This window comes from Lonchura striata, chromosome 3, assembly GCF_050655825.1.
Source record: "Lonchura striata isolate lonStrDom1 chromosome 3, ASM5065582v1, whole genome shotgun sequence".
NCBI lineage: Eukaryota > Metazoa > Chordata > Aves > Passeriformes > Estrildidae > Lonchura > Lonchura striata.
The window spans coordinates 56,896,684-57,038,028 of NC_140705.1; the positions used below are offsets into that span (position 1 = coordinate 56,896,684).

Sequence of the window (141,345 nt, forward strand, 5' to 3'; positions counted from 1 at the left end):
TGTAAAGAATACTGTTGTTATCCTCAGAAGAGCAATTAGGAAATCAAGGTTGTAATTGCACTCCATGTGGGCAGAACTGCACAAGGAAACATGATTTTTCATCATTGTGGGGAATCTTCCTTGCACGTGCTCTTCAACAGTATCATGAATGTGCTGGAAGCCTTGGAGTGCATGGGAGCAGTAGAACAACTGTTTACCTCTGACTAAACAGAAAAATTCTTATTTCTTCTTTTTTTGGTAGTAGGTCAGGCATAGAAAATTTCAAGGTAAATATCAAAAGTTAGGAAAACATACAATAACTAGGTATAATAATAGAAAGGTATAATAATAGAAAGTATGAAACAGTTCTTGTTCATCCAATGACAAAGGCAGCTTTGCCTAATTTGTATACACTTGCTTCTCAAAACCAGCTTCATTTAAAAAGCAACATCCAGGTGCAAAATAATCCCAAAACTCATTGTTAATAAAACCTCAAAACTAATTGTTAATGAACACCATCATTATGGTGCCAGGGCAACTTTTATATGATATAAATGAGTTATGTACAGTCTTCACACAGTTACTTACTTTACAAATAAGTGTCAAAAAGAAACTGACCTGGGTCTCAAACAGCACAGCCCAGTCTTCTGCTTCTACCTTGGAGAGGGGTTTTATGTCACCTGTCTGGTTTAAATGACTTGATCAATGCCCTGCAAGGGCAGAAACAAGCCCTAATTCCCCTAAGCAATGAGGATACTTTCTTCCTGGACTAACTTTAGACTCCAGCAGCAGGAGTTGCAAAGGAAGGACCCCTTCACATTGAGTCAGTCACAGAAATTCATGCCAGCCCTTAGTTAAAGATGAGTGAGGGACCACACAGCCCTCCAGTCACTAAGGATGGAGGCACTATCCTTTGCTTGCAAGCCACCAGATCATCTTCGGAAAGCTAAATCAATGGCAAAAAGGAAAACTTGGCTTGATAGAGACATATGGCATGGGAGGAGCCTCTTGAGCTGAAGATTCTTTTTCCACAGCAAAGTTTTAAGCAAGGAATACATGATCCTTAGTGAAACACCTCCAAATGTGGGGAATAAGAAGTCAATACCAAAAATACCGAAGAGGCAAACTCATTGGAGCCACCTGCAACCACCACTCGTGGGAATAAAGCACTACCAGCCACAGGTCAGCAGAAAAATCATCTCTTAACTTCTGCTTTCAGCTTGCATTTGAGCTGAATGTAAATAAGCAGTATGGAACTGAAATACCAGGTCAACATTCTGAGATGCTGGAGCTGGCTGCTTTCTAGAAAAAGAGGTGAAACACTTATTTCTTTGGGAACCAACACAATAGGCTTTTTATAACCATGCTTTTTATTTATTCTGTTCCCTCCATCATTTATACAGTCTTGACCTGTCAATAATGAAGCTTCCAGCTAGTTTTCTGAATGAAGGCTTTGTTTTAAAAGGTTATTTCACTGCCAACTCCTGAATGTGTTTGGTATTAGTTTACCTTGATGTTGAATCCTCCCATTGCTCACCACTGGTGATCTTAGAGATAACTGTATCCCAATGCACAGAAATATTTTGGAATTATGAGGGCACCATATCTGTAGGTAAATGTTGGTTTGGTATTATCAGAAAGAAAACAGTGGAGACTCAAGAAAAAAAAGTACTCTGAAAGAAAAACAAAAACAAAAACAAAAAAAGAAGAAAGGAGCAGCTAAAATGTAATCCCCTCATGGAAAAAATCTTGAAATGAAAAGTTCTTTTCTAAATTTCTTAAACCCGTTCATGGGGTGACAGAAGGGAAAAGAGATGTGCCTTCATCATCCTGTTGTCCAGATTGTTTTTCAATGTAATTAAAGGATGCACTGGTAGCAAAACATCACAACAAAATTATTCAATCTTAATTTTATCTCTCCTGGTTTATGTCACATCTGACAGATGTTTAAATAAAAGTTCATTCTCCTTTGTGACTTTTTTTCAGCTCCAGTGTAATTGCATTAAGAAATCAGAATCCCCTGTTTCCAATACCACCATCACCCACATGGCAGACTTTTAACTAAAACCATCAGGATACAGAGCAATTTGCAGATTAGGAACTGAAATTGTCTTGCAAGTCCAGTGCTGACAGTCAGAAAAGCTGCCAAAAAGGCAAAGCATTTAAGAACTCCAGAATTCAAGAACTCAATGGAATTGAAGAAATTCGAGATTTCTACTAGACAGAGCATCATTTGTACAATATATTATTTATATTGTGCCATAACTGCACCCTAAATTAGTTCCTCATAGGTTTTAATAGAATTAAGGCAGTTCAAAATGAAGCCTAATTCTGTGCGACTTTGATGTAAAATCTCATCTTAAGCCTTGTATCATGCAAGTGCATACAGGTTTATGAAATACAACTACCACAAAGCTGCTACATAAATAATACTGTGGAACAAATACTCCTCCTGTTGAAAATGTCAAAATCGCACCTTGGGTTTTCCTGGTACCTTAAGCTTGCCTTATCTCTGTTGCCATAAGATCCTTCCTTATAGCTCTCTAATCTACCTGCCCATGCACTGTGCAAAATATATTTAGGAATTATAATGCCTCTACAAATTAAGCCCCTGCTCTCTTGTATTTCTTGTATTCTCATGAAATGTGCAGGACTGAATGGACCTCAAGCCTGAGGTCTCCCCTCCCAAGAGAGCAGCAACAGCAGGCACACCTGGGCACTGTTTTCACCCACGCCAAGACCAGGTCTTCTTCCTGTTGCATGCAGTGACTAATTTACTTCAGATGAGATCTATCACTGAGTAAGATAGATAATTTACAGATTACTTTTGGGAAAGTACTGTGCACAGAGATAATGAAATTTAGTCAAAATTAGTTAAGAGGAGACTTTAACAACAGGAGGTGAGGGAAGGCAAATAAATTATTTGGATCAGGTGCTAGGAAACAGACTCCAAATTTAGAAACTCAGATTTGTTTTCATCTACAGCTGCTTGGTCTGCACAATATTGTTCTTAAATATGCTTCAGAGTTGAACAAACAGCTGCTTTTGATGTGGCCTAGTTTCCAAAAATGCTTGTGGAGAATGTCCATGCTGCATCTGGACTACTGGTGAGGTATCTTTGTCTTCTTCAGTCTAGGTCTCGAGTTCTTAAGCACAAAAAATCTTGATTTAAATGAGTAAGAAGCTGTCTTAGGCAATGACATTTGGACAGCACCCCCAGGAATGCCACGTGCTTGCTCTCAGGCTACGCGCCACGTTATGGCATAGCTGGGACCAGCACTTCATGCTTTCGAAGGTGACCAACATGCACAGCTCCTGGGGAGCTGGGACTTCTCTGGTTCCCCAGAGAGAGCAGGGCCACTGAACATGCACATCCCACTGTCTGGCCACCAGCCCCGGCTGGCTGGCACAATGCCCCCCCGCCAAGGGCTCTGCAGAGGCAGCGATATTGAGGGATGGGTGTCCCCAAGCCCAAACACCCCCAAAGCCCTCACAGAAGCAGCTACATCAGAAGGGAACCACAGCGGCTCATCTGGTTCACCCTCCCTGCTCAAGCAGGGTCGTCACACACGGCACAGGATTGTGTCCAGAAGGTTTCTGAGAATCTCCAGTGATAGAGACTCCACACTGCCTCTGGGTGCAGTGCGTGGTTACCCGCACAGTAAAGAAGCTCTTCCTTAGGTTCAGCAGGATCAGCTTCTGCCCGCTGCCTCTTGTCCGATTGCTGGGCACCACCAAGGAGAGCCTGGAACATCCTCTTGGAACCCCCTCCCCTTCAGGTATTATACACCTGGTTAAGGTTCCCTTGGGCACAGCCGGGCCGCCTCTCCCGGCCCAGGGAACCCCGCCGAACGGCAGGCGCAGCCCGGCTCTCTGGCCCGTCCTCCCCCGGCGGCGCCGCCCGTCCCGGAGCGGGTTGGCCGCCTCACGGCCGGCGCCGCTCCCGCCGGCGGCGGCCCGCGGCCCTTCCCGCCATGCCCGCGCCGCCACGCCCGCCGCGCGGCCGCTTACCCGGGGGCGGCGGGGCGATGCCGGCGGTGCGGCGGCTGTAGGAGCTGTAGCCGCGGTGCGGGGCGAAGCGGCAGACGGGCCGGCCGCGGTGCGTGCAGTCGAAGAGGTAGCAGCCCGGCTCGGCCGCCGTGCCCCGCGGGCGGGCGGGCCCCTGCACCACGGCCAGCGTGCAGCGCGGCTCGGCGCAGCAGGCGTCCAGGCACTGCCGCCAGCCCGACGCGGCGCCGGGCGCCCGCAGGAAGGTGGCGCCGGCCGCGATGGAGTCCTTGGTGCGGATGATGGAGTCGGGCCTGGCCGAGAAGCCGCCGCTTCCGCCGCACCGCTCCCCGCCGCCCCCTCCTCCGCCCGCCGTCGCCGGCGGTCCCGGCTCCTCCTGCTGCAGCTGCCGGCGGAACTCCTCCAGCAGCGTCTCCACGCCCGAGATCTGCGAGCGCAGGTCGGCCAGCGGCGCCGCGCAGCGCCCGCCCGGCAGCACGGCCCGCCCGCCCAGCGCCGCCAGCAGCACCAGCAGCAGCGCCGCCATGGCCCCGGGCGGCGGCGGCGGCGGGAGCGGCTCCCGGGGCACCCCCTGCGAGCGCGGCGCGGGAGGCGCCGGCCCCGCCCGGCGGCACCAGGCGGAGCGGCCGCGCTCAGCACCCGCCGCCCGAACAGCTCCGGCGGGCCCCGCCCCGGCCCCGCCCCCGGAGCCACGTTCCTGCGGGAGCCGCGGCGGTGGAAGGAGCGAGGGGTTCCGACTGCAAGAGGGGAATTTTAAAATGTGTCTTAGAAAAGAAATTCTTTACTGTGAGTGTGGTGAGGCACTAGAACAAGTTGCCAAGACAAGCTGTGGATGCCCCATCCCTGAAAGTGTTCAAGGCCACATTGGATAAGGCCTTGAACAATCTAATTGAAAGTGTCCCTACCCTAGCAGGGGGGGATAGGGATTAGATGACCTTTAAGGTCCTTGCACAATCTAGTTGAAGGTGTCCCTACCCATAGCGGGGGGATTGGGATTAAATGACCTTTAAGGTCCTTGCACAATCTAGTTGAAGGTGTCCCTACCCATAGCGGGGGGATTTGGATTAGATGACCTTTAAGGTCCTTGCACAATCTAGTTGAAGGTGTCCCTACCCATAGCGGGGGGATTGGGATTAAATGACCTTTAAGGTCCTTGCACAATCTAGTTGAAGGTGTCCCTACCCATAGCGGGGGGATTGGGATTAGATGACCTTTAAGGTCCTTTTCATTCTGTGGAAGCGCTTAGCATCCTGTGATTCTATGGTTCTATGACTCCACACGGGGAGATGACACCGGCAAATAATTGCGGTTGGGTGGGGGTCGCTGAAACTGCTGGTGGTTCTGTGAACCTGAGGAAACAAATAAATGAAGAGGCAAAAAAGAAATTGTGGAAGACTCCATGCTGGGCATGGAATTTCTGCTCAGAAATTACAAAGAAAGAAAGGCATTAGTCAAAAACATAATGTGCAAACCTGTGGCTTCCTGACCTGCAAAAAAAAATCCCAGATAGGACCTTAACAATCCAAAACAGTGGCGAAGAACTCCCCGTGCAAGTTTTTGAAGTCTTTCCTAAAATAATTTCAGAGAAATTCTTGCAATTAAATTAATCAGTTTTACATCTGCCACAACTTCTGTTTTATCATTAAATTATTGCTGATCCTCTAACACAAATTAATAATACTATTATCTCTGAAAATCAGCAATCCTTCGAAACAGCTGATTTGTTATTTTTTATCAGATGCATGGAGCCTCAAAGTGCTAGAATGGCACATTGAGACCTGTCTACGGGCACTGAAAAACTACCTGTAAATGTAGAGAAGTGGTGAGCTGCATAGTAAGGGATGTCATAAAGGTCAAGTGATATTTCTGTGTTTTCATTTTCATTTCGTTCATTCTTCCAAGCATCTTTAAGCAGACTCATTAATTTCTTTAATTATTGAAAAAAGCTTAACAGCTGCATCAAAAATATCATTATGTCAGGATGCTTAGATTAATAGCAAAAAAAGTAAGACATATTAGGAATGGTTTTAAGACATCTTTGTACTCCTTCATATTTTTGGCTTGTTTTAGGCCATGTTCCCAGTATAACTCAGAATTTCCTCTAAAACAAATCCACTTTAATATTCTGCCATCATGGAGCTTGGGTGTTGTCCAGGAAATTCACAGGCAGCTTGTAGTTTGGATTATGATTTCTCCTTCTCCTCTCCCAAATCACAGAACTGTAGTTCAGGGATTTATTCAAGCATGTTGGCCTGTCAGCAGTGCAACTGCTGAAGATTGATCTTCTCTGGCTGTGTGCTCTATGGGCTTTCTAAATTTCTATAAATTATATTTTTGACACTTTCAATTTCCCGTCAATTTTAGTTGAAACTGATCAATATGTTCAAAGATTACAGGAAGATGGAGGAGCTAGACAGTCAGATGATATAACCCTCATTTGCTTTGAAAATCAGGCTAAAATGCCACAATTTTATTTTTAGAAATATTTTGGAGAGGTGATCAATCTATTCATAACAGAGGTACTGACTGTGATGCACTGATTTACTAGAGATGACACTGGTTTGCTGCTGCTCTGCTGTTGTACACTCTGACAGTACTTTTGCTTCCAGAATATAAACCAAAATAAAGCTCACACCAGCATGGTGCACATTGAAGCTGGCAGAGGAAAAAATGCACCAAGTCACCCCTTCTCAGAATGATCAACGATTTGGAACTACTCTGTTTGAGCAGAATCTCCCTGTTCTGGATCAGCACACAGCCAGCGTTGGTTAGTGGGTCCCCATTTACACGGCACAGAGGGTCGCTCATCCCACCATCCTTGTTGCATCCAATTCTACCAGAAAGCTGATCCCTGGTTGTCAGAGGTGGTGACACTGAAATAGCAGGTTCTTGCAAAAAAACACAAAGAAAAAGAGAAACCATCACTTTCTAAAACTTTATAGTGAGGAAGCTGTGGTTGGATGGTATCTCCAAGGGGAGTAAACTCTTGTTCAAGCAAGTGAGCATATAAAAGAAGAAGAAGGATTTGGCTAAAGGGAGGTCACAGTCCTGTTTTCCTCCTTTAGCATCACATTTGCCAGTTTGAAAGTTAGTAGGATCCTTATCCTAAGTTAGGATAAGGATGGCATGCTTACATTTCTGTGTGGAAGTGTTGACACCACTCTCTGATTAGCTTTTTGAGAAAGAATTTCTAAGTGCAGGAGATTTTTTTATGTATTGGTGCTGGAGGAGAACTTGTTTTTTGCCCAATTTTTTTGGCTCAGAATGTGTATGTTGTTACCCTGGCCTTGTGAGAAAGATGGCATTTGTAGTCATGTTGAGTTTTTTTCAGAAGGTGGCAGCAGCTTATTACTTATATAAAACAGATTGCTGCTAAACATCTATGTCTGCCTAAGGGAAATCATAGATTCATAACTACTTATACTTAATTTCAAATTTCTTTACTGGATCATTGTTCTGAGTGCCTCAGCTTTTCTTTGGGTTTTGGAGTTGTAGATCAAAACTAATACTTAGCTTATAGTAACACTAATTATTTTATTCCTGTCTCTCATCAAATTCAAATTTTGGAATGGCCGATGTTCATGCAGAGGGCCTTAGAAATTCATAAATATATTTGTTTTGTTTTACTTTTTTTTTTTTCCTTTTCAAAGGATACATGCATATACCACAGTTTATTGTCCAAAATGTCCAGTCCATCAGGCATGGGACAGCTACAGAGACTGCTAGATTTCTTTTCCAAGAGTGGAGATTAGACTGCACATATATTCTTTACATCCAAACAATACCTGGCAAAATAATACAGGATTTCAGAATTCATGAATATTCATGTTTCCAACCATCTGTTGATTAGTTTCAATCTCCATTCATATTCAAAATTCATAAAATAGCTGAAACTATGGGAATGGAGTCTGAGTGCATCTGCTTTTCTCTTTCTTTAGTTGATTTTTTCCAAAGTAACGGAATAACAGGAATTAAAAAAGCAGGGGACAGAAAGGCAATGGAGTATGATGAAACAAAATGAAATATGTAGAAAGGGAGCAGGAAGAAAAGGCAAAGTTATATCTAGGCTTCCTCATCTGAAGTGCTCTCCTTTGGAGTCCTGATTTTTGGTGTTGTTTTTTGTTTGTTGGTTGGTTTTTTTTTTTTTTTGGTTGGAATATGTGCTCAGAAAAAGAAACATATCTTCCTTTTCATTTGATGTCTTCCAGACGCTCTGCAAACAGTAAACACATAATGCAAATGTTATCTGCAGAAAACATGTTGTCGGCATGATGTTATCATTAGACACATTTTCTCTGCTCCAGTTTGTTTGTGAGAATCTGTCAAGTAAACACCCGTGATAGATACAAATCAGCTCAGATGCTGGAGTGGACTGTTGATTGACAGCTAAGTTTGAGCAATTTGCCCACAAATGAATTGAAGTGATAACCTTTTCTTTGCAGCTTGACAATTCAGGTTTCTGACCATGAGAGTAAGAGGAGTTCTGTATAAATAACAGAAGATAGGGTGTTAAATGTTAAAAGTGGAGGCAAAGGAATTAACTCAGGTATTTAACTCAGGTTTTGTGTTTTGTCTTTTTTTAACATTTCACATCCTCTTGAGCAAAATTGTGTAATGCTGTTGTACCAGTGTTATGTAAACAGGAGGAGGAATAATTTTTTTCAATTCCATAATTAAAAACGTAAATGTGATCCTGAAAATGCTTCATATCATATTGATTTTATGAACATCCCATTATGATGAAAATTAAAAAGGTATGACTGGTTCCAGCCTAAGATGGTTTTAGTCCACATATGGTAAACCTGTTTTCCTTGCCCTTTTAAAGGAGAGAAAAATAGCCATGCCCTGTCTTTGGAATGTGTATGAGTATATATAATTGTGCTTGTCTTTTTACTGGTGTATTAAATATTAGTGTACTAAAAATGAGAGCTCTCCTGATTGATAAAGTGGAATATTATTAGCAACCCCCCTCCTTTCTATATGGCTGACTGCATTTGTGCCTAACACAAAGCAAGTATTTTACTACAAAACTGGGAAGGAGACAGAGAATGAAAAAAAAAAGAAGCAGGAGATTGTGTTTTAGAGACCCTTCCCTACTGGCAGCAGAGGTAAGGATCAGGTTGAGGCATCAGGTGATTGCTTTAATGTTACGTTCATACGTGCTGCGATTGCTTCTCTGCCCAGATACTGCATAATTGACTGCACAGCATCAGCCAGCCACCACGTGGTATCAGCACAGATACTCTGACAGCAAAAGTACCAAGGTTCTGCTACTGAGATAAATATTCCTAAAAAATAACAAAAAACCTCCTTGTAGAGAACAAGGATGGGTAGGAGTGAGGAGAGCCATTTCTGTAATGTGAAGTTAGCAGTGCTTATTAACTGGTGTAAGGTGAAATTCCCTCTCAGGTCACATAATCATCATGCTCCTTGCTGCCTTCTCCTAAGTCATTACTAGGGTGAACTGACTGTTTCACCAAGATCAAAATCAGGCAGGGTAAAAAGAGAGGTAGGGTAAAGCTAAGCAAATAAATCCTAGCATAGCTGACAGAATAATACCACTCTTACCACCTATCTTTGCTGGGGTTTGGAAAAACACATCTCTTTTCAACTGGAATCCACCAAATACTCCTTCAGCATCCTTCTGGTCAGTGCAACAGCAGTGGCAGTTGCTTCTTGGGGCATTAAACCTGTAAAACCGCAGTCTGAGGGATGAAGGACAGTTATTAAAAAAAAAAAAAATTAAGTACTTCTCTGGAAAAGGGTTAGTTAGGATTAGAGGTGGAGATTTTTACCCAGGATTTCAGCCAGTTCTGTAGAAATAGGTTACCAATGATTTACAAACAGCAAAAAACTAATTTAACAGTCAGAGCCCAGGTTAAGCTAGGAGCATAAAAAAATAATTTGCCTTGTAAACAGTATCATTAGAGGGGAACAGTTGAGAGAAGGAAGAGGAATCATTAGTATGCATTTTTTTACAGTCATCATATCATATAACTTTTGAAGACAATGTCTGTATTTGTACTGTAGCAGAACAACTTGTGCTCCAAAGTGTTAGCCAAACAAAGATTTGTATAAGCTGTGTCCACCAGTCATTGAAAAAATTCCTACTGCATATTGAAAGTGTGGAAAACTATTTCATGTACTGTCTGAACATACAGAACTGACAGCCCAAATCATTTATGCTTGCGTTTTTGGAGTTGGTTTTTTTTTTTTTTAATGCATGAAGTTTTAATATGCATAAAACTACAAAGGATCACTTTCCAAAAGGAAAATATCTACCTGAAAAAAGTATTCATTGCTATTTCAGCCATGGATTCTTCTGCAGCACAGAAGATAAAAATAAGTTGGGTAATATGCTCATGATTAGTGAGTCAATGAGAGCTGGTGGCAGCCCTGACATTGATCAATAATTGTCAAGATTTTGAAACAGGTTGCAAAATAATAGCGGGCTCTGCAGATGCCACTGAATTAGCAAATATATTGAATGTAACTACCGACACACCCTTTTCTGTAAGTGATCCCTCATGATTTTCATAGAAAGGAAGAAAGGACAAAAAGAAGCCAAAGAGTTGGTCACTGGGAGCAGTTTTATATGGAATTCTTCATTTATGTACTCTATAATTTAGTATGCCCCTCTTACATGAATAGTTTTGAACTTCTCAGCACTTCTTCCTTTTTGGCAGTTTCCAAACTCTTCAGGAATGTTTTGCAATGGCAGCAGAGCTTTTGTATCCTGATTTTACAGGAAAACAGAAATATAATGATGATAATATTTACTTTACTTGTGACAGTAAAAATCATGAGCTGACTGGATAGCTTGACCTATACTGTCAGCTTTCTCCACTCTATTCTTTTTAAGGCTTCCTTTTAACCTCCATTGCAAAAGACAAAACTTGTAAACTCAAATATACTTCCATTTTCTTCCAGACTCCTCTGTTTTCTGCTGTTTTCTTGGAGATGTTAAATAATGGTAATGAGTGTAGCAATCATTGCATATAATTTTAACCCACTGTGTTACAGCTAATAGATCTCTTGGTGACATTTCTAAAGCAATTTCTTGGATACAGCTTTGTCTCTTAGCACTGAGAATGCATTGTCTGGTTTAATAAATCAGCTAGCACTGGGAAAATGTGCAGTTTGGTTCAATCAGTCACCTGAGTTGATGCTTTCCTATCCATCTGCTGTCTTAAGTACACACAGCCATGATTAGGTGAAAAGATGATCATATTCTTGTAAAGGAATTCTGAATCTTGTTGTTCAAAAATAATAGAAGACTATTCTTAGGTTTTCACTTTATTTTTAAAAATTGGAATGATAGCTTATGGCCTTGCTGCGTTGCTTTGCCTAGCTAGTATTTTGGCAAAGAAGTAGGACCCAATGAATTTTTCTGTTGCAGGAATAAAAAATGAACCCATAATAGCTGAAAGCACAATGTTTTTTCTTAGTCTGAAGGTGTACAAAAAAGATGGGTAGCTCTTCTCTCTGTCTTGGAGAGCAGATCATGTAGCTTGTCCTTCCAGCTCTGACAAAAGTCTTCTGCTGGCTTTAGCTGTCTTTCTTTGGGTCAGATTCAAAACCTGCACCTCTTATTTGCAAATTGGAAATGCTAATAGATATATATAAATGGAGAGTTGCAATAGAAAAAATAATTAATATTAATAACACACTTTGAGGTCATTGCATTGAATAATTAAGTGATGCAATTAAAAATATTGCTGTCTGTTTTCTCACTCAGTACAATTCAGTTCCTCTTTTGCTGTTGATCTGACTGTGTTTGCCTTTGATTTCTGTGTTTGGATATCTTAAGCACCCTGACTGTACAATTCTAACAGCTGCATTGTAGGTCACACACACACAGATCTCTCCAGATGAAATTAGTGGTGTGGTGTAGTGGTGTTTCTGCTTTGTTACCAATGGAGAAATGGGTTTTAGGTTTTTGTCATAACTGGCCTGTTAATTGGAGCACTTATATGAATTTTATCCCAAGCATTTTACTTCTATCCTCATTAAAAAAGTCTTTCTGGACTTCAAAGCAGGAGGGCTGTTAAATTAACTTAGACAGATGAGAGAGTGGGATTTTCTTTAAATTGAGCTGTAAATCACAGATTTTGTATTGAAGCTGGAGGAAAAATGACTTGAATGCAAATTGTCCTCCAATGTTCTTCCTACTGTTCTACAGTATGTGATTCCAAGGATGCATATGTTTCCTCACAGGTGACAAACTTGGCTAGGCAAATAACACACAGGGTGTCAGCATAAAAAATCCCAGTCATTTTATCTCAGTCATCTGTAATTTAAGTGTTCTTACAGTATATACACTATGGTGGGAGAATATCTGCATTTTGATACAGATTACCCAGGGTAATTGTGCAATGAGGATCACTAGTTGCATTAACCAGAAAAGGTCCTAAATGTGCTATAGACTTTGTTTCAGGGAGTGTAAGTTTCAAAATTTTCCCAACACTTCAGATTTCATTATTATTTTATGAGAACCCATAGCTTGAACACATATGCGAGCTATTGCACATTACAATTTCCAGAACTGACTGGTAATATTATTGAAAAACACTTTTTAAATATACACTAATACTTTTTATTACTTCAAATGTGGACTTGAAATATTGGGATAACAACCATTTTCTCAGAGTTTCTGCACTTCTTATCTGAGCTAATGTGGAAACTGTTTATTTCAGACCCTCATAAATAACACACCTGAAGATCAATTATGTCAGGACATGAAGGTTTCAGCAGGTTCATGGTTTCACCAAACCAGTTTCTCCCATCTTGTGTTTCTTTTAGAGCAAGAAAAAGAAAATACTTGGACTTGAGCAATACTGACTTTTCACATTTGTGTACATATATGTATATGTATATGTATATGTATATGTATATGTATATGTATATGTATATCTATATCTATATCTATATCTATATCTATATCTATATCTATATCTATATATCTATATCTATACCTTTACCTATATCTATATCTATATCTATATCTATATCTATATCTATATCTATATCTATATCTATATCATCTATATCTATATCTTGGTCTGTATCAATAGGAGTGTGGCCTGCAAGTCAAGGGAGATGATTTTCTCCCTTGACTATGCTCTCATGAAACCTCACCTGTATCAGTGCATCCAGCTCTGGTACCCCCAGCATAAGAAAGACATGGAACTTTTGGAGCAAATCCAGAGGAGGGCCACAAAGTTGATAAGGGCACTAGTGCAACTCCTCTATGATGACAGGCTGAAAAAGTTGGGGCTATTCAGACTGGAGAAAAGAATGGACACCTCATAGCAGCCTTCCAGTATCTGAAGGGGGCTTACAAGGAAGCTGGAGAGGGACACTCCATCAGGAATTGCAATTATAGGATGAGGAGTAATGAGTTCACACTGAAAGGGGAAATGTAGGTTGGATATTAGAAAGAAATTCCTTACTGTGAAGATGGTGAAGCATTGGAACAGGCCACATTGGATGGGACTTTGAGCAGCCTGGTCTGTGGAAGTTGTCCCTACCCATGGCAGTGAGTTTGGAACCAGATGAACTTCAGTGTCCTTTGCAATCCAAACCATTCTATGATTCTATGATTCTGTTTCATGAAGATACTACATTCCTACTTAAACCAGGCAGTGCTTTAGCCAGTGTAAAGGGCTGTGACAGAACACAGTTTAAATGCATTACACAATGTACTTTTCACTTAGGTGGCTTTCCCATTGCTGATATTGTACAGAAATTATTATACCTGAAACTGGGAAACTGTGATTAGTAGTGGTGCAAGTCACAGTAAGAATGCATTTGATTTGAATTATGAAGCCATTTTAAAAGGCTTTCCCTGCACAGTCAAGTTTCCGTGTAGTGCATATGTGCTTGGCACTTCTGGTGTTGAAAGCCTGCCCCTATTTTTACATCTCCAGCAGCTACAGAAAAGCCAAAGGACTAATCCTGAGGCCGTTTCACTGGTGTAATCTTAGGTCTCTGAGTGAAATTTTTCATACTCCTGACTGGAACTCATATCATATTCAGCAGAGTATCTGAGGCTTTGCTATAGGATATTGTGGAGCTACTTGACTGCAGAACATCCTCATTATTATTGTTCGATTGTAAAGCATGCACACACTGCAATAGCTCATTTTGATAAAATTACTGAATTTATTTGTTCTTCTCATCTAAGTAAGTGTTGTGGAGTAGATCCTGCTGGATCTCTTCCAGCCAGGCCAGACTTCAGCCTCTTGCTCTCTGCCAATATACAGTCTACAAGTGTTTAGATTCCTAATACTTAGATAAATACTGGAATGCATAATTTTTCTTTTCCATTCTCCTTTCTCTATATAAAAAGTGAAAATCTTCTCCAAGGGCTAAGAAATTTGGCTATGTGTGGAACAGTATTCAAATGTGTTGCTTAGTTAGATCAACCTCGCAAATCACACTGTTGGGTCCATCCAGACTGAAATCTGAGGAATTTTCTCAGGTTCTGTATAAACTTCCTGCCAGATGGTATAGAAAGTTTGGATAGTGTGTGGGATTGACAGTTTATTTGAGAGGTAGATTAAAGTGATAATGGTATGTGCTATAGGGTTTTCTGGTATTTTTTAACAGCTCTCAGGAAAGTTTATATGCTTAATTTAATGTTGTTAAAAAGGATGTCTCCTCTAATTCTTTAGCTTTTCCATTTCTATCCTCAAATTTATCAATCCAGAGGAGGCAACAATATGTTTACCTTCTTTTTTTTTTTCCAATAAAAGGGGCAGAAGCATAATGTAATTTAATACTTACATGAATTAGCAATTTAACCACAGTAATAATATTTTATTTCTGTAATTGTTACTCAACTCCTATTTTCAAGAAAAAACTAGAGGAAATACATTTAGGTAATTTCCATACTTCATAGAAAAAATTCTAAGCTCATGCAGCAAAACTCTCCTCTCCTTAGTGGAAATAGAATTTATATGAGCAAGCATCCTCTGCAAAAATAATAATAATGTAATATTTTTTCAAGAATATTGGCATTAGCTAGCTAATGTTTTAGTTACAGCATGCATGGCAAAGAGGGAAAGATTTTACTGTTGTTTTGTCTGCTATGGTGTTAATAGGGCATTTCAGCTTTGCTTACTCACTTTCCATGAGCTGTTGTTAAAACTTCAAGTCTGAGGATCATTTCTTTGTGTTATTCCATATTCAGTATGCCATGAGATGGAATATAATCTCAAGGTAAAGACTGTTTAAAATCTGGGATCTGACTCCATGATGTCCAGGTCTTCCATGGCCTCTGGATATTCTCTCTTTGTCCCTCCATAGGTCTGACACAGAAAATAATGGCAGATGTGTAACACATTTAAAAATTGCTTAAGCACCCATAGGCTGTTCAGTGACTACAACACACCTATCCATAGGCTGGCATTGCCTTTGGTCAGGATACCACTTAGTCATGCACCTGTTCATCATGGAGTTTGGGATCCTGCCTAATTTTGCACCATGTGTCCCTTGATTACAGCAAGTTTATCCTCCTATTCCTTTAGGCTGCTTCAATTATTTATTAATCTGTGTATTGCTTTAAAGAGCTTAGCAATAGCCTGCATGAATACCCAGTATAATTTTCTCTTGTAACAAAGCTGCCAAATCCTCGCAATGTATTGCCCAACCATCACCCTGTTGTGTCCCAGCTAGCTCATGGCCTTTCAACATCCAGGCAGCCATGCTAATCTGGGCTGCCTTTCCAAAACCAGACACACCGGGATCATGCCTACACAACACTTTCAGCTTTAGAATTTGAGAGATAGCATGTTGGTTTTTTGTTTATTTATCTGAGGGGGTGTTATTATTTTGGCATTATGGAATATAACACTTGTTAGACAACAAGAATAAAGGGAACATCTGCTTACACAACTTCCACATTCAACAGTTTTGAAAAATGGCGTGACTTTCTCTCTAAGTGAATTTCTTCCATATCTTTGACATCTTGAAGAAAATCATCAGTGTTGTTCTTGCAGTTATTTTCCTATGATATCCCAGTTCTGGATCAGCACATGGAGTAAGTGGAGCTTGATCTGTTGGAAGAGTCTGACCCTGCTCTTTGAGAAGTAGCTTTAATTTGCACTAGAAATAAATTTGCATTCCTTACACGCCAAGTCTGAATAATGAATAGTCCTTGTGCCCTATCTCTCTTCAACAGGCCACAGCCCTTAGGAGTTTTCTCTCCTTCCCTGCACTAGCCAGCATCACACTTCACTTCTCCCAAGCAGGACATAACCACTCTACTCCGTTTTCCCCTGCCCTGCCTTCCACAATCTTCTACAGCACATGCCACAAACAGGACAGACCCGTACAGCCCTTTTCCTTCCTCTCCGCATTGGGACCAGCTCTCCCAACCAGACCTCCATGTTTGTGTCCCTCTATTCTCCCTTTCAGTCCCGTAACTTTCTCCCAGCTAAATGTGATCTGGATTTAATTATATTAAAAAACCTCAACCTCTTATTTGATTTATTCTGGCTATGCAAAAAGAGGAGAGTTTTTCTGGGTGTAAAGCCTTTATTCTACACAGTATAGTGGAAAGTAGAGGAATACATTAACATGCTCACCAAGGTCATGAAAAGTCTGTGTTTTCCCTTTTTCCCCCAGTAAGGTCCCAGGGTTGTTGCACTATTTCTTGTCTAGCTAAGACAAGTTTGTCCATCCTTCTGAACTTTGACTACATTAAAATAATGGGGTAAGAATTTAGAAATTTTGTTTGTTGTGATTAATTTGGGGAATGACAACATGGCACTTTTATCCTGGTCTGCTCTGGAAAGACATAGATAGAGGCCAGAGTTTTCTGCATCTCTTTTCCCGAATAGTTTGTGGATCAAGCTTGCCATGTTGTGAAGAGTTGCTCCAGAAGACTTTAGTTAAGCCAAACCATCTCCAGCTGTCAAGCTGAAGGAAAGGACCTGAAGAAGCTTAGCCAGGTCTTGAGTCTTTGTGCTCCAAATTCTTTTCTGCCAATTCATTTGCACACAGGTTACCCCATATCTGCCCCTTAACCATGGCCTACAAACACAGCCCCACTCCCAAACTTTTACATGGAAACCTGCAGCATATTTTCCCTCAAATGACACCTAACACTACCTCCACACAAAACCAACCAGTCCTCTAAGCAGCCAAAACGTCCCAAGAGCTGGGGCAGCCTTGTGGTGTCCTGCACAGCCCAGTTGAGATGGCATGAGTTTAAGCAGAGGTGGGTTTGAAGGCTGGATGTCAGTGTGGCATTTACTAAGCAACCAGGTTCTCACTGGGAGAAGAGAAGGTACAGGACCTGATTACAGAGACCCTGCTTGGAAGATGAGGGAAATGAGTGAACTTTCTCAGAGTGGAAAATCTTGTGGTCCCCATGCTTCCTCAAACTGAGTGATGCAAATAATCTACATGTTTGGGACATGGTGAAGCACACTGTCATTGTCACCAGCACATTGTTACCTGAAGCCTGCAGGCAGCCTGCAACTCTAGCTCAGGGTTGTGCCAACCTCTCCATTCTTACAAAGGTGTCCTCTCTTACACATTTGGTGATTCTGGCATGTGGAGAGTGAGTGCTGCATTATGCTCTGTGTGGCTTTTCATTTTACTTTCTTCATAGCAATATCCAAGTGCAAGTCTGGATCTGCTATTTGCCACTAACAGCTCAGCCTGATGGTTCTCTTGGGGAAAATTGTGCATTTGGAGCACTGCTTTGTTTTAATAGGTTTTGGTTTTCTTTAAATAGGATCTTGTTTCTGTTCTATATATAAATAAATCAAATATGTGTATATTTGTATGTATCAACCTATGTAAATGTAATTAAAGTTTTGTGGTTTTTTCCTAGAGAAGCCAAGGCTCAAGCGGAATGTATCTTTTGAAAGGCAGGGAGGATAATATTTCAGGTGGCTCTTGGTGGATACAAGAATTCATTCTTTAGCCTGAGGTTCTGTCCTGAAGATGATATTGATAGGTGGACTTTATCCTCACAATGGAAACTGTCACTTTATCTTAGAAATGGAGTTTTAATGGCATTCTTTATGTCTTATCCATATGTGCTATTCCTCCCCACCTCCTTTGCAACACCAAAAACCCCAGAATTACTGTTAAAAAGTCTAGGCCACTGATAACCACCATCAGCTGGGATGCTGCCAGTGGTAAAAAAGTTATCATCAAGCTCCATCAGTAAGCTGAAACTGACTTCAATATCAGTTGAATGAATTCCTAAAAAACCCCAAAAAAACAGGTTTGCATTTGTGGCATAAACTACCTGGGAGTGAGAAAAGATTACTGTAATATATTAAAAGAATAATCTCCTATCTGCCCTCATACATTGTAATTAACCTATATGAGGCCAGAACTATGTATTATACATGAGCTGAGAGCATCCAAGCTCTCTGTAGAGTAGGCAGCTTACCTGCTTGTGTTAGTACAGTGCTGTGTTTTGGATTTGTGCTGAACACAGGGTTGATAACACAGAGTTGTTTTTGTTATTGCTGAGCAGGGCTCACACAGAGCCAAGGTCTTTGGATACTGGAGGGCAAGGGAGATTGGAAAGAGAGGTGGCTAGAACAGGTGACCCAAACTGACCACAGGGATATTCCAGACCATGTGACATCATGCTCAGAATATAAAGTGGGCAGAAGAACGAGAAAGAAGGGGATATTTGGAGTGATGGTGTTTGTCTTCCCAAGTAACCATTGCAGGTGATGGGGCCCTGCTTTCCTGGAGATGGCTGAACACCTGCCTGCCCATGGGAAGCAGGGAATTAATGCCTTGCTTTGCTTTGCTTGTTTTCAGGGCTTTTGCTTTCCCTATTAACCTGTCTTTATCACAACCTATGAGTTTTCAAGCTTTTAACCTTCTGATTTTCTCCTGAATACAGCTGGTGGGGGAGTAAATGAGCAGCTGCCTGTGGCTTGGTTACTGGCTGGGCTTAAATCATGACACTGCTTTACAAGCAGTCATGCAGCACCTCTGAGGATAGACTTTAAAGTCCTTCATTTTAAACAGTAGTCTCACAGTCTGCAATTGCAATATACTGCTGTAAAATATCTTTACCATGCTTTGTATTACCTCTGTGGCCACTCATTCCTCAGTAGGCTTGAAAGGATAATTCAAACAAGTTTTGTTTAATTTTACTTCATACCTCTTCAGCATAATAATATGCCTTGTTAGCAGGTTAGCAAGCACTCTCTGCTCTTCTGGTATTAATAACATTCCCAATTCAATTCCAGTTATCTCTGTTAATCTCCAGCTTTTCGATCACACTCAGAGACCTTTTCATAATTCCTGGCTGGGGCACTGCTTTCAATTCCCTCCCCATGGAAGTTATACTGTATGCATAGGATGCTGTGACACAAAACATAGATGTCAACACTTTTATCTGCACTGTAGATGAAGCTGCAGATCTGACGCAGACCAGGTGTACTAATTATAATGCTAAAATTGCTTATCACTGTCTACAAAAGGAAGTGTGAAATTACAGGTTTCATAATTCACATTACATGGGAAGGACATACAAAGTGGATGCAGTGTGTAATAGTCTGGTTTTATTCCTTTATGCTTAATAAATATGTTTTAGAAATACTTTGACTTTTAGGCCATTTTGTATACTGTGTTTGGGACAAGTGAATGACAATCAAAAGGTGGCATCTCTGCATCTCTGAAATTCTGAGGAGAAATGATACAGAGAATGCCCTTCTAGCTTGGGTAAGTTTCAATTACCTGGATACTCAGTCTTGATAAGAATTAAGATACAAACTGATGTGAAAGAAATATGGAGTCTGCCTTTGTATCTGCTTGTTCATTCTTCTGTAGAATCCCTTCTTCCTGACACTACCTCCCTTAAACTCCAAGCCATGTTCACAAGTTCCATGCAAATGTGTTGCCTGGCTGTGCATTGCTCCATGGTTTATGGGGTTTGGGAACAGGAGGTTGCAACCACAGCCAGCCAGCAGCTTACTCCTACAGTAGCATACAGGCAATTTTTAAAAAAAGATTAATACTTGTCCAGTTTTCTCTCATTCTTAGCAGAGTGCATGGAAGTGAAAAAAGAAGGACTAAAGTCATCGAGGTAGATGTAGCTCTGTACAGAAAAGGGAGTAGATGAATAGTGAAGGTCTTTCATTCATAGGGATGATTCTCCTTAGACACACAAAATATGGACTATATTTAGTATTCCAGACTGAGCAGTGGCATGCTGAGGTCTGAACCCAACTTCATCTCCCTGTTTTATTTTAAAACCTGTGATTGTGTGGTATCAGCTGGCACTGTCCCCTCTAGATGTGTGTATGCACAGGGGAAGAGGCCCTGAGCATGCAGAGATGGTTTAGGCTGCATCCCCCAAAGGTGCTGCACAGGCTCCTGTGTCAGCAGGTGTCAAAGGATCCTGATGTTTCTAGGGATGCATTTGGGGCCAGACAGGGACCATGAAACCTCTGCTCAGCCCAGAACACCTTTATGTTAGGGAAGAGCAGAAGGCTGATGTGCTGTGGGAGAGAGCAGAGCTTGCTGGAGGTGCTTTACAACTCTCTCAGGATTTTTCAGTGATTTCAACAAATCTAGCTGCCCCCAGCATAGCCCCACTGCATCCAGCTGCACGTTTGCATGCTAGCCCACAAGAAGATGAACCACATTTTTATGTTTTCCTTGAGTTATCCAGTGTTATGAAACCCATTTGGATTTTGGAAGAGGCCATGGACTTCCTGGAGACCTGGAGTAAGGAAACAGCCCAATTATTCCTTATTTTTTTAACTGCAAAACATTCAGGTGTAGATCAAAGAGATTGAAGGAGAGGCATCAGACATGTGCCAGTGCCAAAAAAAAAAAAAAAAAAAAAAAAAAAGGGGTGGGGGGAAAGCACTGCAGACAAAAACTGGAGGAAATCAACATTGCCTCTGCCAGTGCATCTCCTATCAGTACCTACCTTCACAAGCTGGGCAGATCCTGCATAACAAACCATTCAAGGAAATTAATGTCTGGCTTTGAGGGTGTGTCCTTAGCACAGGCAACCATTCCTCCACTGTCTGGGGTGCCAGGCAAAAACACTCTGGTCCTCTCCCATGGACAGGCACATGGCCTTCCTTCCAGGCAGCACCCAAAGAAAAGCACAGATGGGACAGGAAGGGGGCCTGGTTTGCATAAACCAGTCAAGGAAACGATGAGCAGAAGACTCGGCATCTTCCACTAGTGATTCCCAAAGTAAGGATAAGCCAAAGTTAGCGCTTTGGGTACTTGCACCTGCTTGGTAAATGATGCTCTGGATATGAAGGACAAAGTCAGAGACCCTTCTGTTTTCTTCCCCTGGTTTGTGAAAGTGGGGAGTTCAACACAGCATATCAAGTGGCTGAGTCATGAATCAGAAGACTTTAGCAGCAGAGTACAGCAATAAAACATAAAATCAAGCATTTGCCATCTCTGAAACAGGGACTTTCCAGAATGATTGGGAATCTTCATTATTTATGCTGCGCAATTAAATATTCACCATTTCCTGCTAAATTTAGGTTTGTTGAAGTAAACAATGATGCATAAGGGGAGAACTGGACAATTCCATTTTTAGGTATTAATAATTCAGAACCATATTTGAAAACAAGAGAGGGATATGTACAATACATCAGAGAGGTTTTTATTATATCCACCCACTACTTACCCACCCACACAGAGCTCTGGATACCGTTTCTACTTAGAAACAATATAGCATCATCATATCTTAGGCTTCTTTAGTGTGCAGATATATAGGATACATTTACAAGAATGCAGTGTTTTTTGTTCAGCTGGATGACTCATTCTTTTTCCCTGCAACCAAATCAGCCTCTTTTTACTTGAAGCTGGTATTGACAAACATTCATGCTTAGTATAACAGAAACTATGTTTATCAGATTACATGAAAATAGAGAAAACTGTTTTCTGCAATGTGGAAAATATTATTCTGGTATAAAGCTCTGATGGGGAGCTCTCAGTTTTAGTTTAGTTTTGCCTTTAAAATCTGAACACTTCTGTTTATCACATTGTCATTATTTATCTTGCTGTCACTTTAGGGCATGTAAAAAATTTATTGCTTTGGGACATATCTCATAAATTCCTTATGCAACACTGGCTATTATCTGTGTGGATTGCCTGTGACACCAGTACAGCCACAGCACAAAAAGCTATGTGGGGTGTGTGGAAAGGGCAAGAGAAGAAAAGGAGAGACAGTGGATGCATCTCTTAGGGGTGTGTTTTTATTGCAAGGTAGGGTTGTAGTTTTTGTTTAAGAACTGATACCTTTGTTGTCATTCAACAGCTTCAGGATTGATTTAACTTAACTTAAGGAGATTTCAGACTTTCTGCTTGTCCATGATGCCAAGCAATGCCTGCAGAGACATAAGTATCACTTCTGCCTCATCAGTCTCAGGATCTCTTCATCCCAGCTGCCAATCCCACGATGCACAGGGCTGAGGAGAAATAAGACTAATTTCAGCTTTCTGGTGGTCAGTCTAAATGATGCTCCATAGACACCATATAAGGAATTCAGTGAGAGATTTAATAACATAAGGACCCAAATTCAAGCTAGGGAAAAAAGATGAATTTTGAGCAAGTAAATCCCAGCATGAGTCCAAATTAAGCAAAGATAAAAGATACACCTCAAGTGAAAGAGGTAAACAGCTGGGTCCTTTCAATGAAATTGTTTCAGGTTTATTTAGGTGAAATGAAGATAAGAACTTGCCTGGAAGGAGCTTGCTTTATTTTATAGCTATCTGGTTATTTTTTCTGCTGCCCAGACCATCTGTTCCATTGGTGGGTATGTCATCATTCGCACACCCACTGAATGCCAAATTAATCCAAGTCACACAGCTTACACCTCCCTTCTGACTTAGACCAAACTATATTTTATTCCAGCATAAAATAGGCATCAGAGCTAAGTTTGCCTCACTCACTTCCAAGAAGGAAACAGTGAGCTTTGGGACTTACTGTGATCCTTTAAGGGGACAACCATAAAACACCAGAACTTTTATAGCGGGTCCACCACAGCTCATCAGCACTGGGCAATAATGGATGCACTGCAGAAAAAGGGATGGACAAACAGAGCAAGAACACAGCCATGCTGCCAGATCCCTCTCTCATACTCCCAGGGTCTGCACCTTTGGAAAACTCTGAGTGTCCGTATGCAGGAATTCTCAACAGATTCCCTTTTTGTGAGTCTTTTAAACCCACAGAGATTTTTTGTGCCTGCAGCCTCCTTGGCAACAAGTTACACAGCTGAACTGTAGTTTGAAAAGTTACCTCCTTTTGCTTGCTTTGAAACTACGTCTGTTGATTCCATTTAATGCTATATTGGAAGACAGTGAACACTTCTCCATCTGCTTCCTTCTAGGTACTTAAGATTATTTAGATGCTTATCATGTGCCCTCTCTGGTTTTCTCTTCTTCCAGACAAAGGTTCTTCATCTTGTCGACGATTTCTCACACCAAAACTGTTCCAGATTTTGCAGCTTCTTTGGTTTTTTTCCCCACACTCCTCCTTTGAGCTAGGAGGATGGGGACAGAGGAACTCACACTATTTAAGTGCATTTACACAGTAAACCTGTACAGTAGCTTCATGCTATTTTCTGATTTGGTCTTAATTTCTTTCCTAATATTTGGTTTGCTTTTTTAAATGCTACTGAGCATTGAGATGACCTTTTCATAGACCTCTCTATAATAACCTCAAGATTGCTTTCCATGGTAGTAGCAGCTACTTTGGTGACTATCACTGCATTTGTATACTTGGGCTTTTCCTCTCGTGTGCATTACTTTACATTTATCAATATTGAATTCAACTGCATTTTTATTTCCAAGTCATTCTGCATTATGATATCCCTCTGCAGCTCTTAGCAGTTGGCTCTAAATTTACTTCTTTGAATAACTCATTATTATCAGCAAATTTTTTTCCTTTATCTCATCCCACTTTCCAGGTCACTTAGGATTAGATCAATCAGCCCATTCCTGTGGGAATACACTGTATATAATATATAATAATAACAAAATGTAATGCAGCCAGTTGGAGTCTACCGGTGATCTTCCTCCAAGGACTTTTATCCTTTGTGTCCTACCCTTTAACCATTTATTTATCATTAGAGTACATTATTTTTATCTCATTGCAGCATAAGTTCATTACTTCCAGGTAAGCTTTGTCCCACTGAAAATGCAGCTTAATGATTTTGAAAGGAATTTTAAAACCTTGGTTGTATCCAAAAGCAACTGAGTGAGACTCTATGGAGACAGAACCAAACTTACTCCTTTTTGTCACAACTAAAAAAAAATTTATTTCTTCCAATAACCATGAAAGGGTGCCTGAGACAAACTTCTGCTGCACATGCAAGCCCCAAGGACATTCACACTGCAACTGAAGACACACATAGACATCTACAGAAACAAATATTGCACCTATTGGCAAAGATCGAGGTTTGTTCCACATTTGATTCACTAGGATGTACTAGAGTTTCCTGCCAGTAGAGCAGTGTAATTATCTGTGCTTTAGGGGCTGGATTTGTTGATCTGAGTTTATGTCAAGTGTGAGAGAGACTGTGGCCTGCAGAGATGAGGTCACTGAAATGTGTGGTCGGGAGACAACTTTGGGAGCTGCTGGCAGATTTGCAGACCTGGGAGGCAAACAGTAATGATGGCCTTGGGAAGAAAGGGCAGTGGAGGCAATTGCTGAGTGAGACATTTCACAAGGCACCTCTGCACTGAATACCAGAGTAGCAGTGATTTAGTGTCAGAGGAGGTCAAACTAATAGCAACAAAAGATATTTAAAAATAGGGAATTGTGAAACTAAAGGGCAAATACATAACTGCCACATAGGACTCCTTGTTACAATATGTTGCCAAAATGACAGTTTAATTAGAGTTGAGATTCAGTGTGGACTAAATCAACTGTGGAGTGTCAGGTCTGTCTTTTCAGTTCTGCTACAGATGCTGTGAAACCCATCCACCTGCCCCATGTCTCCTTGCCTAGTCCTAACCACATTTTTCATATGCCTATTCATTTGATGAAGTCTATATTCCTTTCCAATGGCTTTTTTTTCCCCCTTTTATTGACAAAAAAAAAAATGTTCTATATATGACTTAATCTTTTACTTTAGGAAATGGGAGTATTTCATGCTTTCAGTTCTTTGAACTCCTCAGCTGAATAGACTTCATCTCCTTGATCCATGGGTGTATCAAAGTTGGCCTTTTAGCCAGGAAAAACCTTAACTTCTCCTCTCTTTCTGTCTAACTTAAAAGCAGGTCCTTCCACTCAAAATATTGGTGCACTTAAAATAAAATGACATCAGAGCATGACAGGATTGAGCTCCCTGAACTGGAGCATGAACCAGGGAGTCTTAACAGTGAGTAAGGTTGGTGAAGGCTAACCCACTTCTTGTAAATGAGCTAACATCTGGAAGAAGCTGTTTTAACCTGTAGGAGAAAATTTTGACTAAAACTTGATGGCTGAAAAGTGGGTTGTAAAGCAGAGACAGCACAGTGCTGAGGCAGGGACCCGTGGCTCATGGCCTCCTAGGTCATGGCAGCTCAGGGGCAGCTGTAGCTGAGACCATAGCAAGCAGAAAGGGAGACACAGCAGCTGTCCCTCGTGTGCAGCACTGAAAGGGCGGTGACTACTGCTTCTGAACCCAGGGAATGGGGATTTTCTTGATTCAGAGTCTGTGGTTGACAAGGGAGGTAGTCAGAAGGAAGCTGGGAGCCTGTCGAGGGAAAGGTGGGGCATTCCTGTTGCTGGAGCTGCAGGCAGGTATGGTACAGTGCACCTCCCCACTGTGGCACCAGTCTCTCCAAAGGCTGGCACAGGGGCTGCAATAAGACTGCATGTGTGTCCTAAAGAGATGGCTGCTTTAGTGACACTAGTGACCAAGTGTGATCACAGTGAGTTCCTACAGCCAAGCAAGGTCAGTGCTGAGGGAAAGGGAGCAATAGACTGTCAACATGTCCAGATGAGAGAAAAGTCTCTGAGAACAGGAATTTGACAAAAAAAAAAAAATCTCATGGCAGGCCCCCAGGGGCACCCTGAGCCTTGACTGTCCCTGCCACCCCCCTGAGGCTCCCCACAGCCCAGCACCCCATGTCAGCCCCCAGGGCTGTCAGCCTCTGCCCCAGCCATGCTGCAGCTGTGCCCATCCCCTGGGAGATGCCCAGGGTTGGGGCTGCTCCTGGCCAGGGATGGCTGAAGCAGGATTCATTTCTGGTCAAGCAGCTGTCTCAGCACACCCCAAGCATGGCTGGGAGAACAATTTTGTAGCATCATGGGCATTGTGACCATGGCAGTGCTGATTCATTGCCTGTATGACTTTTCTCAAGCAGAAGACAGAAGTGGTTTTTGCCAAGACAAAAAATGTCAGGTTGATTTCTGTGAGCATTAAAGGTTACATGGGCTGCACTCATGTACCTCATCTTCTTGTTCCTCCTGAGGAGAACCTTTCCTGCTCCTCATGCCACCATGGCTTGTGTCTAGTGAATGCTGGTGTCTCCCTCCATGCTTGGGAAATTTGGTGGATGCCTCTGGGGAATTGTGGGGGATACACACACAGGTGTCATGTCACTCTGCAGGAGCTGCAGGGATTAGCAGTCATCCCTGATAACCTATTTAGTGTGTAGGCAATACCACAGAGCTCTCCTAGGGCTTTTGGAGGTGGGATAGCTGTGTAGAAGTGCTCCAGCCTGAAAAGCTGACTGCAAGGCACTAGAATATAGCCACAGGATGATACTTCAAGAGCAAATCTGTCAGGAAAATCTGTCTATCTCCACTCCAAGCATTAGACTGAACCGACTTTTTGTCAATAAAACACAGGTGTTCAGATGTCTAGGTCTTTCATAAAAAAATATTTGCAATTATTTCATGCTTAAACTATTTGCGCTTAACTAGCAAGATGTATAAGACAGAGAAGTTTCTTGGGGTAGGCTTTTTGTCAGACCTTTCTGAACAAAACACAATATGAAATAATTTCCCACTGAAAATGGCCCAGAGTATTTTTTGTCATTTTTGTTTCCGCTCAGGTATCACCAGCGTTCTTTGCTGGCTGGAAGACTTGAGAAGCAGATTGACACAGTGGAAATTCAGACAAGCCAGATGAACATGCCTGCAAGACAGGTCATGAATTCTGTGTTACAAGGATAAATGAGGTCAGGATTCATAAAAGACAACCAGGTAGCATTGAACCATGGACTGGTTCTGGTTGCCCTCTCCTTTAGGCTGAAGATGTTTGTGTGGTTTGCTCCAGCCTGGACCAACTTCCACTGCATGTTTCTAGAGGCATGGAGAGATAGTCTGTATCTTAGATTTTGTAGTGGATACCTGTTCTTGGAAACATGTTTGCATCTTCTCATTTTTTAAATTTCAGTGAATTTGGATGCTACTTAAGGGTTAATAATCTCTATAGCTTCAGTGAGAAACTAGACAGTCTTTGTTGAAGAATACCTGTACTTCCTACAGAACAAAGCAGCAGGGATAATGAATATTTCTCCAAGATGATTTCTGTGGTTTGAAAGAGAAATTTACAAACGTATTCAAGAACAACATGCAAAAAGGGATCAAGACTTTCGTATGATCAATGAAGTAATCTAAGTATTAGGCACTCACTTCAAGGCAGTCATTTGGGTTGTGTCTCCTTGAAAAAGTCATTTTTATATATCAGGGATTCCTTGGGGGGGGAGAAAAATAAAAGAGAAAATGCTTGTGCACAGAAAACTCTAACCCAGGAATCTTCAAGTTTTATTAAATAAAGGCTTTCCATGGCCAGAGTATGTGGCAGCTGGACATGTAACAGTGTCCAGTCTTATGATCAATAGATGTAACATTGAAAATGGACTTTGGGAAAGGTAGCATGTAAGGTCTCCCAGGGGCATATGGTCCTAAGGATTAATAGTCTCTTTTTTTTCTATTGATGTGTTTCAAACTGGCTAACTGTGGGTTCCATCCTTATCAGTGCTGGACCACTGAAAGCAAGTAGTGCTTTTGTGAGTCTTATTTTACCAGAAATCTTGTGCTTTTGGACAGATTGAAAATGGAAAGAGAATTGCAAATCTTGTTTTGTAATAAGTGTTTTGTAGCTCTCAAACTGATTCTCAGTGGGTGGAGAAAGGTAGCAGCGCAGAAAATATTCTCTTACTGGTAACTGAGCAAATGTAAATATAGATGTGGAGTATAAAAGCTTTCTGGCAAATGTAGACCTGGTTCCTATGATAGAAATGGCAGCACAGAGGAGTAGAGTTCCATGCAGGTGTGTCATTTCTGACAGAAGTCCAGTATCAGCAAATTCATCTGTAGAGAGCAAACAGAATGGCTTTCTGTCCCTGCTTCAGTCTGTGTGTGGGCTATTAAGACTGAAGGGGGAATTATGCTATTCAGGCACATTATGGAGCTGCCTGACAGATTGCAGACAGATGTAAGCTTGCTTTGCATGGGCTCTGCACTGACTGAAGCTCAGCTAATATATTCTGTTTCTCCGTCAGGCTTATTGCATCAAGCTCAGCATTATGCTGATAATGCAGTCACGTGGCCTCTGCATCCAAACTGGCTTGCTTCCCACCAGCTTGAAGCAAACTTGCATCTGTCTTCAAAATAGAATGTAGATATAACCTTTTAACAGGCCAGCACTTCTCAGCCCACATACTGTGGAGCTGGGACATGCTCAAAGCAGAAGGGAAAGGATCAGAGGTTGTTCAGGCTCTTTGAAGTAGAAGGGATTTGAAGATACATGGGAGTACATAGGAACATGGAAGGGGTTACAGGGAGTAGGAGCAGATGGTGGCTTGACTGACAAGTGGAGATGCAGAACGTCTAAGTATACCAAACAAAGTGGGTCTCTGGAAACAGGAAATTGAACAGAATATTTCACACAAGATTTTTACTATGGCTATTCCCCAACTAGCAGATTCCACCTGTGTGTGAATGTCCCTCTTTATTTCTCTGATGTGTTTCCTACCTGTGGTACAGAGTAACCAAGCAATTTGATTACTGCCATGCTGATACAGATGCTTTGAGAGATTTCATTTGCACACAAGATGTCATTTTGTCATAAAAATGGAAATATTGATTGCTCCACAAGTTATACTGATCATAAATGAGAGCATAGCAGGGATTAGTGAGATGGCTAGAGAATGTCAGAAAGAATGTACCTACTTCATTTTGAGCAGGAAAAAATATAACTCTTTTATTTAGAGTATTAGTCAAGAATCCTATATACACTCATGGTTAACTCTATGTGCTTTTTGCCTTAAATTTTAAACTTCAAGTAGGAGCTCCTTTTTTCAAACCTTATTTTAAAAAAACCCCAATGAAACAGAGTGTAAGATTCTAATGGACTCTAAGTGCCCTACTGTGCTATAAGTCCCATTTTGTTTATATTTGGAAGAACAGCTGTTACCATAAAGACAATATACTGTATAGACTCAAATTTCCCAACAGTCTACATCACTCTTTTAAAATGCAAATGGATTTTTAAAATATTATTATTGTCATAATATGAAAAATATATATCCTTTCCTGTATAATGGAGATGTTTTCTAAGTCTAGGCAAATTTTATTCAGTGGCAAAACGTGTGTGTCCATCACTTTCAGCTAATTTTCCAGAGAAAAGGATGTAAAAATTGAAAACAGTTAAAATCCTTGCAATTGATGGAAATGAAAACAGTAATTCCTACTACAATAGAAGTGTGTGTATGTGCAACCTGACCACCAATGAAAATATTATATTATTCACTTGGATTTCTATAATAAGACAGAATGACAGAATTTAGCAATAATTTTATTTTTATAATGTTAATATAAAGTCGCAAATATAGTTATTTACAAGGCCCTATATTTAATATTGTGTTTAGCTTGCCATTTACTGTTTAAAATGAATACCTTTCATGCCTCAAAAGTTTGTACACAATTAGGCTTTCTTCAGGACCTTCACTTACTGACAAAATATCCCTGTCCTGCCTTCCACCCTAGCAGGACTGGCTCCTTTGTCTTTTGCTATTCAGACAGCTCTAGTGCTGAGATGCTGAATGTTTTTACCTCCAGGTGACATCTGTAATCTCATGTATTGTTTAAACAAAGGACCTTTTCAATGAATGAAAGACTCTATGAGTCTTCTATGAAGTTAACTCTGGTGGTTTGGGGCCAAGGAGAGCATTCAAATAATGTGACTCGTGGGTGCTCTACCTGATTGCTATTACATTAAATGTTTTTTTCATTTAAGTTTTTATAAAATCCTTGAAGATGAAGATCTAACTTGAGACAACTTATTTGAAAACACAGAAGGACTTCTGAATACTCTGATGGTTTTACATATGATTTATAAAGCAAGAACTTGTTTTTCATTTGTTTTCATTTTCTCAAGCCTCTGATGTAGTGTCTCATGCCCAGTAGAGTGTGAATATATAGTTTCAAGACTTCAAAAACACAGAATAATTAGCAATGTTTACTAATCAGCTGAGCAAGTTACTTCCCACCTGAATACTGGAATAAATGTTTCTCCACTTAAAAAAACTAGTGAAAAGTCCATAGTTTGGCCCCACAGAACCATTAAATGGAAAGAGAGCATGGCCTGCTTCAGCAATGGTCAATTTGTTGTGTTGAAGACACCTTCTACATCTGCCTCTGAAGGCAGATGCCTTTCTGAGTGACGAGAGATGGATGTCATGGAGATACACATTTAAACTGTTAATAACCTTATGTCAAAACCCCTATAAAAGCAGTGGATTTATCCCTTCTTACTTCAGTTAAGTACTCCACTACTTCCCCAGTGGATACTCCAGTCTTGAACTGACATTAACCATTAGAAAGATTTTCCAGAAGGTCATCTGAAATCTCTCACGCTGTAGCATAAACTGTTGCTTTTTTCCCCCTGTCTTCAGTCACATGGGAATTTATTCATTCACGTTATTTTGCAATAATGTTTTAAATATTGAAAGACTTCTCACATCCCCCATTTTCTAGACTAAACAACCCCATTTTTTTCACAACTCCTCTTCTTGCCTACCCTGGGCTTTTTCCAGTTCATCTGCATCTTTCCTAAAGCATAGGATATAAACAACTGTACGCAGAACTACCATTGGGTGCTTACATGCACCACCCATGTCTCTAAGAGACTATCTTTGTTCCTGAAATATTCAGCTCGGAAGCTACATCAGTAAAATACATACCTACAGAGAATAATGTAGAATATATAAAAAAATATATGTAGGAGAATAAAGTAAGGTTGTGTAGGAATCTTCTTTGTAGGGTACACACTAGCTTTGGTGGAAAACTGATATTGAGCAAAATATGGCAGCAGGTGTGAGGTGTTTTGTAAGACCCTGGGGCAGGTATAAGGAAGTAGAATATGATGAAATGAAGCTATTTAAAGGACTTAGAGAAATAATATGCCTACCTAATTAGTATTCAACCCTTCCTGAGCACTTTGGAGGATTACCTTCCACCACATGAAAAATTAAATCCTTTATTCTTAGCAAAACTTAAACAGGTATCAGTGAACTTGTCAGGGTTAGTTGGTGAGACCCCAACAGTGTGAAAGTCTTTGTTCCCTTAGCCTGGCAGCCGAAGAAGAGGTCTGGGATACCTGAAGTCGAGTTTTCAAGGTTGTTTATTCTTTCATATCTATAATATTTTCTCTCTGACCTGCCTACTACAAAAGCCATGGCAGTCTGGCCAGCGTCTCAGGCGGTGTCTACCTTTTATATCAAAGTTATGTTAACGTCTCTTTATAACAAAGCACCAATATCTAACACCTATGTTGGACAGTGTGTCCCTATCCTAAACCAATAGAAAAGTGTCACCACCACACCAAGACATGGAGGACAAGAAGAAGAAAGAAAAGTCTAGGACACGCCCAGATTCCTCCATCTTGTACCCCTGAATTACATTCTAAAAAATCCTAAAATTCTACTTTTCTACCCTGTGTCAATTCCCCTATTACATGACTCAAATCCTTTTGCCTTGTAATTCCTCATATAGAGTTGGCAGCCTCTCCCATGGGCTAAAATCAGAACCACAGGTGTTTTTGACTTCTTGTCAGGGTCCCTGAGCCCCCTGCAAGGGTCCCGAGACACCCAGGGCAGCCAGAGGGATGTCCTGGACTCCGACATGAACTGACTGTATTTTCACTAGCTTCAAAGTGGGAATATCTAAATACTCAGGACCTCAACCTTGCTTGCTGACAAATAGCAGAGCTGAGGTGTAGACAATAAGCCTTACACTTGCTTTGTAGCGAGTGTTTACTCCTTGAGCCATGTTTTAAAGTGGAGATACCTACAGGTTCAAAAGCTTCCTAGCACTTAATTTGGGTGTATGTTAGGAGGTACTAAACTCAAGCTTTTCTAAGTCCAAATCAGGAGGAAGGATTCCTGTCTCTGCCAGTGAGGACTTGTAAAGAACCAGTAAATCTCAAGTACTTTTCATTTTCTTGGCTAATGAGGTGAATTTGACCAATCGAACAAGTGACAGGAGAGACAGAAGGTGATAATTGTGTTCAGAAATGGAAAAACAGTGGTTAAAATAAAGCACTTTTCCTGGTTTTTTGTTTGTTTGTTTGTTTGTTTTTTCTGATGCAAACCTATTTGTAGAACAGGGAAACAGAGTCTAGAGGGACAGACTCTGACTTAACAATAGCTTGCCTGAAAGGAACCCACTGCTTGCTTTCCCCAGTTCCCTTTTCTCATGCTTTGCTGACAGTTCACAGGTTACTTCACTGCCATAAGAAAGGAGTCATCTCAGCAGTACTGTAGCAAATGCAGCAGAGCAGAGAGGGCTTCTGAGCCTTCCCAGCTCACTCTGGGAACCAAAGGCAGCCAGCTTTTCTCCTGGCTCAGCTCAGTACACATTGCTTTGAGGACAGTGGTGGTCAGGGTGGCAATTGCTAGCTGTATTAATCCCTACCATGTTTAAGGGACTCACAGATCAGGAACCCTTGCTGACTTTACCCCAGTTGCCTCTCCTCCCCTTTGATTCATCCTGGAGTTAGACTTCTTTACCTCCCCAAAATGGAAGCTTTAATTGCCCTTTTGTTAAACCTCATTGTGGTTACAATACATGTAATTAGATGACCTCAGGCAAAAACTGAGTCTTTCAATAAATTGGCATTATTATTGGCTGCCAGTCTACTGACCCGCTGCTTCTCATCTCTTGAATTCACTCCAAAAACAGAGCAATTATCTAAGTTGATCTGGTTTTGTGTTTCAAGGATGTGCCAAAGAAGTTTATGTAGGTTTCTACATACTGCCCTATACACTTTTTCTTTATTTCATGTATTCAGTAGGCATAGAGTACAGTAGGCATTAAATGTAATGTTCAATACATATGGCCAAAGGAAGTGTGTTTAGAAAGCATGGCTAATAGTGTAAAGACAAATTCCATTTTGTTTCCCATAGATGTTAAGGCTGACAGACTGTTAGTTGTATGATCATTAGCTAAAGTGAGCTCCACAGCAATGCTTGAGGCAAAATAAGAACAATATGGTGGCAGATGAAGCAGGAACAGCACAAGTCAGCAGCACCAAGCCAGCAGTTAGCAATTCTTTTGCTTATTAGCAGAATGTTTAAGGTCCAGACAGAATTGTTAGATTGGGGTTTTTTATTAATTTGTCTTTCTGAATCCTTCATATACTCATTTATTTTTCAGATCTTTTCTTTCAGATCAATTTTTCAAAACAATACCTAGAGACTATTAATTTAATTTTCTTTGAACAAGTATTTTATGGCCTATAAGACATGTTTTATAACAGCATGCATTGTTCAGGTTCCTATTTTCTGTTGCATTTAAAAAATAATTTATGTATGTTAATTATTAGGACCACAAAATTATGATGTAAAAATCTGTGTCCTGATGCCTATCCCTAGGACTGGAACAAAAAATTACACCCAAAATCTGTCCTTAAAAAAAACCCTGCTTTTTATTGTATTTTTATTTGAAATTCAGGAAAACCCAGGAGGATAGTAAGGACTTAAATACATTCTTCATGATCTGTATTTCTTACACTGGCTGTCGTAACAGTTACAGATTTTAAAGGTTTGCTCAAAGTCAACCAAATGTGAAACAACCTATACAGAGTGGTGTTTGGTCCCTGAGGGACACATCCATGAAGAACCACGAAGTCATATTTCATAATGACATATCTGCAATGCATGGTTAAGCCTTCAAATTTCAGAGGCACAGCAAGTTATTGTAGTCTCATTTTATTTTTTACTTTGTTTTCCAACTGAAGTCAGCCAGTTCTCCACATTATTTAAAACTTCTTCAGACAGTGTCTGGTCTCTGGCTGCCCTCTCAAGTGTGAGTCAGTTCAGCAGCACCACTCTGACCACCTCAGTGTTGTGCTATGCTGGGAGGGACTCTAAGACACCCTTCAAAATGTGGTTGGAACAGGGCTACAGAGCCCAGAAAACTATTCCAGGAGGTATGTGTGCCTTATTCAGCCTGGAGAAGGGAAGGCTCTGGGGGAAACTCACTGCAGCCTTCCCATACTTAGAGGGGGCTTATAAAAAAGGACGAAGAGTGACTTCTTGCATGGGCAGACAGTGATAGGACAAGGGGGAAGGTTTTTAAACTAGAAGAGGAGATATTTAGAAAAGATACCAGGAAGAAATTCTTTACTCAAAGGGGAGTAAGGCACTGGCACAGGTTGCCAAGAGTAGTTGTTCAAACAACCCTTCCTAGAAGGGTTCAAAACCAGATTGGATGGGGCCCTGAGAAACCTGGTCTAGTGGGTGGCACCCCTATCCATGGCAGGGTGGTTGGAACTAGATGTCCCTTCCAATCCTAATAATTCTATTATTGAAATCAGACTTTCCTTTCAATACAGTGTCTACTCCAGGCATTAGAGTTACATAATTCTTTACTAATAGGTGTCTAGTCTCATAGTTGTTGAGGAATTTTTTGCACTTTTCTCTTTTAGGAACATGTCAGAATTCCTTTATTTTCTGTTATTAACCAGGGTGGCTGCAGTTTTGTCTAAAAAGAAAAAAAAAATACAAAACAGTTCTAGACTGGATTGATTTAAAAGTAATATTTGACAGAAGTGACTACATAATGGATGTTCCCTAATTATAGCACATGTACAAGCACTTGTGATTTCTCTCAAGATGTATTATTAGAAATTTTTAACCACTTGTGTTTATGTTTTTATGAAGTTTCTTGGCAATAGCATGGTGTCAGCTGTTTAAGCATACTAGTCAATAAGTCATATGGCACCCAGTCTCCACCTCCCCCAGTCTCATTACAGTTTTAGTTCTGGGGTCCCTCATGTCAATAGATGAACTTAAACTGAGCCTGGAGGAAGGCTTTGAGATGGAAGCACACAGTTCCATACTGCCCACAATATGGAGGGATTTACCTGCTCTCCTAAACTCAGAAATGTGTGAGCATTTATAGCAAGAGTAATTGCTCATGCTAATGCAAACTCATTAGCCATGAATAATTGCATATGCAGCTTTGTAAGAAATGAAGTGTAAATACTGCTGTCAATCAACATTTTAATTGACCAAATGTTTGTGGAAAACTAATTCAAGATAATGTGAATAGGCTAAAAATTAATTCACTATGAAATTTCAGCACTTCATTATGAAAGTATTTGCAGTACTGACCCTTCTCCACCTGGAGCTTTATCATTGCTATGATTTCTTTTTCTAGGTCTAAAATTGGTCTTGCAATAATAGAAATGTGAAATTTGCTGACAGATTTCCCAGTGAGCTACAATAGGCTGAAGATGCTATTTTAAGCACCCTTGTGAGAAAAGTGATTGGTAGTATATGCACTGAGCCCTGATTCAGCAAGAATTGGTGCAGAATCCCTGTTTCATGTTCAAGCTACAAGACACATTGATGAGGAACTCCACATAAATGAAAGCATAGAAACACTGCAAGATGCTTAGAAAAATAAATTACTAATTATGCTAGTAAAGGAGAGCTGAAGATTACTCAGAAAAGTTCAGCTCTAGTCAGTCTCAGCTGATGAAAATGATCAGAAATTCAATTAATTCAAGAGGGTTATAATGATTTTACACTTACTCAGGATTTGATATTACATCTAAATGTGAATTTATTTCATCACAATTTAATCACAGCTTCTGTCAGTTGAATACCCTAACATCTTATTGTTCTGCAATGAAGAGAAAACTTCTTTCCACCTCTGTATGCTCACCTTGAGCAAACTGGGAAAGTGGTGGAACAGGCAGGTCATCTAAACCCTTTGGTAGAAGAGAGATTTCTGAAAGAGATATATTTTTTTAAATTAACATAATCTGTGCCTGGAAGTTGAAATTGATTTTACGAGTGATCATTGAGATTATTGCATGCTAAAATAGCCTGAAAAAAAGACAAAGTTTTAAAAGAGTGGTTAGTAGTTTTAGTTACTCTGCAGCTGAGATCTAAAGCATAGTGTGCTGAACTAGTTGCATATTTCTTTTCACCTGAGGCTGGATTTAGCTGGGGATTATCTCCTGGCATGGCATGAAGTTAAACGTGATTTAGAAAGTCACTCTCTATAATAAGTTTAGTGGTTTTGCGCTTACTTAATTTTATTTTGTCAAGATCAAATTAAGCCAATTCTAGCGCATTAGAGAGGTGTGTGCACAATGAGCCTGGGGATGTGGAAGGGAGAATGAGCCTTTGGCTGCGTGGATGCCAGCCTGGACAGATTTCATACTCTCTTCCTGGGGGGATGGAAAGAATGATGGAGCACAGCCGATTTTATCTGTGTGTGATACTTACTGTTATTAAAAGGGAATTTCAGGGTGTGGAGTTAACTCTCAGAAGTCCGTGCAACTACCTGCACGTGTCATGCAATATGTGTCTGGTAAAATACATTTGGGGGTCCTTGGTGAGTCCTGATCTTTGTTCTCTCTTATAATTGACTCTGTCCACTGCTGTTCTCCCCAATGCCATTGCAAATGGAGAAGTTCAGGCCTTCTCCACAGCCTCACACTTTTCTCTGTCACTCAAGGAGCATCTTCTGTAACTTCTTTCTACTCTTGTCCTGTGTCTAACTCTAGTTTTTCCCTCACCCTGATTTACATAAGTGCTGTACCACTAACATCGCATTGTTTCATTACTTAAAGGAGGGAAGTGCTTTTGGGTGTGCACCTGTTATAGAAAGCAAGAATAATCTGGGATGGAAGAGTTTAAAATGAGCAAAATCCAGTCCAACATGGGGTTTAGGGGTTTTTTTTTGTTTGTTTGTTTTGGTTTGTTGTTTTTTTTTTTTTTTTTTTTTTTGTGTGTTTTTTTTTTGTTTTTTTTTGTTTTGTTTTGTTTTGTTTGGTGAATTTTGGGTTGGTTTTGAGGGGTTTTTTCCTCTTGTTTGTTTCGGTTTTTTGTGTTTGTTTGTTTGGGGGTTTGGTTTGGTTTGGTTTGGTTTTGGTTATAAATGGTGTATTTTACACCTTGGGATACCTCATATGAATTAAGTCTCCAAAGACTAAAAAACCCAGAATGACTGTGTAGATAATACTCTGCAAATTTAATACAGAATAAATGAGTTTTACCTGTAAGGATGTTTGGAGACAAGAGGAAGGGGCAGAGCTTAGTGCTTTTCCCCACTGAGTTTTTCTTGCAGTAAAACTGCCATACCCATTCTCTCATGTTGATTTATCACGTGCCCATTATTTGCTCCAAAGTAAAGAAAACATCTTTTCTTTTTCCTTAGGAAGTAGTACAGAAAAGGCCTCAGTCTCTTTTCCAAGACTGCCTGCCTTTCTGGGCAGCCTGCCCACAGTACAGGGTCCTTGTTTATCCTAAGGAGAGTAAAACAGAGCAAAGAGAGGAGTCCTGTCTAACACCTGCAGCTTTCCGGGTGCCAGAGGCCAGGCAGTGCCTGGGCCAGGGGTGGTGGGGCCAGCCCCGAGCCCACTGAGCCCAGCTGCCAGGGCAGCCCCGGGGCAGCTGCAGGCAGAGAAAATCACACCGGCCATCGGGAGGGTGAGAGAGCAGAATGCATCCCTGTCCACCCATGGAAAATGGCAAGGGTGGGAAAAACTCCAAAAAAGTTATGTCCTACCTATAACAGCACAGCAGAATCCTGGGTTTCCCTGCAGTCGCACTGGGGAGAATTCCTCTCTGAGATTGCACTGGGCAGAACATGGCCACGCAGCTTCTTCTTGAAGGCTGTGGCTTACCATTTGAGCTAGATCCTAACTATATGTTTGATTCCACATGTTGCCTTGCCTGCCAAGAAGTAAAAATCAAACCTCCCTTTCTTTGTGGGTTGTTCTTTTTTTGATCTCTGTACCCCTGAACTGCATTTTCAGTAATTGCAAGATTTATTTTTGTGTTGCTGTACATTAGTCACATTGAAATATGAGGAAAGCAAAAATAGAGAGAAGTGCATAATTATTGAGGAGGAAAAATAAAATCAAATCATTCATATCTAATTTTCTAAGACTCTTGAAAACAATGGTGTGGTTTGGGGGATTAAGAAAAAGTGGAAGGAGCAAGCTGCCAAAAAAGTACATAAAACAAGTCCAAACTGCACAAAAAGGCATGATGTTCCTTTAGAAAGCTACATGTAATCACCAGCCTACCTGACTAACTGGTAGATAACATGTTCTCTTAAGCACAGTAACTCTCCTACTGAGGGAAGCAACGTGAGTCAAACAAGAATACACATGCTTTGGAAATACTTTTTCCAGAATCATGATACTTGTTCCATTAGTCAATCTGGTACACTTTCAACAGGTAGAAAACTGTTGAGCCTTAAAGGAAACAGTCACACAGAAAATAGAGAAGCCTATATAAAACACAAAATAGAGAAAATAGAAAATAGAGAAAATAGGAGCTAAATTTCAGAAAATCAAACTTTTGCAGAAAAAGATAATATGAGGACAAGCTGATCCTGTTTGGTTCAGGTCCTGTTAGAGGCCCTCAAAATGTTGCTGTAGCCCAAACCACAGAAATTCCCACTATTTGTCAAGCAAAGGTAAAGCTGCAATAATCATGTAAATAAAATAACCAAAAAGAATAAAGAATAATGAAAGCTGTAGCACTCAAGCAAAGAAATAAATTTTCATATCTTTCCAAATGTCTAGAGGTCTATTATGCCTGACTTACTACTGCTTTTGTGTTTTCTGGAAATTAAGTTAATTTTTCTGGACAGTGTTTTGTTGTCCTTGAGGCAAAAAATAGACCATCAGCCTAAAAACTAGCCATGAGGAAAGGAGAGACTCCAAGTTAAGACTGAATTTTTGTTTCCCCAATGGTCAGTGCTATCTGTAAGCAGGGTGATGGCAAGAAGGGCAAGAATTTTGGTCCAGAGTCTCAGAGAGATGCTAAAAATTGTCTACTCTCTCCATGTCAGCGCTCTTTGCAGCATTAAGCGTGGGAGACACAAATAAATAATGTGAAATCTCTGTTGCTCTGCAGTGCTTTTTGGTCATATGGATGGCATTCCACATGGGTCTGCTGTGCGGGGTGGCAGCAAGGAGCAGGTGGAGCATCTGGTACTGTCACCTGCTCAAGGTTTCAGTTCCACTGAACTGGGCTTGCTCTGTTTCAAAGCTGCAAAGTGACCAAAATTTCCAATCCCTTTCCAAATATCCCTTTCCAAATTTCCAAAGCCCTTTCCTGAAATATTTATGAACCTTCAAGATTTTTGTTTCCTGCACTCTGATTGATTTCTGGTACCCAGTAAATGTAAGAAAAGCCCTACACATGTGAAGTGGTTCCCAGCTAAAATAATGGGAGAAAAAAATCTCACAACAATCAAGATCTGATACTTCTTCTACCTGGCTGGCTATAGAAGCCAAATTTACTCCAAATCAAACCTGTTCCATTATTAATAAGAGGAAATGAAGTGCATCTGAGAAGTGAAAAAGTATTATGGAAATCAAAACATCTGCTTCTCGTGGTCATCAAATATTGCGGCAAGGGAAGGCATGAGTGACCAACTTGCTGAGAGGAAGTACTGCCACAATAGAGGAGTTCTGATGAACTTTCCCTAAAGCTGTCTTTGAGATGAGGTTTCAGCTATAGATTTCAGTAAGTCTTCAGTGTTCAGGAAAGAATGATGATTTCAAGGATTTTACTGGTGCTTGGTCTAGGTAGCTGCTTTGACTCCACACAGTGCATGCTCCTGGCCAGGCCTCGAACATGCAGGATTTGTCCCAGTGAAGCATGGGACAAAACTGCAGCTATTGAAGCACATATTGCTGGCTTTAATGCTATCTTTGGCTGAGACAAAAATTGCTATATTTGAATGCATTTGGCTTTTGAAATTGTGTCAGAACACCTTGATATTGTGTTTGGATTCACAGATCTCAAAAATTGCATATTTGCTCAGTCTTTTTCCTGCAGACATTAAGGCTGTACGAGGAGAGCCACTTTGTAGCTCCAGGCAGCAGCTGAATTTCTTCTACACATGTGCAGTTTTGCTGTTGACTTTGGCGGGGCTGCCTTTCATCCTGAGGCTTCACACTGGGCACAGAAAGGAGGAGCAGGGTAGGAATGGATAGCTGAAGAACGGGAAGACTTCTGCCATGCTGTGACCTGCCTGAGTCCCTGCATCCTCCAGGCATGCCAGACTACAGTGGGCACAAGTCTAGCATCACAGAGAAGTAGCAGTGCTTTGCACATCCTAAGTTGCTACATGGCTCTACAGAGGGGACTGACATGACCTGCCCTAAACCTGCCCCATCACAGCTCTGCTGTGAACCTTCCTCCATCTGTGATGGGAGAGCAGGACCTGTTGGATGTTGCCAAAAAAATGAGTCAGGAATTTGTTATAAACAGAACTGCTTTTGGATTAATTAATGAAATTCAGGGCCTATTTATACTTCTAGATTATCTGCTGTCACTGGGTTTTAGCTCAAACTTTTTGCCCTGTTCTCCCCACATTCAGCTTGAGGCAACCTCCAGGTCAAAGAGGTGATGATGCAGCCTTTCCCTTGTTATGAGGCAGGGTCCTTCTCTTACGTGAGGCCATAAACCTACTTTTGTCTTTCTCCCTGCTATGCCCTCTGGGAAGCAAAACACAGTTCCAAAGCCCAGAATGTATTAATGAAAACTATGCTTTTATAATGATCCTCAGGACTTTTCTGTCATTTTTCTAAATTGAATGGCTACATTACCTCAGTATGGCAATTAATGACAATTAAATATAAATTGATAATTAGTATCTGCCAACTTAATATGATGCAGGCATTTCAGGCTGTTTCCTATGGAAATCATTATTCTTCAATTACACTGTTCCATCTTTGTCATTATGTCTAGTGTATAACCTGTGTATGTTGCTTTTCAGATTAAAGAAAAGCTTGGCATTGTAACAGGGAAGAAGCATGGCATCTGCAATAAAAATGCCAAAATCCAGGAAGCTGCTCCACAAGCCTGAGTACTGAGTGTGCAAAGCAGATGGCAGGAAACTGAGCACATAAGAAAATTCATGAGCTGTGTTACGTATAACTGCATTGCTACATTTTATTAAAGGTAAGTTTTCTTCAATGTGTGCAATATACTGAAATATATATTAAAGTTCTGGCAATGCTCTCTGGAACAAGTGCCATTCTTAGCATTTGTGCAATAAAATAAAGCAGTAGAGAGAGAGAGAGGATCATTGTGAACCATAAGGATGATCTGGAAAGAGCATGAAAAATGCTGCCTGTTCAGCAATGGGGAAAAACTCCAACTACTTCACAGGATGCATTTTCCAACCTTCATCCTGGGTAATGAACTGAGCCAGGTTACACATGGGCACAAATGCTTGTTTAATAAATGTTACCATAGATTTTCCAAATGCATTGGTAATCCAGTAAAACAATTCCCATGCTTCAATTAGGTATGTGTGTATTTTTCCCTCTATCTAATTAGGACAAGCTGAATTGCATCAGACAGGGCCATCATGCATCCTTAGGCACAGGCTGGCAGTTGTAAGATAGCAGAGCAGTGCATTCCTGGCACAGGCAGAGGATTATAACCTGTCGAGTCAAAGTCTTAATCTTTTCTCAGTGATGAGTCAGTGTTGAAATGACAGTCAGAACATGCACAGGCAGCAAGAGAAAGATTTGTTGCGGCTAATGGGAACAGTAAGGGAGAAAAAACTTCATCTGACTTTTTCAAAAATATAGAGGGCTCTGCTAAGAACTACATTTATTGACAGTACTCATAAGAAAATTAGAAATAAACAACCTAAACATGCTATGAGAGAGGCTTATTTTAAACCTTCTATTATTTTTTATAAGTACACTGTAAATGTTTTGACATAAAAATAAACATGTCATGTCATGTTAATCTATGAATGAGAGGATTCAGGACTAACAAATCCCATAGCTAATACAGGAAAGAGTGAGATCAGCTGGGTAAAAAAATTAAAAAAACACATGGTAATTTCTGAACTGCTTAATGGAAAAAATCATTACTGCCATTAAAACCCTATCTCTCATAAAAATAACAATATTCCACAGTATAATGTATCCATTCAGGCGTGGTGAAATAGAGAAGTCTATCAATTCAGAGTAAATTCAGAAGAAATTCCTCCATTTCCCTTCAGCAAACAAGGAACACCTGTTTTCTTTAATTTTCACCATTTTTAGAAAGAGATTCCTAAAAATATAACTTACACAAGCACTGTGCCACCTTCTTTTGAAGGATGCAGAGATATGCAGCATCTGCTATCAGGTATATCAGACTAGAGATGAAGTCAGGCATGTGTCTTTTCATGGAAACATTGATTTTCTTTATTGTTTTTTTTTATTATGATGTTTAAAATATTTTTTTCTTTTTCACTAAGAGACAGTGGGCCAAAATCCTATGGCCCCAAATCTGAGTGAAGAGAACTGTGAAAGCCTAGCAGGAGACACTCCATCCATGAAAGAGTGCAACACTTCACTTAAAAACTCATAGAAAGATTATATATTAGTATTTTTCATGATCATTGCCAGCAGAGGTTTTTTAGGGTGTGACAGGTTTACTAACTGCTAAGGAGAGATATTTGTTTTCCACTGCTTAAAGAGCAACTCCATAGGCAAAAGACTTGGACAGAAAGATGGAAAAGTTGACTAAATAATTGCTTCAGTCACCCTAAAAAAGTACTTCTTGCCAGGAGGCTCCTCTGGTGCCTGCTGGGGCAGCACCACAGCCTCTGCTGAAGTCAGGCTCTGAGAAATGGGCTAAGTAACCCTGAATAAAGTGCTGTAACCACATTGTTAAGCTGCTCTTAGCTCCCATTCAGTGGAGGCAATTCTGAATGAGGTTCGCTGCTTCAAACTCAATTTGGTCAGCTTCTGCAAAAGCAAGAAGTATGTTTGGCTCCCTTTCTGAGATGCCTCCTGTACTGTGTGGAAAACGTAGCTGCCTTACCATGGGCTTGGGATTCAGCTCTTAAAGGGGAAGGCAGTCAAAGAGGATTTATTAACTTTACCTATAACTGTCTCATTTCCTAGTGCTACAGAGCTGGACTATGTATCCTAGCAGGAATAATTTAGATGGATGAATATAAATGTACTGTTGCTAAAAAAATATCAGGGTGAAGAGTGCTTATATATCAAAAAAGAGTCACAGGTAGATAATTCACCAACAGGCCATCTGAGCTGAAGAACCATTTCAAACAGCAACTAACATTGGTTCAATCTTCTTTGTATGCTCTGCCTCTCTAGTTTTTTCAGACTCACCTTCTGTTTTTTAGAACAGCTGCTTTAAATACAGCCTCATCATCAGAAAGCACATAACTTAGCAGGTGTATCTTATCAAATTCTGTTTCTGACTGGTTTTTCTTTGATTCATTCAGGTTCCATTCTCAGGATGATCCATGACAGATTGCAATCTTTTCCCATTTACAACATACCAGGGACATTTAATTGTCTGTACTGTAGATATGAATTACTAACTTACTCAGCCACAGAAGCTAGCACACATCTACATGTCATTTCTTCAAATGCCAAAGGTTTTTTTGGAGGTCAATCTAGTGAGTTTTTCAGAATCAATAGAGAGTAGCATAGGAATAAGAATCATTAGAAATGTCCTAATCGATTAATGATTAATTTAACATTAGCTGGGATGCCATATTTAAAAGTAGAAACATAATACCATCTTTTAAGTGCAAAATATTACAAACATCCCTCAATACCATGCCTTTTGCATAGAACAAAAATTTAAGTAGAAAAAATAACTTTTTTCTCATAACTCACATTTTATGTAGCAGTGTGTGATAGAGGGACATTTGCAGGCTGTGGGGTAGACAAAGAATGAACTGTGTAATAAAATTCATGCATAAATTACTAATGGTACCCTATCTAAGGCTAATATATTGACTAACCCTCCTGTGAACATCAAACAGGTCAGTGCACTAAGAGGTTACTAACTAGCTAATGCCTGTGGTGTTTTTCTTATGGGGGTTTAAAAGGAAAAGAAAATATTCCTGAATTTTTTCAGATTTTTTTTTTTCACTACTGTGAGAAATACATGGGTTCATTTTGCAACACTTCTCTGAATTTCAGTTTAGGAAGCAGTTTTATGAAGTGCTGATACCCAGACTCTCAGTGGTGCTTAGAAACATGCAAAGCCAGAATGATAAAACAGCTTTAAAGTTGACTACACTTAAAATAGAGTAACTAGTTTTTACAGAACCTGACAGCATTTCACTCTCCTTCCATTACAATTTGAAAGTTAAATATAGGAAAAAATAGGTAAAAGCCCCAAATCATCTGTGAGCTACCCAATTATTTTAAGCTTGTTAAATGGAGACAATCTGGACAGACATTTAAGAGATTAACCAATATGTATATTTGTATAAGAAAAGGAAGTTTTGGAGCAGTCATGTCATTGTATAAAGTTTACTAGCTGAACTTCCCAGAAAATGACTTAAGCCTAAGTGTAGAGGGGGGAGAATGCTAAACTGTGCCTTATACTAAAAATTGCTTCAGACAATCTCATTTTTTCACTTAAGGAAATGTTCTCACATGACCATGATTTTTTAACCTGTGCAGTGTCTGGGACAGGGAGTGTCTCTTGATACAGATTTGTGTAAGTATTTAGGATAATGGGACTTGCATCTTGGTAATAATGGAATGAGTTATTATAACTATTTTATATTTATGAACATCTTATGCATGCACAGAGAATGTTTCTTTTCCTACCGTATTTATACAGAGCTACTAAGTGAAGCAAAATTGCCCCAGAGCCTGTTGTTGTACACATAAAAGCTTATTCACTTAAATTGCATGTATTTAGAGAGAGCTTTTGGATTCTCCTTGTTAAAAATAGCTTGCTACAGAAATACCCGGAGAAATTAGGACTGGAGGGCACTTTTAGCCTTGTCTTTACAAGAAATGGGGTCATGACCTCTTCTTTCTCCCTCAAAGTAAATACTATGGTGCAGAGGAATACTTTCCCCCCAGTGTATGAAAACCTTGTCCAAAGTGGATGTTCGGGACCGTCTTTGGAGATTATTTCCTCAGGTCAGTGGACAGGGCAGGGCTGAGCTCTAATGGGGACAACCCTGGTGGCTTAGTGAATAGCTGGGTATCAGAGCCTTCTCTTGACCCTTGAGAGCTTAGGGGGGTAGTTGTAGCCTGAGAGACTCCTGGTTCATCTCATTACCTTCTGGCTGGAAAAACTCTCTCTGTAGAGAAATAAGTAGACAATAAATATTTGCCTTTCTCTTTCTGAAAAACCTCTGAAGATGTGTATTACACAGTCTCCCTCAGCGGCATATTTTGTAGTTTCTCTGTCCTTACTGTTTGAAATTTTTTGAGCATATTTAATCAAAATCTCCTTCACTTAAGTTTAGGCTCATTATTCCCTGCACTCACCACATGAGAGCCAGGGCACATTATTTCCCCCAGCTTCATTGACACATCTGCATTTTATAAACAAAATATTTTTGTTTCCTTTAATCTTTCCTTGTAGGATATTACAAAAGGGGTATGTCGTTTAGATGTCCAGTCATTCCAGTTGCTTCTCTTCAATTTCTAACAAATTGGTCCAATCTCTTCTGGAGTCTCACAGTCTTAACAAGTGAGAATTAAGAGCCCTTACCCACAGAATCTTGCACAGTAAAGTTACCTCATGTCTCATATGCACGACATACTTCTTTATACACTCCACTGCAATGTAGCTTTTCTCAGCACAGTGTGTTTTTGACTCATGTTCAGTCTGCAATTCAGATCCCTTTTTGGTCCTTGTTGGTAGAACTGTTGTCAAATACACATTTTCCAATTGTGTGTTTGTGTAACAGACTACTCCAGATGAATATGGAATGTTTGCATTTCTTTTATTGAATTGCATCCTGTGATATACATACAAAACTGATGAACTGGTTTTGTTCCAGTTCTACATATTGCTGATCTCCTGTCTTCAATCCTGCACCCTCCATGTTTTTCATTTACTGGATTTTGAGTGTCATCTTGGTATATTCAACAACTTGAAAAGTGTGTTCAGCACTCTTTTAAAAATCTTTCCGAAAGGCACCTAAGTAGTATTTCTCTGCTTCTGCTCCTTGTTGCTCTCTGTTCAAACCCTAGCTGATAGCTTTCGCCAGCAAGCCTTCTTGATTGTTTATGCCTCCTCCTTCAAAATGGCATTTAGCTTGAAAGAGCATGCACTGGGATGGCATCCATTACCTCATGTTTTGAACGTGGTCTTGGCATCTCTTATAGCCAGGGAGGGCACAGGCTCTTTCTATGCTAAACAGCCCAGCAGGGCTCCTGCTTTCCCAAAGGAGGTAGCTGAGAAAGATTAGCATGTCTATCTTGGTTGTACAACAAGCAAGAACAGCCAGGTTTTAGCTGCCAGTTTTCAGATAATCTTGGGCTCACTCTCACACATTCTTCTGCAGAATGCATTAAGAAGTAGGGGTGAGGGGACCTGAAGGAAAGTAGGACTATTGGCATCAAAATTTCTAAGTCATTACTGTCAGTCTAAATTTCTTTTTTTTTTCTTCCCAGATTCATTCCTAAATTCCATCACTCACCACTAATTGCCAAACAAAATGGGTAAACCACATTATGTTCCTCCTTTACAAACTGGCTAAGTTATGCAGAATAACATATTATCATTCATCATTATTTCTTGAGTGCAAGTGAAATGGATTGTGTAGCAGAGGTGACAGGTACCAGTCTGAGAGATGACTGATCCTGACAATTACAAATCTAGATATTAATCTCTTACTTTACAACCCATACTATCTTTTAATATGTTTGTTTATCTCTTTTTATGAACTAGTACAAACACTTTCACTCATTTTCTCTCTTTGCATTTTACCAAAGGGTTAATACTTCTATGTAAGCAGAGTGGGATTCAAGGGCAAAACAACAATCAATATTACTAGAGGCTGTGGGATGTTAATTGTCCAGCCCTGCTTCCTGGTTTGTTTTGCTGTTGGCTTATTTTTCAAATCTTTGCCTTTATTGATTCCCTACCTCCCCACTAATCCCTTCCAGAAAAAAGGATGGCTGTCAAATCATTCTAAATAAGAGTGACAGCGTGATGGTAGTGCTCAGGTGAACAATCATAGGCTATTTGTACCAGGAATTGCTGATGTTACTGAGGGCAAGTGCAAGTAAACAGAGGTTACCCACTTCTTTAGTTGCCACCTATCCTCCACACAAAGTGCCATGACAGCACAGTCTGTGCATCCTAACATGTCTGAACAGCAGGCACCAGAGATGCTTGGAGGTGTTGTACCTGACGCTTGAGAGCTCTCTAAATTTCCAACTGTGTTCTGAGACACAACAGTGGGTTCCCAGGCTGCCTTTGCACACTGGAGCCCTTCCACAGAGACTTTTTTCTCCAAAGGACCCTGTGTCCTTTCCCACCACTGCTGCTGCAAGAGCAGCTGGGAGAGCCAGAGCTGAACATCCCAGATCCCATGTAAACTGCCAAGACAGGCAATCAAAAGGAGCCTGAAGGGCAGGATTCTGCCTTCTGCGGACACTGGCTGGGCAGCCATCAGCAGAACTGGGGGAAGGAGAGACTGCTCCTATGGACAGCTAGTATAGAGGGGTCCTAATGAATCTTCTCAACTGGGAGCAGCTATAGAGGTGTATCTTGTGGCCCTACACCATGTGAGTAAGGTAGGAGTTTGGAGGAATTCTACCACAGAGATATGGCCAGTACTGGCAGATTCAGAACATTGTGGTGTCTAGACACTACTGGTGTAAGTGAGGCTACAGTCACATTTCCATGCTTGGATCTCTGCTTTGAGACAGGAAGAAACTGTCATTGTGCACATTTTGTAGGTAATAATGAATGCATGCGTGGAAATTTATTTTTGCCTCTATTTTTTCTCTCTCATGTAGCATTTACCTTGTACCTGAGTGTATCTTTGCCAGTGTAACTTAAGCATATCAAATATGCTCCTCCTGGAATCCAAATCCTCCAAAGTTTCATTCAAGCTATAAACAGATAATAGTATAAGCAAAGGCACCAGAGCAAACACTTCAATATAATAAATATTTGCTTTGTGTCATTATTTTATCTGACTCATATTATTAGAGTTACTGTTTTTACCACAGGTAAAACAGCAGAAGGTTGAGCAATGAGCCACTGTTCTCTTCACAAGGAAGAACAAAGGACAAAACAGCCCTTGGTAACAAACATTTGTATGAGCCAGACTGTGATGAGCTTTGTAATAAAGGCAAAACAAGCCAAAAAAGTAGAGGTTTAGAGCATCAAAAGGATGATGAGCAAGAACAAAAAGTCAGCAGTGCTGAGAGTGATAGATTGACACAAACACAGTGTATTTGGAGTATGGAACATCAATATTAGAAATAGATGAAAAGCAATTATAAATGAAAACAGAATCATAATCTATCTAGAAAGACAGGAAAGTTATCAGTCAGAGGGAGGGGCATTAATTAGGACATGCAAAGTAGGAAATCACTTAGAGACACAGAGCCCATTATCAGCTCCTAGCACCAAGCCAAATTCAAACGGTCTGACACACATGGGGTACTGCTATGATGAAAGCAAAACTTAGTTCTGCAGTGGTTTATGAAGTATGGTAGTATCCCCCTGAAGTGATGATGAGGCTTACTGAGAGGAGGATGGCAACACTGATCCAGACAAGGCAATGCTCAACCATGACCCCAGCACCCACACCACAGAGGTGAGACCTCCTCCAGCTGAATGGGATGTCAAGGCTCCTCACAGATGAAACACTTTTCTTACACAAAAATACACTTTTCTTACACATCAATTAACTCAGGATGGTGTCTTCAGGCTCCTCAGATGCCATCACCAGGCACAAGTCAATCTATCTGGTTGATGGAAGTTTCCAATAATCATGCAAAAAATAAACCTTGCAACTGTGAATCTCACTGGTGAGCCTGGAGCGAAGTCTCACAGCTCACCAACAAGATACCACACAGAGCTTTTGAAAGGCAGGGTTAGCCAGTAGGCAAAAACTGTCTGGCCTTGCAAAAATAATGGAGTCTATCATTACACACCTACGAGATTCCCTGGTAACTTCAGTATTTTGTTAACAAGCCAAGGAATACAAGCATGAAATGACTCGTATGATTCTGAGAACATGTAAAAGCAAATGTGCATTTCAATAAGGAAATAAAATCACCAACTGGTGTGTACTTTTCAGTTTTAAACAATTCTGGGTTGCTGAAAATCTCCAGCTATGAGTCTTTCACTCAGCTCTTAATTTTCTTCATGAATACCTTATCATGTGAGGTAGAAAGCACCAGAACTAAACTCACATGAATCCCTGAAAGACAAATGCCTCAGGAAAATAACAAATGCTGAAAAAAAAGAAATTTCATGACAGATACTGGTTTACTTCAGAGTCCAGCAACTATTATTTCCAAAGCTGTTCAGAAAAAAGCATGGAAAAACATAAGAGAAGTTGCTATGAAACAATGGAAAGCCACGGAGAAGACACAAGCTGCAGAGGTCCTTCCTTCGAGCAGCCTCTGGAGAAGGAAAACCTATGGAAAGCAGCATTACAGAAGAGGTCTTGATTTTGGTCATTGTAGTATTTGACAGCATAGGAAAATGGGTATTCAGACTATCACTGGAGATAACAAATCTAAAGTTAATTTCCTAAACAGCAAGCTTGCCTGGAGAAGAACCTCTTAGGCATAGAAATGAGTCTATGCTGACATTTGTGGCCAGCAGTGTCAATTGTTTAGGAAGAGAATAAATGTGCTGTCATAGAGGGTTACTAAAGGTGAAAAGCCAATTAATGCCCAGGGCCTTGAATCCCTAAGGGTCACTGCCTAAGCCTCCTGAAAATTTAGTCCATATGTTCTGTATTATTTTCTTTGGCTGGAAAACAGAATAGGACTGTACGATATCTACATGGGAAGTGGATACAGCCTCATGTTGCTTACATTCACAAGAGATTCCCACATCCACTCTTTGGGAAAGAAACATAAGAAAGTGCAAGTTATGCATGTGTTCCTCTGCCTTTGGTGTTTACTATTTCATGTTGCCTGTTCTTTACTTGTCCTGTCACCTGATACAATGCTCTTGTGAGAGAGATCTAGATGTGATCACACTGAAAGAGCACAATATTTCAAAAGTGTAGTATTTTATCTCCGCTTTGGCTTTATTGATCAACCATTAGTTTTAGATTAAATGCTGCACTGTGATTTTGATTCAGCTGCTGAAAAACTTCTTCTCTGAAGCCTATTCTCTTATTCCCTGAATTAATTCTTTAAGATAGGTCTAAAACTAAGGCTGAAGTTTTGGGAAGGATTGTCTCTCCCCTGCCACATTTACTCTTGTATTTGCTATGCGTGTAACCATTAATGGTTCTGTTGCAGTATGGAGAAGTATTTGTGAGGAAACTTCTTTCTCTAAGAAATGGTCTCATATGCCTTCAGCCACTCAGGAGTAAAGCAGAGCTTGTGCCCACACTGTACTGCATTGCTCATTCCCGGGATATTAGCAGATCTAAATGTTTTTGCTCAACTTTGACTTTTAAACAACTAGTTCTTTCTTTCAAATGAAGCAAAATCACTGCAGAAAAGATTCTTGGCAGCAGGTTTTGCTCTGGCTTCCTGAGGAATGCACTCACTTTAAAAACTGAATGAAAAACCAATGGCACATAAAACTGCCTCATGACAATGCTGGCAGTTCTACCAGTTTCTCATCCACCCACATTTACCAAGCACTATGCATTATGTTAGAATTGTAACTTTGAAATTATAACCTCTGAGGAAATGCTTTTTAATCACCAGTATCTCATTTTCTACTTTCACTGTGTTATGGAAGTGTTATTTGAATAGCGGGTACCAGATTTTAAATGTCTGCAGTGATTACAATATCCTGTTAATGATAGTATCAGAAAAGTCCTTCAGCTTAGACCTCTTGGATTCTCACACTCAAAGAAAATATTTTAGCCATCTGTTCACCTGATATTTGCTACAGCAGAGAAGAAAAAGCTCTAGTCAGCTTAGGTCCAGTGTGGAACATCTCAGTGTTCTTTTGCCTTCAGAAAAAATCCTATTATGGTGAAAGTTTGGGTATTCCTACTTTATATCTCATAGCATATATCCTAAGTATGATGCTTAATATGACTTTTAAAAGCCTCTTAAGCAATATTGACCTTCTTTCACATTAATCAATTTTTTCTCAGCAACTGTAAACATCAACCAGTCTATAAAGATGAAAATGTTCCTGCTCTGAACAAGAAAGTTTCAAGTTTTGTGGCTGAGTACGTCAGCACCAGATTTCCAACATGACATGCAGAACTGTAGACCCAAATTATAGGCCACTCCAAACACAAAAGTTTAAAAAACAGCCACTCCCCTCTTTCAAAAACTCTTTTGTATTCTTTTTGGTTTCTCTAAGAACAAGTTGTGATGATGGTATTTTCCTACTGCATTTACACAAGCCTAGAGTTATAAAAGCCAGGCAGGCAGCACTACCCATCTGGAAGTTGATATTCACTTGCGTAATGGCTGCCCTGTGAATAGGGCAGACTTCTTGCATAAACTCAGATTTGTGGAATATGATTTTTCTCAAGTTCTGCTTGCAGCACAAGCTTCAAGTGTGACCTACACTGGTACCTAGTTGCAATTGCTCAGTTTCTCTGAAAATCATGTGGTCCCTACACAACGATAAGGAGCTTAAGTCCATATACTTTGCTTTGAAAAACTAGTGCTTTTTTAGATGAAAATCTAAAAGCTATCATAGCATTTCAGAGCAGTAATAAGATTTTATCAATTATGATCCCTTTAGTGGCACAATTTGTGTTTTACCTAAATAGCCTCGTGAGGCTCAAATGCCTCATGCCAGTCTCTTTCTGAATGGTGTATCACATGCCGAGAGCAGAAGCTGAAATGTCACTGCTACTACATGGCCACGCCAAACAGCATCAAAGATCTGACTGAAGCAGATACACCGGGCAGATGTGGCCAGCGATCCATGCCTCCTTCCCCTTTGCTCCCTGCTGACTTAAGACATTTACCCCCACGACAATGTGGACAGTAGATAATTCCCACAGCCATACCCAAACTTGGGTATGCAAGCACTCCCAGTCCTCGCTCTGCACATGCAAGAGGTCGACTTCTGCCCCTTGTCACAGGCGAACCTCTTTGCTAATGGGGATGATTTGGCATCCCTAACCAGTGCCTGTGCTCTGTTGGCTGCTTACTTGCAGTCATAGGCACATTTTGGTGTGTAGGATGGGACATCAGTGATTTCACTCAGTATCTCCTGAGAGACAAGAAGCGGCTGAAAGCACTGATGCTAACCTGTGTGTTCCAGAAAGCCATCTCCACATGGCTAATTTTTACACTGCTTGCTGAGAGCTTGAAATACCAGCTCTTGGCGTTCACTATCTTGAAATCATTCACGCGTACCCATGCCCACACACACCACGAAGAGAAGAAAACGATCGCATTCAGCGTTTTAGTGCTGCAGGTAGGCAATGTATATAAACGTAGTGTGCGTGACGGAGCAATACTGCATTTCCTTATAGAAAAAAAAAGTCATAAACCACCCAGCGAGCGAACGCTCCCCGGGAGCGCCCTGCCGTGGGCGCAGCCGTTCCGCCGACGGGGAGGAGCGGCCGCCCACGCTCGCCGGTACCGGGGCAGCTCCGCGGCACTCTCGGGGTACTCCGCGCTCCGCTCCCAGCTGCTGACGCCGGGCACGCCGTGCCGAGCCGAGCCGAGCCGCACAGCCCCTCCTCTGTCCCCGCCCCAGCCGGTCCGGGCCCACCCCCGGCGGCGGGGCCGCTGCGCCGCCGAGCCATGCGAGGCTTTAAGCGGCAGGTGCGGGGGAGCGGAGCACACGCGTGAGCGGCGGCTGCTGCGGCCCGGCGGTAGCGGCGGCGGGCGCCTTTCGGCTCGGCGGGAGCCGCGGCGGAGCGGAGCATGTCGGTGGCGACCGGGGGCAGCGAGGCGGCGGCAGCAGCGGGCGGAGGCGGCGGGAACCGCGTTTTCTTCCAGAGCCCCCGTGGCGGCGGCGGGAGCGGCGGCTCCTCCGGCAGCTCCTCCCGGGAGGACTCGGTGTCGGCAGCGGCGGCCGTGGTGCAGGTCCAGCAGCGGCGCCACCAGCAGGGGAAAGTGACGGTGAAATACGATCGGAAGGAGCTGCGGAAGCGGCTGGTGCTGGAGGAGTGGATCGTGGAGCAGCTGGGGCAGCTCTACGGCTGCGAGGTGCGGGGCCGGGGTCGCGGGGTCCCCGGCGCGGTTGCTGTCGCCTCAGTCCCCTCGCCCGCCGCTGTGTCCTTCGCCCCCGGCATCCTCCTCCTGGCCCGAGTCGCATTTCGGCGGTGGGCAGAGGAGCGCTGTCACAGCCACCTCCAAATGACATTCCCGGTCCACCGCCTCCACCCTGCCGCTGCCCCGCGCCTCAGTGGTGCCTCGGCCCAGGGAATGGTGAAAGATCCCCCATGTCCTCTAGAAAGGGTGTTCCCCGTGCCCTCCTGAGGTGAATAGGAGGGGACCGCCCTTTGGGGACGGGCGGTGGCTGCCGCACGGCCGGGCACGGAGGGGTCCTTCTCCTCCGGGGGGGCCCCGGCGGCTGCGGCTGGTTCGGGAATGGCAGGAGGTTCGCCCGCGGCTGTGGTGCCCGGGAGCCGCTGTCCCCGCAGCCTTCCAGGGCAGGGCGGACCGGCGCTCCGAGGCGCCTTCCACGGGCTGGGCGGGCGTCAGCCTCCGTTAGAGGCGAGCCGGCCCAGCGCCGGGAGCTCGGCGGGTCGGGGAGCGGAGCGGTGTGCTGGGCACAGGGCGAGCCGCAGGAGGGAGCGGGACCTGCGCGGGGGCTGCGCGGGGGCGGCTGGTGTAGAGGAAAGACGCCGGTGCGGGTACGGCCCCCTCTGGATCGTGGTTTAGCGTTATCCCGACCTACCAGAGCGGGGTAGATACTGGCTGAGAAATCTCAGTGAGCAATTCGGGCGTCATTAGGACGAGAATCGAAAACGCTGGGGGCTTGTACGTACGTGATTTGTATGTATCAAATCTGTTTTACTGCTACTCTGGGCAAAGAGCGAATGTTGTCAGGATGAATTCTCTTTTGTAGAGGACAGATTAGCAGGAGGATGTTTCAAGACTGTTCAAAGAAATGGCAACTGTTGTCTTCCTTGTGGAGATAACGATGTTGTAAATAAAGGAAGTACCAGTACTTTGTGTTGTCAAGCTTCATTAAAAATGTAGACCTAATCCCCAATGGATCATATCTCCTTCCACCTCGAGTATTTAGTCTTACCAAAATGTTGAGGCTAAACTGAGGTTCACACATACTTTTCCCATCAGTAGTCTATCCACTTTTGTTAGAGACTTCTGAAGTGAAAGTGAGATTTGTTGAAGCCAGATGTGAATTTTGCAGCTAGCATGTCCAGGAGCCAGCATCTCACTCCTGAGGATGCTGGAGCTAGAAAGACAAGAGCTTGACAGTCCTTGAGGTGTGGATGTCTTGGGTGGATGTGAATATATAAATAACCTGGATGGAATATATAGCACACACATAATACAAATGTTTAAAGAAACGCCTTTAATCTCAAAAGTGATTTATTGGCAAATTTGTTAGAATGACACATAAAAATATGCATGTATCAAGTTAAACCTCCTTAACTGTTCACATCCATGAGTTGTGGGAAGGGAAGATACAGATAGATACTCCAGTTAAAAATAATAAAAATAAGCAGTTCTTAGTCTTCATCTTCGTGTGACTTGTCTCTCCAGTCTCATGACTTGTTTGGCCACATAGCCTGTAGGCTGTGAGGGTTTTTCTGAGGCCGGAAGTGTTTATATTTGTTTGTGTGAGCTGATGATTCTGTGCCTGTGCAAGCTGATAATGTAGTTAGTGTCTGGCCTGCTGGATCTGTCCTCTGGTTTGACTCTTGCTTTTCAAAAGCACCAGCCCTATTTGGGCTGTGTGCTTCTCACATTCAGGTGAGCTTGTTCTGTTCATAAGAAAGGTTCTGGTATATAGGACCAAAGCAAAACCCAATGGAATTGCTGCTGCTCTTCACAGTATTCAAATCACAGGCTTGTTAGAAGAAAATCATTCATTCTTTTCCTTATTATAGTTGTTCCTTCCAGCTAAAGTAGAAGGATGTATGCTTCAGAAGGTCTGCATTAAGGTGGACACCATATATAGCTGAATAAAAATAACTTGTTAGATTATTTGTTTTCTGAGGTGACTTTTAGGGGAAAAAGTGGTTTAATAGAAAAAAATGGTTTTAGATTTGAAGGCCAAGGGCAAAATGTTTAAAGTCATCTTCTGCTCTTCTTTGCTATTATACGTCGACTCTATCCAGAGTCAGCACAGATGATGGTAGTGAAAAGGTCAAGCTATTAATATGCTATCAGAATGAAGTTGAAGATGTATGATGTCTGTAGTGATTAAAGACAATAGCAATTTAATGCAAGATGCTCTGCTTGAATCTGCTTGAATTACTTCTAGGCTTAGAGATGTAGCTCTCAGGCTGAAATTTAATCACCTATGCAGACAGTTAATAACCCTGTCTGAGGGCAAGTTGGGAGGGGGTTGGGAATTGCTTACTTCAACTTCTGTGGAAGAACTATAATAACTTCCCAATGCAATGACATTTAAGTTCTGTAATGATCTAAAATCTTCCAGGTTATCAGAAGTAGCCATTGAATTTTTAATCTTGGAAGAGCTAACCAGTGTAATAGTTTCATTGCTATTCTGATTCAGAGCTCTATTTCTAAGGAGCAGTGCACTTCATTTCTGGGAAGAGCAGAAATAAGTAGAGGGTGCTTGCAATGTGGTGTACTGAAAGTCTGTAAGAAGACTGGCATGTCTCTTTTTTGGACTGCATAAATGTAGTGCCTACTCACTGTTTTCCATTTAAATAATGTTTGCTATTGTGCTGAGATTCATCAGTAAGTGGATACTTGCAGAAAGATTCCCTTTATTCAAAACTAAACATGTACTCATAGTCTCTCAAGTACTTGCAAGTTAAGCCAGCTATAAGCCTGTCTTGGCATGGCGACAAAGTTTAGGAGATGAGGCTGGGAAATAATGAGACAGGTTTGTTTGTGTTCTTTTTCTAGTGGATCTTGTCTTATTGGTACATTTTTAGTTTTAAAAATTGGATGCCAAGTAATATAATGGTGTTGAAGGTGTGACTTAGAAGGAGCTATTTGAGACTATTTTAATGCAGACCTCAGTTATATGACACAGAGATTAGGTTTAGAAAGGTTACTTCCACATGATGAAGACTCTAGGGATAAAAGACCCTTTACCTGAATGGTAAAGGTTATCAAGGTAGAAAACTTTAACAGGACCAGAGAGACTTGAGCAGGATTTGTTTGGCACCAGAACCTGCCAGGCTAATGTACTCGGGTCAGGTGCTTCAGGTGAGTATCAGTCTGGTTGTCTGCTTCTGGGACTGATTCATTAAAAAAAAAAAAAAAAAAAGTTTTCTAACCTGTTTATTCTGGTTTCTGTGAATGCTGAAACTGAGGTTATAGTTGCAGGTTAGTATATTGAAAATGCAATGCCTTAATTGCAGGACTTGAACTGGCTTTAGTGTTGACCCTTATTAGGTATCTTGGTACTAAAAATAGTTTCTCCACAGATGCTTTGTGTTTTGGGTTAAGTCCATTATTGGTTAAGAATTGCAAAATAATACTGCACAGAACAACTTGCATCATCACTATTCATTCCTTGATGGTGTGCAACTTGTAGTTCAGCATGAAAGTGGTGACAGACCAGTTTTCCAGATGTATAATCTATGTTGTGTGCACCTGCCAAACTTGTACGTCTTTGTATATGAAAAAAAGAGACCACTGGATTTGTCCCCAGAAACCATTCAATTTTGCAGGTGAATTTCTGTGCTCTGGAGTCCTGTCTATCCAGAATGATAGCATTTGCTATAAATGGCACACAGATTTTTGCACAAAAATGAAGAAAGGTTTTGCTTGTGCTATGGATTTGTTGCTGAATATTTTTAAATGTAGAGATTTACATGTGCAAACCAAATGAGTGAGCCCCTAGACTTCACACTCTAAAAGCTGAATACAAGACTTGCCTTCTGAGATATTACTGAGCTTAGCTGAGTAATCAAATACTTTATTAGAGTATGTCTAGTGATGTATGGAAGTCAGTGCTTGGCAGGGCATATGATGTTGGTCTGGAAGTGCCAGAGTGTTATGTCTAAGCTTATTATTTTTCCATTCCAGGAATGGAAATACCCTGAGATCGTGTTTAAAAATTCACTGTACAATAAAATGCATTTGGAAGAGCTGCCCATAAAGACCCTTCAGGCATGTATTTTAAGAGTACAAATCCACACCAGACTGAGAATTGTTATGTGTAAGATTTTCTTCCAACTTCTGGTACAGATACTGCAATGACGAGAGTGGCATGAAGCACTGAAATAGGGAGGGGATTGCATGTTGGCTGTGGAGTATGGGAGGGAAAGGAGCAATTTAACTCAGTCCTGCAGGGATCAAGAACTCCCTTTGTCTTTGCCCGGTTGCTCAGTGATGCAGAGCACCCTCTTTGTCTTCCTGAGGCTGCTGGGATATGCTAGCATTTCCCTCCACACACTGTCTTTTCCAAAACAGCCTGGTCAGCATGCTGCTAAGGCTGCCATGTGGTGATGTGGACCTGATGGTATGAGCAGGTACTACTTATGCCTCAGGCTCTAATGAGATAATGTTTGAAATTCATTATTCATTTCTCAGAAAGGCATTTGGTAAGAAAATCCACTGAATCAAACACTACAGAAACAAACTTTTGCCTACAGTCTCACTCTTTGAATAGACTTCTAACTTGGACAAAGATCTCAGAAATGGTAATTGCATGTGGATTTCTTTCTAAATGGATTAGAAGTGGAAAGAGGCTGCGAACGAGCTGAGAACTAGAGAGAGTGTCACTCCTTTAAAATGATGCAAGTTAGTAGGAGGCATAATAAAGGATTTCTTTAAGAACTTGAGTGTTGCAGTTCAGATGCATTGGAGTAAAGAATTTGTAGGTCCACCAAGGTGCTTAGAAATTTCTTTGGATTATTTATTTTGGACAGATCTCCATGTTGTACAGCACAAACTTTGGCGTCCTCTTGAGGGTGGGGATACTGTGTAACATGCTTCTGTCAGTTGAAGAGTTGCTATAAAGGACAGAGGCAAGACAGGTGTAGCAAAGGCTTATTCTACCATCTAGCAGTCACAGAAAGGTATTTGAATGCCAAGAACAGAAAATGGGAAGCCTAAGAAATGCATGTTGTTTTAAAACAAACCTTGCAAAATGCATGCTGTTCTTTTTGGAGGAGTGGGCTTAAGGATCTTTGAGGGTAGCAAGCACCTGGTTGTGATAAAGCCAGAGCCTTTTGTTTCTAAATGAACTTCTTAAGATCTTGCCTTAAGTTCTAAAGACCCTACTCTAGTAGGAAACTAGTACCACTGTTCAGCTACTGAACTTGCCTTTTTATTGCATGCAAAATGTGTACAACAGTGCAAAGGAATTCAAGGAGAGAAGTTTATCAAGTCAAGTGCAAGGTTCTGCACACAGGTCAAGGCAGTCCTAACCACAAATACAAATAGGGTGGAAAATGGATTGAAAGCAACTCTGAGCAGAAAACTTGGGGATGTTAGTTGACAAGAACCTCAACATGAGTTGGCAATGTACACCTGCAGCCCTGAAAGCCAATTTCATCCTGGGCCACATTCAAAGCAGCATGGCCATCAGGTCAAGGGAGATGGTTCTTCAGCATTTACTTCACTCTTGTGAGACCCCACTTGGAGTACTGCATCCACCTCTGGGGCCCCAAGCATAAGAAGGACATGTACCTGTTGGAGTGAGTCCAGAGGAGGGCCACAAAAATGATCAGGGGCTGCAGCACCTCTCATGTGAAGGCCAAGAGTTGGGATTGTTCAGCCTGGAGAAGGCTTCAGGGAGACTTAGAGAGCGCCTGCAAGACAGTTTGAGAGGGACATGTAGTGAGAGGACAAGGATGAATGGCCTTAAATTGACAGAGGACAGGCTTAGGTGAGGTATTAGGAAGAAATTCTTCACTGTGATGGTGGTAAGGCATTAGTACAGGTTGCCTAGAGAAGTTGTGGACTTTGCATCCCTTGAAGTGTTGAAGTTGGAGGTGGCTGGCCTAGTGGAAGATGTCCCCATGCCATGGTAGGGGGGTTGGAACTAGATGAGCATTAAGATCCCTTCCAACCCAAACCTTTCTATGATTCCAATAAAATGATTTTTTTTTTTTACTATTTGATCTTTGTTTAGTCTTGATGTCATTTCTGCACTGGTCATGGTTCATTGTTTTATCTGAATCAGCAGCAATATTCTTGACTTCCAATTTAAAGCTCCACAGCACAGATTATCTTTCAGCAGCTATTCCATAGCAATTTTTTTATCCTTTTCCTCTTTGTTCAAGATTCAACTGGTCTCTTTGCTGAAGCAGTAGGTGTGGTTGTTTTATAACAAGGTGAATAAATAATTGATTGCTTACATCACTTAAGATTTTATAATTGTGCTTCTTTTTAACAGTAGCTTCCAATCTTTGTGGCTACAAAGACTCGTGTGCCTTCAGGCAAATTGTTTTATATAGAGCCAGTACTTGATTAGCCAGGGTAACAAAGGAGAGGAGGGGGTGGGTGGGAGAATGTGGATACAATGGAAAAACTATGGATTAAAAAAAAAAAAAAGGTAAACTCTGCTACAAATCATGCAGTGAATTTACAGGGGAAGAAGGGGATCTGGTCATTAATCTACCCCTTTTAACCATTCAGGTTTATAACAAAAAATTCATTATTTTGCTTTTGGACTTGAGTGTAGCTTGGATGTGTCTGTACTTGTAGCACAATTAAGCTACAACAGGGATGATCCATCCCCCAGATAACTGAGAGCAGGTTATATTGTGCTCTGTTGAAGGTGCTGGGCTGACTTGAGCACGGTTGGTTCCTTGTAACCCTGTGGTATGACAGTCTCTCCTTATTTTCTGTGCTTTGCATTAGTTGATCTAACCTGTGCTGTCTAAGCAAATGCCAGAAACAAAAATAACAATAACCCTATTTAAATGAGGAAAATACCTATTTCATGGAATGTTTTACTTCTCTTATAAGGCATAGGGAATGATTCTAGGTGGTCTTGTATGTAAATAAAAATATGTGAAATTAAGTCTTACTTCAACTAGAACAAGTTGTGTGATAGTTGACTCTCATGACCATCCTAAACTCATTCTCTTGTGGTTCATACCTTGCAAAGACTGTCTGAGCCCCTGGTGGCATCCTCATAATTCTCCCTTTAGAACAGGTTATCAGCCTCTTTAAAAACACTTTAATGGTACTTAAAACCCAACTAAAAAAAAACATATGTGGTTTGTAGAGTGTCCTATGGTACATAATGTGTCCATACTTTACATAATATTCTGAAAGTGCAGGAGATACCAATGGGGGGGAAAAAAAAAGCTATTCCATCTCTAACCTGATTCAGTCTGAGTTATGGTTCCCTTGTCTCTTGTCACTACAGGTGATAAAGAGGCAACAGCAATATCAATACATTCTTCCAGTCTTGTGTCTTGCCTGCAGTATTCAAAAGCCAAGATCTCATTTTTCCCTGCCTTACATCTAACTCCAGAAACTTCTATTTGACAGCACAAATTGAGTAGGTTAGATGTGGCCATCCATCTTTGTCACTGCAACTTTTGGCTGCCTGTTGTAAAACATTAGCAGCTTCTTTTGCTGTTCTCCCATGTGACATATGGTATTATGGAAGTCAAGATTTCTAGAACTTATTAATGCTGGAGAAGGGGTATAAAATCTTAATTGTATGCAGCCCCTACAGCAGCAGTACAACTTTATTTCAAAGGATAGAATAAATTTAGCCTGTTAAAGATCTACTTGGAACAAGGAATTGCTTGGGCAGAGGTACACACTGAAACAAATCAAATCTTCTTTGAAGTGATAAGTATTTAATTCTGAGGATCACATTTCATTAGCAGAACTGTTACCTCCCCTCCCCACCACTCCCTCCCACCCTGGAAGCATGATGTGTATTCTAGGAACCAGTTCAGCATGGCATCTTAAATTATTTTCAGGGAACACACAGATTGCAGCCCCAGAAGGCATCTTGTATATTTTCAATCCATGTGATTATTTATCAGTAGCATAGATCTAGTGGATCTGAATATAGAGAAAAAATCATAACATGTTACTATAGGTCTTTAATTATTGGAACACTTGTAGATTATTAATTCAGTGCAATACTGTTCAGCCTGTAAAGCAAAGGTAGCATAGAAGATATTAATTAGGAGACCTAATGGTAAGTAAGTGAATGGCTAGTGTGTGTAGTGGTGCTAGTCTAGAGGTGACACTTCTAGTGGTGATTCAGAAGAGTTCATCATTCCAAATATGCTGCCAACAAGAGGATCGCACGCACTTCAGTCCTCTGTGTTTGACTTCATAAGTGCAAATGATGGCACAATCCTAATGAAAATCCTCTTACCAGACTGTCTTAATAGGATTACTTTCCAGAACACAGAACCGGGAAGGATCTCCTAGGTTACATGGTCTGCCTTCTTATGTGCAGATAAGCTCTTTGCATTTGGTATAATTTTTTAATGGAGTAACTTGGTTATATGATGTTTCTTTCCACATTGTTTTATGTATTTAAATATTACTTTTAAATCCTTTAGGCACTAGAATCTTTCCCATTCCTTCCATAAAATATAGAAAGACATAAATGAAAGACCAATACTTGCTTGGAATGAGCTTGCTTGGACTTTCACTCTGGGGTGAAGTTTAAACAGATTGTAAATGTGCTTTACTGCCTGTTCTTACTCTGGGCATCATCAGACTCAAGTGATGACCACAGCTAAGGGGCAGAAGTATTAAAACAGTGATTCTCCTGTAGGTTACTTACTACCTTATAACAAAATCAGTCTTTTAAGTATGTCTGCAGACTCTGGGAGAAATATGCTTAGTAATATTTAATGGAATTCATTTAGCACTCCTTAGAAAAAATGTTAGTGGCTTAAGATCCTTATTTTAGCACTTGAATTGCAACTTTTTTTAAGTAGATATCTAAATTAACTCTAGCATGATACAAGTGATTAGTAATACTTTAGGTGACTGGTATATAATATTTTGACACACTTTAAACATAAAGAATGTCCTGAGTCTTTACAGTTGGTTGCTTTACATTTTAAAAAGTAGTACCTGAAGCACATAGTGCATTTTTTTTTTGTCAGAAAAGAATTCCAGATGTTCTGGAATAAACTATTGTGTCTTTTTGTTTTTGTTATGCTGGTAGCAATCGTGCCATTTTAGGTTTACAGTCAAATTTTGTACTCTTGTTTTAGGTGTGTTGAGGTAAAAGTGCTTAGTCTTCTTTCTTAAAACATTACAGAGCTCCCTAGAATTTGAATTATGTTGATATTGAAAATTGAATCCTTTTTGAGTGCAAAAATTGGTTAGGGGAAGGAGTGCTGGTGATAACTAGCTCACTGGCAGCCACAAACATTCCAGCTCTTGCTTCAGCTGTTGCTGCAGTACTGCCTAGTTTGCTTAGCTAAAGATTGAATTAACTTGCTTATAGCTAGCCAACTACTTTTTGTTTATTATATCCAAACTCTTAGGCAGAGGATTTGGTTTAGTGTCATGAAGTAATTGTGATAACCAGAGAATTCATCTATATGAGGAAGCAAAGTATCGGTCTTTCACTGTATAATCTGAAGACTGTCTTGTTTCAGGCTGGGGGCAACAGAGGCTTCCAGGACTAGTTCTGTAAAAATCAACACCTAAACAACATCTCTGCCATTTTTTTCCCCCCCAGTAGGTCTCTGAACACTTTTTCACCTTCTTTTTTTTTAAGATTCTTATCAGATTTCACCTTAAAATATGTAATGACTACATTTAGTATTAGAATCGTTAGCTCTTACTCTTGGTTAGTAGTTTGTAGTGCATTTAATGTAGTAAGCGGAAGGAAGCAGGACTATGTGCTAAAATACTTTTCTGGGAATCTGACAGTGAGAAGCAGCATTGGAATCAAACAGGGGTCCTATATAGTGTTTAGCTCCCTTCTCTTTTTGTCATCCTTGGTGGGATAGTCACAGCAGGTTATGCCACCTCCTGGATCTGGAGTTGTTTGTGAATTCATTTTAAAGATCCCTTAGGCACTTTTCCATGTTTTGCAGTTCAGGGACTTGCCCATGTAGCCAAGTGGTGTCTCGCCCCCAGGGAAGAGGAGTGTCTGCTTTAAAGCATGTTAGAACTCCTGCTGATATTTCTTGACACCAGTGGACCAGAGCCAAAATGCATTGACTACCAGTCCCTGGCCTGCCTGCTACTCCAAATGAGTATCTGGGGGGAGGGAGAGTAGTCACTGTGCAGAGCACACTCCTATGCCCAGGCACCACTTGGAGGAATGACTTGTTACAAACCAAGAGAAACTCTCTGTATCTCTTGCATACTAAATTTCTTTAAAAAGATTACATTGCAGGATGTGAGTGCACTTGTTTTGATACCACTGAATAAAACATCCCCCCACCCCTGCCAGAAAACAGACTTCTTGTTTCTCGTGTTAAATCTTAAAGGACCCAATGCTTCTGGCTAAAGAAATAATAATGATTGAAAACTGTCTCCTGTTCCAACCAGTAACACTTTAATTGGCTGGTAAGACAAAAATGTGGTGAGAAGACTGAGTGTGTCAGATGCTTGATGTACCCATACTGTATGACTTTTATTGCAGAAGTCAATTTACACGCAGCTTCTCAGTGTAAAGAAAATCAATACTGGAGACTAACAGATTGTTTTTGCAGGGCTGCTGAAACTGAGATGAGGAGAGCCATTTAGAGGCCTCATTATATCACGTGCTCTTTCCTTGTGTTCTTTCAAACAATCTGATGGAGTAATTAATCCTTGAAGTGCCCCAAGAGGCAAACCTACTTAATTGCACTGCTGTTTAGCCTAAATTCCCAGACTGCAAAGGACCTGGTGTTGATCCTGTTTGATCAAAATTTTTTCATGGAATGTATATTCCTTAGGGTTTTTTTCATCTTCTCTCTTAGAAAAAAAGTAATCAATCTGTCAAATTTGACCTAGTGCAGCATGGTTCTAGTCGTTATTTCATTCTTGCTGTAGGTAGAATTATGTACAAATTGCAGGGAAGCAGTCAGCTGTGCCTGTTGTTTCTTGGAGATGGAGAGTGACCTGCTCTTGTGAATCGCAGAAGGTAGGTATGTCCTGTGACTACTATGTGGAAAGTCATTCCACTTGCACAGTCATCAAGATAGCAACATTTAAGCCTGGTAGCTTAAGCTCTGTGCCTTTCAAGAGTGACTAGGTAACAGTGATTTGGTGTACCACATGTATTTGCCAAACTATTTCTGGTGATGTGAAAGTGGATGATAACAAAAAGCATGATGTGTCCTTTCTAGCTGCTTTGGAGTGTTTTGTTTAACATAAGACACATCCAGGCATAGACTTAGCACATCCTATTTTTGTTTTGAGAACACAAAGCATTTGTTCTAGAGACAGCACTTGATTTTCAACAAATATCTTGTTGAGATTGAATCTATGTTATGGGTATGGTTAGGAGGTGTTGAATGCTTCTCTTCCTCTGCTCAGTATAGTCTGTGATCAATGCCTCTTCTTCATTTAGCAATTTCACACTCTAGTGATTCCTTTAGACTTCTGTAGAGATGCACAAATTAGACAACAATTCCTTAACCAGCATGTTCTGGATATATTTGGATAAGTTGTTTTGACAGTTCAGTTACGAAAACAGCAAAATAACGGCATTGGTACTGAAGAAGATTAAATGAAGTCTGTGACTGGGTTTCTTCTCTATGCTTACTAGTGACACCGAAGTTGCAGAGTGTGAGTGAGGTTCTTTGCATAATGAGCAGTGATTTTTTTTTTTTAATTAACAAACAGATTTGGACAAATGGAATACCTGGTAGGCTCTACTATGACTGGCAGTTCCTTCTTCAAGAAACAGATAATTTGGTATCATAAAATCTTCCCCATAATTACATCATCTCGCCAATGAATTTTTTTTCTGTGTTGTGCTAAAGATGATAGAGCTGCAGCCATTGTAGCAGGGGATTGACTAATTATTGAAGTTACGGGCACAATGAGGTGGAGAGTTCTCAAAATTCAGAAATTTGTGGCATTTGTTCTTGTATTTCGTGTGATGTTTGTTTTTCATCGTTTAGTAGCAATGGCATGAAACCCGGAGAACTGCTTTGCCTATGTCTTGCCCACACCCCCACCTGCTGGCTATAACCCTGTGTTCACTGCCCGTGGTTTTAGGGTAATTTATCTTCTTAGGATGCATACCACATGGACACATCTCCTGCCTTGAGAACTGCTCTGAAATGTAAGTGCTTGAGAAGTTGGAGTAACTTTTTTTAAAAACCCTTGTCCTAGCAAGTCATAGCTGTCATAAACACCATGCCTTTTACTAGTAGAGAACAAGCACACCTCTCTCCTCTAGAGCTTGCTTCTCTGCAATAGGCAGTAGAAGGATATCCACTGCCTCTGAATGGGAAGTGCTGGGTTATCAGGTCCAGGTGGGAAGATAGTGGAGAAGAAAGTGGAAAGTTGTTCCTGGAGAGGTAGAACTAAGGTAGAGATGGCAGTATGCGCATATAAAGTATATAGTGGGCTGTCTGCCTCATTTCCATGTTTTTCCAGGTTATTTCTTCCACTAGCATGTACTTCAGATCCAGTTGTGTAGGTGTATGTATCTTTGGCCGAATTCTGCTGACTTGATTGTCCCGGTTTGATAAATATAAATAATTTTTCTTCTGGCTTGCTTTCTTCCTGTGCCCTCAGGTCCCTGATTGAATTTGTCCCCTCTGTTTTTCTCTAGCAAAGACTCACAGAAATATTCACAGTTGTGAAAGAGAGAACTTCAGAAGTCAGGGGTTGTAGGGTCAAATGAGATTGGCAGTAGTTTTTTGTAAGTTTGCTTCTCTTCCTCTAGATGTTGCTCTTTGGACAAGTAGGAGCTGGAATTTTAGGAAGACTTGTTTGAATAATATTTAAAGCAGTGCTAGTGTTGGAGAGTCCATTGGGGGTGGATTAGAGGAAGAAGTAATATGATTGCTATCAATAACTGCTGGCATTTTCTACAATTGGTAAGGATGTCTGTACATTTAACTCTGAAGACATATTACTTTCTGAAATGTTTCTAAAGCATTTGTCCAGTGTTTTTTGTAACTTGTGCATCAGATCTGGGCAAGTGTCTTTAGATATATTTGTACAGTCACCCCATCACTCCAAGCCTATTGGCAATAGATGAAATGGTCTTTGTAGATGGCTCTTCCTCAGACAGTTCTGGATGATAGGTGTTCAATAAGGTAAGTTGTTTATGGCCATAAGAGCATTCTTATGGACCAGGAACCAGGTCTAAAGGTCTGAGGTGCTGGCTGCAGCAAAAATGAAATAATAGAAAGGTTTGAATTGATGTTCTGGACTCTGTACCTCTTAAAGGCATGTTATGAGGCAAATTTGTATTAAAGGAGATTTTCCACTTGTGAAACTCAGCTAAAGGCTTACTTAATTTTAATACTCCACCTCTGATACAGATGTGTCAGAAAATTGCAGTGTTCCACCCTTATTGTTGAAATGACCTGTTCACCCTGTCACATTATGGCACTGCTTGTATTACAGAATACCACTATTTTCTCATTCTTTTGACTTTAAAAAAAAATGTTGTATGAAAAGGCATAACATGAACAATAAATGAAATTATTTCCATAGCATTGAGCAGGAGAATTAGGGATGTATTTTGGAAGCATTGTAACAGACTGGCTGTCTGTGCCTTGAAAAAGCATATTTCTTCCCTTTTCATTTTCACAGATGCAGTGTTAAGCAATAAAAGCAGTGAAGCTAGGGAATGTCTGACTCTGTCCTCCCACACTGGCTTGTTTTTCATGTCATATGATTGTTACTTTTAAGAGTCATCCATGTTTATGTGGATTTTGTTTTTTGCTTTCATTTTCAAATGGTCAATTAGCAAATCAACATTAAGAAAGTTGCATAAAAGCCTAGCCTGGGAGTTTCTTGCTCTGGAAGACAAAATACATTGACATATATAGACAAGGCAAAAGAAGGGAAGCCATCTGTGCGTTAGCAAAGACTGACTTGCAGAGTAGCTGGGTGCAGAGCAGTTGGCTTTGAGCTCTGCTGCTGTAGATGAGGAGTCTTTGCTTGCTGCAGTCTAAGGAGAAGGGGAAGAATAATAGCAAGTGGAGGTTGTGTGTTACTGGAGAGGAACTAATATATGCAAAGATATTCTTGTTTGGCATTACTCTGACATTGTGTTGGAGATATTGCAGGAAATGAGACATGGAGTGGAAGCTGGAAGAAAAGGAGTGTGACTTCTTGTCTCCTCTCTTTTGATACACTAATTCTCCCCTCTCAAATCTTGTAATATTCAGTGTAAAGCAACAGTGATGCTGGAGCTGACTTCTGATAAAGATTCAGCTGCAGAGCAGTGGTGTTGCTGGTGAGGTTGTCTGGCAATGAGGGAAGAAAAAACCTGGGCACCCTTAGGAAAGGAGGGTGTTTGTGTAATCAAAGAATTGCTTAGGTTGGAAAAGACCTTTAAGATCATTAAGTCCTAACATTAACCTAGCACTGCCAAGTCTGGCATTAAACCATGTCCCTGCGTGCTACATCTACATGTCTTCTAAATACCTCTGGGTAAAGTGAGTCAACCAATTCCCTGGGCAGCCTGTTTCAATGAATGGCAACCCTTTCCATGAAGAAATTCTTCCTAATATCCAATCTAAACCTCCCCTGGCATGATTTGAGGCTGTTTGCTCTTCTTGCCCAGTCAGTTGTTACTTGGAAAAAGAGACCAACACTTCCTTTCAGATACTTGTAGGGAGCAATAAGGTCTCCCTTAGCCTCCTTTTCTCCAGGCTAAACAAACCCAGCTCCCTCAGCTGCTCCTTGTAAGACTTGTGCTCCAGACCCTTCACCAGTTCTGTTGCCCTTCTCTGGATATGCTGCAGCCCCTCAATGTCTTGTAGTGGGAGGCCCAAAACTGAACATAGGATTTGAAGTGTGGCCTTGCCAGAGCTCAGTACAAGGCCATGATCACTCCCTTGTCCTGCTGGCCACACTATTTGTGCTACAGGCCAGGATTCCTTTGGTCTTTTTGGCCACCTGAGCACATGCTGGCTCGGGTTCAGCCGCTGTTGACCAGCACCCCCAGGTCCTCTTTTAATCAGCAGCTTTCCAGCCACTCTTCCACAAGTCTGCAGCGCTGATGGGACTGTTGTGAGCCAAGTGCAGAACCCAGTCCTTGGCCTTGTTGAGCCTCAGCCCAACAATCCCGCATGCCCAGATCCCTCCGCAGAGCCTTCCTACCCTCCAGCAGATCAACATTCCTTCCCAGCTTAATGTCATCTGCAAACTGACTGAAGGTGCACTCCATCCCCTCATCCAGATCATCAGTAAAGATACTGAACAGGACTAATCCCAGTGCTTAGCCCTGAGGGACACTGCTTGGGACTGGCCCAGGGTCAGCAGCAGTGGCAGCCTGGGTTCTGGCTCCCCGGGGCTGGGCAGGAAGCGTTCCCTGCGTGAGCTCAGCTGGGAATGCCTGTCGAAAACGACAGCACAAATGGCATTTGGTGGAAGATCTGCTGTTCGGTGCTGGTTTATGCAGTGGTGTGGCAGTGCTGTGTGGGGCTCACAGCAGCATGCTGCCCTGAGCCTTGCTGCAGGTCACCCACCCGCCACACTGTCCCATGGGCATTGCCTGGGGCAGGGAATGGCAGCCAGGGCCTGTCCCGCCCCCAGCCAGGAGCAGGCAGCCAAGGGCGCTGGGGCAGCCCCAGCCCTGGCTGTCTCCCTGTGGCTGAGCCAAGGGATGTGGGATGTGGGTCCGGCTCAGCCGGGCAGGGCTGCGGCAGCTGGGATGTGGCTGGGGCAGGGGTCATGGCCCCAGGAGCTGACATGGGGACAGCCTTGTGGCCCAGGCTCTCAGTTTGGCTTCCTGATCGGGTTTGCCTGTGGGCAGAGCCTGTTGTAGGATACATTTTTATAGGAGCCTTTGAGCCTGGGTGTTTCTTAAAGTTGTTTGGGGCAAATAGAGGAAGTTTGTCCTGGAAGGGAGAGCTCCAGGTCTGGATTGCAGACTGTAGTGCAGGGCTGTGGGTTATGTTAACATGAGTGTCATGACTGAGCATTTGAAGAGGTCAGTGCAGACCCAGCTTTGTTATCATAACCAAAGTGGCCATATGGACCCTGATGAGAAGGTGTGTGTTGCACCACTAATTTAGTTTTTATGTAAAGACTTGTTTTTTGAAGTGCCTTTGTTCAGCCACAAAACTCATTTAAATGTCGACTTCAGAAACCACGTTTTTTATTTTAATTTCCTCACATCAGAACATTTTGATATGCTGGAAGATTTTGCTTGCTAGAGAATGTGTTGCTGAAGTAGCTGTAAAAGGTAGAGCAGGAGACAGGAAGAGAGAAGAGGGGCAGGCTAAGCCCAGAGTCCACCAAGGCTGCTTGGAGGCCCTGCAGTCCTGTCAGGGACTGGGGGCTGGCTGGAGGTGTTAAGAGGAGAAAAGAAGGTAAGGGCATAAGTACTATATCTAATCCACTGTTCCTCCAGAAGCTGGCCATTTATTCTTGTCCCATCACTCTCATGCAAGTGCAGTGGTAGGTAACACAAGATTCAAGGAAGTACAGGAGCTGATTACTTTTCTGGTTGTATCTTCATAACATTTAGAGTACTACTTGACCTGCAAAGATTTCTGCAAAGACTCCTGTAGGTAAGAAAAAAAAGGATTAAATTTGCTTGATAATAGTTTCTTTGCAGCAGTGTAAGCTGGTCTTGACTTCTGCTGTGTTAATGGTGCCTTAAAGAAAACTATCAGCACGCTAATGGCAGCTTTGAAAACACAAACTTACCCTGCTTCATCCTATTCATATCCAAAGAGATGTACATTTCCAATCCTAATGATCCATTTAACTGCCAAGACTAAACACAAGAAAAAAAATCATATGCAATTTAAAAGGAAGAAACATGTTAATGTAGCACTGAGGCTGTGTGATTGAGGACAATCAAGCAACTGGAAGACAGATCTTTAAAACTGAGATTAGTTTTCATTTGACTCTTAGAGAATTTTATTATTCCTGTTTCCCAGATAAATATTTACATTGCTTTAATTCTGAAGCACAGTCTGGAGTGCTCAAAGGTTAATGAACAAAGCTTCAGCACTAAGGGCTAGCTAAGCATTTCCTCCATGTCAGAGATGGAAACAATCACTTTATGACACACATGCTTGATGGTAAGATACTACTGGAAGGTCGTTGGAATGGTTCATCTCTTTAAGCTGTCCTTAACGGTAGGACCACCTCCATTTACTGTTTGCAATTCCTGTTTCCGAGGAGTGGAGCTCCTCATTCTCTTCAGAAGCAAACTTCCTTGTGAATTGTGAACTTCTGCAGGATAGCAAGCTTGTAGTGTACAAATGAATTTGGTGTTCAGTTGGCATGTTTCTTTTGGGTGCAAGACAGCCTTGCATGTAAAACAGCCAGATGCAGAGTGCACTGACCTGGGCTCCTGGATCCAGTGCACTCATAAGCAGCCGGGATCACTGTGTACTTGGCCACTTCAGTCCCTTGTGCCTGTTGCTCGGACTGCTGGTGTCTTATTCCCATGGAGTTTTTTCTGCATTAAATCTTCTGTTTCCCAGGGATTTGTGAGAACTTGTCTGTTCTTGGGGCATGTTTTGAGGGAGAAGGGAAGAAGATATTGTGGGAAAGCATCAAATAACTGAATTTGCTTTAGGGCTGAAATCAAAAGGCTATAATAATCAAAAGGTGGAAGAGAACTAGCCCACAAGAAAGCAGCAGTGAGGGTTTTGCCTATAGCTCCAAATTGGCCAGGGTGACTGGGAAGGGAGCACTGAATACAAAGTGGACTGACTACTTATGTGAGTGAGAGCTTATTTGGAGCAGTGCATGAGTAAAGGCCAAAGCTGTCTTGCTATAAAACAAAATGTTACAAGAAGGCCAGAATAATTTCCCATGAATAAAAATGTTAAGACAGGTACTGTTGCCTTAGCTAGTAGGGCAATATGAAGATATTTTGATGTAAAAATTTGGCCCAGGGTTCTTCTCACCTAAGCCAGATTGAATGTATAGATAACATAAGCCACCAAGCTGCTTTTACTGAGAGACTGGTAATTTTTAACTGCAGCTTGTTTCTCTGTACATTTGGAATCTTGTTGATTGGAAGCTCAACCAGCAATTATTTCTCATTTGGCTCTATCTGAAGTGTTTCAGGGCTTCATGTGAATATTCCCTATTTGAGTGCATAAATGGATTTTCAGTTATAACAAGTAGTTATTTTTTCTTTGTGTGTACTTTCTGTTTGTTAAAAACAACATCATGAGGGAACTTAAAAATTAACCTGCATTCCTTAGTGTATTTTCATAAGTAGTTACCCAGATCTGCAGCAGAAACCACAGTAGGAAATGAGTTCTGGTTTGTGTAGAAACAAGGTGAAACTGATGTCCTAATTTTTCTAATTAACTGCATAATTGTTTAATCCCTTTGGAAAATGCTGGTGTAAATTTGTGTACTCTGGTTTTGAATATTTTTGTTTTACAAAGTATCCTATGCCTTGGCTTGTCTTTATTCCGTGGTAGATGCCAAAGGCTTTATATGAAGCATCTTCAGCATTTTTAAAGTGGAATAAATATAGAAGTACTCTTAGCACAGTGATCTCCTTCTTGCAGCTGAAGGTAATGGGGATTTTAAACACAGGGATATTGAGTATGTTTGATTTCAGTGATTGGCAGTGGATTCTGCTACCTTCTTTTAACTCTATTCCATAGGCCAGCTAGAAAGCTTGTGTTGGCCTCTTTTCTGGTCACACAATCCTACCTGGTTCCCTGTATTTTGCTGTGCTGAAATGACCAGGCAAGGATTGCTACGCTCATTCCATATTCAGTGGATTTTACACTGTGAACTCTTGTTATGGAAGGCGGCACTGTTTATTATGAATGTAGGATTTATTAGTGTCCTGACTTCTGTGCTTGGCACTGTGCGTGCAGAACTGAACCATTTGTGCTTTATCTAAGGTGGGAGGAATATGGGTACAGTGTCTTTTACACATATCTTCTACAAGCTGTGAAGATGCATTTGAGGGGGTTGTTCCATCTTCTGTCTTCCAAACCATCTGGGTTTGGAAGGATTTGAGAAGGATTAAAAGTAGATATTTGGCAGCTTTGGGCAGTAATGAGAAAGTGGGGTCCTCAAACAGTGTCCAAATGTAGCTTCTTTAAAACATCTCAACCTTTATTTTCTTCTTTATCTTCAGAAAACAGTTCTCACTCCTTCAATCCTGTATGTTGTCTTTGAACCAGCAGATAGGGACGTCATAAATGGCCAAGCTTTCTAAGCCCTCTACCAGAGGAGTCAGACATTTCCCAAGTTGTCACTTTGACAGTGAAGTTCAGAAAACAGGGGCATGCTGGGGTGGAAAGTGTTTGCTGCACTGGAAGAATTTCTCATGTTTAGACGTGCTCATTGTGGAGACATTCTGAAAGTGGTGAGGTGAACTTTTAACTCTGTTTGCATTGGCCATTTGAATGATTAAGAGGACTGGCCCCAAGTGAAGGTCAGTGGGAAGGAGCTGATGATACCACTTTGTGCTGACTGGTAGGTCCCTGTGCCAGCCACTGCCTTCTCTGAGCTAAGTTTCAAATGCTTTGATTTGGTTTTCTGAAGCAAAGCTTGCCTGTGGAGGCTGCATATGTGTGCAGCCCAGCTCTGCTTAATAGGAACAAAAAGTCTATCCAGGAGCTTGAATTCAGGCCAATTACTGCATGAGAAAACTCTCATTCTCCTCCTGTATTTTCACATGCTCACTCATCCTGACCAGCTCTTGGAAAAGAACTGGTGTTTCTTTAGAATTTGAGGGTGTCAGTCAGCTCATCCAAACTTTATCATTTGAAACTGGGTATTCTATTATTAGTTGTAGCCTGAAGTGATTTTCAGAATCCACCTGTCATTTTGATTATGCTTACTCTTTATTTGTTTTGTTTCCTTGTTCATTGATATGAGAAAATATTAAAGAAATGTGCATCCCTTGCAGCTTGTGACTAATGTGGTATGCTAGCATGTTTTAGAATGCCTGAAAAGAGTTTTAAAGGAATCTGGTAATGTAGGTTGGACAGAGTGATTACATGCAACCATGACTATGCATGGGAGCCCTCTACAGCTCAGGCTTTTGATTTGAGAGGAGGGAAAAGAGAGTTTAGAGCTACCTGAACACAGATTTACCACTACCAGTTTTAAACAGTTCCTCCATTGCAGAAAGTCTTCTGAAATGGTGCTACAAGGTATTTAAAAGCTGAGTAGGTGTACTTTTTTTTTTTTTTTAATGGACATAAACACTATTTCTAAGCTCAGGACAGCTTGCTGAACTCATTCAAATACAAATTCTGAATGCTGCTTCTCTGGCCTGTATGAGTTTGGACTGTAACTAGATCAAGGTTGGCTGCATTTTAAAGGAATTAAGTTTATTTATTTCCATTATTAAGATAAAATGACACATTAGAAATGTTTGGCAGAAAAATATGTCTCTGTGTGTCTTCTGCCATGCTCTCATCACTCTAGCTTGAAATTGGCCGGAGAGATCATGATATTGTAACAAAATGATACCTGTAGGATTAAACTGCTTATTTTCACAAAACTTACTGTCTGAATATCTTCACTAAAGCAAAGAAAGCAAAGTTAGCAGTGAATTCTCACAGGTAAGTTGTTATAGCTTCTGTTGTATTCTTGAAAAGGAAAAGGCTTCATTTGGGCACCTGGAAATCAAGACATGAATTACAGGAAACCCACACTTCCTTAACACTGGTGCTTCCCAATCCATGTCATTATTTCTGCTCTGTTTAAGAACAGACAGGAGGAATTCGAACACAGATGTGATACACAGCCTTCTTTTGAGTAGCTCCTTTGTTGGATACTGACAGACTAATCATGGCAGATTTATATTTGTTTGTTTGGTTGGTTTTTGTTTTGTTTTGTTTATGGAAGACTATTCACTCTAAAGTGTATGTTTCATTAAAGAAAATGACCTGCTAGCAACAAGTTCCACACTGATGTGAAACATTGTCAAGCTACCAGTCGTCTGTCCCCTGGATCTCCTCTGTTGATGTGCCATTTCCTTGCTCTTTGGTGTGCCACTGTGTAAAAAGAGCAATCCACAAACAGAACAAAATGATCCACCTGAAAACACACCACCTCACTTCCCCAAACCCTCGTGATCCTGGATCGCTTGGAGTAGCAGCTTTTGTCCACAAGAAATCTTGTGGAAGTCAGCTCTTTTGGGATGCATTGGATGTAGTCTGCACTGAAAACTCCTTTGACAACTGAAATCCTTTAAAGTGGAAAACAACAGAAACATGAGACAGTAGCAGCATGGAGCTTCCTCTCTTATCTTTTTTTTCCCAGGGAGGGAAAGGGAGTGCCTGACTTTGATCTTACTACCTTCCTTCCACCTGATTCTCCGTGTGTGTTCATGCAGTTTCATGTCTGGAGACTTGATTATCGTTTCTGGTGTTCCTGAAATATCTCTCATTTGAGAAAATCTGTAGGTGGAGATAGAAAACCCTGTGAGAATCTGGAGGAGCAAACGTTATAGGAGTCTTCCTCATTAACATGTTTGTGTCCAGCCTGATCTCTGCAAGGGCTTCAAATCTTAAGATTTTGTATACTTAAAAAAAAAATAGTCAGTTAAAAATAACTTTACTGTTCGTTTAACAGAGTATTATACTTCAAATTCAAAGTTCTTTTGAACTGGCTATTCTGTATCATATATAGACTAGCACACAAATGGTACTTTAAGAATGCATAGGAGTGCTTCTGAATTCCTTTTGATGGCAGCAGTTCTGTAACCTGACTGTAAGGTCAGGCTCAACGTTTGCAGAAGGCATGTGATTGCTTATGGCTAACATTTTGTCCCTAGAATGGAAATAGGCTGTTGCAGGTATTTGGTTTATATTGCAGGTGTTTTGTAGATATGGGCCAAATTAAGAAGGAGCTCTACAGAAGGACTTTATTTTGGTTTCCTTGGAATTAGTTCCTCAGCTATGCCCTGTATGGTAATGATGCTATGTTTCTTATATGCACTTCACTGGCACTTGAAACTTGGGGTTTCAGAGTATATGCTAAGTACAGTGGCAGTGAGAACACTGCTCTCCTTTACATCTACCATTTTATCTTAAGTTGCGGTGTTTAACTGCTTGACGTTTTCTTCTCCCGCATTTCCAATCCTATATTTTACTTCAAAGGTGGAGTAATGTGAAAAGAATGCAAAGTTAGCTCTTTGTCTGAGATGTACCAGTGATAAAAAGCTGAACTATGTTTAAGAACTGGAGTAGAAAGGAAGCTCATATTGTATTACTTCCTTTCCTTGGTATCTAGAAGTAGAAAATAATTTTCAACAGAAAAGATTACTACACTATATTGAGTAAATTAATTAAAATCTGTCCAAGTTGAATGTTTGACTTGAGAAAGGTTAGGGTTGTAATTTGGTTTTATGTTTGTTTGGGGTTTTTTGTGTGTGGTTTTTTTGGTCACTGAAATGAACATTTTTCAGTTGCTCAGGGTAACCAGCTGGTAGTACCCATCTTCAGAACTTTTGATGTGGTAGTAAAAGAATTAGTCTTAAAATACAGTGTAACAGATGGAAAAATTTAATTACATTAGTTGTGATTTGCAATATGTGTCTTCTGCTCAAGCATTATGAGCAACATAATCAGACAGCCTTTAAGACAGACTGTCCTTAGTCCTATGTCCTGACCCAACCTTTATCATGGTACATGGGTGAACTTTATCAAGGTCTGAAGGAAAGCACTGTGTCCAGATTTTCTGGACTACGATGATGCTGTATATTGCCTTCAGGATCATAAATAGCAGCAATGAACTTCAGGTACTCCTGTAACAGGAGGATGTAGGTCTTCCATGTAGTTATATGAGAGGTGTACACCATTGGTAAGATTCGTCTGCTGGGAGACAGTCCTCTGTGCTGTAGTGCTTGATGCTCCCTTAGCAGTCTCTTTTTGTTTGCTGCAGATCGATGATTGAGCAATCATAGGATCATTGAATGGGTTGGAAGGGACGTTGGAGACCATCCAGTTCTAACCCCCCTGCTGTGGGCAGGGGCACCATCCATTAGACATTAGACTGAGTTGCTCAAAGTGCCATCCAGCCTAACCTTGAATACTCTAGGAATGGGGCATGATACTATTTCTATGGTAGACATAGAAAGCCAGATGAGAGAAATTCCAACTTGTGAGCCATAGGCCTTGGTTTAAAACAAAACAAAACAAAACAAAAAACTTATAGCTTAGCTTTAAAATATTGCCCAGCAAAAATTATTTTGACCAGATGAAGTCCTCATTCTGGAAGATGTCTGCTCCTGAGTTAGGCATGACTCTTTACATGTTAAATGGCTTTGTATATATGAATTTTAGTTGTTATGTGATGAATGTGTGTGTTTGATAGCAGGGAAGGTGAAGAATGTAGGAAGATAACTAATCTCAAAGTGTTTCCAAGAAGCAAGACAGTTAAAGGAAAGTGAGACTCAGGAATGAGCAAGTGAAGTGTGAATCCAGGTAAGTTCCTTAAATGGTTCCTTGAGGGTGCCAGAGGTTAGAAACTAGCTAGTATTGTCCAGAAGGACAAAACACAGCCTCACCTGATGGCTTGCTCAAGCTATTTTGGCTCCTTGCTGTAAATATATTGTATTGGCTGAGTTCAAGAACTAGAAATTTTGAGGCCATATTACAGAAATCATGAGGCAGTTTAGAAAAACAAAGTTGGCCTTCTCTTTACTCTTAGTTGCTCTTGCCAGCAGCCTTTGAATGATGCCAAAAAACGTATTTAAAATGCTTTGGCTGTTGTTACAAGTCCTTTTGCAAGACAAAGTTACCATTATTAGAACCCTACTGTGATAGGCACTAATCGCAAATGCAAATGAGATTTAGTACTGCCTGAAGAATGTCCAGTGATGGTGATTGCAGTGCACCCAAGTGAGATGGTGTTAAATCCATCCAAAAGCTGGTGGTAGTCTCCAGCTCTCATCTGAGGTGGCTGGCCTCAATATAGGATATTAAAGATGAGCACCATTTTGGACCCTGAAAAGATTCTGGGTGGCTTAACAAGTAATACTTTGTTTGTGAACACAAAGATGGCTTTCTAGAAGGACACTAGCCTTTTATGAGCTTGAAGAGACAGAGGAATCAGCTTACTGGACATCATCTCAAGACTGTATAGTAAAGTTCCCAGTTTGTCTGTTAAGTAAAAAACTGCATTTAAACTTCCAATCACAGTATTTTTCTGATGCACTTTCATGTGTTGTGAGGCCTGAAAGACATGTTTAAGCTTTTAACCTCTCCTCATAGGGATTTTCAGAGATTTGGGCTCAAAACTTTTTAATCCTAAACAAATTTTAGCTCCTGTAGCTAGATGTAGTGCCAAAGCAGGATATGCGTTTTTTCTAGCCACTGTCTGGCCAGGGAGCAGTACACATAGGCATAATATGGGTTCCTTTTGACCCTGTGAGCAAAACAGGATGGAATTTTAAAAAAATGTTAAAACATTTAGCCCTGGAGATGGCTCAGAACAAGGCCCCTACACGATGAGTAAGCAGAGGCTACTGGTAGTGCAAACAGATGGATTTTAGCAGAACAAAACAAGATGTAGCTGTACATACTACCAGTAAGACATCATCTAATGTGGCAAAGCTCGTGCTCTTTGCTGAACCAGGCTTCAGCTCTGTTTGGCTATTTGTTTGGAGCATCTGTCTTTGTTGTGAGGATCAAAGTACTGTCTGGAGGTACATGTGAGGTAAAATGTCTGAGATTGTTTCAGAGTTTATATGACAACAATATTTTTAGTGAAGAGAAGAATGTATTTTGAAATTTGACTTGTTAAGCACTTCTTTTAATAAAAGTTATGCCGTGTTGGTTGTCCTGTTTGGAGTTCAAAGGCTGAAGAGTTAATATTCAATTTCAATCCGAACTCTCCTGATTTACTTGCCACGCATTTTTTATTTTTTAAATTTTTTAATATGCAAGCCACAAGGTTTTTTGGTGTAGAGAAGATGATACTGGCTGTTTTCACATTTTTTGTGTGGCTATTAATGAGCTTGAACATCTCTTAGCATGGTGTCTGGCATGCTCTGAATTTCAAGATCGGAGCCTTGGGAAAGCTACTAGTTTAACCTTGACTCTTTTGATGCCAGCTCTTCTAGGAGGTGATACTGAGCTGAGGTTGCTGAGATTTAGCTTAAAAATTTTGGAACTAGCGGAGAGCTGTTTTGTGTATCTTCATAATAGCTGGCCCTGACAGTTTAACAGAGCTTATTGACCATCTGCTTTGTCTAGTTTGCCACATGGCAGAGTAGCAGCTAAGCCAAAATTCTGGCAGGACAGTGTATTAATTAAACAACTTTCTTGTGAACACTATCGAGGTACTAATTTGATTGATGTTGTACATTTAACTTGAAGAGTTTTGTCCTTTCTCTTGCTTCTGGGTATTGAGCAAAAGGCCATAGGATAGTTGGTGAGGAGGGAGATGTTTTACTGTATGTTGGAGTTCCTGTTTGTCTCCTTGTCCTCTGTCTTCTGTTAACCCACTCTCAACAGATGGGATCCGGAGTATATTACAGTCTTGTTCCCCTGCTGCTACTTCTGACTGCTGTTCTTTGCCTCTCACAAAGCTGGCAAAGCAGCAGCTGTTTCATAATTTTTCTGTTTGAAGGGAGAAACATAGCAATGGGGGGTGGGGGGGGAGGAGACTGAAAGACCAGTCGTCTTGCTTGCATAAGGCTAGGGAGAAATACCATTCTTGTCTCTTTTTAGAGAGCCAGTAACTCCTCTGTGAACAGATTTCCTGTTCTTCAGTGTTTGTGTTCCTGGAAATACAATGCATCTTTCTCCAAGGTGAGAGGAGAAGTTGAGATCTTTAAGCAAATAGCACTGGTTCTTCTGCATGTACCTAGCTGGAGGAACCTGACTGTGGGCTGCTTGTTACTGTGACTAATTCTGCTCAAAGGCACAGCCCCCTGGGAAGGCAGATTTTTAATCCAGACTGTGCTGGTGGCAGAGATGTGTAACATGCTCTCTGAAAGGGATGTGATAAGACTTTGGCAATATCCAACAACTGTCTGTTTGATCAAGGGACATGCTGTAGGTAGCATCTCTGCATCTAGAAGATGAATCCTGTTGAGCTTGTTATAATGAACAGATGGCTTGTTAATATGTTCTGCTGTGCTATGGCAAGCCATGCTTCTTCAAGGCATTGCTAGCTACACTTTCGTTGCAGAAATTTACGTACATTCTCTTCTGATAATTTTCTGTAATGACGGGTAACTGTTCATGCATATGTATATTTCTGGTCTCTTAACATGGTCCTGAAGTGTTAGTTTATATGTATGTGTGCACTGTGTATGTAGTATGCTCTTGGATGGCGTAACATGAAATAGTATTACAATTCAGTGCAACATCAGTCTCAATGAAGCTACTGTTTGGCTCTATTTTTAATATCCCTAAGCTGCTGGAAAGTCTTTGCATATTATGGAAAGAATTCAGGAGAAAACTGAAAGATTGCTGTAATCATTTGGGTTCTGTCTGAAAAGCTGTGTCTAGCTGGCTGCAGCCACAGCTGATAACACACCTGTGTTTTGGCCTCTGGAAACTCAGTGCTAACCAGAAACATTGCTCTGATTGTGTTTGGGACTTCCAGGAGTTGCAAGACTACACCCAGGTAGTCTTGGTGTGTGCGTTGCCCTACAGAACCAGGAAAATATTTAAGAAATGAGATCTTGAGTATGTATGTGAGTTCTCTCCTTTCTGGGAATCTTTGGTATTCCTGATAATTGAAAGTGGCGCCTTCCGGCATTTAAGAAAATGCTGGCACTTGAGAAAATTATATTCATCTTAAAATCTTTTTCTCCTCCTCACATATCTTTTTTTTTTTTTTCCCCTATGTGTTAATTAAGATACTTAAGAGTAATCTTTGACTCTTTTGTTAACTTGGTCATGTGAGGGTTATAGTCCTTCTTCTAGGGTTCCAATCCTGAGAATGAAGGGCTAGGCTTGATACAGCTTTCAAAAAGCAGTATTTTCCAGGAGCTGTAGTTCAGTCATAGGAAACAGTTTAAGCAGTTGTTTTCTTTAGCACATACATGGGAGTGGTACTGCTAAGAAGAAAGGGCGGGGAAAATAGGGGGGAATAAGTTCTCACCCTTCAGCAGCGTGTTGGGAGTGCTCTCTCTTCAGCCCAATTGCAATTTCTCTGTTTTTGCTATTGCCAGTCTGCAAAGTCATCTATTTTAAGGGCCTTCATCAGCCCTGGACTTTCTTTGTTTGCCTACATCATCTTTCTGCTACAGTGATATGTGAGGACTAGCAGCTGTTGCATGAGCATCTGGAATTTTTATGGTTGTGCTGGAAAATATTGCCTGTTTGTGTATCTGAGGAGCAGAGGGACACCTCAGTACTTTGGCCCCATTCTGTTTTGGGCTTGTTAACACTATCATGATAATGTATCCCACTGCAATTTTTCATTATCCAATATGAAAAGGTCTGTCACATGTTTACTGCTGGCAAGAGAGTATGTTGTGGAAGATGATAGGCTCTTTAGCATTTAAAAAGTAAAACTGTAAGTAACTTAGAAGCTTGAGGAATTACTTCGGTTTTCTACTTTTATACAAAGCCAAAACAACAAATATCTTGCCTTACATTGTACGTTTCTCCTTCTGTATGCCTTAAATTACTTCTCAGGCTATGGTTATGGAAGTACAAAGCTTTTATTTCTTAAAAAAATTAATATATGCATATAATCATAAGTTACTTCTTTTGGAATGCCATATGGAAGAAAAACACACTTTTTCTTCAGCCTGTGACAATCTCCAAAAATGCATATGATTAGAGATTGCTGACAATCCCTGACGTTGCATGTTTGCGTCTCTCTGAAAAATGGATGCAAATATTTTCACATATGTTTGACATCTGCTTAGGAAAGATAAATCTTGAAGTGAAGTAGGAGAAGAGAACAAATTTTAGGCTGACCTCAGCAAAGTGACAGTTCAGTTGAAAAAGTGTACTGCTTAGGGATTAAGGGAGCTGAAATGGGAATTCCTGGTGGCACAAGCTTTCTTGGAAGGCCATTAGGATGATACCTATTCTTAAAAGAGTTGTTGCAGATCATCTGCAGGCTCTGCCAAGGGACATTTGCTCAGTCTGCATTTTCAAGATGGCAACACAATTTATAAGGTTTGCTGGCTGTTTAGAGATCAATTCTTTGGCAGTGTGTAAAGGTTAGCTTCTCTTGGGGTAAGTAAATGTGCCCATAGGGGGCTTTATAGTGAAATGGGTGCAAGAATGTGGGAGGAGCTGGGAGTCAGAAGGGTTTGCTGAAAGCTTTTGTTTTACTTGGGCTTTAGATTTCTTCTCTTGCATTTGTGTGCTGGTAGCAAGGACGTGCTCTTGATGTGGAAATAGAGTGTCTCCTTACAACCCATTTTTGGAGACTCTCAGTAAAGTGTGAATGTGTATACTTGAAACCAAATGAATGGCAAGGCATTTTGACAGACTCTTGAGAGTTTTTAAATGGAGGTACTCTAAAATGGTAACTAAAACTTAAATTCCTTTCAAGCATGCTACATTTGGATACAATAAAAGGATTTTGGAAAGAAAGAGAGTGGTTCAAAACTTGCTGGCAATTAGATATTGACTAAAACAAGATAAAAATGACACAGAACCCATAAGCACAGATGTCAGGTTGTGAAATGTGTGAAGGAAGGGCTGTTCTGCATGATGGAAATCCCAGTTAACAAACCAGCTGGGAAGATAACACTTGTGCAAGAAAGAGATCTGAATGATTCCATTGAAAATCACTATTTTGAAAGGAATTAATACAACATTACAATGACATAGAATATAGTCTGAACTTAACACATTCAGCTTCACCTTTCAGCACTTACTTGTTTTCTCTGTCTTGCAGTGATACAAAATCTTCAGATGAGATGTTTATTAAATTGTGAAGTGCTAATGAAATGGAGCTTTCTTTGTGTGTTTTTTTACTGGCTTGGCCTATTTTGTCTGCAGAGAAATGTTGGGCAAAGCTGTTTTTTTTTAACTTAATAGAAGCATCTGCATTGGCATCATGATGACTCTTCCTTGGATACTAGACAAGAATTTCCCAACCAGGAGAGGAAAGCAAAGAGAGGTATTCTGCATATTAAAGAGAAGTGGCCATGTTTCTTTTGTACTGGCAATTGCATCAGTGTCACAATCAAAACCATCTGATTTTTAAGAGCTGTCACAATTTTTGCTGAAATTGTCAAATACATGGAAAAAGATGAGTAAATAAGTATCTGATTCCTAACTTCCATTTCCCAAATAAACTGATGGAAGTATTTAAATTAATAATGGGGCCATGCACCAAGCAGCTCTTGCCAAACTGTGTTTTTTGACCAGGTAGGGATCCCTATAAGCTGCTTCATTCCAAGTCAGAGCCAATTTTGGTTACAGTGTTGGATGCTTTATGGCAGGGGCTCTGAGCAAGTGATTCCTAAACAGCTGCTCATACAAGAACTACTGTGTATGGCCAGACCAGAGTTGGCACTGCAAGTGTGTGACCCCTGACTAGTGTTTCAGTCACCCATTCAAGCAACAGATAAATGCCAAACTAAAAATAGCCAGTCCAGGGCCCGGGATAAGTATATTCAGTCTTAATAGGCTCTTTTGAAACTTGTTAAAACACAGGATACCAAGAAACTGTTTTGATAAAAAGAACTGTAAGTAATGTGTGTGTGTATGTATTTGTTTTACCTTTACAAAATTCCATTTAGCAGTTAATTAGAGGAAAAATTACTCCTGTTGATTCTTTGCAAATTACTTCCTTAGCCTCCATATAATAATGAATAAATAAATTTTAAAAAAACTGAGAGGGAAAAAATCTTGAACAGAAGTGGGGAAAAGAAAAGCAAAAGGAACTGTTACTTAAAGTAAGAGGATCTGTTATTTATCTTTCTTGGCCAAGGCACCTGCATAAGCCTCCAATGCTGTTCATGGAGTTGCAGGCTGCATCCAACACTGTATGAGTTACCTCCCTGCTGCTGATGGGAGAATGCAGCCAGTGAAATGTGGCAGGCAGCCCAGGCATCTAAATAGAGGCATGGCCTTCTGAAAGGGCACAGAAAGCCTTCCTTCCAGCAAGAAAACTTAATGGGTGTGCTGGTGGCCAACAGTAGGCAGTGTGTCTGCTAGGCAAGCGTGGCCTCAGCTGAGTTGGTAGAGTTCAAAGTGCAATAAAACTTAGTTTTTCCCCTAACACATTATTCTTTCAATAGCAGCTTTGTGGCCCTACTAGCAAGCAGGTTGGAGAACTGTGGAAAGAGAGGAACTAAGATTTCGTCTCCTGCAGAGGTACTCTAGAGTATTTGACTGAGGTCACCATGTTACCATTTTCATATGCTCTGTATAAACACAAAGGCAATTCTGACAGTAGTGGTCACATTGGTGCAGAAATGTATAGTGAATTTTAATGTCTAGTTTGCCTGTACTGATTAAAGAGAGCCCCTGATCTCTGCCTCAAAATCCCACTGCCACCATTTCTGGGTGTACGTAGGCCTGAATCTACATTGAAACAGCTTGCAGAAATTATGATGCTTGATCTGTTGAAAGCTGCTAATATTATAAAGCTCTACCTTCAAGCTGATATATCAATTGTTTTTCAACTACTTGCTCTATTGTTGTTTGGGAAGTGGTACCATGTTTTATTTGAAGCTTTGTGTTTGCATAACTGTGTGGCACTGAGGCAGTTTAGGTATGATGGGTAGCATCTGTCTGTGATGCAGTGGAACACAGTAGCAGGGGAGTGGTCCAGATTTTACACTGTTCTAATTTGGAAAACCCAGAGTTGCATAGCTTCTATATATTGAGTTGTTCTCAGAAACTGGCCCTGCCTCTCCTTCCCTGAGTAACTTGAGTAAGGATTTTGGCAGTGCTTGTACCTGTCTCACCGTGCTTTAGCTTAACTTCTCCTACCCCTCCTTCAGCTGACTTTTTGACACAGTTGGCTGTCTTATTTTAAATCTCACTCCCTATACAGGTTAAAATGTTATACTAACCATGTTATGATTTAGGACCTAACCGCTGACTTAAATTTAGTGCCTGTAACTGAAAGGAGTCTGGTGGGAATCATGGTGTGTTGCCATCATCTTTCTGCCCTCTAACCTTCTAATTGAAGGAAAGGCAAAACTGCAGTGGCATCTGCAAAGACAGCAGCTGACTCTGTGTTGAATGTCAGTGCAGGAAGGCTTGTGTTCTGGGGGAGGGTAAAGATATTCATGGAGGCTGGGTGGGGAGACTTGTACTCTGGATGTGGATGTCCTTTCCCTGTCCTCTTTCACAAAGGCTTGCCCATAAAGAGAGCTTTCACAGGAATTGCATTGAGGGATTGATGTTCATATCTCTGCCCAAAACCCTGATCTCTCCTTGCTGATAGAGGGACCCCACCTGGAATAAGGGCACAAGAGACTTGTTTCCTTTTGTATCACCTAAGTGCCAGGATTGTGCTGTTTCCATTTTTGTGTACTTGTGTACAATTTTACAGTAAAATTTTGGAGGGCATTTGCTGACTCTTTGAATGGAACTTGTAATTGGAATAGCATCTGTCTGTTTCCTCTGCTCTACTATCACTTGAGAGCCAAGAGGAGAGGCTGATCTATGATAGTGCCAGCTTGAGACAAACAATGGCTTACAGTGACTGAGGCAAGAGAAAGAGCCCGCTTGGGTAATGAGATGGAAGAATTTGGCTTGAGTGGATGAGCCTCCCCTGATTATTAAAAATCTTAGTTGTTAATTGCTTTAATGATGTTCACAGCAACAGTGTAAGTTTTTTGTGTGTACTGTATATCCATTGCTATGTTAATTTATTTTTCACTTCCACTTGAAGTCTGAAGTTGCAGCTGTACCTAACTGCTGGCATATACATGGACATTAAGATGCCTTTATCCTTTATATAAGGGATTCCCAGAAATTTTCAAATATCTTACACCATGTTTTTTATTTGTAATTTTTTCTAAGTAAGGAAGATTGAGCTGTTCTTGACTATTGTTAAGTAACATTAACATACAGGATTAGTGTTCCAGTTTGCTTAGGGTGATATCCTTATATAGGGTTTGTCTTGCTTGAGATCACTCTGATCTGAATTCCTTCCTCCTTCTCATTACCCAAACTCAAACAAATCTGTGACCATCATGACTTACTCTTTCTAGGCAACTTGGAAAAGTACTGATTGACAAGTCATGTCAAGTAACATATTTCACAGAGGCAGCATGTCCCTGTTGTTTGACTCTAAATCTCTAAATTTGCCATATTGTAGACTGATTAAACCAGAACTATGTCCCTCTTTTTTCTGTAAGGAACATACTGCTTAAACTGGTCTCCTAACAGTATGACAGGAAAAGATGATGATGATGGTTATGGAGGAGGCCAAGAATTCCTAACAGTGCTCTTTCAGGGAAGGCTGACTAGGCTGTGGGATAGGCATGCTTTTTCAATTATCCCAGGAGTATGGTGGTATCCTTTTAACATATAATCCTATGCTTTTTCTTATAGTGTGTTTCTGGCTGGGAGCAACACACACCTAACATGAATACTGACCTGGATCTGGGATGCACTTAGGTTGTGTTTTAGATCTTGAAGCTTGAGAGTGCTCCTTGTGGGTTCAGACATGAATTTCCAACAGATTTCCTAGTCAAGATTTCCTTGTAGTATTATGTGTACTTCCCAATATAAGCTTGAGGCTCTTTCCCACTTATCTACTAACAAACATAGGGTAAGTTGGCAGATGCAGATGGGACTTTTACAAGCAGTTTCTTTCTTCTCTGAGCCAGGTGGTTGTGGGTAAGCTTTGGTCTGGAAATCTAATTGCTGTGTTAATAAACTATGGCACTTGAATATAAATGCTCTGCCAACAGGGTTTGTTCTCTTGGTCTGAAAGCTGCCCTAATGCAGCTATGTTTTCTGGACCATGCAGTTTGTGCACACTGAGCAAGCTGTGGTCCAGCAGTGCCTGCCTGTGTAAACATTATTACTGTGTGTTTGTCTGTCCATCTTTCTCACCTATTCTGCAGCTTTGTTTCATCCTCTATATTGCTAGACTGCAAATTCCTAAGTAAGCTCCCCTTCTGCTTCACAGCAAGGTTTGTAGTCCTCCATGCAGAGCTCTGTAAGCATTGTTCTTGGCATTACTCTTGATTTAACAACTGGCAAACACACTTAAAATGTTCAAGTCGTCCAAATTGAAATAATCTGAGTTGAGGAGGTTCACAGTATGTGCCTGCCTCAGCTGGAATATCTTGAAAAGCTTTTTAGGTAAGATTTCAGTTATTTCTGATGTTGAGATTAAAATAAGGAAGAAAAAAAAAAAAGTGGTTTTCCACATTGCTTGAGGACTTTCAACAGCTAAGTTAAAACTCTGGTATGTGTGATCTTGGAAATTTTGGAGGGACCAGATTTGCTGTGCGTCGGAGATGCCTGTGGCCAGTTTATGAAAGTGTTCTCAGTTTAATCAGGCAACTCCCCTTCTCTTACACTTGTTCTTGTCATGTGCCTGAACTTGTTAAAGTTTGGCAATAAGCTCAAAGATTGGCATATGTGAACAAGCTTGCTCTGTGGGTAACTAGAAGGGGCTGGGCTCTTGTAGTTTCATCTTGGCAGGGAGCCCTCATCACGGCGCCTGGGAGCCGAATTGCTCCTTTTTCTGCTTCCAGCAGTGCCTTATCTGGCCCTCACTTGCAGAGAAGGGGTCCAAAGGATGGATGTAGAAGCAAATACCCAATCCTATCTTTATAGGAGAAGAGATAGGATTTTGCAGGAAACAAGATGTTAAAGTAAAAACTGAGGAACACATTTTTAACAACAGGAGCAGAGGGCAATGTGTACTGTAATAAAAGTTAGACTTGTTCTCCAGACCAAGAGCTGTATGTAGGGCTCAGAAGACCTTTCTGTGCTTTACCAGCAACTTCAGGGGCCCTTGTGTTTGCAAACTGTTACCTCCCTCTAGTGGTGTGTGCACAAGGCTATGGACTGCTAGCGCCTGGGTGAGGGTATGTCAGATCTGGACCATATAGATAAAACACCGTGTCCTTGACTTTCATCCAACCTTTCATACCATGTTATATCGATGTAGATGCATTTGGTGCACCAGTGAGATACTGGGCAGCTTGCATAAGCCATTCTGTTGACAGATGTGCACTTTGTGGCTCTCCTTTTTTGTGTGTTTAACTGGATCCACACGATGTCAGACGTGAGGACAGGCTCAGCACAGAGAAGGTTTCTGTTAAAGAACTACACTGCCACAGATAAATTATGATTATTCAAAAACAATAGGATTATTGACTCAAAATAAGTGAAGAAATCTGGTAACTTTGCCTTGAATGTCTCTGCACTTTTATTCAATAAACAAGAATGAGAGGAAGACAGACTTGCTGTTGGTAGAAGAGGCTGCTGCTCTGGTTAGAACAGATTGGGCACAACACGGGTTTTTCTACCTCTTAGCTGGAGCCAGGACTGAATGGCATGTGCTCAGAAGTGTGAGGCCTTGCTGTGTATTGCCTTTGAGATTTCACCAGTGAGTGGTTGATAATGAGGTAAGTGCCTGATGGGGGAGAAAATAATATGTAACTGCATGCAAAAGATTGTATTGTATTGGGTGCAGCATCCTAAATGTGCTCACTGATTATCAGCAGTACAAACTAATATTCACTGTTGCATGAACTGCCTTACCTGAACCAAAAAAAATGAGAGCTAATTTTTTTTTTCTTGTCTAACATTAGATTATATGTCTGCTATGGCATTACTGCTCTTAATATTTTAGGATTGGAGAAAACATACTGTCATTTAGTAATTGGGTTTTACCACTGAGGATTCTTGTTCTTACCGCAAATTTCATGAACACTGGCACTTTTGAGTACCTTCCTGCTGTCTTCAGCATTCTTTCCTAATCTTCTTTTCCTCATATCAATCAATAGACAGAGCAGTCTTTTTGTCTTGCAAATAACTTTATTTTAGCTGTGTATTTTGACTCTGCACTTAACTAGGATTGGCTTTAAATAAAGAAGAGCTTTCTTTAATTCTGGATTAATAATTTTTGACCACTTAAACTATTTTTTTTTTTGTTTTAACTTTTATCCACTTTTCCCCTCATGCATAAGTCCCCCCAAAACAACTGAATGCTTTGAAACAAGAAACACATTAGTTTTTCTTCTGTGTTTTCTAAGAATTACTATTTGGTCATATTCCATTTACCTGGACTAAATGCAATCCATTCACAAACCCACTAGGTTATATATGCAACCAATGATTTCTAATCCTGGTAATTTATGGGGTTTTTTGTTTATCATTCTGAGACTTGCACCCGTCTTGCAGTGTCATCCATGTCTGCAGATGAACTGGTTTAGAGCTGTTCTAAAACAATTAAATATTTTCATATATTAAATGGATATTTCCAGAAAAACTGGTCCTATATTCTAGTTTGATTTTGATCACTTACTGGCAATCTTCCAGGACTCCGAGAAAAAGTCCTGATTTATACAATCTGAAACTTTCATATGTCTGAATTGTAAGGTCATCTTTCTTTCCTTTTCCTTCATTTTTCTCTTGTTATCCTTTCCTGCTGTTTCCAAACTCACAATACAAATGATGATTTTAACTTTTCTTGCTGTGTTTAACTTCTCCTTTCTTTCTCAGATTTAAAATACAAAGTAAAAATCAAGCAAGCTTATTTAATTATTTCCCAGCATCGCAAATGTGATTATGCACAGTGAATGACATTTGAAGGTGTGGGATAATAGGTTAATTTACCAGTTGGATTTATAGTGGGAAGTTATCCATAGGGCAACCATTATCCTTTAAATTTTAAAGCCTCCAATAAATATTTAATTAGTAGATACTTGGAATTATGTCAGACCTGCTTTAGCTGTACTGGAGCTTTTGCTGTATTGGAGGTGCTGCCCTCAGGGTCAGCAGACTGGAGTGTGCCAGTGTTCTTCAAGATGCTCCTGCAAAATCCAGCCCTTTGACTTAAGCTGTTGTGGGAGCTGGTTTTGAAGACCTTTTTCTGGTCTCACTAATGGTTGTTCACCTGTGTGTTTCATTCACCACTGCCAGCTGGAGAGCCTGTAATGTCTTAAACTGCTACAGCTATTTACTACTTAATGTGTGTCTGTGCCCAAGGTCTTTTGCCAGTAGCCTGCAAAGAATTCATGCAATCAAAAGAGTAATGGGGTTGTCTTTCAATGCAAGGTTGAACTGAAGTTTTATTCAATATCATGGAAGCCATCTTTGATATTTTCTGACTTCTGAATGATTAAGCACAAATCAGCTCATGTCCTGCCTACATTATCAATGCAGACTGCAGAGGGTGCTTGATAGTGTCCATCCTCCTCTCCCCCAAGAGTTTCAGTTGATTGATGTTTGCACCCAGAACCCCCACACCCCTATTTTAGCTTTTCTGGAGGCTGTTCCCTGTCAGATGCCGGTAATGGTTTCTTGCCCCCCCCCCTCCCCCCCGCATCTGCTATATGCATCACTTCATCTCCCTCTTACTGAAACAGAACTGGTGACAGTGTTTGTTTTTTTGCACAGCCTCATGACAGTAACAAGACCCTTAAAATACCATCCTTTGGCTATGCACAGACCCTTTCAGGCTTGGCCCAGCCCAGTCTGTATCTAGCTGCTGAATTGTAATTGGAGAAACCAGACTAATCTCACTAATAAAATCTGTCAAACAGAAGTTATGGCTTTGTCTTTCCTCCCTCTGTCATTACAGCTGTTATGGAGTGGTCAGGCTCCTGACATAAGGGCATGTTTTTCTTGCCTTACATAAAACTCTTCAGATCGTGCAGGTGCAGTAGTTCAGATGAAGAAAAGCTGTTTTGATTGTTTATTCATTCAACCAAAAATAAAAACAAGAGTTACCTTTTTGGGCTTCTCCCTTCCCCTTTATGTTATGTATCAGCATTCAAATCTTCTGTGAAGAAGATACACATGATATTTTACAGAAGATGTAACTAAATTGAATGCCATTGTTATTGCCAATTATAGTTCTTTGTTTCAGAAACATTTGTAATTAATTTAATGTTATCACTTTTTGTGATGTACAGGAGCTCTGTTACCTCTTATACTGAAATTTCAGTGAACTGCGGGCACAGTTGCCCTCTAAATTGATGGCACTGTGAACCTTGAAGATGTAGGAGAAAGTTGATTTGAAGAAGAAGGAAGAAGCAAGGATTTCTTCCATTTAACTGGTACAATTCAGAGTAAAACTAACCTTTCAGAGCACTCAACTTCAATGAAGTATGATCACAAAAAAGCATTATATACCTTCTAGGCTATTTTCCCTCACTGCTGCTTTTCAATGTTGTTTCAGTTTGCTAGAATAGCACTCCAAAGGACAGAGTTCAAAATGTGTATCTGACAAAATATTCAATGTGCTGAACAGCACTTCTGAATACAAACATGTGCACAATTGCTATTTACACAGTTCAGTGGATGTGTAGTTTGATAAGTTTACAATATTAGCAGTAACTCCAGGCACCCTGTCTTAACAGTATTAAGGCTGAGCTGCTTAGATAAAATGTTCAGGAGGTTTACTAACCATGTGGGGAATTTCTGGTTCTTGGTGTGATATGCGAATTAGCATAGAGTTGGGATTATAAACTACTAAGTAACTGTACCACTGTTATGGATTATTCTTTATCCTTTCCAATTCTGATGGCTTTTACTGAATACATAGCCTATGGAAGACTTATCTTCGTCTTGTTTAAACTGCTAGTGAATTTGTTGCATTGGTTAGAAACTCCCATATTGCCAGATTGTGTTACAGTAATTGGTATCTTTACTTCATCTCAGCAAATGTCCACCCTTCCTTTGACCGGGTTGATTGGGCAAAGGGTGTGCCTTATGTATTTTTGTTCATTGGGTATAACTGCCTGCATAACTGCACTACAGTGTCCCTGCACACTTTCCTTCAGACATGGGGAATGGAGGACTTAATCATCCAAATTCTGTCCTTCCTCCTCAGACTCAAAAAGATGTTGAACAGTTGGCATTTTAGCCGGAGTTTGATACAACTTGTTTGCTACTTTGGTACTTAACTTCACTTAGGGTAACTTGAACTAACTTATCTTCATTGCTAATGTTTGGGCTATCTTTTACCCAGTCGAAGAATAATTTTGGTATTACCTGGGGCAGTTGCTATTGGAGCTGTTAAATTATTTCACAATTGTTGAAACTTCTGCAACTTGCTAGAATCAGTGCATTTTTGTTAAAATGCTTCTTTAAAGGATCTTGAGAAGTGTTGGTGGGGTACAAGAAGGCAGCAGCTGCTGCTGTGATCTTTTTGCTTCATCCTGACTCTTAAATCCATCCTCCCCTTTGGAGGCCTTCAGGTCCCTGTTTTCAGTAGGTAGGTGCCAAAGTGATGCCACATCAGCGAGTCAATTGATGGCAGGGTACTTGTAGGAGAGGAGAGTCTTGTAGTGCCCATGTGTTGGCTCAGGTGGAAGAGAGGCAACAGAGGAGCTGTGTGCCATGGCACTGAGGCTGCTGTCAAGGCTGGACTTGGTGGCTGAGACCAGAGTTTCATATGTGCAGCAGGGAACTGCATAACAATTTTTATGAGAAATGTATAAAATGGCCAGCAGAATATTTTTTTCATAACTAAAAATGCAATATGTGGTGCTATCTGTGGATGATGAATTCTCATTGAGATTCTAGAGCTCAGAGGTCCTTCAAAATGTATGGACTGCTGCTCTGACTCAGGGAACAAGGCATCTGATGTGTTGGTGATGCAAAGAGAGAGAAGTGTGTGGGTGGAGGAGGTTTAAGAAAAAATCTCTAAAGTACTCTATTTCTTAGACTTTGTGCTTCACTGCAGGTACTGAAATCTGAGTTCTGATGGGTCATGTATGTCATGCTTGTAAGCCAGCTTTATGCAAGGGAGATCTTCTACAGTGTTACCAAGAAAAGCAGTCCAATCAAAAATGCTTTCAAAACATTTTTGTGGCTGCTGCAGTTGTTATAAACTTGCTCTTCCTTCTACTTTTTCTTCTTCATCGTCTTGCCCAGTATTGTGAGAGTAGCATGACTTGTCCTGCTGGCCATGAGTTAGTAACAGGTCCTGGCTGAGAGCAAAGATTTCTTATGAGCTGTCACTTCTGTGGGGCTGGGGCTTGGCTTGATGCTGGCCTGGGAGCAAGGAATCAAGCCACCATCCCCTATTGATTTCCTTGGCTGGCTCCAGGAAGATGGGTTTGTGTGCTATCACTAGGCTGCTTTTGGAAAGCAGTTAAAAGATAGCTCTATGGACTAAGTGGGTATTTCTGCATTTCAGGAAGAAGAAATGCCAGAGGTAGAAATTGACATTGATGACCTTCTTGATGCAGCCAATGAAGAGGAGAGAGCTCTCAAATTACAGGTAATATTATTTTATAATTTTAAATCAGAGGGTGGCTGAAGTAATGCATCTGGATCAATATCTTGTGTTTGATTGAATCCACTGTAAATGTAGAATTAGAATGGAGAGATTCCTAGATCCAGTCTAGCATAGTCTACCAGACTGTTCAAAGTTAATCACAATCATTTTAGATAAAAAAATTTTAGAAGGTAGGTGATAACACTAGTAAATAAAAGTTCAAAGAACCCAGAATAGAGGGAAATATGCTAAGCCAAATTAGCCTTATTCTAATTTTACAAGTATATAAAATAAAGAACAGAAAACATAGGAAAATGAAGAACAGCATATGAGAAAAGCTATATAACTGAGCATCAGTTATGATGACTAGATACTTTCTGTGATTCACTTCAGCAGTAGAAATGTGTATACAGACCAGAAATCTTCCCTTGTGCTTAGACTATTGGCAGTTATTTCTGCCTATACTAGAAAGAAATTGGAACCCATCAAAAAGTTCAAAGAAAGGTAAGATGCTCAGAAACAGAAATTAGTTGGGAAATTCAAAAACTATCTGCCAAAATTAAACAATTTAAACCAGCTCTCTAAACTTTTGAATCTTGTGTAAGGTAGGAGTTGATGAATGGAAGGATGAGGGAGAAAAGAAAATAAATATTATTGCCTTAATATAAATCTCTCTCTAAATCAATATATAAAACCAACAGCAAATGTCTCCATTTATAATCTTTTCAGATGCACTAGGAAAAGAAAAGTTGTTCTAGAGTCGTGGCTTGCCCTCAGCTTGCCCCTGGGAGTTGACTAATGTGGTGCTTCACTGCAGCACATCTCATTTTAGTGCCTGTTAGCACCCTTTTCCTGGTGCCCGCTGGCCAGCCACAGAGACGTGGGGCATGGCCCCAGGCTGTTTACTCAGCATTCATAAATAGCTGTGCTGCTTCTGCCTAAACTAGCTGGGCAATCAACTAGCAGCCCCCTGCTAGGATTGCCCTGCTAGGAATAAGGTCTCCATTTCTGCATTGCAAAGACTCTCATGTCCTCACAGAAAGCTGCCTTTCAAATGTCTGTTCCTGGGAGAAATGTTCTTGGATTTGCCTCCTCTTCTCAGTTTTTCTTGAAGACAGGGATTTTGTAACTTCTTACCTGGAGAAAGAAGCCATTATTTCTCTCCTGGTACAAATCATTCTGATCCACATAGGGAGCAAAGGTGACTTGTATAGCTTTAGGTTTTCAGCAATATCTTTATTCAGTGATTCCTGTTCTTGCTTCTTTCTCCCCTCCCTGGCCAGGGGATGATTCATACCATGACTTGTTTATGTTCACTATTACTCTGTATGGATACTGACACTTTCATATTTTGCTTCTAGGAAACTCTTGTAGATTGCTACAAACCAACAGAGGTAAAAGACTTTTTTAAAATGCTATTTACCTGGGGAAACTGTAGTTATGTTCAAGCAAAGTAACTTTCTTTTAATTCTTATGATTAAGTAATTAGATGAATATTAATTGTAGCTGATAGACTTGGACCTTTATATCCTAAAAATGTTTGTGCCTGTCACTTAGCTACAATAGGAATGAGATGGTACCCTGTGAAGGAACTGCTGGTCATTCCAGCTGAACTATCAATATTGTTTGCTGTAATGTCCTTACTGACTATACTGACTTGATACATGAAATCTAAATATAGTTATCATCAGATGGCTAAAATATTTGCATGTTGGACTACACTCTTCACTGTGAAATAATTTAATTTTATCTAGGACAGTACAATTTATTCTGAGAATGTTTATGCAGATATGCAGCTCAGCTAATTATATGTGTGAATGGACTTGAATAAAATTGTGAGTTAACCTGTTCTAGCAGGATTTAGTTACTCAGCTTTCAGCTTGTGTATCTATTAATGTGTCCAGTGCCAATATAGCCTGCTTTTCATACAGTAAAGTGTACTTACTAGGAACAGTAAATATTGGAAAAAAAAAACCTTCAACTCATTGTAAAAATCAAAAGTCTATGTCATAGGTCACTTTGTTAGTTCCATTTATAGAGTCAGTTGTTTCCCAGAAGTGGCTGCTGCACAATATTTAATAGAGGGGTTGGCTTAGAGAATTCCTCTTGTCAGAGACGTTTCAGCTGTGCATGACTAGAAGCCAGGTGTTTGGTTTTGAAATAAGGTTGCAAATAGGTTGGTTCTTCTGTAATATCTGCAGCTGTAGCCACATAAACTGGTGGGGCTTAAGGATAGACTATCCGGAATAACTGCTGGTACAGTTGAATAGGTCTATGAGCTATTTTCTTCAAGGCTTTTCCATTTTTTATTCATTTCCATGCTAAATTGGGAAGATTCTTCAGAATTGCTATTATAGTTGCTGGTACAAATATTTTGACAGTGGGGAATTAACCCAGAAAGACTCAACTAATAACACCTGTAGAGTTTGTTGTATGTTGTATCTTGGTTGCCTTGCAGCAGGTAACAAACCTCTTCCATTATGGAGATGCCATAATACCAAGTCTTCAGCTGTCTCACTGTAGTAATGCTACACTAGAAATGACCTTGTCAGCCTTCTCCAGCCTTCTCTAAGCAAGTGCCATTGAACCTTGGTGCATCTTCTTAAGATAGGTGTGAAGATGGATATGGCATGTGGAGCCTGGCATGGTAAGAGAAAGCTGGAGTCATGACTTGGTGGGAGGAAGAGTTTGCCAAGGGTTCAAGAGACAGTCATGTGCTGACCTCTTATCTCTGTGTTATCTGAAGGCAGAGGAAGAAGGCAGAGATCCAATACTTTTTTTCCTTCTTCATTAAACATGCTATATGAATGATTTTTTTTTTAGCTGTGAAGATTGACACAATGCAAGGACAAATTTCAGAGAGCTGATAAGGGTACATGACAGATGTCAGTGAGTGTTCCACTGGAAACCTTGGTTGTAGAACTACAGGAAAGATTTGTGTCATACTGGTAAATTAAGTTGGTGTGGTAGTTTGCAGGAAACAGCATCCTGGACACATTGTTGTCTGCCCTCAAGGCACCTGGATCAAGGTGAGATTTTAATACTGAACTGGTGACCCATGTCTTCAATCCTTTGTGGATGGGATGGAGGTAGCTCCCTTATCTGTGAGAATTGTCATCCTCCTTGACAATCTTTAGAGATAGCCAAGCTGAGAGGGTACTAAATCCGCTCACTCTCTACAACTAGCTGAAAGGAGGATGTAGACAGGTGGTGTTGGCCTCTTCTCACAGGAGCTAGTGATAGGAGAAGAGGACATATCCTCAAGCTATGGAAAGGGAGTTTAGGTTAGACATTAGGAAGAAATTCTTCAAAAAAAGTGTTGGTAGATATTGGAATGGGCTGCCAAAGTGATAGTGGTGTCACTACTGTGGAGGTGTTCAAGGAAAGGTGCTTTGTGCCATGATCTAGTTGACAAAGTGGTGTTTGTTAGTAGTTTGGACTCAATCTCAGAGGCCTTTTCTACCTTAATTGATTCTGTGAGGATAGTTTCCAAAATGATTCACATCCCAGGATGTGTTTTACTTATCTTCGTCTATGGCATGGTGAGCCCAGTAATACTGCATGACTGCTAGCTTAGGCCACTTGTATGGACAAAAGAGCCTTTTAGTTGACTTAAATGTGCTATATAAGGATCAACACTTTGTCTAGAAAATCTCCAATATTTTTATATTTGCAGACCATTCAAAACTATTGAGGTAGTTGGCTTGTGAAAGGATGTTTAGAGAATTTGTGGAGAATGGATATGAGCAAATGGAATTTCTCTTGACAAATGAAATACAGTCTGTCAAGTGCACTAGGGGTTTTTTCACCAAGAGTTTTTTTGCAAAAGGTAGTAATCCCTAACTGGGGGAAAGGTTATGTAATATGATGTCCCTGCTATTCACAACAAAGAAAAATAGTACAGGCAAGAAGCTTAATAACTCAAAGCTCTTACTCAGCTGTGAAAAAAACCCTCTAAACCTGCAAATGTATATGTGAAGTCAGTTTTGCTCAGTATCTTCCATTTAGGTTAAAGGTTAAGCAGACACTGAGGAATGTTTTTACGTATCCTGGATTGATTTTTTATCAGGAAGCTGAGTTATCTATAACTCAGGTAACTGAGTTATCTATAACTAAGTAAGATAACTATAACTAAGGTCTCTTAAAACATGGAAAGAGTTCCAAACCTCTTTAATAATTTGGCTAAATACAGTAGCTGACAGTAACTACTGAGGAACTGTTACAAAACCTTTCTTCTAATGGAAATACAGCTAGAGTGTTGAATGCGCTTTAAAATATGAAAAGCTTTTCTTAGGTAGCAGTTATGGCTGTTTTAATTTGTATTTAATATGCTTAATGTGGGACCTTTATGTAAAGAGTTATTATGTACACAAAGGATTTAGTATCTGCTAAATCAGTACCATAATTAAATTTTGGATCTGAACTTTTGTGATTGAAGAGGAGCAGGGAGCAGCATCCTCTTCCTGCATCATCTATGTGCCAGAGCAGTCAGTTCTTCATGCAGTCTCACACGTCGCTTGTGGAAAATCCCACTCTGGCCTTTGTTGAGTTGCTGTCTCAGCTCTGTCTGATGTTCTCTGTCATCATCCAATGGTGGAGAATCTTAATGTTCTCAGTGAATATAACAGATTTAAATATAATCTGCAATCTTGATGATGATGTTTAGATACTTCCACAATAGTCTTATTTAGGATAGGAAGACAGTTGTGATTGTGAAATCCATGAGGCTTTTTTCAAGACTTGTATTTTGAAAAAGGCTGACTAAATCTGTATTGCTGTTATCTCTGCTATTGGTAACAGCAAGGCCACTTATTTAGACTGGGCACTGGAGAAAATTTGTAATATTTGTGGCTGATGTGAATTAGTGGGACAATCAAAGTGATAACAGGAAAAAAGGCAAAGAAACTCTTAAACTGCCATGGGAGAAAAATCCAATGAGTGGGTAATTTTTATGCTCACTGGCTCCAAAAGATGCAGCTGAGCAACACAAGGTCTGCAGATAATGAGTTTTTGAAGAGAACTGAATAAATTAGATTTGCAGTTTATTTACTTCTTTATTTTCCTATAGAAATATACAAAGCTTCAGATGAATGGGCTGGAGATCACTCTCATTCAGGCAGGATTAAATCTATTTTGTTATTATAATTCTTCACTTAGTGCAAAATATGGGGAAAAGGAGATGAAGTTGCATCATTAAAGGAAGTTGCATTGCTGGAAACTTCTAGTAATAATTTTTAATATGGTTTGCAAACAAACTATGTTGAATTGTGCATATTTTCTGGGTAACTTGAGCAGAGATTTAAGTTACTGACTACTCAATTACTTCAGTGGTTGGACTATTTCAGCAGCTTCTAACACTTGAAAAAGGTAGAGATGCATTTGCTTAACTGCATGTTTCTCCAAGTTTAATTCCTAGTTGGAGCAATGACAGGCTTGTCATGCAACTTTTAGAGTTGTCTAGGCACTGTAGTTTTTAAAGATAAAAGCTGTTTTGTATATGTATTGACATAATGTATGTTTTAATAATTGACATAATGTATGTTGTTAGTATACAGGTATTAATAGAAAGGTCAATGCTTCTGAAACAGAACCCATAACTTTTTAAGGACCTTATGTTTATTTTGGTCCTAATATGTTATGAGTTATTTCCAGTTAATGTTCCTATTTGTTTTTTCTATGTAATTGCAAAGCAGCAATATGTAGGGATACCCACAAGAAGCAATAGTCACTGCAGATGTGTACTAAAGCCTCCATGCAGTGTGCTGCCTTACATCTGGGCAAGCCAGGGCAGCTGATGGGTGGTAAATTATTAAGACACAGCAAATGTATTTTGTGTCCATACTACTTGAAATTAAATAGGAGATTTGCTGAGAAAAAAAGGTTAGAAAACATGCTTGTTTAAAAGCAATGCAGGCAGATGAATTTCAAGTAAAACATGATTTCTTGCTTATCCATTTGACCACTGAATTCAGTGAACTAAAACTATTTATGTGCCTGCTGAGATCTGCCCTATTTTGTACTATAGCATTGGAGGGAATTAAGCTTGCATGTTTTCATTTCTCCAAGTACTCATGAATACAAACTTCTAAATACCCACAGCAATATCAGAAGGGAAGAGCAAGTGGTGATTTGACACGTATAAACTGTGCTTGTTTACATGCTGCTGAATTGAAGAATAATTGGGCTGCAAGTCTTTACTGTAGCTTTGTGGTATGGAGCTATTGCTTTATACAGAGCTCACCAAGAAGCTGAATTGCTACAAAAATTTCATGCTCTGGACACTGATGGTGCTGGGGCCTCATTGGGGAGGGCATGTTGAGGGCATCATTCAGGGAGGCTACAGAGATGCTGCACTGGTTCTTGCTTATAGAAGGCATCTCCTGGTCCTGCTCTCCCAAAGCGGTTCCCTTCTCTCTGTACAACTGGCTTCAGCAGGTGTTGAGAAGGTGTTTGGCAGTAAGCTGGGTTATTATTTAGGTTCTTCCCAGGTAGCTGGGGATCACTCTCTAGGCTGACTTTAGTCTTTACATCCAACTAATAAAGCCATCTCCAAGAAATGGCCTTGGGCAAACAGTTAAGGAAATCTTGGTTTTTGACCTGGCTATAGGGAAGTAAAGCTGTGAAGGAAAGCTGACTTAGGATTCATTTCACGCTCTAGTGAAGCAGGAAGACTAGAAACTCTAAATTTTAGTTTAAAAACTAGTCCTACTACATATGTACTGTTTGAGGAAAAGAAATCTGGAGAGGCAGTCTAATTAGTCTCCAGAATTAATTGGAAGACTTGAATAGGAAGCCTGGAATTCATTGTCTGTCAAATGACCTCATTAAAACAATGAGTCACATCACCAAAGCAGAGAGGTGATTTCCTCCCCTTTCCTGAATTATCATTTCACCTTTGTTTTTTGCCTTTATTTTTTTTTTTTTTGCCAAAGGCTGAATATTGATGAGTTCAAATGAACTGTAGATTTAGTCTGTCTCTCATTAAAATTTGCCTTTAGAATTAGAAAGATGTCTTCTAGAAACAAAGATTTAGTATTACAAATTAACAAGATCCTCAATATTTGTAATAAGGGTGCCTTCTTGCAGAAAATCTGTAAAAAAGAGTTTTAACTAAGTTTGCATGCATTTTTTCACTTTCTAAAAACTTTATTTTTTATTTTATTTACCAAGGCAAAGTGCTGGTGTGAGATTTTTCTTGTATTAGAAGTGCATGTAGCCTGTGTATTCGTGGCTATAACTCTTCAAGGAATAATGAACAAGTTCTTGAATCCTTAGCTGAATTATTCTTGTTTTTTAACTCCATGAATTAAATCAGTGGGTATAGGTAGATTATTCAACCTGTATTACAGAAGTGTTTTTAATATAGATATGTATATGATCAGCTTTCAAATGTCTGATGCTAAATTTCAGCGTATCTTGTTAGGGGGATTTCAGTAAAATGCTCTGTGTAAAATGATTTTTGTGTACAAGGTAGAGATAGATGTAGATATTAAGTCTTGACTCAAATGCCCACAAGGAGCAACGCTGAAATTTTTGAGCAATGGCTTAAGAAAACAAAATGGTTATTGGTGACATAAACCTGAGTTGGTTAGTTATAAAGTGAAGGTTTACTGAAATGCTGTGAGGTCACTTTTCCTGCCTGTGTGAGGGAAAGTATGCATCTTTTCTAGAATGTTAATTTTCCTTCATGGGGAAGGAAAAGCAAAGCAAGAAAGGCACACGCACAACTGTGTTGATGACAGCCAGCGCCATATGAGTGTCAGATGCAAAGTGATACTTAAATCAGAAATTTGCTGAACCAGTGCTGTGGTTTGGGTGTCTACAGGAAGTGCACAACAGCACTACTGCATTATGCAAAAGGTCTGCCACATGCTCTTGTTGGGCACCACAGACCCTTATTTCAAGAAATAAAAAAGTTCCTTGGGGATAAAGCCTTTAAAATTATTATATGTACTTCTTCACATTAATTCCTTCTCTGCCTTAATAGTTACAGTTGCTTCAGATCTCCTTTAGGAGGTTAACCCTATAATTTTGTTTATTTTGGCAGCATTAGGAAGTTTCCAGGTAGTGTTAAACTTGCCTGAAAACTTCAAGCAAACAAAAGATGGTGTTTTTGATAACTCCTCTAAATTAAGGGGATGAATTCCTCTCTTTTGCTATAATGTCATATTAAAAAGTAACTGACCCTTGGCTACATTTCATATCTAAGGGAAACTTGCTCCAGACTCTACTGAGCTGTGGGAGAATGGGCAGAGGAATGGCAGGGTGGGATATCCCTAATGACTACAGAGTACCATAGCTGTTCCTGTCCACTCTACAGATGTCCCTTCCCATAAGGCTCTTACTTCTGTGAAACTGCTGGAGTTTCCAGATGCAGTGTCTTCTTGTAGAGTATTTGTGGCTTGAACAATTTAAAAAGTTTTTCTAAAATAACTGCACTTCAGCCCATTCTTCTCCAAAATTGTCTTAATCTGGTGGGATTATAGTTTGTTAGTTTTTTAAATGGAAAGATTTGCTGAGAGGCAATACAAATGATACTAATCCCAAGTAAAAATCCTAAGATGGCTTTATTTCTCTAATGATTGTACTGTAGGGCTTTATATAAATTTGATAGTAAAAAATCCTAAAGTGTGTTTGTGTTTCAAGCAGCACCATGTCATATAATTTTGCATTATCTATCAGATCCTTACAGTGATGATATGATAACACAGAATTAATGCAAAGTTTGTTGAAAGATATGAATTTTTAGAGTAAGCATGTCTTCCTCCTCTGATTTTTTGGTGGAGAAGTACTGGACTGTGACAAGTTTAAAGTGAAATTGTTGCAGTGGTTTGTGCCTTTGTCAAGTAAGACAACTTCAAGAGGATGGAGGGAGAGGATCTGGGGGTCTTAAGACACCTGTTTTTCTGATCATCTTATGAGGCTCTCTGTCCAGATGAGAAGCATAATACTGATATGCATAGATGTATTCCTGAAGTGGCCTTCACCTAGTTCAAGTTCAAACCCCACTGTTGTGTAGCTGCTCTGCCTTTGCTGCTGTTCTTTGCAGCCACAGGTAGTATGGATGCAACAATAACCATGGTGCAACAGTATATGCAGTTCACTATAGAGGTGCATAATCTGTCAGGAAAGGAAATTGATTTGCTGGGACAATGGTTCCACCAGAAAATCCTGACATATTTCTCAGGTTAAAATACACATTTACATAGACTTTCCTTACTCAAAGTGTAGCACCTTGCAATACGTGTTTCAGCCTGACTTTTTTTGAAAGGTATTGTGTTGTCATTTAAATAGTGACTTTGTTCACTGGAATTTTTAACTTCAAGCATTCATCCAGGAAATCATGTTTTTAGTTGGTTCATAGAATCATAGAATGTTTTGGGTCAGAAGGGACCTTAAAGATCATCTAGTTTGACTGTCAAGGGCCAGGACAACATCTGCGAGGCTCAAAGCCCTGTCCAACCTGGCCTTTCACATCAATCTAACTGAATAATTACATTCCATGTTTGCAGCTAGCTGATTTCATAAGAACCATTTCATAGGCGTATACACAGTACTATGGATAAACATTATTTTCCCAATGTGACATTAAAGAAGTCATTTATCTTTTAATGCAACTGCAAGAAATTGTATACTAAAAGTGTTTCAGAGATGCAAATCTATAAGCTTCTGCTCTCATATAGTTTAAAAAAGAGGAAATCTGCTGAAATGGGGAAAATATCACTGTTAATATCACAGAATAAAGGGTTGGTCCATGAATTGATTTATTGTTTTCTGGGTTTCTTGGGGTTTTGTTTTTGTTTTTTTGGGTTTTTTTTTTTTGAGGAGGATTAGTTTGTGTGTGTTTGTTTGTTTTCGAAATAGTGTCATTCACTCAGTTCTGCAACCAGTTTAACCCATGATAAACCAGTGGTGCTACCTCTGGCTCCTTGTTCCTTCCTTGGACTTGCCCAAGCATTAGTGTGGGCTGAGTGGTGGGCCTGGTCAGAGAGCTGAGCCAGCATGGAAAGTAGCAGGGCAAGAGGAAAAACAGCTGAGTCTTTTAGCCAGATCAGCTTTCTTGTACAGCTCAGTATGCAGCCAACCAAAATACTGGTTCCAGCATGGAGAGTGGCAGGAAAAACACCTCTTTTGGCAAGAATGCTGATTTCTGTGGAGACTTAAACTGTGGAAGTCTGCTTTGACTGTTTGCATTGTATCCAGCCCTAGTTTTTGCTTCATCCAGTAGTTGGTATAAGGACCTGTGCAGTAAAAGCCTGAAAGATGGGTTATAACTGAGCCAGCACAGTCACAAGGAAAAGCTCATTGTTCACACTTCTGCTGGATGGGAAGGATGTGTATAAGGTTCCTGGCGATCAGGTCAGGGAAATTCCAGCTTAGTAGTAAAAGCTTAAATAAAAATGTATCATTCACATTAAAAAAAAAAACAAAAAAACAAAAAAAAAACAAAAAAAACCCAAAAAAACAAAAACAAAAAACAAACTTGATTATAGTATTATGGGATCATTCAAATTACTAATATTCTCTTTTTTTTTTTCCTAGGAATTTATCAAAGAGCTGCTAACTCGGATAAGAGGAATGAGGAAACTAAGTCCCCCTCAAAAGAAGAGTATATAAATAACTCAAAGTAATAGCACTCTGTAAGAGACATGGCAAGGGAAATGGGACTTTGAATACAAGACCTTTATTAAAATAATTGTCTTTCTCCACAACTTTTTTGATTTTATTCAGTTTTGACTCAAGGAATTTTTTTTGTGTGTTTTAAGGGTTCTTTTTTAAGTGTCAATTATTTTTTATCAAAAATATCAACAATTTGGATGCTGCTCAACTTTCACCTGAGGATTACTGAAGCAAGTGAAGAATCCAAGAGTTAGAGATGAGGGGCAGCGAGCCTATGTGGTGAACCAGAAGATCTTGTAAATTTACAGAGCTAGGAGACTTCTCCTTGCAACTAGTTGGATAACGTTTCTTAAGTTGGTTGTACATTTAACTCATGGATGTCAAGTTTCTTGTGCTTGTCTGTACATAAATTTTAAAGTGGGTTGTGAATACTGTTTCACATGGATAGAAGGAGAAGTTTGTAAATTATTTAAATGGTGGTTATTGAAAAATTGCTATCAAAAGGTACCAATTTAGATTACTAAAATGAATGCTGCCATTTTTCTAAATACCCTTAAAGCAGCCCAGTGAAGAATCTCATCTTATCTCTTTGTCTCACAGCATATGAAAATTGGGAATTTTAAGGGCTTAATTTGTAGACTTAAAAGTTATTTGATTGACTTTGATGCTTTGCCAGGATCACTTCCTCTCCACATCATGGTGTCTTGGAGCTGTGCTAACCTATACTGAATTTGGGCCTGCAGTGATATCTAGAGAAATGTTCGTGACCATTTAAAAGCTGGTTCATGCTGGAGGAAAGGCAGTGATACCAAAATGAATTGCAAGTACTGTATTTCATTTAATGACATGGTCTTAATCAAATGCAGATTCCTCTCCTATTAAGGTAAGCAAGGAGTAATACAGCCTTTGTTTATGGCTCTGCCCTGAGAAGTGGGAGACTTCTTAACTTGGGCTCTCTTACTTGTAAGAGCAAGAGCAGAGATCCCTGCTCCCTTCTGGAAAATGTCCTAACTAGAATGTTTGATAAGCTACCATTTACTGGTAGGTGACATTAGTCAGGCATTTTATATCAAGGGTGCTCTGAACATATTTTATTTTTCAAAAAAAGTACATGTTTGTGAATTTTATGTATACTGGCAAGCTTTTTTAATGTATTTAATTTTGTAATGTTTACTGATGATTTTATTTACCAGATATTTACTCAAATAAATGGTACAACTTGTGACTTGTTACATGTACACTTTACAAGAGTACTGTTGCTGAGTAGGTTTGTAAATGGAATTGCTTGTCAAAAAGAGAAGCCTGTAAGGTGGTAAGTACATGGGAACTCAGCTGTATAGACCCTAACTGGCTTTTAATGTACTCAATATCATAAGCCCTTGCCCAGGATCCCTCACATGAACTGGGGCACAGCTTCACTTTTGAAAGTCTCCTCCAGATGAGGCCTTCCTTCCCTGTGCCCTAGGGAATTTAAAAAGGGGTGGGGGAAAAAAGCTTAGAAATTCTTGCAGATAAATGCTGATAAATTCAGATTATTTTTGTCCACCAGAGATGGACTGTAGGGGAAGGCTTACACTGGGTGGCTTTCGGTTTCCTGGTGAAGGTGTGGCAGCACCCCTGAGAAAAGACTCACCTGCAGCACTTTAAATCTTTTATCTTGCTGAAGTTGCACTTTATCTCTGGTTTGGACTCGCTGGCAATTCTCATGTTCAGGGTTTTGAGATGAAGTCTGAAACAGCCCACAGTTTGAACAATAAGGATTCTAATAATTTTCACATTCACAGATGCATTTTGTGACCTCATTGACAGTTTCAAATATCACTTTTTTCCTAATGGTGTGCCAAATCAGATGTCAATTAATGGCAACTGTACCAGTTCTCTCATTACCTATGGCAAAAAAATAGTATCCACAAATTTTTTTTAAATGTTTTTTTTTTACTAAAGGCTGCCCACCTAACTGTACTCATGACATATTTGTGTCTTTTATCCTTTTCATCTTGCACTGAAGTAGCTGTGCAAAGTAGCAGTGAACCCCTTCTAAAACCAATAGGTTGCCTCATGGAGATGGGGCTAAGTCACTCTGAGAAGAGTTTCCTCCAGCACCACAGGTTTTGCTGTCTTAGAAGTGTCAGTGAGCAAAAAACCAAGCTCTATATAGCTTTTGTTTGCAGCTGGCCTGATTTTCCTGGGCACTTTCGGGGTCTCATTCTTGCTAATTTTTACTTAATGGAGCTACTCTTGGCCTTGGTGTTGGTGAGGGGGAAATTGGCCCATTCACTAAAGATTTAATTGTGCTTTATGTCTTTGTACTGTGTGGGTGTTCTTGGCTCAGGGCAATATTCAAGGAGCATATAAATAGCACACTGTTACTGAAACAACTTGAAATTAAATCTTACAGCCCAGTCTCTTCACTGTCTTGGCTGAACAGCTTTCGTGAGAAGGGCCAAGATGCTGCAATGAGAGCTTCCTCTGGGCTTTTTAAGGGGCTAATGAAAAAAACTGAAGTTCCTTCTTATAAATATGTAGTGAACCTGAGATTTTGTTTTGGAATTGAAGTGCCTTTGCAGTGTTAAAAACTTGCCTGCAAGAGCATGTGTTTCTGGGATCTTCTTCATGACATAATTAGCTTTTGCGTGTTTTACAGCAGGACCTGACAGTTGGCTTAGAAAGAAAAGCAAAGTGCTTGTGTAACCATACGTAGTGTGCTTCAGGAGGCTGCAGTGGCAGGGCGGTGTATTCCTGTGGCACAGAAGAAAGGACATGAGCCATTTGCCTGCCAGCCTTATTTTTGTTCCTTCCCCCCAACAACGGGGTTTACTCCTGAAGTTGCCATTCATGCAGAATGTGTGGGGAGAGTTTCTCTATTCTCATAGAATATGGCCAAGAAGAGCAGGAGCAAAATATCTGCCCTGTTTGTGCACTTGAAACTCTTTGACACAGAGTCTTAGAATTTTTAGTACTTTCTGCTGATAGGTAAAATAGCGTATGTGAAATTGAAATTACTCAGCAATTTGTTTCTAATGGTTTTTCAGATTCAAGACAGTCTTAAGGTAAACATGCAGCTTCAGGGTAAAAAAAAATTATTGCCAGCCACGTCAACAGAAAACTTATTATAGTGGAAGCTAGAAGCAGATGCAGGTCTTATTCAGAACAAACAGCTGAACTTAAAACTCTGGTGAAGTAGTGTAACAAAAATAAAAATTGCTTCTTAGCTGCATAAGATTTGTCTTTGCTAACATCATGCACAGATTGTATACAGGTACTGAGTAACTACATGCAATACTTTTCAAAAGGTGTTGAGATTTAGGGAGGAAGCCAGAAAAGAAATTGGATGTCAGGAAATCCAGGAAAAAACATCAATAAGAAAATTTCTTGTTAGGAAAACAGAAGAGCTTTGTGTTACTGCATATATTTCTGTATGGAAAGAAATGAGAGATGTCAATGCTTTCATGTATGGGGGAAAAGCATGAAGAAGAGAAATACCTGGAAGATAAAGGACTGAAACTTGAAGTGTTGAAGAAAATAGAGCATCCTGATGGTGATGAGCCCTTTGAGCTTGCTGCTGTGGGAATAGGTGAGATTGACATCTATTAGTTTCTCCAAACTGAAATTGGATGCTTTTCTAGATAAGTTGTCATTGGATCAGTAATTCAGTTTCACTCAAGATAATCAAAGGCCTTAAAATTCTAGACTTCTGCTTCATGGGGTTTTGTTTTTTTGGTGTTATTTTTTTTTCTATGATTGTTTTTGGTTCTGTTTTGGGTTTTTTGTTTTATTTTTTGATTGGTTCTAGATTTTTGTTGAAGCACAGGAAACTAATAGGAAAATTATTTCTATGCGTTATGGTGATGTAACGACATGCTTATGTAGTGATCAAATCAGATCACTAATACTAGCTACACATTTTATATATAACTCAAGTACTTTTTACTTGGATTTCATGGTACTACTTTTATTTATTTATGGAAGTAAGCAATTAGGAATTGTAAATGTAATTAAAGTTGCTGTTGAAAGCTAGAGAGAAAGTGAAGAAGAAAAAATGTAGTAAGTGCTTAGTGCAGTAAATTTTATTTTTTGCCACTGGCAGATTCCGTCATCAGTGAGTAAATAGAGTGTTTCTGAAGTTTTAAAATTGCTATTTGTAATAATCAAACCTAGAGCTGATGGGGTTTTATTTGTTTTGTGGGGGTTTTTTTTGTGGAAGTAATGACCAAATTCTATGAACTTACACTGTTTACAGACTTTTCTGTTTTCCAACAAAAACGGACATCAGTTGTTTAATGAAACTGGGCTATTAAAAAAAATATCCTAAAAATGTATATAAGACTGAAAGTTCTTTTGGAGATGCAACTGACAGCTTTTGTTTGGTAGTAAACTGAGATGTCTTATTGAATTTGTATTTTAGTTACTTTTTACCTTCTAAGATCAAAATCAAAAATATCCTGTGGTAGCCCTTAGCAGAGGTTTTAGTCTGCCTAACTTTATATTACTGGGTTGGACTTGAAGCCCATAATTACTTGGCAAAAAATGTAGCAGCTGATCCTCTTCAAGGACAGAGACTTGTTTTACTACCCCTTCTAGGGGGAAAGGGGATGAGAGCAAAAGAGGCTTTTCTGCCTTCCTAAAGGATCCTACATTCAGTGTCAGCAAGGCTTTGGATCTTGCAACAGTTTTGTACCCAGTTTCTGCCACTAACCCAACAAACTGTGTATTTCCTGTTGTGCCTTTCCAGACTTCATTTTAAGCCTGCCAAAGCAATAGTTACTAAGTCAGTTTTGGTGCCCATTGTCTCCTGTACCTCATGGTGTGTTTGCCAACAGTCTTTGCATTATTTCCCCCCATTCCTTCAAATTTAACAGCTCAGTTATTTCTCTTATAGATTGTTTACTACTACTATATAGAAATGGAAATGTGTCATGGTGCTATTTCTGTCACAATGTTTCTGCTGTCAGTACCAAGTCAATCCAAAAGACTAGAGAAGATGCTGTACATTTTAGTGTCTTCTGATTTATGGGCTCATACTGCTGGAGTTTACTTACTTTTTGCATAATTTTTTTATTTCCTTAAGTAAGTTTTCATCAGAATATGTATGCAAGTCAGCCACAGACTATAGGAAGAAAACAAAGCTCCTAGAAGTAATCAGTTTCTCTTGCATTCTGAGAAAGAAATATAAACGTGGTTTTCATTTTTCCCCCCAAATATCTGGAAGATGCATTTGCAGTGCCACAGAAATGTTCTTGTTTAAAAACCTCAGGGTACAGTGTAAGTGATGAAACAAGGGCTGAATGGCAGACACACCAACTCACCAAATGGACACATTCCTTGTGTCCTTTATGAAAAGAAAAAAATAAACCCACATCCATATCTCCTGAGCTCAGTGCTTGTCAGAAACTAACCTACTTTTATTAGGCTCTACTGGGCTTTCTGCTGGGTCCAGACAGGTACCCTGTGGTGATGAGTACTGGTCCTTGTAGAATACTGCAGGTATGAGCACATTTCTGTAACTGCAGAAACAGCTTATTACAATACCAGCTAAATTGCTTAATCCTGAATCCAGTGTTGGGGTTGTTAAGAAGCCAGTGTTTCAGGCAGAGCAGTAGGATGTGTCATCACCCTTTTCCATTTTGCAGTGATTTGTGATGTGTATAGTCTCTGCTGCCACTGCCACTAAGGAATACTGCAGTTTTTCAGGCATTAAATTAGGAAAGAGCATGTTTTTATTTGGGAGGTGCACTAGTTACCAACCCACACATAGTAATAACTTTGTTCCTCTGATATAGGTACCTAAAAAGCACACATTTCAAATAGGTGTAGCTGTAAGTATGCTGTTACCAACTGGCAGTGTCTGGTTTAGTGAGAAAGTAAAGCTATTCAATGTTCTTTTTTCTGAACTAATTTAATTAATGCTTCCTAAACTCCAGTTAACCTTTTAATATAGGTTTCATAGTCATAAGAAAAGCTTTAGCACATTTGGGGAATTTTTCTGGTGCTGGTTTAGACTTAGAACCAGGCACAAAATTATCTCATATTGGAAAAAGGCTATAACTTTTTTGTAAGATCCCCTTCCTTAAAGTTGTCTCAACAGTATTTCTGTTTCCATATCAACAATGTACCACAGTAGTGCTTGTTTTATAATGGTAAATCCTTAGAATTTTAATAATTTACCTAATTTGTTGGCTCTTTCTTTTGTCCTCTGATGTGCCTTGGCCAAGAGCTGATATTTAAAGTATTGATTATTTCTTCATCTGTGAAGTTGTGCATTCAGCTCAGCACTTAATTGGTATGAGGCTGGGTTTTTTGTGCTTGGCACATGGACAATGTGTTTAAAAATATGTCAGCTTCTCAAAATTAGAAGTTTAATGCCAGCGTTGAGTGAAGTGATAATTGTTTAACATTTTCCTTTCTTGGTTACCTTTGAAAACTGAATAACCGGAGTGCTTCCTGAAATTAGCATGATTTTTTCAGTTCTAAACTTGTTAGCTGCTTCCTAATTGAGTACTTGTATTTCTTACAGTTTTTATTTATAGGAGCATTTAGTATCTGCTTTAACAACTTTTCACCCTCCCTCAGAATTCTCCTCTTCTGCTCTCATCCTTTTGCAAAAGAAATTTAGGTATGTCAAAATTATGCCACATCTGCAGCACCAGCAAAGATAAATAGGCAGGGATTCAAGAAAGATCAAATAAATCAGACTAAGCTGATGTATTGCTGTGTTTTCTGGAGAAAGTTAGGCTATCGTGCCCAACCCACTCCTGAATTTCACATCTTCTCACACAAGCAGACTCTTCCCTAGGAGAGTGTGTTTATTTTAGTTGTTAAAATGCCCATAATAAAGCACTTAAAACTCCGATTTTGTTCAAAAATCTCAGATGGAACTAATTTTTCAGGTTGGCTTTAAAAAAAAAATAAATAAGTTTGAGGTTGTCCTTTGTATCCAACCCCTCCATCCTGTTAATTTGAAATTGTGGAGCAACTGTCAAATATACAGGGGGGCAGGGGACCCCAGATCAAAGAGCAGGCATGGAATATGCTGCCCTTTCTCTTCTTTCAAAGTTCCCTCACTGTCTGACCTTTGCTTATCTCAAATGCTCAAGTATTGTAAGACAAGTAAAATAGGCACTCTGAGGCAGGAGTCCTGAATCTTTTATCATGCTTTGATCGTTCCTTGAGTTGCTTTCTCAGGGAGCACTTGTAATTTGTTCATACTGTTTATGGGGGACTGAAACTTCCTTTCCCAGCTCCAGCAATTTCAGGAACAGAAATTATTGGAAAGATGCTGGCTTGTGATAAAAGCATTAGAGTCAGAGTCAATCCAGGAAATAACATCTGTAGATGCTGGAGCTGACCTTACTCTTGATCTGCTACAGTGCCCTTCAGGATGCATCTCATGTAGCCCAGGGAGCTCTCCCTGGGCTGGTAGAGGCTCAGGCCTGCTTGTGCACAAAACCCTATGAGGCAGATAAGCTAGGTAAAATTAAAATATGCTGGTGTTACTTGGCATTAGATATGGTTTACTCTTTATCCATTTCAATGCAGGCTACTCACTTCATTAGCTGGAAAGCAACCTTCCTTTAAAGTAGGTTGTGATGGGGGCTTTTGTATATCACTTCATCCCTGCTTTACTGCAGTACACAAGGATGCTGGTGGAAAAAAAAAAAAAAAAGCAGTCCTTCAGTGAGTACCAGAAACAACCAGCTCTTTCTTTTTGGTGTAAATAGTTGAGGGCAGAGAGAAGCAAGCTCATTTTTAATATGTGTTTAGATTGAAAGTGAGTTGCAGTGGAGCCTAGCTAACACCCCAAGCAATCATACTTCCAAATTTTGCCCTTTGGGGACAGAAGAAGGCTGTCAAATGCTGGGCTCCCTGTAAATCAAAAAAGTCATTTGAGTTCTCTTCATTTTTAAAAGGGTCACTTACTGAGAGCAAACAACTCTATTAAATGAATAGTAGTTGATGCTCAAAACTTGGCAGGTTTCAGAGCTGTGTAGTGGCGTTTGGGAGATGGATACACAACTTTCTATGTCATGTTTGTGGGGAGCTTCATAGGGCGAGCAAGCTGAAATGACATTTTCATTATATCCTTTTTCTGTAAATGACAGATTAGGTGTGGGGTTCACTTATCCACAGATCTTTCCCTCATGGTCTGGGACTGCAGTAGCGCTGAGGGGAAACAGATAACCAGTGGTTATCTTCTGTATGGAGTTTTGGACAGAGATTATTATTATTATGTGAATGCTGTTGGGATTTATTAAAATTAAACTGGAACCCTCCCCTTTTAGGGAAATGCAGGGAATTAAAAGGGTTCTCAGAGACTGAGCAGGTCTGCATGGAAGAGCAGGTGATCCTACAGGTTTGTCTGGTGTCAGACAACTCGAAGTTGAGCCAGAGGTCAGTGCCACAACACTGCATGAAAGACTTGAAATTATTTACTTAGACATAGCAAATGATTGAGCTCTTTGATTTATAGACCACAAAATACTTTCCTCCCTATTAATTTGCGTTAATTAAACAGAATTTAGTTCTTTACTTCATCTATTATTCTGGTGCCTGCTGACCTGGTCAAGACTGAGATTTCTGCCCTATCTATCCTGTTCCAACCTAAAAATCTCTTACTGTCTGCCATTTTGTCATCTGTCTCCTGCATTGCAGATCTTGGAGAAGTATACCACAAGAGGATATAAGACAGCATTTTGCATTTACCCTGCTGTGAAACTCTATGTTATTTCCTACTACTTGCATTATCCCTACATGGATCATGACAGTGTTCTATCCATCACCACTTAGGGAAAGAGAGAGACTCCAGTGAGCACAGCCTGCCTCCTGGCTCCAGCTGGGACTCAGATAAAATACACAGATTCTCACAAGCTCACACCTAAAGTGGTGTCAGCAAGTCCCATGGCTGAAAGCCCGGGCACGGGTGATGCTCCCACCTACAGATGTCAGGTGGGCCTGCCAGCAGCAGGGTCAGGAGCAGGAAGCAGCGCTTCCTCTCCTCTTCACAGAGATCTGGGGAGTTGATGTGCCAAAAGCTTTGTGTAAGACAGTCTGCTGCCTTTAGGAAAACAAGCATGTGAACTCTCCTGCATCTAATAATAGATCCCATTGTCAAAACAGGTTGTGATCATCTCTTTGAAGGAAGGAAAGCAAATCCTGGTGCCCTGTGTAAACTTTAGTGGTAGTGCTTCTCAGGACAGGCATCTAATGGTATATCAGTATTTTTACTTCCTTATCCCTGATTTCTATTTCCCTAAAGGAATAGAGTTGGTCCTTTGAGCAGTTGATGTGTCAAAAGCATTCAGGAGGAAACTACAGGAAGCTGGCAGTGACTCAGAAAAATGAAGCAAATCTACAGGGAATCTCTTGGCTGATTCAGTGGCTTTCTAACATCTTTCCCTTCCAGCTGGACCTGCCTCCTGGTAGCAAAGGCCCTGTCTAGGCTGAACACATCAGAGACAGTACACTGATCTCTTTAATTTCTGAGGATTAATGAGGTTTTACTGCTTAAGTAAACACCTAAAAACATCTAAATTAATGCTGAGAAGCTTTGCTCACATTTTTCTATCTTTTTCCATCCTCCATCATCTCTCAGTTATGACTCACTGGTAGGAGTCATAAATAATGTAGTGTTTTTAAAATAACTCTGAAAAAATTGAACTGTGTAGCATAAGATCACTTGTGAAGGAGGAGCTGTGGCAGATGTAACAAGTAGGAATCCTGCTGAGGCACTGTTATTGTTTGGGTATATTTCAAAGTTTTAAATAAGATTAAGGTATTTATTATTCGTAATGGGAAAATAATCATTAGCCTTCCAGAGCATTAGATATATGCTGGGTTTTTTTATGCCATAGAGGAATACTCTATGGGCAAATATAAGGTTCTTGTAGTCTAAATAGGCAAGCTTTGAAGCTTATGCAGACTGAGGATTTTCTCTTACTAGCAACACACACTGTTCATTCTGCTGCAACATCATTAAGGCCAAAGGCTGAGGCATCATAAAAACTACTGACTGAATGCCTTGATTTATTTGTGTTCCACATGGGACACTTTAAATGCACCTTTATTGTTAGAATAATGCTCTTCACAATGTTTCACACCTGGAGGAACATAAATTTGAGGCTCCCATCTTGCTGGCCATTTTTGAAAATCTTTGGAATATTGATGGATGAACAAATAGCACATACCTAGGTAAGAAGGTCTGTGACTTCTTGGTGCTATAGCATTAAGAGAGAAAAAAAAAAAAAGAAGATAGGCATTATGGTTAAATAAACTGCCATATTCTGACAGGATAATGCTAGCATCTCATTTTTAGGGCAGGCTAAAATATTTTTCTCCTGTAACAATCTTGGGTTAAATTTTAAAAAATCATCCTCTCAAACCAACTTCTGTTACCCCAAGAACTCTTAAAAATTCAGAATGTAGCATTATGTGAAATACTCCTTTTACACTGACCACTGCTTCCTCCTTTGTCCCTGGTGTGTGTGCATCACTTTCTGCTGTTTGAAGTTGGGGAGAGGTGTTTTGATGTGGTTGCCTGCCTCAGTTCAGGACATATAAATATTTTTTGCTGCAGAGGATGGTCTTCCTGGTGTGTGGAGCAGAGCAAGGTCATCTGGAGCAGCCTAAGGAAGGGAATAGTTCAATGAACCAAGCAAAGGCAGTTGCTAGCAACTAGCTAAGAATAGTCAGGCTCAGGTATGCAATGCTCACTGTCAGCAAACAGAGCTTGAAATCCTCAGGCCAAATGGTGAATTTCTGAGCTCAGGACAGGCTTGGAGGAAGCAGAGTTGTTATCGGATCTCGGGATGCTGTGGTCTGAGTTGAAGGTCAGCTTCAAACAGTGTTTGCTGACAATGCAATAGACGAGTAGCTGTGTGAGCTGGCTTTAATGGACTTGAATGAAATAAGAAACGTTGGACCCTGAGTGTTGTTAAAGGGTTTTGTATGAAGCCATTATCTCTTGGTTTTGTAGCCACCCTGGTTTTGCCTGGGAGATGGCAAAAAACCTTGTGGAGCTCTTTCTGACTCAGCTGGTGGGTAAGAAGGGACCTGAGTGCTGACTGCAAGGTTTCTAGCCCAGTGAGTAGCCTGAAAAGAACTGGATTATTCAAATGCACTATTAAAACCCTATAGATACTTTGGGAAGAAAGTAGCATATGTGGGGTTTCTTCAGTGCTTTGTCTGATTTTAGATTCATGTATTGCTCTTTAGTTTAACTGGCTGCTGTATTTAGGTAACACTGCCTTGACATACTTGCTTTCAGATGTTGGTAGCATGCACTGGACCACGACTGATCCAGCTCATTAGAAAAGTAAAATAAAATATTCCTGACCTGTTACAGAGAAAGTCCCAGATTGCTCCTTGCCGTGCTTGCCCCCATGGGACACTCCACTGTTTGTCCCTTTAGCATTCAAGCTCTGGTGGCTGTCCTTGCCATCCCTCACCCATACCCTGACCCCTCCTGCTTTGGCAGCTCTTCTTTGCCCACAGGGGAGGGTGACTGGACTGCCTCCTGCCTTACCCCCATCCTGTCCCCAGGGCTCTGTTCAGCTGTAGCATCTCAGTGCTGTGCAACACTGCCAGGAAGATGTGCAGGTCTCCATCTGAGCTGAGGGTTGGTGCTTACAGCCAAGCAGCTGTACAGCATCCTCCTGTGAGCAATTACTACTACTCTTAGCTTGTGAGCAAGCTACTGCTGCTCTGGTTCACCTGGGTGGTGTTCTGGGGATTTCCCCTTTGGCAGGGAGGAACTCCCAATATAAATGAGATTTGGCTGCAATAAGGAAAAAAAAATGTAGTAGATAAAGAATATTATCTCCTCAAACTGTAATTTCGGCTTGCTCTTGTGCCAGCAATCTTCTATGTGGCCTTAAGACAGGGGCTTCTGAGCATCAACTTCCCCTTGCACTAATGGTCTGGTTTTGTCACAGGAATATTGCCAGGATAAATGCAGCTGAGGTCACAAAGCATTCTGGTGGCATGAAACGCTTCACTGTCTTGATTGATTGCATCTGATAAACAGGATGTCTAAGTCACCTAACTCCCATTACAGGACACCTCACTTTCACCTTGATAAAGCAGATTTTCTTAGCTTGCCTGGATATTATATTGATATTGCAAAGCAGAAAGCAAAACCAACCCCCAAAGTCCAGTGCATAGAGACAAGAAAGGTTATTTTTAACAGTGTGGGAAGTACTGTACTCACAAGGCTAATGCTACCCACGGGACGTGCCTTGCATTTTGCTTAACAGAAGCAGAGCCCTCTCGAGTTACGGAGCTGAAGGGGAGTAGCAAGCTGGTGTGCTAATAATTCCCATGTTACTATTTTTAAAGTTCTGCCTGCGTTGTCTGTAGCACTGTTACCCAGCAGTGCCTCCCAATGCCAGGTTATTTCAGGCAAAGTTGATGTTTGCACTTAAATCTGTATTAATTTACTTGCTTTTTGTTTGCTTCCCTTCCCCTCATTATGGTCTTAAGCACTTGCACATTAAAAAAAAAAAAAAAAAAAAAAAAAAAAAAAGGTAAGCTTTTACCCAGAAAATTTGACAAAATTCAATTTGTTGTCTTGTTCAAATATTCTGAGCTGTATTTACAGAGACCCAGCACCCTCCACCTTAGTTGTGGGTACACAAAATAACTTCAGTGAATTCTTTTGCCTTGATGGCTCAGTGCTTTCCTAGTCAGCTTGTCTGTGAAAACACCAATAAATATGTTCAGGCAAGATGATAGGTCAAATAATTAGAGGTACAAAGCTGCTTTTTGCATGCCTGTCCTGGTCCCCAGTGGAGGCTTGCAGGGAGGCATGCTGTGCTGCTGTGGGGCTTGGTGGAGGCTCTGCTCTGCTGGCAAAGCTGTCTGGGAAATCTGGTTCCCTTGCAAAGGCTCTGGTGATATGTACCAACAGCTGTGAGGATGCCCCTGAAAGGAGAGCTGCTGGAGGAGCAGGCAAGGCAATAAAAGCTGAAACATTTGCGAGAGTCCCTCTGAAAGAAAGTGCTTTTTTGGGGAAAGCCAAAGCACAGCTTGTCCTCTGCAGTAACACTGTTTCTTATCCCTTCCATGCATAGGGAGATCCCAGCACGCCCCTTGCCTGTCAGCCTGTTGGTGCCGTGATAAAGCATCACTTACCTGGAGGTAAGTGGACTTACCTGGACTGCTGACTTCTGCCGTGTTCCTATAGTGACAAGCAGCCTTCCCAGGTGCGTGGAGCAAATAGGGAAGGGGGAGAGATGAAGAGGAAAGGAGGCAGCTCATTTTGGGGTTCTCAGGGACAGGAAGTGGGAGCACAAAAGTCCTTACATGTTGACCAGTCTTGCCGCAACCTTTGAAGCCCCTTGCTGTAGTCTCCCATCTGCCAGCACACAGAGGTGTAATATAAAGGTTACACCACTGCACCATTCCAGGCTTAATTTTTATTCCACAAGGGGTTAAATTATTTATGTGCAGCACAGCAACAGCTGAACCTGCTGTTAGAAGGTACCTTGTAAGACCTTTTTAAATATTTAATACTTACTAACAGAACTAAGCAAACAAGCAGGAGTAGCTTAAGTGTTGATGATGAACTCAATTTTTAAACAGTTAAAACAAATTAGACAACACTTCAGAAGATAAGCGTGCAAAGGCCATTTGCCTCATACCAAGTGGTCTGCACAGTGACAAGAGACCATCTGGCTGATCTGGATTTTTATGTGGGGCTGACTGCTCAGTTAACTGGATGGTGCTCTTAGAATGATGATCCTGTAGATTCAGCTGCTTGGCAGCTCCTGGGTCTATCTTTTGGTCAGCCACAATGGGGACCAGGCACTTTCCTTTATAAAGGTGCATCTGCTGTGGGCAAATCTCGCTGTGGTATGTCCTTGTAGACCTACGCTGGAGCTCTCGCTCTGCCAGCTTCCCTCTATTTTCCCTTCTGCGTGGGTGGATGTTGCCAAAGCGAATGGATAGCGATCGTGCTTCCCCCAGGCAAAGAAAATAGAAAACATTCTCTGGCAGCTTTCTTGATTTCTTATTCCAAATTTGTTTTTATTTGTCTTATCAATATTCATGAAGCTGTGTATATATATTCTCAGGGTATCTCATAGGCCAGTGTGAGACTAAGTAGATTCAGGAAAGCTCCGTTCTCAGCAGGCGTTGTGGAGCAACTGGACTTGCCCAAGATACTGCAGAAAATACAGGGCAGGGGGCTTTGCCTCCAAGTTTTCTGGATATGGTATTCTTCCTGGCTGCTGCCACAGGAGCTCGGCACAGTGCCCCTCCCACCGTTGCTGGTGGCACCAGAAACAGGAAGGGGCAGCTGTCTGTGCGGCTTTACAGCACCTGGGTGGGAGGAGTGGGTATGACTTACTGACCTCAATCTTCCAAGAAAGGCCAATGACTTCTGTAGAATGTAAAACAGTGATCTTGGGTCCCTGCAGGGAAGGAGGAAAAAACCAAACTCAACACCAAGCTGAGACCTGGATGCAGGAACAGCCCTGTTTAGAGCATCTCCTCTCTGTCCACTGAAGCCAAGGGGCAGGAATAGCTCTACCAGAGTCAGAAAAGGTTATTGGCTCTGTGGATGGACTGAGGACATCTCTGCACCTGGGTCTGGACTGCAAAACACAGGCTGCCCAGGACAGCTGCCAGCCATAAGGGTCAGGGATGAGGTTAGCACAGAGGACAAAGGGGAGAGCAAATGAGTCCTAGGGAAACACTGTGCTTGTGGCTTTGCCTCTTCCCACAGCAGGAGGGAAGATAATGTGTGACACTGGATTGCTCTGGAATAAAATTATATGAACAAGAGCTTGTGTCAAGTCAGAAGAGCTGTGTCTGAGAAGAAATATGAAGATAGGAACTGATTGTGTGAGAGGTGCAGGGGAGAAGCAGGTGAGCAGCAAGAAACAGCTTGAGATGAAATGGAAAAAAGTGGAAAGTGACATCAGATGTAATAAAAATCTTGGCAAAGACTAGAAAGCATAAAATGAGGTGTGGCTGAGGGAAAAGAAGATATAAATATTAGAAATAAATTTAAAATGTCCAGGGCTGTAGAAACAGTAGAAGATAATACAATAACATTAAATAGAGCAAGCACTAGCACTCATTTGCTAGGATAGATCAATGCTGTATTTATTTGAGTAACACAAATACACTTCAGGTTGCTTAAAAGGATTATATGGTCAGAGCATAGTGAGTACTGGCTGCAATAGCTGACAGTAAATAATTACAAGTGGGAGGAGTAGACTTACTAATTATTGAAATTTCCTGACCCTGCTCATTATAAGATGCTCAGTTTGGTGACTGGGCTGTAATTGTTCATACCAGCTGTCTGCCCCAGGCTGAATGTGTCTGAAAAACAGCATTTCAAGACAACTGGGACGAGACTTGGGATCACGAAGATTATGGAAGTGGGGACAGACAATGGGAGTATAAAAGCATGCTCCATGTGCCTAAGGATGAAATCAAGAAGACAAAAGCCCAGCTGGAGCAAAGACTTGAGGCAGGCTTTTAAGCATAACAAAGAAGGAATCCTGCAGGTATGGTAGCTGCTAAAAGAAATTCAGGGTAAATACAGATCTGCTAACAGAGAGAGGGAGGCAGCCATGGTCGATGCAGAAAGTGGTGAAGTGCTCAAGTACTTGGAAAATAGTTACAAAGGATGCAGGACCCAAATCTCTCCCCAGTATATAATGAGCTGATGCCCATGGACTGCACCATGGGGTGCTTAGATTGGAGGTAAGGTAAAAGGAGATGGGTACTGCATAGTAAAGGTACCCAGAGGTGTTTTGAAGGTTTTTGGGGCTGAGATAGACAAATCTGTGACTGACTTACTGACTTGATGTGGCTTTACTGGTAGCCCTACTGTGAATGGGTACTGGACTGTCTTCCAGCCAGCATCTCCTTGGTTCCTCTGAAGCTGTTGTGGAGGGCGTTGCTGTGACTATGCTGGTAAAAGCATTTTATTTGAGAAGATTTAGTGTCTCTGTATTTTAGATTTGAAAGGCAAAAGAGGTCAGGTTTTGGGTCATGGTAGGGGACCCAAAACACTGTCCACCAAAGCAGCCTTTACTTCTCAATTTGGGATGCCAGCCTGAGGTTTTTCCCCTTGACTCTTATTCTGCTGTCAGGAAGCATGTGCCATGGGCAAAATACCCCATCTTCCCTGGTGCTGCAGATGGTAAAAGAAGCAAACCAGGTATGGCTCTTAGTTGTACTTTTCTTCAAGTGGCAGCAGTCAGCTGCATGTCTAAACTCTGGCAGGGTTTGCACATACTTTTTTACCCATTTGACATCTGAATGTTTCTGACATGCTTGGAGATCTGATAGTCTTGAAAAAAACTGGAGGAAGCAACTAATGCTTTCTCTGGAGCAGGGATTAAGTTGTACTTCTTGCAGAAAAATAAAGGTGAAACCAAAATAACTGCAAAGTAAAACCCAACAATTCTGTGTAGTAAATAAATGGAAGAGCCCTGGGGAAGAAAAAAAAAGATATCACATAATAAAACCTGTACAGTAAACAAGAACAACTGACAGATGCCTTTTTTTGTCAGATTTCAATTACCCATCTTGTGGCTGATGCCTGGCAGTCAGGTTTAAGCAGCAAAGATCTCTGCACACCAGGCTTTAGTTTGCCCTGAAACCAAGGGAACAGCATCTTGATAAAAACTGCACTCATGTATTTGTAGATCCCCTTCTAACTTAGCAAGCCCTTGGCATGTGAGGAATGGGCGTAGGCAAACAGGAAATATAGCAGTATATCTTCTGTCTGTGGGGCAGTAGTTGCCGATGTAGTCACAGGAATTCAGAGATATGGTTTCAATTTAGTGGGTCAGAGAGACAGAGCCCAGCCACACAAGCTGAAGATCTGAATCTTAGCACAGAGTAGAGGATATTCACAACACACAGAAGGGAAAATCCTTATGCAGTTTTAAGGTCAGGAACCAGGGAAGAAGAAAGTGTGTAGTTCTTGAACCGGAGAAAAATCACCAGAGGCGCTTGTGGGGTCTGTGCAGTCCAGCAGATTTCTATGTGACCTGGAAAAGGGGTTAGCTGTGAGCTGTCAACATTTGCTGAGGGCATTAAATTGTTCACATTAGTAGGAAGCAGAACCAGCTGTGAAGACATGTAGAAGAACTTGTAATAGTGGGTGACTGAGCAAAAAAAAAAATTGCATATGACATTCAGCATAAATGAATGTTCAGGGATGCATGTAAGAGCAAAACAATTATGACTCCACATATAAAATGATAGGCCTGATAAGAGCTGAGGGAGCAGGGACATATAAATCAGGAACTTGATCTGGGATTACATCAAACACCTGACACACTGGTAGTGATCAGTACTCTGTGATGGTTAAATAAAGCTGACATACAAAATGTTAGTAGTTATTAGCACGTTAGGGACAAAACACAACATACTAGATTTGGCAAAATAGCACTTTCTGCTCTGACTTCACTAGGTTCACTAGATTCACTAGGTTTCCAATGAAGAGTGTTCATGGCCTTTTTGTCATTTCTTTGTCTCAGAGAAGAGAATGGGGAAGGCTAATAAAGGAGAAGTTTCTTCTCCCAGCATGTTACATAAATTTCCTTTTGATCTCAGTGACTTTTTCCTCTGTCAAAAGAAGCTAATTTTGCAATGTGTGGAGGAACAACATAAGCCTTCCAACAACGGCTGTGGGGAGAAACCCATAACCCCTGTTCTAGTTCATCTCACCCCAAAGGTTGCATGCAGGATTCCTGTTAAATGCAGTAAGGACAATACAGGTGAAAACTGATATTGGGGTGAGGTTATAGCCCAGGATTATCTTTAAAAAGTGGGACTCTTCAATAAGATGCAATAAGGAGTTCTTGGAAGAATAGAGTTGAATAGCATTACTGAAAGGAGTACTTGGAGGTCATTTAATCTAACCAGTTTCTAAAAACAGCATCAACCTCAACATCAAAATAGGTTGGTCAGGGGCTCTTTGTGGTGCAGTGGCTGTGTTGAGCAGTTTCAGTGCTCAGCCATGGGCATTGCTGGTTCAAGTGCAATGAGTCCTGTGTAGATCACTGTGTCTTGGCCAGGCTGGTGAAGAAGTAATGACTCTTGCAAGGCGAGGTTTTTTTCTTATATCTATTCACATTATCTGTTTTTCACTGGGGCTGTGATGTTGATAATTTATGCAGAATGTTGAGATAAAAAGACAATTAGGTTGCCAGCCTGGGCTGGGAGGGTTAATGGCAAATATGTGCTACAAGCAGGGCAATTCAGGCACATGAACTGGTCCTGAGGGAGAAGTGATTGGGTAAGACTGACCCCCAAGTGCACTGCAGAAGGAAGGCTAAGAAAAAGCTGATTAGCAGCTTCTCCTGTACATGAGAGCTAGTTCTTGCCCAGCTGTTGAATGGCAGGAGGTGCTCTGAGAGTACCTTCCCCAGTAGGCATAACCTCTGGGCTTTGCTGTCTCCCAGAGAAGCTGAGCAGTATGTGGGCTTCAGGTGAAACTTCTTACTGGGTTGGAAAAGCCAGCTCATGCTCCCTGAGGGTAATTTATTTTCAGCCTCTCTTACTGTTGTTTTGATCACTGCTTCCAAGGTAGGTTTGTATTGGGAGTGAGGGTCAGTGTGTATGGGGATTGGGGTGGTCAAAGACAGTAGACATGTGATTGTATCTTAAATTCTTCTTTTGACAGTCTTATGCATGGCTTGTTGAACAGGATGAAGAAGCACAAATGAAATTAAGCATCCTGGTTGTGTCATGTCCCTTCCTAGTCCTCTAGCTCAGCTTCCCTAGCTCAGGTGTGTTCCTGCCACCTTCTGCCCGTGAGCTCGTGTGGCAAAATGAAGGCTGTGGATCACCTGAGGCTGAGGGCTGTGGCAGGACAGTGTCCCAGGAGCTGGGCACAGGGGGCAGCCAGCTGCCTGCTGCTGCCCAGCTCTGTTCTCTGCTGTGGCCCAAACAAGGGCTCACGGGCTCCTTTGATTTATGTAAGCTTTCTGCCACCTGCTCACAGAATGAAAAATTAATATGCTTATGCACTGAATAAATTATGGTGTGCGCTAATTCCTGAAGAAAATGTTGATAAGAGTGCTTTGAGAAAGGCTTTTTAATATCCTTTCCAAGTGACTAAAGGAATTCCAATTAGACCTTACATGTCATTTTCATTTCCCTTGTCATTGCTGTCTAATTCTGAAAAATGCTTCCATCTTTCCTACTTTCATGTATCATCTGCTTTTCTTATTTGTCCACCCATAATCCTGGTGGGTGACATGACAGCTATTTCCATGGCAAGAGCATTACAAATTCTAATAATATCTTTCATTGAAGTAGCACTTTTATCCCTGGTGGAGCTGTGCAAAATGAAGTTTTATATACATCATTTCATCACTTCATATGGTTTTTTAATCTCACATTGTGTGGTTCCTGGTTACCATAGTTCATGTAACTTGCTGGGAAAAAAACCACAACACTCCTTTTTTACTTTGTGGTTTTAATCTAAAAAGCAATCCTTTTGGCTTGGAAATATGGTTTATTTAGGTTTTGGATTGGAAACAAAGCTATTCAGTATTTTAAAATGTTAAGAAAATGATCCTGTGTGCTAAAACAGGTTTATTTTAGTTTCTGTAACAGAAAGAAAAAAAACACCCAATGCCTCTGAGTTTTAACTAGACAGCTTTGTGTTTGATTACTTTTATCCCATGCATCTTTACTCTGAAAAGTAAAAATGCCTTTTTGTGCTGAAGATTTCACATTAAATAATTGTTTTATCTGCCATTGAAACACGGCTACGTTTGGCAAGGGGTGTGGCCAGTGCTGAGCACTCAGCTGCAACGCTGCACAGTAGCTGCTGGGATGCTGTGAAGGGAGCACAATGCCCAGGCATTAGGATAGAGGGGATTTGTGTAGGCTGAATGTTAATTACTCGAACTGCAGTTTTTCCAAGGCACTAGGCTCAACTTCTCTCAGGATGGAGGACGATGAACAAGAGATCTTCCTTGGTTTTAGTTCAGCACAGATGTGGGAGGAAGGTTGCTGCTTAATACCAGTGCTAGTTTGTTGGGTTTTTTGCAGTACCTGGGATTTCTTCATCCTTGCTAATTAAAAACATGTCTGTGAAATGAAGGAATAATGAAAAATAGACCATTACTTCTTTGGGTGTTGGCTTAGGACAAAAATGGTATTTCCGAGTTCTGTGTCTGAAGATGTCTTGTTTAAATTGGATAACTACTGCTGCAGCCTCCTCTTGAGAGGAGAGAGGAACTAGAGTTCATTTGTTGAAACTCTTCTCTGCTACATTTGTTCTCACACAGTACTGATCTTACCCTTGGCTGGTTTCTTCTTTAATTGCGGTTGATCAGGAATAATTTCACAGAAGGCAAAAGACTGATGCTGCAAATAGTGCCAGAGAGAACTAAGTAATGCACAAGGACTAAAAATCTCCTTGTGCATTACTTTATTAATATTCTTGAGAACAAAGAATATAATTTGAGTTGGTAAAATATTCAGTGAGTCACTGCTTCATAGGCCCATCAACTTGCCAGGGGTGGCTGTGCAATTTGTGTTTTGCCTCTGGAGAACCTGTGAGCTCAGTCATGTCCAAATCAGTAGTACTTATGTATTTAGTCTGTATTTGAATTAATTTTATTAATCCAAGGTTAAGTATGGATTGCTCTTTTACTCTGTGACATTACATCACTTGAAGGAAAACTTTTAGTTGTTCTATATTTTGCAATGTGTAGCCTCAAGTACCCCATAAAGGGGGTATTTCACAAGCAGTAAGTCCATGCTTTTTCTTAAGACATGCACAAAAGACAACAATGATTGATGCTGAAAACCCCTGAAATCTAAAGTGAATACTCCATGAAATTCTGGGGGAAATCACAGCATGACCTGTCCATTGCTCTTGCCAGCCGTGGATCCAGGGTCCAAAGGAAAACACATGTGCAGTATTTTAAAAGAAAAAGAATTATGAGGGCATGACACAATGTACTGTGGCACTTGACAGTGTCCTTGGTCATGCAGAAAAGCATTTTTGTACAGGGGAAAAATGTTGCATTTTCAAATTCATATTGTATTTGAAAGGGACCTGCAGACATGGTAGCTGTGTGAAAAAGCAAAGCAAATTTGATTGTTCATCAAATGTTCACACCAAATTTGATGTTCAGCAGCAGGTTCACCTTCTTTTGTTGCTTTGTGTAGATGTTGAATGCCCCCCAAAGCAGAAAAGTTATCCTACAAAACCCTTAATCAGTATACTGAAAATTACGGGATTGAAGAACACCTAATTATAACATTAGAGATAGTTATTTCTGATAATTTGTTTGAGATCCCTTATTTTGTGCTTAAAATAACATACAATGCAAGAGTGCCTTCAGAGAACATGTGGCTAATAACAAAATGTAGTAGATAACATCCTTGATCTCAGGGATAAAAAAACTTATGGAAAGTGATGATCAGAACTGTGATGTAAAACCCCAGATCATTCTAGGATTCACCTAGATTTTTGGGAACTTTTTTCCTGCCCTTCACTGCTGCTGTGCTTAGAAAAGCTGATTCTGCCATGATGTATGCACTAGGGGCAACCCAGAAGAAAGCATAAAGCCCAAAACCTCTGATTGCTTTTGCACTGCTACTTTCATTTTCACTGCTATTATAGAACTATTTTAATTTTTTTTTTTAATAGCAGTTATGTCTAGAATCAAATTGTTTTGGTATCTCTGCTCTGGAAAAAGTTGTTTTATTTCTTCCTTATTCTTCCTTACTTTCCTCAGAGGAAGTACCATCTATTGTCTACTGTAACCAGCTTTGCCAAAGGATCTCTTTGTTTCCAGTCTGGGATCCCTTCCCTACAGTTCCAGGGCAAATCTCACATTCCTATGTAGCTCAGTTCTGTTGCCTAAACAACAGCCATCTAGTGCTTAAGTGCCTTGCAGCATCAGCAGATGTGACACAGAGTCTGTGCATAGTCCATTCCCTACAGAGGAGCAGGAGGAACAGGGTGTGGTAAATCCAGCATCTTAGGGGGACTAGGGAGAAATTGTGAATGCCTCCATCCTGGAATGTGTCCAAAGCCATGTTGGACTGGCCTCTGAGCAATCTGGTCTAGTGGAAGGTCCCTGCCCATGGTTTGGGACATGGAAATGATTTTTGAAGTCCCTTCCAACTCAAACCATTCTACAGATCTATGCTATGTGGGCAGGAGAAGTGGTCCCACCCTCTCCTGGTAGCATCTATCTGTGCCAGAATCAGAATGAGGACCACATGGATGGATGAACCTTGGCCTTCTAGCACATGCTTGCCTTGCAATTCCCATTGGCAAAGAGCTTTCACAGAGGAGGTGATGGGGCAGAAAGGTAGGATTAAAGTGTTGTAGGAAATAAGGACAATTCTGGGACAAGAGGAACCTGTGCAGGCTATGCCATGGTTAAATGAGGTCAGGCTGTGCCTCTGGAAAGGCTGGGAGAGAAATAAACAGATTGGGATGAACAAGGAAATGAGGCTGCCTGTGGTCCTTCTTGGCCAGCAGTGCTCAGTGACAGAGCTAGGGAAAAGCAAACCCATGCTCTTACAGCAGCACTTAGTGTTTAAAAATGAGAATGGGAGAATGAGCATTCCTGGACTCAAATGGGAACCCTGGCAGAGCAGTCATCCCAGGGACATGGTGGGAGAAGTAGGATCAGTGGGATATGGTGTTGCCAGGCTACCAATCTCTCAGGAGAAGAAAGCAGGACATATTTGTGGAGGAGTGACATTTTATTTGAAGGATAATATGGAGTATAAAGGCATAAAAATGTTCCAAGGAAAAGAGGCACACAGCAGAACCCCTGGTTAATGGTGACACAGTAAGACTGTACTGCCAAGCCCCTGATTAAGGACAGGGACTGATCATCATAACAGGACTGGGCAATGTGAGGTGAGAGGAGCTGTGCTTGCAAAGCGGAGAGCAAAAGGAGGTAGTTGTGTTATTCCTCTATAGTCTGGATTGATGTCTTGCCAGGGCAAGGTGTGGAGGTAAAAAAGTTTGACATGCAGTATTTCTTGCTGTGTAGAACAACTTGCAGAAGATACTGATCTTTGTTTGGACCCAAGAGGTTCATGAGACCTACTTCAGGAGGTAGCTGTCTCAACATGATTAGATTTCAGCAAAAACAAGCCAAGTGAATTCAGAACATGAATATTCAATTTCAAGACAGGGCACTCTGTGGAAATGAGGCAATTTATCAAAAAATAAAATAAAACAGCCTTGAAAACACTAGGAAGTGAGAAAATCAAGGCTTCTAAAAATTATGGTATTAGAAGTTGTAGTAAACTTTGCATTACAATTAGAAAGAAAACATAAATCCAGTAAAATCCTTTCAAGACTTAATAAAGAAGTTGAGGCTATCACAAAGAGTGAATTTTTATTTAAAAAATGGGAAAATTGCCCAAAGAAAGAGAGTCCATATATTATGAGAAGTAAATAGACAATTAGGAGAAAAGATAAAACTTGAAGATAGCCTTGCTAATGATGCTTGAGCTGTTAGTGACAAGTTCTTCAAATGCATAAGAATAGGGAAGCCAGATGTGGGATCAATGGGACCACTTGCTGGCCAAAGGTGCTCTCAGTACTTCATATCCAAGAATTCACTGTATTTGCACATGTCTTTGCTGCTGGGGAGAGTCCTACACCCAGTGATATTTTTTCACAGCAGGAAGGTCACAGGTGAGGTTTGACTAAGCAGATAAATGAAGAAGTTCCTAGGACTAGATGTTATCTAGTCTGGACTACTGAAGGATCTCCAAGGTGAAGTTACTGCTCTTCAGCCTGTGTGACATATTGTGCCTGCTGTGGCAGCAGACTACTGGGTCTCCCTGGTAATTCCTACCTATGACATGGGGCTGGAGAGGATTAAGGGATGTACAGTGAGTCTGATTTCCACCCTTGGCCAGTTAGTGTTGTAAAAAAAGAAGGTCTGAAAATGTGTATGAACAAAGCTGGCTTGGAAAGTCTCCGTCACTGCAGTGAGATCCTGTCTTGCTGCTCTGCTCGAGTTTTGTACATGCAGCAAAGAACATGGATAAAGAAGTTCTCGTTGGCACACTGTAGCTTGGATGTTTCATGTTCAGAATGACAATGTAAACAGATCATTGCTCTAACCCAACAGGCTGTCACTTGTGTTCTCAGATACAAGACTTAAACCCTTGCAAATCTTTGCAAACAGAATGAATTCTATGATGCAGGGCACTGTGCAAAGTGAAGAGCTGCTATGGGCTGCTTCTATGGCATGGCAGTCTCTCTCCTCTTGGAGTCTACCTGCTCATTATACAGATAAATGTTTATTCTTCCTTTCTCCAATTTCATCTGAACACTGGACAGAGGAAAAATTATATTTGATCCCTGAGAACTTATATCTAGTTTCCCCAGACTGACAAATCACCAAATGTAATTTGCTTGCTGTTAAGAATTGGCAGAGATGTCCTAGCAAAAATGAACTTACGGAATCCTTCAGAGCAGCATGTGTTGTTAGTGGGGGCTTAATTACCCAGGCATTTGCTGAAAACAAACATGACAGAACACAGATGGTTCATCCAATTTTTAGTGTACTGGTGGAGATTTGTGATACCAGGTGGTAAAAGCAACAGGGAAGAAAAGTACTTAAAAGACTTATTTCTTACTAGAAGGAAGAGTTGAAAGGTTTATGCTAGAGAGCAATTAATATGATGGTGATCATGATATTATACAGTCTCTGATCCTCTGGATGAGAAGAAGAGGTGACAGAACAGTCAGGGTCCTGGACAATGAGAAAATTACAAATGTGATACTGATAATTAAAAAAAGGGGAAGCAGGTGAGTTATTTTTAACCTGTCACTTCAGTTCTCTGATAAATTCTGAAGCAAATAATTATATGATATTTTGTAGGCACCCTTGAGATAACAAAATAAAGATTACCTTTATGAATTTGTTAAGAACAAAGTGTTAAACCAATATTTTTTTTCTAAAATAGCAGCCCATTGGCAGGTAAGAAAGAATCAGCAGGAGCTGGCATTGGCTTTCACATGTCCTTATAAGCAAACTACAGAAAAATGGTAAAAATGGAACTGTTGAAGTGTAGAATCAAAATTTATACTGTACCCATTTTCTCAGGTGATGTTAACAGTTTGTAGTCAAAATTATAGGATGGATCAAGTGGAGATTTGGGTAGTATATATTGTTTTTTTTTCCTCCTTTTAAGATTCCAAAGCTTTTTGATAACTTGAAGGAGTTGCTGGGAAATACAGTGAGACAGTTCAATAGGAACAAGCTCAAGACACCGCCCGTTGGTAGTTAATAAATGGAAGCAAGTCAATATTTGCCCTGAGGCAGTCTGATGATTCAAATAAGACACAGGAAAATCTTTCCAAAAACAAAGCACTAGAACAGATTGGCAGTGTTGGTGATGCCTCATCACTACAAGTGATTAAGGCAGATTAGCCAAATCTGTCATGGAAAAAATAGAGCTACAAGGTGATTCTGCTGTGGGACAAAATTACTCTGAGACTTCATCTTCTTCCCATCCTACATTGTTCTGACTTCTTAATTTTAAATTAAAAACCTTTTCTGAACTGCATTCCCTTCCCCTTTGCTCTTTTTTGTGTTCTCTTTGATGTGATATGTTCTTTGAATAATGTTGCTGATACGTTTCTTCTCATCTGTTTTACCTGATTCAAAATCATAGAAATCGTTTGCATGACACTTTTATTCCTAGTCTGCAGTAACAATCTGATACTTGACAATAATCACTGAAGAGCACGATTGCTTCAGTGCTTGATGAAAATATCGTGAAATAGTTAAGGAAGTAGAAATACCTTCCAGTTTTTGGCTTTATTTTTTGATTCAACAATTTAAATATTTTATTCTTTGTCTACCTCCACCTGTTGTATTCTGTTCTCCAAAGCCAGCAAGTTTATTAGGAAGGCATTTCTTGTTCCCTGTGCTTGCACAGTCCTGTTCCCTCTTTAAGGACACTGTTTCCCTTGATGTTGCCTGGGCTAAGTAAAGGAGGATTTAATGTAATTACTTAGTGAATTTGGAGAGAGCTTTACATTGTTGGTAACTGGGACTAATTTAGGTGTTTGCTGTATGTCTGTCTGAACAGAAGGAGTTAAACACATAAAAGGCTGCTCTCTGGTCTCCTGTGTGCATTGTTTTACTCCCATGGCAAATTTTACCTTTGTTGAAAAGCATATGCCCACCCATTCTTTCTGTCTCTCTTATTAGGAGAAGACAGACCAGTGAGTCAACATGTTTCTGTCTTCTGTTGGGAAGTATTAAACTTTCCACAAAGTTTCATGTTGGGACATAGGATGGTGAAGCATCTATTCCTGTCACCATGACCTGGAAGTTTTATGTGGAAAAACGGCTTCCAAATATGTTCAACCATTTAGTTCTGCTTCTGAATAAACCCCACCTTTTAATCTGTGAGACACAAGGTACCTGTGTTGGAGCCACCTATTTTAAGTAGACTCTCAAAAAGCCATAGGAGGGTGTCTCACAACTCAAATGGAGTGATTCCAAATAAAGGATGGAAGAGGAATGGGTCTTCCATGAGCAGGAAGCACAGGCAATCTGTATCCTGAAGCAGGCAGAAAACCACATCTGTGCCTCAGCCAACCAAGATGTGTGCCTGTATGAGTTGTGATGGGTGCTGCAGAGTGTGGGTGAGAAGACCTGAGGTGCTGGTCACCTCAGCAGCCTTGGGAATGGTTGGCTGCAGCTGCATGGCTGTGCTAATGAAGGCTGTGGAAGATAAACCAAGCTTGCAGAAAGGCAAATGAAAATATGAGAGTCTTAAAATATTTACTTTTCCCTTCTGTCAGGGTTTCTCACTTCTAGAAGTGAATGGGATAGCCCTATGAGATTTGGCTTTTTTGCAGGAGTGGGTGTCGTGCTTTCTGCAGCATGCTGCACAAAGGCAGCTGCTCAGGGGAGGGCGAGAAGACAGCTGAGCATAGAATAACCAGAAAAAAAATTTCTAACTGCTGAAGGCTGTGAAAATTCTTTTCTCTGTCTTGAATGTTAAATTTGCCAGTAAATCCCTCTGAGGCCATTGCAGGCAGCCTTTGCCCTTGGGTTTGGAGCGATGGTCAGACTGGCCACTGTTGTCCTGGTAAGGCAGCCTTTCGTGAAGGGGATGGGAAGGGGTTTTATCCTCTGCTCAGTCTGTTTGTTGCACAGCTACACTGAAGGCAGGTACACATAAGATTCAGCAGAATGGCTTTGGCTGGAGAAAGGGCTCTGCTGTAGATGTATGCGTGCATCTGTTTGGTCTTCACGTTGCAGTGGTAATGTTCATCAGAAGTATGACCTGCTCAGCAGATGCTGTGGTTTTGGAGTAAGCGTTAATATTGATGCCTTACTTATTGCTAGGTTTGATCAATGATTTCAGTAATCAGGGAGGAATCAGTGCTTATGTATTAAGATTCCTCAGTAAATCAAAGTATGACAGACAGATAATAGACCTTGATGGGTAGTGACCTTTCATTTCCTTAATAAATGCAAATCAATTGTATTGCTTATCCAAAGGCAAATTAAACAGCTGCCAAAGGAAAGGACTCATATCCTTGCAACCCAAAGTGTCCTGAAAAGAGGTTGTACAGGGAGCACAAGCACCCAGGTTGCTCCAGGTAGAGCCAAGATGGAGTGAGTTTGTTGATTACCAGCAAGCTGGGAGTACAGAAGCCAAATTGGTATGAACTCCTGTGAAGAGTGGGAGAGTTTTGATCACTTGTTTTCCATGAATCAGCTCTTCTTACTGTTTCTGTCTTGGGGGGGTGAGGGGGGAGGATGGCACTCAGAAGTAGTAGAAATTGAATTACAGCAACTTGGGATAGCAAAATGTCATTTGATGTGAATTCTGAGGCTGAGATTCTTATAAAGATTACAGCTGGCATCAAAACGTCTGAGCTTGGGGAAATGAAAATTATTTGTGTTGCTTAGTTCTTTGTGACAGGGAGTTTAAAAATATGCAAGACCTCCCTGCACTTTGAACAGCATCATTTCAACATAAAATATTTCCTCTACACAACCTTATTTCTCAATGGAAGGGTCTTCTGTAGATGCTATTTTAAATTTACTGTACAAGAGACATGTCAAAGCATTTCCCTTTCTAAAATTCTTTATTAAATATGATTTTACTTGACTTGAGAAACAGTTCTGTCAGCTCTAAAATAGCCCAAGTCATTTATGTGTTATTACAAGATGCTCATTCAATGATTTCAGACAAGCAAGTGTCTCCATTCTGGGGTTTTCCTTTCATTAGCACGATTACAATGCTTCTGTGAATGAATTCTTTTAGTCCTCAAGAATCTTATGCTATTCAGACTGTGCTGTAGGAAAGAAATGGACCTCTTCTTTCAGTGTGTGCATTGAAGTATACAGCAGTGTTTTACAGCATGCCTTAGAAAAGCAAGAAGTTGGGGGACTCTGTGAATTGCATTCATAAAACCACTGGACCGGCACTTTGTGATGCTCTCTTCTGGGTGACCCATTACAATTCCAGGCAATAATCCCTCCTGCTAAGAAGCCATTCTGTGTGATTTAACCAGACCTGCTCCCATGCAAGGCTTACTTCTGCATATGTGAGAAGGGAACAAGGAGCAAGTGTCCAGATTTCAACACAGAGAGAGCAAGGGGTTGGTGCAGGATATGGGGCTCAGCCCCTTCTGTAAGAGTGGAGAGCAGCAAGCCACTGCTGGGATCCAAGAGAGATGGGGGGGTGGGGGGATGGGGGGGGGGTTTGTGTGTGTAGGCAGGTGGATATGTAGGAAACAAGGGCAGATAGTGCTTTTGCAGGAGGACTGCTGCACATCCAGAGCTTGTTGTATGTTGACCTTGGGATGCACTGAAGGCTTCCATTTCAGAAGAGATAGCACAGCCAAACACAAGAACAAGTTATACATTCTGCACCTATTTAATCACATTCAGACACATGAGTGGGTGAAGTGTGCTCAAACCTCTGCAGCAACTTCTGCTAGCTTAGTCCACAAGAAATTATGTGATGCTTGTATCACCTTGTTAGGAGCTTTTACTTTTTCCTGTTTAAGTTCCTGTATCTCACTTGTTTCTGTATTAAATGTGGTGCTGCATTTTCTAACCATGTTGGGAAATGTTTGGTGTGCTGTTCACTTTTTTTTTTCATTACAAGAACACTGCTTCAGACTTAAATATCTGCATTGAAGTAATGTGAGCTATATATTGAGTCAATGACTGCTAAATAAATGAGGCTGTAGTTCCCTCCACACTATGTGAGTTATTCCAGATTTTGCAAAACCATCTGTATTCCAGACTTCTAGCTGAACTTAATGCAGAATATGTTTGATAGACAATAGTGTTATTAGATAAATTAAGTGTTAGCAATAGGCTGTCAGCTTAATTATGGTAGCTGGCTGCTCCTTAAAAAACTGAGTTGTTTGGGATGGAAATGTCTGTGTGATAACCTTCTCCAGCTTCATGCAGATCTTGAAGTTGGTATAGCAAGGCAGGAAAATGCCTGTGGAAAAGCCCTGCTCAGATGCCTTATTTATAGATCCCTATTAGCATTTTCTGTTTTGACACATGAAACAACCATTGACTGAGTCACAGGATGACCTCCACAGCTGCTGAGCCACAGCTCTCTGACAGGGCACTTGGAAATTCAGTTGGCTTGGCTGTTAGATTTTTGCTTTCCTTTTATCAGCCAAATCATACTAGATTCCCTGTGTATTAGAATGAAGCTGAAATGGTCAGGAAGCAAGGTGCATGAAGCATCCTGGAGATGTCGCATATTTTCTGTTAATGCTTGAAAAATACAATTATTCAAAAGTTAACATGGGGTTTTTTGCATGGACTTGTGCCCTGGGATTCACTTGCTCCTTAAATTAAATTGCAACCCAAATCAAAACCTTCCTGCTTCTGCAGTCTTTTTCCTTGCTTGCTTCAAAGATCTGAGATGGAGATTAGCTTTCTGGTAGGAATAACTAGACTCTGCAGTGAGGGCCATCACCAACACTGGGTTTTGCAATAAATAGGACTGCTAGTAGAAATGTATTACACAAGTGTCTTATATTCTAAAGCAATTATTAGAGTTTGCTTTTAAATGATAATAGCATAAGATCATCTGTTGCATTTCAAGACCAGGGCTAAGGCAATATCCAAATATTCAAGAGCCACAAAACCTGACTGTAACAGGGTGCTGCACCCTGGGGAGGGGGAATGAAACTGGAGGCTCCTTCAGGCAAAGTTTCACCAAGCTTGTTCAGGAAGTGACCTTGTGCCAGCTTCTTGACTGGCTGTGCAGCTACGTGACCAGACCTCCTCCCCTGCTGAATTCTCCTGACAAACTTATATTCAATGGCAGTGAGCTATGCTGTCTCTACCAAACAGTGCTGAATGAAACATCTCTGTCTCCTCTTCATCTCATTTGCCCATTTATGTGAAAATATTGGGTTACTCTGGGTTTGGATTTCTCCCTCCTTCACTAATGTTAGTTATCATGGGGACTGCTAACAGGAGAAAAATCAGTGATTTACCCAAGTAAAAGATGAAAACACTTCCATGTTATGTCCATGTTATGCATTGAATATCTAGGATCCTGAAGGATGGATATATGAGTGAGGATTGTTGTGTAAATGGCCTGTAAATGCTAAGTAACAGGAGTGTTGTTCTTGCCTTCAGTATATCTGGCATCATAAAAGAGTGTTCTGGTACTTTTGCTTCCATGTACTCTGTGCCATATAGTACAGGGATTTGTCTGTGAAACCGTATTTTTTCCCTCATTTCAAAATACTCATAAAATGCATATATATCAGTTAGCTATGACTGGCATTTTTAAGATAACAAATAAATTCTAAAAGTTTCAAAGAGAAAGAATACTCAGATCTTAACCAATGACTTGATATAACCTGAGGTGAGGCAAAAGGCAGATTGCCGATGAGTCCCTTGAATGTGGTGACAAGTGCTTTTATGTATATGCTGCTTGCTGAATGGCACCAGGCAACTGTTCAGTAATCTGAAATGACTTTTTTTTTTTTTTAAGTGGAAGTTGTAGACAACTGAAAGAGATTTCATGAGTGAAATTTCCACTTTTCATTATTGCATAAGGTTTTCCTCCTTGCTGGTGGTTTTCCCATAGAGGACAAATTAAACAGAGAGAAGAAATTGCTAGGGAAAATTTCAGAACAGCCCCACACCAACGATTTGGTATTTGGCTTAGGGCTGTTGGTAACTCTGCTGAAGAATGTGGCTTCCTGGTAGCCACGGACTGGGTCATCCTGTGTGATGTGATGATGAAGAGGAAGGGATGCAGCTCTGTAGCTTGCCTCTGCAGACCTGTGCCACACTGCTGTGAGGCAAGGTGAGTTCCACCCTTACCTTGGTCTTTGGTGCCAAGCTTGCTCAGGCACTGATTTTGAGTACAATACAGGTTTGGTGCATGCTGGGGGAGTTGATGAGGAAAAGGGCACATGTTGAAGTATTCTGGTTCAACCTTCAGCTTGCTCTTAGGATGTGTTAGGTGTGGGTTTCTGGTCTAAATTCAGCAAACAGTACTTACATGGTTAAAAAATCCCCAATTCTGTCTCCCCTCGCCCCACCCCAAAAAAACACACACACACACATATATACACACATCCAGAAAAAAGGGTGTAGTTGAGGGATTTTTATGAAAAGCTTTTTTTCTTTAATGCCTATTAAATACCTATATATAAAGATGTGATTTAGAGTTCTGTTCTTTCCCAGCAAAGCAGAAAATGTATGTATGCTTTACCTGCTCAAACCTATTTCAGTTCTGTATAGAATCTCTTCCAGCTGACCTTTCCCAAGCTGGCATTTATGTTTTGAGGGATTGTCCTTGAATCCCTCACCCTTATCCTGCCTCCTTCTGTCACTAACTTCACAGTGAGTTGGCTAAGTCAGCATGGAGAGCTTCTTTTTCCCCCTCCGCCTACTGCAGAAGTAAAAGTTGGAAGCTGCACAAAATGCTGTTGCCCAGATTAAAATTAGTGAAGACAAGGCTCCACATGTGTGGAAACAATGACTGAGTGATGAAGGGCAGCGTTTCCAGGGGGAAACTCATGTTCTTGATCTGCCTGCTTTTTCAGGGGGCTTGCAGCTGGGGCTGCAGCGTTACTGCTGTGGACGTGTTCACTGATGCAGGATGAGGTGCTCCTCAGCTATTCTGTGGGGTTCCACCTAAAGCTTCTCACATCCCCTTGCCCAATCCTTCAGTGAATGTTTCCAGTTGTAGTTCAGCTCAGGGAGCCTTCACATCCAAAGAAAGTCATCTCAAGCTCTAAATTTTTTCATTTGCCCCTTTTTATAGCAGGAAGAGAAAATATGCCCTTGTGTGGGGTTTTTCTAGAAAATATGCTTTTGTGTGGGTGGCAATGGAACATATCCTGAGCCAAGAGCACTTTTACAACCCCAGCTCTGCCCAGTGTAGTTGGTTTGAATGGCTGTTTCCAAAGAACTATGAGAAACATTTATGTTGTTTGTTTTTTCCTAATTGCATCTGCTGTAGAGAACCTTCCAGTTCCCTGCCTCTGTTATTGATATAAAGCTCTGTTAAGGTTTTTTAAGTGTACAGTGTTTCAATTTTTATCTAGTAAGAATTAATTCTGATTGAACACTGCTTCACTGAGCTGCAGATAAGATGAATGGGAAGCTGCTGGCCAAGAAAAGGCTCTCACAATGTGTTTTAGACCTCTGTGTCCCTGAGCACTTGATCTATTGATGGGCTTTGTAATGCTGTTTTCCTGCTGATCTAGTTGCAGGATTTTACCTCATGCTGCAGAGCGCCTGCGGAAGAAAAAAGGGAGGAAGAAGTGGTGGTGACCCAGTTTTTTGCATGTGTGTGCACATGGAATGTCCTGGATGCCTTACAAGTCATTGTTGGTGGGGTTGGTCTCAGAGTTTGTTACTCGTGCTGATGTTCTGGAGGAAAAAAGAAGCAGGACAGAGTGGATGGTCTGCTCTGTCTTTGCAGCATATTGTGTAAGTTTTTTTTTTTTAAATATCCAGGGTTGTGGCCCTCATACTACCTCGTAGAAGGTGAAACTGAGGTTTTAGGGCTGCCTCAGGAATGCCCTCAGATGTGTCTCTTGAGGCTTAATGCCCTTTGATGTGAGCTGTACAGAGTGAGAGAGAGAATTAGTATTAACAGTACTCTTTAAAATCAATGTGGTGGCTAACCCTCAAAATCCCAATGCTGAAACTGCATTTATCGTCTCCCAAATGCTTTCTCAAACCATAAGCTTAATATTCGCTTGGAGGGAAACCAGAGATATTTTTAACTGGAAGAGACCAGGCTGCAGGGAAGGGGCATTTAGCCCAGGACCACAAGCATTTATTGCTGCTTCTTGGCTCCAGCCTCCCTGAAGGGAATGAAAGGCAACTTATTTTCTTTGTCCTTGTACCATTGCAGCAACACAGTGCCAGTGACACCCTCATTACCTCCTGGAGTCCTCCCAGCTTAAATATTTCTTTAAAACAGATACTTACAGAGTCAGATTCCAGGTAGTGTACCCCTTCTCACAAGATATATACTCATATGAATAATTTACATTTCAGGCTTTTGCATTTTACATTGTTCTTGACTAAGCAACTGATAGAAAATCCAAAATATTAATTATGAGCATGATGTCCAAAATCTGTACAAACAGGAAATGTTTTGGTCTTATGAGAAATCTGTTCTCATGTCATAGGCAGGGGCTATACTGATTTGGACCCCACTGTGCAGTGTGTGTAGAAAACTATGCATGACTGGCCCAATGTAAGGCCCTGTTTAGGTTCATAGCAATTGCCATTTATATCAGAGATGATGAAGTCACAAGGCTGAGGTATATCTTTCAGCATCTGTTAAAATTATTATTTTTTCTGTTAGATATCAAGTGCAGTTGGTTCCTACCTCGGTGCCTTCAACGTGTTTTCACAGCTGGCATGTAAATACACATATATCAATCCTTCCTGGAAACTGGCTGGCTGCCAAAGTAGCTGAATGCAGTCACAGCCCTGTTTGAATGTGGACACACATCTTGCAGCCTCTGAAATGCTAATTAAGTCATGAGCTGTTGCAAGAGTCAAACTAGAATTTATCCACTCTCTTGTAAACAGTTATTGGAGTTCTTCAAAACTTCCCACTGCTCTGCTTGTGGGTTTCCTGTAGGGCTTCTTGCAGGGGGCAGAAGATCTCTACACAGTAATTCTGACGTGGTGCTGTGAGAGACAAGTAACTTCACTAATGTTTTAGAGCAGGAGCACTTCATTGGTTGCAAAGTTGCGCATAATGTGTTTGTTTGTTTGTGGGTTGGTTTTTTTATTGCCTCAATAAATTGATGCTATCTGGATTTAGGGTAGATGGCCAACAAGAGAGACCTATCAGGAGCCACTGGCTTGCCTGGCCTTTCAGCAGCAGTGGCCTGAGACATCCAGGTTCGGTGAGTCAGGACACTGGGGGAATTATATGAATTGCCTGACTGATCTGTTTGCTCTTTAGACAGAATTACTTACAACTAAAATCAGAGGATGAAGATCACTGCGATAAGTCTCTGTTGTAGGCATGACCCTTACATGTAGTAGCTGCCCTTGGTCCGGAGAATACAGTACAGATGTACTGTAGCACAAAACCAGATGTGTTTCAAAGATGTTTGCCAATATAGATTGTTCTTTCTGAGCTAGATATCAGCCTTTGAAATTAAAAAGAGAGCTGAATGATCTTTTCTTGTAAATGGGGCATTTTTATCTTCCTTCCAACTAGGGGCTTCCCTAGCTTCTAATTAAATGTGTGTTAAGCCAGAGCAAGAAAAAAAAAAAATCACTTTTCTTTGTGGCTATTTATTGTGATTATCTATTTTCAAATAACTTGAAATAGATGAAAATTACTCAGACTGCATAAAGGCATTTTGCTCTTTTGTGAAATTTCATGGAATTTGGCCTGTGGGTTTAAGAAACCCATAACATGCACACACACACATACATGCACACACTGGGATTGCACTGGCTGTATTTCCACAAAAAAATTAGGCTAAGAAGGTCAAGCTGTGTTTAGCCCTGAAGTCAAATATCGCACATTGGAAAATGTGCCTCTGTTCTTGGTTTACTTCTAAAGGAAAAATATTATTTGTTTCTAACTTCTAACAATTCCTAGCACTGTAGTGTTTCCCTACTTTATTTAAGGTTTTCTGCAATTAGAAGAAAATGAATAATGCAAAAATGGATTTGCAAATTAATAGGTTGAATTTATGGTGTTAAAAATGAGGCTGCATTATGAATTATTAATGTATACTTGAATGAGCACTATCTTTTCTTTTAAAGTTTGTAAGGTTCATAAGATTCAGAGTCTCTTTCCTCACCAAAATAGTCTTGTTTGGTAGCCAAAAATAACAGCATCAAAATAACATAAGAATAACAATAAAAAATCCCAGATGAAATAGGTTTTCTGAGTCATATTCATTAAATATGTAGAAACACTATGATCTGTTTTAAATACAGACTAACTTTGAAAGAAAAAATAGTCTAAATATTATACAAATCAATGTGGATGTTAGTCTTTGTAGAAAGGAAATGTTGTTAGAGGGTGGCATGAATTATTTGTTCAGAAGCTTGCATTAGGAGCTGTTTAAAAAAGCTCAGCATATTTTATAAAAGGGCAGGAAGCTTATTCCAGCACAACCAGCTGAATGAAATTGCCAGGTTTGGGATTCAAGTGCCCTGAGGACATCTACTCAGTACTCAGCTTCTGCAGCTCTTCACACTGCTGTCTTTGGCCAGAGGCTCCAGGAGCAGAGGAAGATCTGAAAGAGGTGACATACTGAGTCCTGACTTCTATCCTTCAGATCTGAAAGGGAAAATATTTAGCACTACAAGAATGGGACACATGAATGTTGATCTACTGACAGAGCATCTTTATGTTTGTATTTAGCAGGAACATCCTGTTAATTAGATATGAGGCAAACCCACCTACCTGAGGTGCTCCCCTCTGATTAGGGCTCTCTTTCAGGGCTCTGCACTATCTCTATGAACTCTTGGGGGACGCAAAAGGCCTGGACCATTCTCCTGGTCTCTTTTGCACATGTGTGAAACATTCCTGAGTTTGTTTGTAGAGATAAAAGTGGGCTCATACCCTGATGCTTTCCAAATCACCATTTAGGTTTCTCAAATTTAAAGGCAGATTGGTTTTACAACCCTTTAGCCTCTGTGGGTAGTCTCTGCAGATGCTAGGCTTGTTCAAACCATCTTCCTGAGAAGTGAAAATCTCAAATATTACAATGAGTTTGCTTTGCAGTAAGTGTCTCCAGCTTCTCTTCCTCTGTAATCCCTTCCTTTGGGGCAAAGTGATTCAATACTGCTAGTGGTAATGAGCAGACCAGTTTGACTGATGAGCACTTCACACTGATTCTGTGATGCTGGGGTAAAGAGCACAGAAAATTCCCAGAGTGCAGCCTAAAAATGTGCTTCACTCAAACCTCTTTCTTCACACAGATAAAGGGAAGGGGGAAAAATGGGTGTGAGGTTAAATACTGTTCTACTTTCAGGTTTTGGCTTTTAGATCCATCCTTTTCATGAACAAATATCACTCTGTTTAAGCAGTTATCTATGCAGTTAGAGCACACCAGGCTTTTGTCAGTGCTGGGGTCCCAGTTTGCCAGGTGCTGGGCAGGGAATGCCAAATCGTTTAGAGTCTACTGAAGCCAAGACACTATGAATGGACAGAGCAAACTGCTGAAAAGAAAGGAGAAACGTGAATGGAAAAAGTAGCTGTGGGAACAGATGTACATTTGCAGGCCAGAAGCAAATGTAATTAAGAGGCTTTGAATGATTTGTAGTACTTGCATACAAACATCATCTCTTTAACTTGCTGTTCTCGCTTTCTCCCTAGATCTCATCTGATGTGGCAGATCAGATGGACACTCAAGTAGAATTTTGTTTAAAAGTAATTAGAGGAAAATAAATATTCTATTTGTTACATCTGGGAGACTCTTTACATCTGTTTTTGCAAACACTCGTTAATAGGAGGTTTTCCAAGTGGGGAGAATTTGGTTGATGACAAGATATTGCTCTGTCAACATCATAGGATTTGAAGAACAGCTGCTGGTTGTATTTGAATCTAGAAGTGGGGGAGAGGAGCAGTGCTAGCTCTGGACTGGTAACTGCTGGGAAAAGGAATAATTTCTAAATCACTCTTTTTCTAAAATGTGGTGGCTTTGCACTAGGGACACTAATTCTGGAACATCTTGGTGGGTTTTATCCCATTTATAATCCTAACCCGTCTTTAAAGCACTGGCTATGGCTTCCTTTTCTCTCTCTCATGATGTTTGTCAGTGCTTTTACAGCCTTTGGCAGCTTCCCAGCCAGAGCAGGTTCCCTGCCAACAGAGTCCCCTCATGGCAGCTCATCTTATAAAGGGCTGACTGCTTTGATGGATGATAAGGCTAAGGAGAATGAAGGAACGGGGAATTTTTTTATTTTTAAGGAAGAAGTCCCTCTCTCATCTGAAAGACACATTGTAAATAGAGTCAGTCCAAACCTTGCAAGCTTTTATCAAGAAGCAGCTCATCAGGGTTAAAGCTGTTCCTATGGAGCTCTATGTGTGATACTGGGTGTGGGAGGTGGAAACAGTAAGGCAGGAAAGGTTAGGGAATTAAAAGGAGAGCAAATTGGAGTTTTAGGCCATGAGAGAAAAGCACAGTGAGTGAAGGGAAGAATAATCAGTCAAACGAGAAAACTGGAACAAAGAAGGAAAAAAGCTGGAAAGCAGAAATAGAAACAAAAGTGGTCTGTAAGCAGAAGAGAAGCTAAAGAGAAGTGTTTGAGGAAAATAAGGTTGATATATATGCATCTATGTATGCACACTTGGTAGAGGAATAAGAAAGAGCTGAAGCCAGGATGAAAAATAAATCATTAGAAAATATTAAAAAAAATCTTTTTGCTCACTTTCCTTCT

The 141,345-nt window shown here is 40.7% G+C and overlaps 2 protein-coding genes across 4 annotated transcripts in view; one reads left to right on the top strand and one right to left on the bottom strand.

The window, feature by feature from the left end:
- The window catches only part of LRP11 (LDL receptor related protein 11), an 18,535-nt gene extending 14,006 nt beyond the window's left edge, over positions 1-4,529 (bottom strand). The window contains exon 1 of one of the 2 annotated variants that reach the window (XM_077782195.2): positions 3,991-4,529. In XM_077782195.2, the coding sequence (XP_077638321.1) occupies positions 3,991-4,513 (523 nt within the window). In that variant the 5' untranslated portion in view covers positions 4,514-4,529. The remainder of the gene's footprint in view (positions 1-3,990) is intronic. The other variant, XM_021540536.2, reaches the window with a different exon arrangement.
- Positions 4,530-53,157: 48,628 nt separating this feature from the next.
- PPP1R14C (protein phosphatase 1 regulatory inhibitor subunit 14C) lies at positions 53,158-104,694 on the top strand. 2 transcript variants are annotated; one of them, XM_021540621.3, is made up of 4 exons: positions 53,158-53,527; positions 92,756-92,839; positions 94,198-94,230; positions 103,379-104,694. In XM_021540621.3, exons 1-4 carry the CDS (start codon positions 53,243-53,245, stop codon positions 103,451-103,453), a joined length of 477 nt encoding a protein of 158 aa, XP_021396296.1. In that variant the 5' UTR covers positions 53,158-53,242; the 3' UTR covers positions 103,454-104,694. The 2 variants fall into 2 exon arrangements, with proteins under 2 accessions (XP_021396296.1, XP_085432680.1); XM_085576554.1 differs by lacking the exon at positions 94,198-94,230.
- The last annotated feature ends 36,651 nt before the right edge of the window (positions 104,695-141,345 follow it).

Excerpts from the sequence above, each read along its gene's own strand:
- PPP1R14C (XM_021540621.3), top strand. The coding sequence starts at position 53,243 with ATGTCGGTGGCGACCGGGGGCAGCGAGGCGGCGGCAGCAGCGGGCGGA. Across the intron at positions 92,840-94,197 it reads AGAGAGCTCTCAAATTACAG|GAAACTCTTGTAGATTGCTA; the intron begins GTAATATTATTT and ends TTTTGCTTCTAG. Across the intron at positions 94,231-103,378 it reads ATTGCTACAAACCAACAGAG|GAATTTATCAAAGAGCTGCT; the intron begins GTAAAAGACTTT and ends TTTTTTTCCTAG.